The sequence below is a fragment of the Furipterus horrens genome, unplaced genomic scaffold (assembly GCF_987537825.1).
Source record: "Furipterus horrens unplaced genomic scaffold, mFurHor1.1.pri manual_scaffold_10, whole genome shotgun sequence".
Taxonomy (NCBI): domain Eukaryota; kingdom Metazoa; phylum Chordata; class Mammalia; order Chiroptera; family Furipteridae; genus Furipterus; species Furipterus horrens.
The window spans coordinates 4039126-4183304 of record NW_028327180.1 but is presented as its reverse complement, the minus strand read 5'-3'; the positions used below and the strand labels follow the sequence as shown (position 1 = coordinate 4183304).

The window sequence follows — 144179 nt, the reverse complement described above, 5'->3', positions numbered from 1 at the left end:
TGTGCTTAGTGTCTTTGGTTCCTTAGGATGCGAACAATTTCCCGGCACCGTGGAACGTGGACCCAGATTATCTTTGTTCTGCAGGAAAGTAGACGGCTCGAGTCTCAGACCTTTGTGTTTGAATGGTAACCCTGTATCATTTCCAGTCAACAGCTGGGACCAGGGCGAGGAAGGAAGATCTTGTCAGCACTGTGAACTTGACGTTAGATGAGGGAAAACAGTCTCCAAAAACTCTCTCTGCATTTTTTCTTCCCAAAATTTCTTTACATTCCAATATTTATATGTTTGGGGACAATGATGTTACACTGTTACCTGTAAAGGATAAATCGCCCTCCTTTGACTACCAACAAAGCAAAGTTTTTTTTTAAACGTAATATTGAGAGAAGCATATGGTATTCTCAAAGCTGACATATATGTGAACATATGTCTAATAATTGTCCACTAGAGCATGTGAGATGCTTAGGCACATGAAGTGATTACATGAAAATATGCTGAGAAGTAGAGTTGACACTTTTATACTTCAAACTCTCTGACACTTTTAGTAGACATAACTAATTCTACTTTGAAATTTTACTCTTCTCATGAGTGTCCAATTTGGTCCGTGACTTGTCCACAAAGCTAGAGAACCTAAACCTGCTCCTCTGCACGACATCTCAACAGAGCATATTTTTCTTTATTTTCATTATTTTCTCATCAAGTCTTAACATGCTCTAAGAGTGATTCTATTCTCAGTACTTTTATACATGCCTTGTATACACATTACATCCATCTCTTTGAGAGCAAAGGAGTAGTATTTTTCCTGTGGATCATAAGATAGATAGATAGATAGATAGATAGATAGATAGATAGATAGATAGATTCTCCAAATGAACTTGAAGCACCCAGATAATGTTCTAGGTGGTTGTACTTACTGGTGTTCTTGGTGGCAATAATAACAAAATTTGGTCGCTGTGGTCTTTTAATTTTAACGATTCTTCTAAATATGTAAGACTATCTCACTTTAGTTCTAAGTGCTATTTTCCTATTTTTAAGTATATTTTATTAATTATGTTGTTACAGTAGTCTCAGTTTTTTCCTCTTTGCTCCCCTCTGCTCAGTACCCAACTTCCCTCGAGCAATCCCACCCCCCTTAGTTCATGTCCATGGGTCGTGCATATAAGTTCTTTGGCTTCACCCTTTCCTATATTATTCTTAACTTCCCCCTGTCTATTTTGTACCAACCAATTATGCTTTTTTAATCCCTGCACCATTACTCCATTTCTCCCCCTCCCCCCTCCCAGCTGATAACCCTCTGAATGATCCCCATACCTATGATTCTATTCATATTCTGGTTTGCTTAGTTGGATTTTGTTTTTATTTTTTAGATTCAGTTGTTGATAGTTCTGAGTTTGTTGTCATTTTAATGTTCATAGTTTTGATCTTCTTTTTCTTAAGTAAGTCCCTATGACATTTCACATAATAATGGCTGGGTGATGATGAACTCCTTTAGCTTTACCTTGTCTGGGGAGCACTTCATCTGCCCTTCCATTCCAAATGATAGCATTGACAGATAGAGTAGTCCTGGCTGTAGGTCCTTGCTTTTCATCACTTTGAATACTTCTTTCCAGCCCCTTCTTGCCTGCAAAGTTTCTTTTGAGAAATCAACTGAGAGTCTTATAGGTACCCCTTTGTAGGTAACTCTCTGCTTTTCTCCTGATGCTTTTAAGATTCTCTCTTTATCTTTCATCTTTGACATTTTAATTATGATGTGTCTTGGTGTGGTCCTTTTTGGGTCTAGCTTGTTTGGAACTTTCTTTGTTTCCTGGAATTGTATGTCTATTTCCTTCACCAAATTTGTGGAGTTTTCCCTCATTATTTTTTCACACTACGCTTTCAATTTCTTGCTCTTCCTCTTCTCCTTCTGGCACCCCTATAGTTCAGATGTTGGCATGGTTAAAGTTTTCCCAGAGGTTCCTAAGCCTCTCCTCATTTTTTTAAAAATTCTTTTTCTCTCATTCTGTACTGGTTGACTGTTTTTTTCTTCCTTGTGTTCCAAGTCATTGATTTGAACCCCAGTTTCCTTCCCTTCACCATTGGTTTTGTGTGGATTTTCCTTTGTTTCACTTAGCATAGCCTTCACTTCTCCCCTTATGTGTTTGCCATACTCAAACATATCTGTCAAGCCTGTGAGCACCTTTATGACCAATATTTTGAACTCTACATCTGTTAGGTTGTCTATCTCCTCGTCTGTGAGGTTGGCTATCTCCTCATCACTTAGTTCTCCCACTGGAACCTTGATCCATTCCCCTTTTTGAGCCATACTTCTCTGTCTCCTCAACTTGACAGGCTCCTGTGTTTGTTTGCCTCTGTGTCTTAGGTAGAGCTGTTGCACCTGCTACGTCGTAAGGGGCAGAGCCTTGGGTATTCCTCAGTATGGGTGACTCATTTCACCACACTGTGGTGCTGTATGTGGGGGAGAAGTCTGAGAGGGAACAACGCCGCTTGCTCAGCACTCGCCCCTTTTCCAGGCAACTCTCCGACTTCCCTATGGGACTGGTGCCTCTCTACGTGTTGCCCTGGTTGTCATTCCCAGAGTGGGTGGGTCTGTGGATGTTTTAGGACTGTGGGGGCCCTTTAAACAAGCGGACTCTGCTGAGAGACTGGCAGTTTGTTCCTCTGCCCTAACCCCCACTGGTTTGCACAGTCAAAAAGCAACGAGGCTTGATTTTCCCTGGTGCTGAGACAGTGAGCTGAGCAGTCTGGTCTGGTGCTGGGAGTGCTCCCCGGGTGTTTCTCTCACCTTTTTGAATGTTCGACTGTGCTTTCCTCCAGCCTGCCGCTGCTGCTGTTGCTGCCACCACCGAGGGTCCTCTCCGCCCCTCCTACCTGTCTGGATGAGTATTTCTTCTTTATGTCTTTGTTTGTTGGACTCATGCAGCTTGATTTTCTGGAACTTCTGGTTGTCTATGGTTTTGAAATAGTTGTATTCCTTCTTAGTTGTGGAGGGAGACTCAGCGTGTCTGTCTAGGCCTCCATTTTGGCCAGAAGTGTTTTCCTAATTATAAATGGAGCCAAATGCCTTGTTATTGTGTTAATTGTCCAAGTACATAACTTTAGGGAATGCCTTGTCAAGTCCCATGCCCAGTTATTACTGGGTTTTCTCTCTCTTTCCTCATTGATTTGTGAATTATATGAGATTTTTTTTGTTATCTGTGTTGTATACTTTTATTCCATTTTTTATATTCTTAATGCCATTTTTTTATGTACAGAATTTTATATCTTTGCTGTAGTCTTTTTAATCAAACTTTACTTTATTGTCAAGGAGTGCACTTTGAATTCAGCGTAAGAAGTCTTTTCCTACTCAGAGTTCATGAAAATATTCTCCTTTATTAATTTTTAGGATCTAATTATTGTGTCACCTGGTGTATATCTCTATAATCCAACAGAAATGGTTTTGAGTAGTAATGTGAAAGATGTGACCAAATTTTACTTATTTTTCCTATCTAGACCTTTCATTCTGGGAGTATGTATGAAAAGATACCCCTTCCCGCTCTTCTGCAGTACGAGTGTTCTGCCGTTTCCGGACTCTACTGAGCTATTAACCTACCGTCGTGTCAATGCAGTGGTTGTAATTTGTGTTGCTTTACACAAAGGTGTGATACTCAGTAGAGGAAGCTCTCCTGCTTTGCAGCTCTTAAAAAGTCTTTTCTTTTCTTTTTTTTTAATTTTATTTTTTTGGTTTTTCAATTACAGTTGTCCCATTTTTTCTCCATTGCTCCCCCCCACCCAGCCCATCCCTTCTCCCACAATCATATCCCTCCCCGTTGTCCATGTCCATGAGTCATTTATACACATTCCTTGACTAAACCCTTCCCTTACTTATCCCCGTTCTCTCCCTCCCCCTCCCCCCTACTGACTGCTGTTCTGCTCTTTGTTCTATTTAGTTCATTTGTTTATGTTGTTCATTAGTCTCCTGTATTAGGTGAGATCATACAGTATTTTTCTTTCTTTGCCTGGCTTATTTCACTAAGCAGAATTCTCTCTAGTTCCATCCATGTTGTCACAAATGGCAGGAGTTTCTTCTTTCTTTCTGATTTTTTTATTTATTTTTATTCACTCACCTACAGATGGACACTAAGGCTGTTTCTAGCACTTAGCTATTGTAAACAGTGCTGCTATGAATGCACTGGTGCATAAGTTCTTTTGAATTAGAGTTTTAGGATTTTTCAGGTATAATCCTAGCAGTGGAATTGTTGGTTCAAAAGACAGTTTCATTTTTAGTTTTTTGAGGTAATTCCATACTGTTTTCCACAGTGGCTGCACCAGTCTGCATTCCCACCAACAGTGCAGTAGGGCTCCCATTTCTCCACATCCTCGCCAGCACTTGTTGTTTGTTGATTTGTTGATGATGGCCATTCTGACTGGTGTAAATCGGTATCTCATTGTGGTTTTTATTTGCATCTCCCTGATGGCTAGTGACATTGAGCATTTTTTCATGTGTCTGTGGATGTTCTGTATGTCCTCTTCAGAGAAGTGTTTATTCAGGTCCTTTGCCCATATTTTAATTGGGCTGTCTGTTTTCTTGATGTTAAGTCGTATAAGCTCTTTATATATTTTGGAAATCAGTCCCTTCTCTGAGCTTTCATTGGCAAATATGTTTTCCCATATGGTTGGTTTCCTTTTCATCTTGCTGATGTTTTCTTTTGCTGAGCAGAAACTCTTTAGTTTGATGTAGTCCCATTTGTTTATTCTTTCCTTCATTTCTCTTGCCTTAGGAGATGTATCCATGAAAATATTGTTACGTGGGATATCTGAAATATTCCTACCTATGTTTTCCTCTAGGACTTTTATGGTGTCATGGCTTACAGTTAAGTCTTTGATCCATCTTGAGTTTATTCTCGTGTGTGGTGTAAATTGGTGGTCTAGTTTCATTTTTTTTGCATGTCCCTGTCCAGTTCTCCCAGCACCATTTGTTGAAGAGGCTCTTCTCACTCTACTTTATGTTCCTTCCTCCTTTATCAAATATTAGTTGACCGTATAATCCTGTATTTATTTCTGGACTCTTTATTCTGTTCCACTGTTCTATATGTCTGTTCTTATGCCAGTACCAAACTGTTTTGATCACAGTGGCTTGGTAGTATTGTTTGATGTCTGGTATTGTGATTCCTCCTGCTGTGTTCTTCTGTCTCAAGATTGCTTTGGCTATTCGGGATCTTTTTTGGTTCCATACGAATTTTTGAAGTATTTCTTCTAGGTCTGTGAAATATGTCATTGGTATTTTAGTAGGGATTGCATTGAATCTGTAGATTGCTTTGGGTAGTATGGCCATTTTGATGATGTTGATTCTTTCCATCCAAGAACATGGTATTTGCTTCCATTTATTTGTATCTTCCTTAATTTCTTTCTTCAATGTTACGTAATTTTTAGAGTACAGGTCTTTTATCTCTTTGGTTAAGTTTATTCCTAGGTACTTTATTTTTCTTGTTGCTATAGTAAATGATGTTTTCTTTTTGTTTCTGTCTCATATTTAAAAAGTCTTTTCTAATTTGACCTTATGGCTTTCTATTTGCAATTTAGAATTAATTCTACAATTGGAAGAGCAGTTTCCACACTGAGCCAAACTTTAAAAGGAAGAACTGGTGCTTTTTCAGAAATACTCTTATATTCTCTTTCTACTTATAAGGATAAGAAAGCTTATGAACAATGAGTTGCTGAGGTCTATCTGGAAAATGTCCAGCCATCATCAATATAACAAGCACCATTTGCATGGCATCAATGTAATCTGGCAACCAAGGAGAGAGGACTGGAATGTGCATGTGTGAACAATGACGACTTCACTGTACTAGTCAGTGGGGGGAGGCAGTAGATGCCATTGAGTGAGCCTGTGTACTATGTAGTCACATTCAAGATGACTGAGTGAGTAGAGCAATGAATGAATCTGCATCAAATTTTGTATTAAGCTTGAACAGCAGAAACTACTTAGATGATTCAGAAGGCTTTCAGGGACGATGCAGTGAATACAGTGCAAATAAAAATGTGGCACAAATGCTTCAAAGATGATTGAGAATTTGTTGAAAGTGATCCATGTTCTGGAAAGCCTGCAGCAATCAGAGCACCTGAGAGTGTTGAACATATACTGGCTGCAATCAACGAAGATTAGAGGACTGTGTGAGGTCCCAAGGTTCCAACTTTGAAGGAAACCAGGGCGTCATTATCCTATACACAAAGTTCCTTGTATCTTGTATCTTCAACAAATGTCTCCATTCTTCATAGTGCATGGCTGAATACTTTTGGGACGTCTCTCATATATCCTGTGCTAGATACCCACTGCTACCAAAGGAAAAGACATTTCCATGGCATTTTATAAAGTTTTTAAAATCTGGTTTGAATGGAAAGATGATACATTCATGGGTAGACCATTTCTACATCTTCTCTGGTTTCAAAGAAAAAGGAGAATATGCTTACAGTTGTTGCTTTGGAAACATCTCAGCTTTCACATCTTGCTCATCCTGTGCAGGACTGTGAGGCAGTGCCCTGGGCCTCAAGTAAAAATGAAACAAAACAAAACAAAACTAATTCGATTATAAAGACAGGTGTTAAATATTGATATTGTTTCAAGGTATACCGGTAGTTTGATAAATTATTTGGGATGATTTTTCCTGAAAAAAAATGATCAAGTTGCATAAAATTTAAAAGTATAAAATGAATACAAGATGTTTATTTGTCTCCTGAGCAAATGGTTAGGGTTTAGTATTTTTAAACATCGGTGAAGAAATCTTTAACTAGTTGGATGGTTCAGTTGAAAAATTGTCAGGTTTTATACAACTTTAGACTCCAAGTGTTCTTTATTGTATGTTAAGAGGTAATCTGGTCTGAAACAGTTACTCCCCACGGTGTGGTGTTGACCCAGCAGGCCTCGATTACTCACACAGTAGGATGCCTTTGAATAGGTTAAATCAAATGACTGTCATGTTGGCCAATGCATGGAGGACTAATGAAGAGGATGGAACCTGGAAAAAAGCCAAAATAGGCTTTAGAAAAGGAAAAATGACCATGAAAATTATATATCATTCAGTTTGGATGTAAACATCCACCTGCTAAGTTATAATAGTTCATTATTCAAATGCATACTTTAAAGAGACCCCTGGCTGGTTTAGCTCAGTGGATTGAGCGTCGGCCTGCGAGCTAAGTGTCGCTGGTTCGATCTTCCAGTCAGGGTACATCAGAGAAGGAAAACTCTGACTCCAAAAAACCTCCGCTGCCTTGCGGCATACCTCTTCTGGGGAAAGGCTAAGGGAGTAAACCCCGACAGAAAATCCGGAGCCGGAGTCCCTAAGGCGGTTTGACGTTGTAGTCAACACCGGCAACTCCTGCAGCGCACCTGAAGCCAAGCTGTATCGACTCTGTCTTTCCCTTGGACCCTTCAGCTGCGAAGAGAGGGGGGGTCTGCTGCATGGGCAACAGCAGACCCTCCATATCACCCTGCCCAGGCTCTGTAGCTTCAGCTCCACTGGAGAAGACACTCCAGCGTCATCGCAAGATGTCAATTCAACACGGGAGGAGACAGATGCCGTGTCACTCCCGAGTCAGACTGCACAGCCATTCTCGGCGGTGCAGATAGACACTTAAGAAGCTACACCATCGTCTCTCGAGACGGACGGCTGCCGACGACTTTAAAGAAGGCATCTAAACTGATAAGCAATTGGTTTAGATTCTAACACCAAAGGGGTAAAAAACAGATAAGAATTTTAGTTTTGTGCATCCATGTTTGATTAAACTGAAAAATTAAGAGTGAAGAAACTTGTGAGAGTAAGTGTCTGTTAAAATTTTCTATTCATAATAAAGAATCACCAAGTCTCCCAAATAAAAGTTCAGTTCACACTTAATTGCTTGCTACTGGAATAACTATCAAGTAAGAGGAAATTTCAAAATATTTTGAGCATCATAAAATTTTTGCACACACATAATATTTAGGGGACATGAATTTGTAGGAAATGTTCATGCTGTTCAAAAGGGAAAACCTCTTTATGACAGGGAAAGTCATTTCTGGATTTAATTTGTAAACTCAATAATTCCATTTAGCATCTCCAAATCAAATTAACAGACTTAATTCAACTGACTATTTGATAAAACATTATTTTATTTATCTTATTTTATTTTTTACTTTTCTAAATTTACACTGAAGTTCAGTGAAATCTTCTGAATGACCTGTGGGGATTTTGCTGCTGTCAGGCTTCTGATTATAAGCCCTTAATTTAAAAGACATTGATCTTTCTAATCCCTTGGAATTAAAAATGACTCAAAATTTCAGTTCAGGGAAAAGTTAAAGATGCTTAATATTTAAAGCTCTGAGCTACTGAAATTTAAAAAGCAACAAATGATTAAAACCTTGAGTTTTGGCCAATTATTTTATAATATTTTTTAATTCCTTTACTTTTAGATATTTTCTTTATCACTAGTTCAATGCCACGTAATAAATACTTGGGAAGTTGCTATAAATTCTTAATAAACTACGTTTTCTTCACTGCCCCTCTTTCTCGGTACAAATTACATAGTCTGAAGGAAATAAGCCTTTAAATTTTTAAAAAATTTTTTTCTATTAGCAAGCATGTAAAGCCAATAGCTGTTAGTCTCATATTAGAACTCTTAAATTAATCGCCACTTGTGTTCCTAAATTTATTTTGAAGATTTTATGAACAAACTCTTCATTCTTAAGCTTTATCTGACCCCCATCTGTATATTCCACAGCCTGAAACCTCTTCGTACCTGTGGCCAAATTTTTCCCGAAGAACTGTTGCGAATATGTAGTCTTTCTGCCGGCTACGGGAGTATTTCCATACATCATTGCCAAAACGGCATCATTTTGTGTTTTCCATAATATCACTTTCTAATTGTGTGTTCGTACTGCAGTGGTCCTCAGAAACTGCTTAGTGTGCAAGATGGTGAACAATAAAATGAAACAGTAGAAACTAGATGTAAAATTATTATTCGTATAATTAAAAGATAGCTTGCCATTTCAGAACCACGGTGCTAAGCAATTTCCATTCGGAGACTGCGCTCAGTAACACTGTTTTATGATTTAAATGACATGTAAGACTGTAAGTAATATGTCCACGTTCACAAAACCAGAGGGTGGTGTAGAGGCAACTCTAGCCTCTGCCTTTCATTGCGCGAGGCATCGCTGAGAACACAAAATGGGCTTCTGGGAGCGGCTGAAATAGCTTCCTTCCTGATATGCGTGGAATGTTCACAGAATAGGAACTTAAAAACACAAATTCTGAGCCACTGGTGTGAAGAATCATAGCTTATTAATTTTTATACCAGTCACGTCAAAGCAAAAGACTTTGGACATGCAAGTATTCAATAAATATAGGCTTCAATGAATTACACACACACACACATGCACGGAGACAGAGACATACTTTTTTTTTTTCTTTTTTAAATTTCTCAATTCTCTCCCCAAATGGAAAAATAGGTCATTTATTTCAATAAGAGATATGGTTATCTCCTCAAATGTCTGGATTTATTCTGGGAAGTAGTATCCATTATCATTAACTTGTTTATTATTTAATAACTATTTATTGATCATCTCTTATATGTCAGACACTGTTCTAGATGCTGCGGAGACAGCAGATAGTAAAACCAACAAAAAACCCTTGGCTTGATGGTTCTAGATTCTAACCCAGGACACAGGCAGTAAACAACCGAACTAAGCAGAATGCGTACTGTATTAATGATGGTGCTAAATGTGAAGAAGAAAAGCAGAGCAGGGAGAAAGGCGTGTGCGTGGGGGGTTAGGGGTGTGGAACTTCAGGTGGGGTTGCCAGGGAGACCTGAGGGTGGGAGAGACGCAGTCACGTGGATTTCTTTGGACAGCATTTTCCAGAGGAGAAAGAAATACCGAAAACTAAGACGGCGTGCGCCTAGGCTGCGCAAGGAACAGAAAGAGAACAGAGCGGGGAACAGGCGAGAAAAGGGGATCCGGCAAGGGAGATGATGGCGGAGCATGTGGGGCGCGGGCAGGTCTTGGGGTCCATCAGCGAGGCTCGGTGGCCACCCCCAGCGAGGCGGGGAGCTGAGGCAGGGCTCAGGGAACGGCCGGATGCAACCCCATTCAGTGGGTCTCTCGCTCTCTCAATATTTTTGTGTTGAGAAAATATTTAAGGGGGGCATGAAAGAAGAGAGACCCACTCAGACGTTGTTTTCATAAGCGGGGAGCGCAACGGCAGCCTGGGCTCGGGGTACAGCGGGACGGGGGGACGAGGGGGACGCTCTGAGGGCGGTCTGACGCGATGCGCCCCTGGGGCTCAGACGGGGCGCGGGAGGAAGAGAGCAGGCGGGGATGGTTTGCAGATATCCGAACTGAACAGCGGAAGAAGGGCGTCCTCGTTTTCTGAGAGGGGGAAAGATTATTCGCGGGGTTCTTAGGGGGGAGGGGAGGGGGGGCAAAGGAAGAGTCCGGTTTTGGACATTTCAGTTTAAAGCAGGACAGTGTCCGGGGCGCCAGGCACCTCCCCAGCCGTCTCCAGAACTAGGCCAGTTCAGAGCGGCATCGCCTTCCCTGGACTAGTGCCGTAAGTCCTGACTCGCAAACTTGGACTGTACTGATCCATACATACAGAGCCTCACCCATCAAACGGCAACATGCATGTTATTTTCAAGCACGTCTAAAATATGAGCAAAGCAATGACCATATGCCAGATCTCAAGTTCATTGCAATACAGTTCAAAATTAGAATCATACAGAAGATTTAATCTGACAACAATATAACAAAGTAAGAAATCGACAGAAAAATGTAATTATAAAAATACCATATGTTCTTAAATAAGACAACGCATTCCTAAATAACTCAGGCTAGCTCAGTTGGTTAGAGCATCAATCATCCCCATATGCCAAGTTTGTGGGTTCGATCCCCAGTCAGGGCACATACAAGAATCAACCAATGAGTGCATGAATAAGCGGAACAACAGATTGATGTTTCTCTCTCTCTTCCTTCTTCTCACTCCCTCTAAAATCAATTTAAAAAATCTAAATGTCAGATAAGAAATCATAGCTAATATCAGAAATTATTAATAAATAATAGCACATAAAATGCTACATATCAATACTTCTGTCATGTTTAAAAATAATTATTTCCTTTAATACATGTACTAGGGAAGAAGAAACCATAAAAATCAACTAGAAATTTAGAAGTAAATTAAAAGCAATTTAAATTCACAAAAAGTGAAAACAATATACTAAAACAATTAATGAAGGTAAAGTTGTTTTATGACAAGATTTTTAAAATGTTAGACTTCTAGGAAACTGTTAATACAATAAAGGAGAAAGACACAAATAACCAATGTCAGTAATGAATGTGAGAGAGCACTCCAAATAATCCAGAAAATAAAATAGCATTTTCATAATAATTAGTATATCGTCGTCGGCAGCTGTCCGTCTCGAGAGACGATGGTGTAGCTTCTTAAGAGTCTATCTGCACCGCCGAGAATGGCTGTGCAGTCCGACTCGGGAGTGACACGGTATCTGTCTCCTCCCGTGTTGTATCGACATCTTGCGATGACGCTGGAGTGTCCCCTCCAGTGAAGCTGAAGCTACAGAGCCTGGGCAGGGTGACATGGAGGGTCTGCTGTTGCCCATGCAGCAGATCCCCCCTCTCTTCGTAGCTGAAGAATCCAAGGGAAAGACAGAGTCAATACAGCTTGGCTTCAGGGGCGCCGCAGGAGTTGCCGGTGTTGACTACAACGTCAAACCGCCTTAGGGACTCCGGCTCCGGATTTTCTGTCGGGGTTTACTCCCTTAGCCTTTCCCCTGAAGAGGTATGCCGCAAGGCAGCGGAGGTTTTTTGGAGTCAGAGTTTTCCTTCTCTGATGTGCCCTGACTGGAAGATCGAACCAGCGACACTTAGCTCGCAGGCCGACGCTCAATCCACTGAGCCAAACCAGCCAGGGCTGAGTAATTATAATAATATTATGGATAATCTTATGTGAGTTAATTTTCAAATTGAGATAAAATTGGACAATTCTAAAAATAAAACTAACCAATATTGACAAAATAAATAATGAATATATGAACATTTCCACTGAAATGGAAATATTTGAATGTATTATTCATAACTTTACATAAAGGAAACCATGTGCTTAGATAACTTTACCAAAATTTGCTACTAAAATCTTAAAAAATAAATAATGCCATTTTTCTACAAACTCTTCCAGACAAATAGAAAAAGAGGATAATCCCCAAATCATTTTTATGAAGCCAGACTTTCATACCAAAACCTGAAAAGTATTATATAAAAAATGTTTACACAGCAATCTATTCATTAATTGGATGCAGACAATTGAGACATGTGTATATTATCAAATCCAGTAAATATTTTAAAGGATACTATTGTTTTACTTTTGGGGATTTATTCCAGAAAAACAAGTTTACTTGTTTTGAAAAACGATTTGAAAAGCCAGTTCATGAAACTAATTAACAGAAGAGAAACTCATGCAATCACACACACAAAAAAGAAGCAGTTGATAAACTCAATAACTGTTCATGATAAAGAAAAAATGGCAAAAGAAATAATACAGAGGAAATTCCTTTTTAAGATAAAGGTGCCTTCACCATTTTACAAGTATCATATTTAAGGGTAAAAACTTCTCCTTGGAGAGCAGGAAAAAGACAAACATGTCCACATTACTCTTCCTGCATTTACAGATACAGATGCAACAAATGTTCCTACCAGTGCAGTAAAGCAAGAAAAAGAAATAAATACATATAATTGAAAAAAAAAGATTAAATTATCACTATTGAAGATTTTAGCAGTGCATGCCTTGGCAATTCAGAAAGTCTACAAAAAAATATTAGAACTAACATGATATTTGCAAAATATGGTCAATGTAAATGATCTAATGTTTTTAAGTTCAACCCATGAACATTTAAAAAATTAAATATCAATTTACTTATATATGCCTTTGCAATTGTTTTGAAATATCTCAAATAGGTAGGAATTAATGTAACAGAAGGTGTGGAAGACTTCTGATACCTCTGTGCAAAGGAATACAATGTTATTAATAAAAATTTTAAAGGCCTAGACAAGTGGAAGGATACAACATAGTTACCATTTGAAGGACTGAACAGTGTAAAGGTGCCACTGTCCCCGTGGTTTAGAATCCATGCCACCCAATCACAACCTGATGCACTGATCTAAAAACATATAGCAAAGCACTAAGAACAACCAAGAAGATATATATTTTGTTAATCGAAAGGACTTACTCTAATCAATTTAAGACATTATGTAGGTTCCAGTGAGAAAAGAATTGTTGAGGAGGGTCTTCCAAAAGGAGGAGGAAACCAGCATTTGAGAGCAAATGTCAGTAATGCCCAAGACTAGGAATAAGGGCCCGAACAAAGAGAATATATGTAGAAACCGTCATAGAGACAGGTATTTAGGGGGCAGGTATATGCCACCCTTGATGGCTGATTGAAGATGAGAAGAGGCAGAGGGAAGAATTTCTCTAGGAGTCATAGGCCTTGTGTGTATGACTGGATAATAATTCTTAATTGCGGGACATGTGAAAGAACAGATTATGCTTCTCTCCTGGTATGAATACAGAGAGGGAGCCAGAGGTCCCGAGAGAAAACGCTACGTTTTCTTTGCAAACTGTTGAACTAGAACTTGAGGCTGAAGTCACGAGAATGGAACTTCTCAACCAGAAATCGCCGAGAGACCGAACTCGGGGAGATAAAGGCACTGCAGAGAGATGTTCTAAGTTAGCTGGCGGCGCGGGCCTTATCCACCCGAGTTTCTGTGCCGTGCGGGTAGGAAGGGAGCACGAACAGATAAGGACGGTTCTTCCCGGAGGCAAGTGTGCTTAATTAGCTCTTCATAAGTGGTGTCATAATTGGCAGCGACCGGACTGCTGACAGCTCCTCCTTCTCGCTTCTTTCTTTCACTCCTTTCTCCCCGCCCCGGCTTCTTTCAAAGGAAGATCAAAGCCTTCATAGCTGAGTGAATGCTCATGGTGCATACATTTATTTGAAAAGCTCTGAACCCTTGAAAATCAACACATGACATCTTTTATTCTCAGAATGTCTGCCTGAAAGTGTATTTGATACAATTAGAGGAATGCTCTCCACTCCCACACTCCTACCTTGTCCTCTTCAAAAGAGAACAAGTGGGCTTTAACATTTAGGAAAAGTGGATCAAAATGAATTGCATAACCTTTTCTGACCGCGCCCCCCCCACCCCCCCAAACAGGACTTTGAGCGACAGACTTGCCATGAAGTGAAGGAGTCTCTTCCTCAGGCACACGAACTTGGGGCTGCATTGTTCGCGGGGGTTGGGGTGGGGGGTGGGGTGGGGGGTAGGGGAGGAGTGCCCGCCCCTGGGGCTCGGAAAATGATGCCACCTCTCCCCGGCTTATATTGAGCTCTGGCAGGTGGGAGGTGCTGCTGCTGCAGGTTGTATAGAGGGGATGGGATATTTCAGCTGAACAAAAACATGTTCCAGATTCTGCAGAGAACGAAAGGCCTTTCCACTCTTGTCTGAGTAATGAGAATGACCCACGACAACTTTGCGATACTGAGAGCTGAGAGGTCCTTGCGCTGATAGGGCGGCTGCAGGGGAATCGGTTTTCTGAGGCACTGGCTGAGATGTGTAGCGTCTGATCTGGGCTTCCACTCTCTGGGTAAACATCACAACGGGGTGTTTACCCTGCTGAGGGCTGTGCTTAGCAAATCTGGGGGGAAGTTCTGTGCGCCTGGGCACATTGAGGCCCAGAACACCTCGATTTACCAGTTGTTGTTTTTGTTACTTTTGTTAAAAAGGGAGGAAGAGGAGGGAGAAAGGAGCGGAGAAAGCAGGTGATCTAAAATACGACCACGCTCAGTGACCGGCGAGCTGGACTGATCTCCCCGGCAACTCTCCCATTTTCCGCTGACAGGACAGCGTCAGGGAGGGCCGCCTGCGTTCAGATGGTGCTTTGCTAATTGGAAAACACAAACCAAAGTGAGCACGGCTAACGCGGACATCCCCGGGTTTCTAAAACTGGAAAAAACTAACTCCAAGTAGCGGGCCTTTGTCGTATCTGAGATGTACCTCCCCGCCCACCGGGTCATACGACAGAGGGCTGGGAAGGAAAGGCTTTCACCAAGTCCCCAAACACGCCACACCAACGTCTCCCAGATTCCAGAATCGGGCTCCGGAACACCCGGTGCGGGACACACGCCGGATGGAGGGAGCAGCTCCTTTTTGTCTCTTGGTCCTTCCTGCTGTTACCTTCTGAGAGCGTCACAGAGGGGGACACAAAGGGGCAGGAGCGAGGGAATGTGCGGCATTTCTTCCCTGTAAGATTATCGTTCCTCTTAGACACCCCCTGCCCGCGCACACCCAAGGCCAGCAGAGAACAGGGGCGGTGCCTCTAAAAGGGGGGCAGGAGGTTGACAGTTTTACAGTACTAAACCTGTGAACGTGATAAAAGTGTACTGCACATTGAGGTTGGCTGGGAAACAGAGTCGCCACATGGTGTTTTGTTATCGGAGAGCATCCGGAAAAAATCTCTCGACTGTATTCAAACAGGTGGGCAAGAAGGAACTCAGGGGAAATGACCATGGAAGAGCAACCGTTGGAGGAGAAAGTGTAATTTCTGACGACACCTTTATAATTAAACTGATGGAATCCTTCGTATGTCCGAATCTCCTTTATGACTATTTTCTGGCAAAATTACATCTAATTCAGGAATTTAAACAGGAGTGTCTCGTCCTCCATTCTATTCTTGTTAAGCCACGTTTGTTATTTAATACGTGGATATCTCTGGAGGTCTCTATGGTAACAAAGAAGTGTTTTGGCAGCGCCTGGAGGGGTTCAGATGATTGAAAGGGCGATTAGAATTATTATTTCTAAAAATTCCAGGCCCCCTGCCAATAGCTTATGATATTATTTAACTGAAAATTTTTTAAAAGGATGAGCTTCCTCCGTGAAAAAGACTACTTTGTCATGGGAACAGTTCTAAAGCACATTGTCATAGGTTGGCAAAGAGCGAATGTTCAGGTGTTTATTCTTTTGTTAAGCTTGGCTTGAGAACTGATCGCTAAACAGCAGAATAATGAGTTTGTATTAAGTCCCCTGAGCTTAGCTCTTTGTATGGATTCTCTCATTTAACCCCCACAAACACAATGAACAGCAGGCTTCCTTATCACGATCACCCTCTTTACTTAACTGAGGGGACCAGAGGGTAAGAAGTTAGGTAAATTCCTCCAAGGCAAACAGAATTAAAACTCTGTTTAATCTGATGGCAGGCCCCATGCTCCTAGTCATTTTTCCGTGTCCCAGACATAGCTTGGTTAGTGTATCCAGAAATTCTAACGAAATAGGCATGGGCTTGTGCTATGAATCTGTGCGTGCGTGCGTGCGTGCCTAGAGTGTTGCGTTTCTTCATAAATACTGTAGCAATCTTTGCATCTAACCCAATCCCGCCTTCTAGACCCTGTCAGATCACTTTCCTTCCTCCTGAGTTCATGCAAAGCAAAAGTAGCCATCTCCAACGCCCGTCTGTTACACATGAAATGCATCACTGAGAGGTAACAGGATACTTATCACAGAGGCATTTCCACAGAGTGAGGTCAACTCCGGGCTTGTGTTCCAGAAGGCTCTTCCTTTTCCTGCCACGGCCACAGTTTCCCGTCCTACTCTGGCCTCTGGAGTCCAGTCAAGCCTGGCTGCTGAACGGGGGTGACATCTAAGTCTGGCTGCCCAAGGCCAGGCTGATCTGCTGTTTGCTCCGGACTCTCTCTGTCTTCTGAGACACCAGGGCCCTTCCCGAGGTGAACCCAAAGGTCTGATGGACAAGCGAATCTGCCCTTCCTTCCAGGTCTGCCACCACCCTGGGCAGCACCTCTGTGTGAATTAGACAAGGGTCCTCCTCCCTCTGGGAAGGGAAGTCCTGCATCAGGGACCAGGCTGAAGGGGAGCGCAGGTAGACTTCAGTGCCAGGTGGGTGTTCTCACGCTGTAACCCTCGTGCAAACGTGGGCACCTGCTACGTGTGCGGACTAAAGCAGCTATGGGGAAACGGAGCCTCATGCGTCAGACGCTTTTACGGTTAACCATACTCAACATTAATACCTTCTAGTTAGAAGAGCCCTAGATGGAAAATATGGAACCAGGCTGGTTGATAGAAATATTGGGGAAAATGAGAATTTGCTTTCTTCTATTTCTCCTGTCTATGTTCTGCAAGGGCATTCCACTCTTGGAGTTTTTATTCTTCCTCTGGCTTAATGGTTATCAGCTTTGGCTGGGTATTGGGATCTCAGCGATGCTAAGGGTAGGACCCAGGCATATACATATATATGTATATATATATATATATACTTTTTTAAGCATTCCACATGATTCCAAGGGGGAAAGTTGAGAATGAGAACTACGTATAATGATCAAACCATGCAACCTGCCTTCTTCCTCCAGACCAAAGCTCACTGTAATGAGTTTGTGTGACTTACCTTATTTATAACAAAAAAGATCCATTTTATTATTTCAAAATTCTTTACTATAGAATTAAATCCCAATCAATGAGTTCTTTCTTCAATCCATGACATTATCAATCCCTTAAACAATGTATTGTAGGCATTACAATTTTCTTTCTAGAAAGTCCTAGCAGACTAGCAGCAAATGAACATAACCTGGGTATACAAATGCTGCTTTCATGACATGAATATTCCTGAACAGATTATTCATTCTAGAATAGTCTTTTTTTTAAACCTTGAACTGTAATAATTATCAAAAGAGAAAAGAGAAAGTTTAGCACTGACCTGATAGTTCCCTTTAAGAATAACTATTTAAATAATCCATAAGTGACCCACCTGCAGAAGATAGAACAGTGCAAATAGGAGCGCCATCGCCAGGTCCCAGCGCTCCCCTCACATGTCAGCAAACCACAGTTAACAGAGCGAATGTTTCTGGCTGTAGAGAGGTAGCTCTCCAAACACAAATTAATGTCTGTAATGGATTTTCCTTACCTTCATGAAAAATGCATTATGGTTGCTTAAGTCACACTCAACACATTGTTAGGGTTTTATATGATGTGGGGTTGGCACAAAGCAGATTTTTCTTTCACACTGTGGGCAAAAAAAACAATGCACCGGGTGGTTTGGAGCCAGACTGTTTAATCACTGGGTAAAGACGAGTTACCAAGAGGGGCTGCCTTATTCTTAAGCTCCCTCTTTCTGCAAGAGCCCCATCACGTTTGTGAAGAGGTAAAACAGAATTGCATTAGTGGGCTTAATACTTGTCAACTTTTAAAAGGATCCGAAGACTTGTCCCAGCTGACCTTTTGATTCATCATTCTGGTTTCCTTAAAAGCTGATTAAAGGAACACTGTCCTGACCCAACGACAGTGGCTTCTGTCATGCCAGCCTTCCTTTTATAATTACAATGACTTCTGCCATCACTTCCTGTGGATGTCATTACCAGCAAAGCTGTCTACGGAGACGCACATCATTTCAGGACTGACTGGCCGCATCACCCAGGTGGCGAGCATTCAGTAACTAAGTTTACGCTGCCTCGGAGACCCCCGCGTGGGCAAGGGGGCTTGGCTGCCAGGATCCTAAGTGTTTCATCAGACTTGCAGCCAGCCATGGGGCACGCGTGAAGCTAAAGGGCGCACTTGACTCTGACGGCAGAATATGCCTTTCCTGTCCTTCAGCTCCCTCAGTTTCGATTGTATGAAACTGCTTTCAACCACCAAGTTTTCTTTTAAGAAGAGGTCAGGAATCCGCGTTCGACGTGGTTCAAATTAGTCAACATAGGTCAGAGGTGACCCATGCTGTAGAAGTGACTATAACTGGTCCTGGGAGAAGTCACCTGGGGCCGAGCCACCAGGTGAGGGAATCGTGACAGCTGTGGGATGATTCCTCTTTCTAATGACAGGACCACCTCACGCTGGCAGCACAGTGGCTTTCAGTGACAGAGGCTGCTGCCTAGCAGAGCTTATGAAAGGGTCTGGATCTGAAAGTCGTCCAGAACAATGTCCAGGTTTCCCAGCAAGCCTGAATTTTAGGCAAAGCACTTTCCAAATACATCCCACAAATAAATTACATGACAGATATTTGGGGTTGTCAACCTGATGAGGATATTTCATCACAAATTAAGTGAAGGATCCTTAGGAGGGCATTACAAAATGTTATGAACATTGACTAAGTAATGGGCCTGGAATCCGCATATTCAAATTTAAATTCCAGTGAGAGCTATCACTGAGACTATTGTGTCTTAGATTAATTGTTTATAGTTACATAATGCTGAAACTATTTTTTTCAATTAACTGTGTGCAGCAAACCCTGCGTTTTTCTGAGAGTTTACTGCTGGACTCTAAACTCATGTAAAATCGAATGTGTTGTATGACTTTCATTTCACAAATTTCACAGCTAACGACTTTTCTCACATAGGGGCTAAAAATCAATGCTCCTTTTTACAGCGAACTAAGCTAGTAAAATTAAGTATTTTATCTCACAAACACCAGCCAGATTGTTACTAATTTTCTAAAGGAATATGTGAAAATATAGAAAACCAATAAGTCTTTATTTTTACTCTCACTCGACTCTAACCATTGTTCAGAGAAAAGGCGAGATAAATTAGGTCATATAAATGTCTTACTTGAGAAAAAAAAAACACTTCACAAATTCTTCTTGGTATTAATCCTAAACTCAAGCTTAATAAAGGAGCCTAAACAACTTAGAAGAACTGATCCCCACCTCACTCATCAACCTCTGCTCATACCCCTGTTGGCCCCTCAATCTCAGATCATTGGTCCCTGTAGTAGGTTCAGTGATGGTCCCCCGAAATGTCCACATCCCAATTCCAGAAAAACCTGCATGTTACCTTACATGTAAAAGGAACTTTGCAAATGTGATCAAGTTAAGAATCTTGAGATAAAATATCTCATGTGTGTTCTGGATGACCTAGTTGAGCTGAATATAATCACATACATCCTTCAAAGAGAGAGGCAGGAGGATCAAGGGTCAGAGAGAGAAATGTTAAGGGTAGAAGCACAAATCAAAGAGAAGATTCTGTGATGCTGTCTGGGAACGTGGAAGAAGAGGCCACAAGCCAAAGAATGTAAGAGGCCTCCAGAAGCCAGAAAAGGTAAGGAAATGAATTCTCCTTTAGATCCCCTAGAAGGAAGGAGGCCTCCGACCTTGATTTTAGCTCACTGAAACTGATTTTGGACTTCAGACCTCCAGAAATGTATGGTAATAAACATACAGTATTTTAAACCCCTACATTTGTGGTCATCTGTTATAGCAACAGGAGGAAATCAAGGCAGCCACATGGTCTTCTTTCATTTCCTAACATACATGAAACTCTTTCCCGACTCAGAGATGACAGTGTCTGTAGACTCTACAACGGATGAAGGAAAGTGTCTCTTCTTCATCCTTGGCTCCTCCATAAGGAGGCAATGAATAGAAAGTCTTAAATAAAGGAGTGATTGGTTGGATTAGAACATCAAAAAGTAGATGGGTCTACCTGAGGACTGCTTCAGAGATGTGATTTTTCTTGTTCCAACGGGATCGATCAGAAAAGTGTCATCAGGAAATTACTGAGTACCCAGGGCATCGGATTCCCCGGAAGCATTCTCATCTCCTGCGCTCCCAGCTCTCTTTCCGTACAGAATGGCCTTCCCCAAAGGCCCTGGAAAGGAACCAATGGAAGCACTGGGGTGTGAGTCATTCATCTTTCTCCAACAGTGCTAATGAAGTTCCTGATTCCCACAAACACCAGCAACCTGTCCGTACTGCGGACCGCTGAGCTCTCGGAGGAGAGCCGTCCTTTTCTATCAGACTCACCTTCAGTCAGGCAAATACTGCAAAGAGGAGTTACTGAAGTGTTTCACGAGTGCCACAAACTGATTGCAATTGGTTTTATGACCTGTTGACCAATGACCAACTTGTACCAAGGGTCTTCTCTTGTAACTACTCCTACAATCTAATCAATACCTCATCAGACAATTTCCTATTGTCCAATTGGTTCGAGCAGACAACGCACTGGTCTTCTTTATTAATTTTTATACAAAGTTATTTGTAGAAACATTCTAACATGTACTATCACTGTCAGAAAGTGAAGAATTTCAGCTTTGTTTTACAAATCATATTTTAATGTATCAAGTATGAGTATCTATATGGAAGTGCATATGCTGTGCTATCTATTAGAAAGAGCCAAGGTTTAGGATCTTAAATATTTCTTATTAAATATTTTTACATATAATTTATATTTGCTGTTGTTTTTTAAACTATGATTTTAAATATTAGTATGCTTCTTTTGACAATGTGAATTACACTTTTTATGTGCAAAGAAACAATTTTAATATTTACATATATATATTTTTGAGAATGTATGAATATAGTGAAGCCACATCATTTTATTTAATAAGTAAGTAATGCTATGCCAGGTATGAAAGTGTAGCATTGTTTTTCTTTCACAATGTTGTATGAAAACTGTGTCCTCTTTTGAAAAGAATGCTTATAGTAAATTAAATTTTTATGAAAAGTACTTTTATTTGACCTTAAAAATCATACTACAGTATTTCTTAATAATGAACTAAAAATTAGGAATCACATTCTTCCGGATCATTTATGGAAACTCTTATGAAGTAATTATAAAACTCTAGAACCTCTTTGTTTGGTCTAGGTTTACCTAAAAATAAGGCTGGGGGAGAGGCATGAGGGAGGTGGAGGAGGGTAGAGGATGGATAAATGGGGATGGGAGGAGACTGGACTTGGGGTGCTGAGCACACAGTACAGTGTACAGTGATGTGTGGTAGGACTGCGCACCTAAACCTGTATCTTTGTTAACCAGAGTCACCCCAGTAAATCAATACAAAGGAAACAAAGATTTTTGGTTAAAATAAATAAATAAAATAAGGAAGTATAATTTTTGAGTATATTTTATTGATTATGCTGTTACAGTTGTCCCAATTTTTTCCCCTTTCCCTGCTCCACCTGTTACTATGCTTCCCTCCAGCAATCCCCACCCCCCGCCCCCAGTTCATGTTCATGGGTCGTGCATGTAAGTTCTTTGGCTTCACCCTTTCCTATACTATTCTTAACTCCCCCCTGTCTATTTTGTTCCCACCAGTTATGCTTCTTGGTGCCTGCACCATTTCCCCCTTTCCCTAACCCTTCCCCCTCCCAGCTCATACCTCTCCAAATGATCCCCACGCCTATGATTCTGCTCCTCGTCTGGTTTTTGCTTAGTTGATTTTTGTTTTTACTTTTTAGATTCAGTTGTTGATAATTGTGAGTTTGTTGTCATTTTAATGTTCATAGTTTTGATCTTCTTTCTCTTCTTAAGTCCCTTTAACATTTCACATGATAAGGGCTTGATGGTGATTAATTTCTTTAGCTTTACCTTGTCTAGGAAGCATTTTCTCTGTCTGCCCTTCCATTCTAAGTGATAGCTTTGCTGGATAGAGTAATCTAGGTTGCAGGTCCTTGCTTTTCATCACCTTGAATACTTCTTACCAGTCCCTTCTTGCCTGCAAAGTTTCTTTTGAGAAATCCAATGATAGTCTTATGGGAACCCCTTTGTAGGTAACTCTGTTCTTTTCTCTTGCTGCTTTTAAGATTCCCTCTTTATCTTTAGCCTTTGTCATTTTAATTATGGTGTGTCTTGGTGTGGTCCTCTTGGGTCCAACTTGTTTGGGACTCTCTGTGCTTCCTGAACTTATATGTCTATTTCCTTCACCAAATTAGAGAAGTTTTCTTTCATTATTTTCTTAAATAAGTTTTCAATTTCTTGCTTTTTCTCTTCTTCTGGCACCCCTATGCTTTGGGTGTTGGTATGTTTAAAGCTGTCCCAGAGGTTCCTAATTGTTTCCTCATTATTTTTCAATTCTTGTTTCTTCTTTGTGTTCTGAGTGAATGTTTATCTCTTCCTTTTGTTCCACATTGTTGATTTGAGTCCCGGCTTCCTTCCCTTCACTGTTGGTTCCCTGTATCTTTTTCTTTATTTCACTTTGTATAACCTTCACTTCTTCCTTTATTTTGTGGCTGTACTCAATCATTTCTCTGAGCAGTGTTTTGAACTGGACATCTGATAGGTGGGGTAACTCCATTTTGTTTAGCTCTTTTTCTGGAGTTTTGTTCTGTTCATTTGGGCCATGTTTCCTTGCCTCCCCAATTTGGCAGCCTCCCTGTGTTTGTTTCTGTGTATTGGATAGAGCTAATTTGATCCACATCTTAGTAGTGTGGCCTAATGTGGTAGGTGTCCTGTAGGGTCCAGTGGCACAGCCTCCCGTATCACCCAAGCTGAGTACTCGGGGTGCATCCTTCATGTGGGCTGAGTACACCCTCCTCTTGTCATTGAGCCTTGGTTGCTGCTGGCAGGTCAATGGGAGGGATTCACCCAGGCCGGTCAGCTGCAAGGACTGGCTGTGGCCACTGACCACCAACCTCTGCTCTCTGTGGAGGATCAGCTGTGCGGGGGCAGGTGGTGGTGCTCTGACGTGGTCTGTAGCTGTCCACTGAGTGCGCTGGCCCCGGGGTTTCCTGGGGGGTGCAGGCCAAGATCAGCCCCGAGCTGTGTTTTGCCCAGGGCACCCTGCCTGACCTATAAAGCAATCTCAGATGGCTGCCACCTGTGCTGGGCCTAGTGATTCCCAGGTGAAGCCAAGCTCTGAATCTAAGCTGGCGGCTGATAGTGCCGGGCCTGGGGCTCACTGAGGCCAGCTGCTGCTTGTTTGAGAGGATTTAAAAAAGTTGTGAAGCCGAGACCAGCCATTCATGCAGAAAAGCCGCTTGGGTGGAACCCAAGTTGGGTGGAGCAGTCTCTAGGTATCTCTAGGGCAGTGCAAACAGTGTTCCCCAGGTTGATGGAGTCTCAGATATGGGACCAGCCTGCTGGCTCAGGGGGAGAGGGAGGGTTTAGAAAAGGGACAATGGCCTCTGCTCCCCTTGATGCCAGACACTTCAGCTTCTCCCTGTGTGCCTCTGGTGCCTTTCAAGCTGCTACCCTGGTGCTGGGGCTCAGAGGGAGTGAGTCTGAGCAGGTGAGTCCATGTGTGGGTTCTTCAAGAGGAACTGCTTGGGGCTCCAGCAGTTTCTTCCACCGAGTCAGTCCCCGCTGGTTTTTGCGGCCAGAAGGTGTGGGGGGTTACCTTCCTGGGAACCCTGGGCTGGGGGCCTGGTGTGGGGCTGGGACTCCTCACTCCCGAGTTATCCCTCTCAAATTTTATCCACCACACATGGATGTGGGACCGGCCTGATCCATATCTGCCCCCACCCACCAGCCTGGATGGATGTGGATTCTTTAATTCTGTAGTTGTCAGACTTCCGTTCAACTCAATTTCTGATGGTTCTGGCTGATGGATGTTCTATATTTTAGCTGTAATTTTGATGCGGTTGTGTGCGGAGGGGAGCCGTGTCTGCCCACTCTTGACCAGATCCTCTCCCTAATTTTTTAGGTATTTTCTACTGAGTTCAGAGAAACTTACATTGAATTCTTGATAAGGGGAAATGAGTATAAAATTTAAAAAATAAAAAACAATAAACACAAAAACAACAAAAGACTCAAGTCCAACCATTTCTAACTAAGAGAAGTAATGATAAACATGAACAAGTGTTTTCTTTGAGTAGCTTAATGAAAGTCATGGGAACCTAGAGAACCATCTCACTGCTGAGGACAAAATACTCATTTTCAAAAAAAAAAAAACTGTGATGGAAAAATTTGTGCTGAGCAGCTAAGACTAGTAATGGTTATCCCCTGGAATACAGAACATTTAATGCTTTTCAGTTCTGTTCTAAACTTTTTTCTGTGCTCCATCAGCATTAAGCAAAAAGTCAGGGTTTTTCTTTCTTTCTTTTTTTTTTTTTTCCGGCTTTCTTTTCTTTTTCCTTAAAAACTCTTGGCCTTTGTAAATTGTTTAAAGGAAGAAAAGACTACATCTCCTTCTAAGAAGTCCACTTCAGTTAAAGAAACTAGAATCCAAAACCTGCAAACAGCATATCAAACATACAACTATGCGTTTAAAAATTATGTAGTTTGCTACCACGCCACACAACTTCAGCTGACTCAGATTATGTCCGTGCCTTGGAAATAAAATAGTCAGGAGATGAATTTGCCACTCATTGAGGGCAGAAATGATCAGCTGTCACTGGGATTAACCTTGTCTTTTTGCTCCCAGTACCCCCTTTTCTAAAAGGTAGGCAGACGCCAGTTAATCAAAAAAATTTGAAGCCATTTTTTTGGTGAAGTTTTATTCTGAGCCTTCTAGTGTTGATGCCTTAATTTCCCGGACTTTTTAAATAACAAAATTAATTGGCGATTTTAAATTCTATTTGTTAAATCCACAATATCTGTTCAATTCTGGAGCATTGCTGATTCCTCTGCCCAGCAAATCACCCCTTCAGTGAGGACCACTGGGGAAATTTATATCTCGACAAAAGAATCCTGTCATTTTGATTCTGTTGTTGACTAGACGACCAAGACTTGGGGAAAAACAGCGATGTCTGCAGGGGACCATAACTCACTTGGTTTGTCTGAATTAACTGTTAACTTCAGATACCAGCTTTTTTTCTGCAGCCCGAGTTTAATTCCTTAATTTGGAAGTAGTTTCAAGCATTATTAGTACATATACAACATAGACAGCTAATTGTCCTCTGTTGAATATCTTAATGTGTTCCTGTATAACACAAATGTTAATGATAGAGAATAAATTAAAGTTGTATTACAGGAAAAAGGAGAACCTACCAACTCATGCTTCTTAATTGTCACCAAAGGAAAAGTAACAACAACACAGGACTTCAGTGAGGGTGTTAATAATCTAATCAACAGACGGCTAAGTGCGTCTCTGAACACTGTAGACCAGTTAATTCGCTTTTGCTTTCATCTATAGGAAGATAACAATAGAATTATGACTTTCTATCTTAATATGTTTGCATTATTTATATGCCAAGACATTTCAGTGAACTGATCGACGTAGTCAGAGTGTGAAGAGTTATTCTGAGACCTGTGCACCACATAATCATTGCAATTCAGTTCCGAGAGCATCTTACAATATTGAAGTTGAAGTTCAGAACGACTGAAGTCTTTGTTTCAGGAGCCTGCAGTAGACGCTGCTGCAGCAGCAAACCACGCATCGCTCGGTGGCAGGCAAGAAAGGCTTCTTCCTCCCTCTCCGCCAAGTCCCCTGCAGCTCTGGTCCATGGGCTCAGGGTCCCAGTCCCCAGCTGGGGGTGGGGGCAGCCCCTCCCTCCTGCGAGCTGTTCTCAGACCAAGAGAAAGGGATGATGGCGTTTAGAACATGCTTTTCCATCTGCCCAGAAGTGTCACACGTAAGACTGAGACATCACAGCAGAGCGAGGGAATGATGCGACTGACTGTAAGATACGTTGCCATGTATTCGCATGTTCCCGGGACTGGCTGCAAGTCAGGAAAACCTGATATTATCCCTCAAATATCTTCCCAAAATGGACAGATACTTTTATTAACTTCTTCTGCTGTTGGTCTGGTCTAAGACTTACATGTCTGTATCAAAAGGCTGAAATTAGAATCCGTTCACTTCCTAGTCTGAGTTCTTAATCAGTAACATGAATAAATACATAAGTACGTTGATGTATCATGTACTAATGGGGTGAAAAGTTTTAGAAATAGTGATCGAGAGATAGCGATAAGCAATCTCTACTGAACCCATATTTTAATCCTAGGAGTAGGCTCTTTTATAATCATTGGCAATGTTTTAAGAACAGCTCACAGTTTACTAAATACCAAAGCAATGTCAGAGCAGAAAGATATTGCTCCAACTATGAAGTCATGCACAGAGCCTACAAATTCATCACCCAAAGCAATCAAGTCTAACTCCTGGCCAAAGCGGTCAGGCTGGCAGCCCACTGTGGCTGACGTCGGGGCGTGGTCCCAGGAGCTCACTCCCGATGCCTGGGAGAAATGTCTTCTGTCTTTAAACTTGTGAGGAGAACGAAATTTATTAGTGCTTTAATTGATATCACTGATGAACAGCAAAGATATGTTAACACTCCAGGAAATCTTGGTCTCCGTGCTGTGTATCTCCATCTGCTTTATTTCTTGTCCGAGGACCCTCATCACCGATACTCCACGGCCAAAAACAAAAAGAAAAAGACTACAGTAACTACATCTCCAAATGCCTCCTTTCGCCTGGAGTTAGGGATCAGATGTATGTAACTTGAAAGGTGGAGCTCACTCAGAGTTCTATCATACGTTTTCTGTGTGCGCCTTCATTGCTTACACGCACACAAAAATTCAAAATAGAACAATGTAACCTACGACTTGGAAGCCGATTCTCATTAGAGGTCTTAAATGATTCTCTTTTCCACTGAGAACTGATTTCTCCAGCCTCCCGAAAGATTTAGAAGGAAAAATCCTTCATCCAAGAATGGGGCGCTAGGAGGAATTCTAAACATATTTGCATTTAGCATCCCAGTCCCCATTTCTGTTTCATGAAGTCTCTCAGTCACCGGGAGGGCTGAAGACGCTCATTCAGAGCCTGTGGGCGACCAGAGACCGAGGCAATGGGACTTGCAAAGGAGATGAGATGAGACAAGATGAGATGAGAGTGAACTTCAAGCTGGGGGTCTGCCCCAGCCTGGCCCCTAGGAGTTTGTGTCCCACGGGCCCCGCCCAGGGAGCAGCCGAGGCCTCTCCTGCCTGGCTCACATGCCGGGAGAGGAGCTTTAGGCGGGGAAGCCCTGGCTCTCTCTGCTCATGTGTTTTATACGTGGTGCTTCAAAGACCGGTTCCCTTCCCTCCCCAACGGTGGGCTTTTGGGGGGCAGCAGTCATCGTAGGGAAACGTCATTCCACCGAACTACACCCAGGAGGAAATAGGAACAAAATAAGCCAACGCAATGAGTACACGTGTAATTAAATAAGGGAGTGAGGACCTGGAACTTTTTTGTAGCGTTACAAGGATTCATAGAAGATAAGCGTGGTTTTGTATTTGGAAACCTCAGGTCCCACCGATGTTAACATTTAGTGACACTTTTAATTCGCACTTATTGGGCCCAAGAAAGCTCGGGCTTTCCTAAGAACACAGTTTCCTAAGTAAGCTCGCTCTGTAAGTAAAGCTCTTTCTGTTTGTTTCTAGGACACAGTTATTTTCCCTGAAGCATCCTACAGCCCTTAAGAGAAAGTAAATGACACAAAGTAATTCACGAAACTCCCAGAAACAGGAAAACAGTAATTGCTAACCAATAGCAGTCAGCTCGTGCTACTTTAGTATTTTAATGTCTGTTATCCTGGGTGGTGTGACTACTCATGAGTAGTTAGTTACTCACGTGGGCGTCAGTGTTATAATTTAGTATTACTTAAGTGAGAACTAAATCAAAAGATACACTTTTGAACAAAGTGTGAAAAGTGCTTAATCCTCATTAATTTTCCTTTTTGAGACTTGCCTGAAAATTGCCTTCTCTTTATTCAGCACATTTTTATTCTTTAGAACTTATTTGTAAATATGAAATGTTATAGGAAGGAAATCATTCTGGAAAATTAAAATTAGCTTTCTAAGGCATCGTTTTTATCCGATTATTGTAAAGAAATCAGGGGGACTTTTTGTCTTGGGAGTATGACTGACTTGTTGTTATAAATCAGCACTTTTAGGTTTTAAAGCTTAAATTAACAGCTACATTTTTGAGTGATGACTGTGTCTGCATAAAATAGTTGAAGAAAAAAATGAATTATTTATACATTTATGAGCAATTGATTCTTTAATGATTTTTTTTAATCTCAGAAAGGGCTGCTAAGCCATTTGAGGCTTTACATTTCAGCAAAGACTCATTTGTAGGTTTTCGTTTGTTTTACTCAGGCATTATATGATTTCTTTATTCTCCAGTTTTATTGACATATAATTGACACATGACATTGCACTGAAGATGCACAACACAGTGATTTGATATAAGTATATATTGCAAAATGACAATCCCGACATTTGGTTAGCATCCATCACCTCAGGTAGTTACAAAGTTTTTTTCTTGTAAGGAGACCTTGGAAGATCTCTTCTTAGCAGATTTCAAGTGGATGGTACAGCGCTGTTAAGTACAGTCACCAGGCACAATCACATCCCCAGGACTCACTTAGGGAGTTCGTACTTTTTGATCATTTCTACTCAGCTTCACCACCCCCCCTCCAGCACCTGCCTCTGGCAACTCACTACCCATCTGTTCTGTTTCTACGACCTTGTTTTTTTTAAGATTCCGCATCTAAGTGAGATCATACAGTATCTGTCTTTTCCCGTCTGACTGATTTCACTTCAAATGTTTCTCTGAGCATTGTATTATTTCACAATAAAATTGGATGAGCAAGAATACTAAACACACGGTTTTTCTTCACAAGAGCAATGATTCTCCCAGAGACCATTTATAATGCAGGTCCTTGAGAAAGACGCTGACCTGGCTGCCCTCAAAATCATTACTTAACTGAACTGGCTCCCATTTGTGCCTGGGCTGCAGCTTCTCTGGTTGCACGCTGCAAGGGAAAACAATCTCATCTCAATAGAAAAGGAATCTTAAGCTGAGGAAGGTAAACCCGTGCAAAAATGACTTTCTGAGAAGAATTTCCTTTTGACAATAACTGTTTAAAAATTCGAAGTCACTACCTCAAGTTTAATAAAGAATACTGACTTGGCAATACGCTACAGTCACTCCTATTGTAGTCTAGATACAAAACCCTAAACTTTTCCCCTTAGCACTTCACACATCAATTGCCGTGGAGGCTTATAAGGATATCAGAACGATCCTTCAAATTTCTTTGCCTCCTCTGTGGAGTAAAAAGCCTGTATTTTAATACCAGGACTACTAGAGGATTAGTTTAGTATCTTTCTACTTATCTGACTAGAAGCCAGATCAGATCTTACTGGTTGATGGCAGAAACACCAGCCACAGGAGTAAAATCACCCTAAGTGAACTTCATCCTTCTCACGGCGACTGAAGCTCTGATTATGGGGAGGCAGTTCTGTTCTAAGCATTTAATGTAAATTAATGCACCTAACACTCCCACCGCCTTGTGCATAGGTATTGTTATCACTCCCATGATGCACATAGAGGAAGAGAAAAGAGGAAGTGATGGAAGAAGCACACCAGAGCGGGGTCAGCCTCCTATGTGAGAAGAAACAGGGAAAAGCCAGATGTAAAGGCCGTGCTGGGAGAAAACACGTGAGGACACCGGGGGAGCAACCGGAGGCGGAGGTCAGGACGCCATCCCCAGGAGAGAACGCTGAGTGATTCGCAAGTCATTAGCAGCAAAGCTGACCTGCACTCGGAGAGACCTGGGCTTCAATTCCAGTGTCACCTTTATTCAGTTATACAACTTCGAACAAGGCCCTAACCCTCAGTTTTCTGGCATGCAAAGCAGCGAATAAAATCACTACTTTTTTTTATTGTATTTTTCAATCACACTTACATTCAATATTATTTTGTATTAGGTTCAGGTGTACAGCAGAGTGGTTAGACAACCATATACTTTACCAAGGGGTCTCCTCGATATTTCTAGTACAAACCTGACACCACGCATAGTTATCACAATATTATTGACTGTGTTCCCTGTCCTGCACTTTCCATCCCTGTGACCGTTTTGTGACTACTGATCTGTACTTCTCGGTCCCTTTTACCTTTTTCACTGAGTCCCCAAACCCCCTATCTTCTGGGAGCTATGTATCTGTTCTGTGTCTGCGTGTTTGTTCCAATTTTGTGTGTTTGTGTTGTTCTTCAGTTTCCCCCTGTCAGTGAAATCGTCTGGCATTTGTCTTTCTCTGCCTGACCTATTTCACTGAGCATCGTGCCCTCCGGGTCCCTCCACGTTGTCACAAACGGCAAAAGGACCTTCCTTTTTATGGCTGAGTGCTATTCCATTTTGTAAATATACCACAGCTTTTTTGTCGTCTTGTCTACTGACGGGCACTTGGGCTGCTTCCGCAGCTTGGCCGCTGTAAATATTGCTGCAACGCACATAGGGGTGCACATAGTCTTTCAAACTTGTCTTTTGAATATACAACATACAATATTTATATCTACAAGTGGAATTGCTGAGTCATAAGGCAGTTTCATTTTTAATTTTTTGAGGAATCTACATACTGCTTTCCACAGTGGCTAAACTGTTACAAAACGGGGGTGTCCAAAAACCCCCAGAGCCTGCAGGCTGGGGGATGGGGAAAAGGAGGCAGCTTTCAGGATGCTTCCACACGCCTGAGGCTGAGGGCTGGTGTCTTTGTTATGCAAATGGCTTTGGTGCATGCAAGGCCCAGGAAGATGGGAGGGGTCTTGGACCGTGGGATGGTACGGAAAGAGCACACAGAGCCTGCGTGAGGTTCTGTGAATGGTCAGAACTGGGTACCACGCCCACTGCATCACAGGACGCAGTCAGGGATTTAAAAATAAGCGGCAGACATTTTAACCACACCCACACCATGCTGCTTTGAAAAGAAGGGTTCTCCATGCGGTTTGGAGAAGGTGCTCTCCATGCGGATTAGAAACGGGGAACGCCATGTGGCTTGGGAAAGGAAGGAACACCATGCAGCTTTGAGAACACCTTGGAGCTTGTAGAAGGGGGAATACCTTTGTGGTTTTGGAAAGGAAACGCTGGGAATTCATGTGGTTCTGGATTAAAAGCTGGTGGACGCCACAACACAGACAAGGCCTCCCCAATCAGAATTGAATGATTGACAGCTACTGGTAAAGCTGAACTGTGTCTAGAAAGTAGGGAAACATTTTCTCTAACTTTTCTAAAACTAGCCTGGTTCGGTAGGGGGAGGCAGAAATATGTGTGTGGGGGTGCTTTAAGGAACATAAGACTTAATGGCAGAAATCCGCAAATAATCTAAATCTATATAACTATTAAATAAACAATTCTTTTCTTTTTCACTAAGCTCTGGTACTGAGAGTTATAATTCTGGCGGCGGGCAATCGGGCCCCTAACTGAACAGCCCGTGGGTTCTGTTTCAACCGGAGCAGCCCAGGGGTTCTGTCACAGAACCAGTCTGCATTCCGACACAGTCGCTGGAGACAAAGAATCAGTAAGGATGCTCAGTGCAGAAGGCAGGGTCACAGATAATGACAATAGTGACAGTGATATGGCAGGCTTGAAGATAATGGCTTATAACGGCATAGCAAAGAATCACAAGGTAACTTGTGTGAGGAAGTTATTTTTTTAACGGCCACTTCAGTACATCTATTGCAATGAATGAGACTATTTAGTTTGACTACTGAAGACACTACATTACAAAAGCAGCTGCAGAAGTGAATATAGCTTCATAGGCATTGTAATGTCCCGTGAGTCCTGAATGGTGAGTCCCTATTCAGACTGTGTGGTCTTGGGTGCTGTCGTGTGCACACGTGATGTGGCGAGTGACTGTCAGTGAGTGTGGAGATGCTTGCAGCGGGGTCCCTGGGGCTTGTGCTTCAGAAAGGCGCTCGGGGAGAGCTCCCAGTCATGCCCCGCCTGCCTGTCGCCCTTCCGCAACCTTCGTGCCCCAAGTCACTGTCATCAATAACTTTCACGTATCTCCTAACATTTAAAAAAGAGTGTTACCTTGAGCAACTCAAGATGTAGTTGAGGCTAAGTGGCCTGTTTTGGTTAGACTGCTTGAGATAGTTTAGAATCAGGTCCAGATGCGTGACCACATTGAACGCGCTCCTCCCGGGTCCTCACTGGGGGCTACGCTCACGTCCCCTCTCCACGGGGCAGACGCCCATCCAGTCCAATGGCTCCTGGGACAGAGCTACTCCGCCCAGCGGGGGCCTCTGCTCACTCTCCTCTCTCTGGGCGAGAGCCTCTTTCCCGGCTCCCACCCCACCCCCGCAGACCCCGCTTCTGAGTCTCAGCCTCCTTGCTGACTCTGCAGTGGGGTCTCCCCACCCCCCCCCGCCCCACTGGGCTCAGCAACTTCCCGGTCACAGAGCATCCTTTCAGAACTAAGGGGACACTCAGTATACTAACTGCAAATTCACTCTCTTTAAATCCTTGTGTTGGGAAGGTTAAAATATTTCCTCCAGTCTCAGTTTTCAAAAATACTCAAGAATACTTCGATTTTTTAAAAAGTCACAATTCCCTTTCTTAAGGCGGACGTGAATGTGTCCATCTCAGAGTTTAGGTCACAGGATAGCATGTCTAAACTGTGTATTAATTAACCTTGTCTTCATATCACATTTAAAAATTATGCTAGAAATATTAAAGAGGTCACCGTAGCTTAACAAACCCCCAAATTAATATTTTTGCATTAGTCTTTGAAATTGCTCCAAAATTCTCAATTATCTCAAAAGTTAAAAAAAAACTTTACAAGGACACATTGTGAGAGCCTGTATTGTACGTTCTTCAAAACTCTTTTCAATGCTTGATATTATGTGCAAATTTTTATTTTTACTTCAGGTGACGCCAGGGCACCCGTTCATTATTCTGTGCACTGCTTTTATTTTTATTTTTTACAAGTGGTATTAGTCAAACTCTGATAATATTTTACTTCGTTATTGGCCGTGGCTACTTTTAAACAAACCGTAACTAAGACTGGTAGAGCCATAAAATAAAACCAAGTTCTCTAACACTATGAAAAAATGTAGCCATGACTTGTTATTCTAAAATATTCGTTCATAGTGGAATTCAAAATATAAAGATATATTTTATTTCTTTTGTGATATTAATGATAACAATAGCATATGCACTCTGATGATCTTAGATTCTTTTTTTTTTTCAATTAAATCATGATGATTATTGAGGCTAAAAAAAAGTATTTTTGCCACTTATTTATTGCAGCACCTTTCTAGGAGGTAGGCGATTATTTAAATACAACACGAGGGTTAATATGTAATATAAAATTATATTGAATACTGCAGAAGAAATTTATGGAAAAATAAAATAAAACAAGACACATACAGGTATTTTATTCAGTTTCAACAGAGCAATTAGAAAAATATACACATGGCAAAAGTAGGTTTACAGTTGTTCCTAATATAATATAAGAACAAACTGTTTCACATACTTACAACCATAAACCTACTTTTGCCCCATCTGTATGAGGGGAGACCCCCCCAAAAAAACCCAAATTTTATTTATAAAGAATTGTGTATTCTTACAAGTTAAAACTTTAGTCACCCCTTCAAAGTACTCTCAAAACAGTTTTTAAACTTGTCGATTTTGATGACTTTTAGTGCTTCTGCCATTTTTTGTTCCACCTCTTCCACATCAGCAAAATGTTTCCCTTTGAGGACGTTTTTCATCTGAGAAAAAAGTCGGTTGGGGTGAGATCAGATGAATAGGGAGGGTGGGCACGGGGGTCATGCCATTTTTGGTCAAAAACTGCTGAACACTCAGCAGGATGTGAGCAGATGCGCATGTAAATCACTCACCAGGAAGTGGGCAACCACATTGAAGAAATCTTCAAAAAAATTGACTGAAGCCAAACGCAGCCTCTCACAGCAATGCCAGCTGGTCCGCTGACACAGATGGGTTCCCAGGACACTCACCTAGAGGGGGACACCTGCCCTACAAGGAGCCCGCCCTCCAGAAGATAATTCCAGGTTTTTGTTTTTGTTTTTTGGAAAAAGAAAAATGTCAAGGGGAAGAAAAAAAGAATAATTTGGTTACTGTTTTCTCCTCTGTTCTGGTCTTCTTCCCACAGAATATAGCCACGAATGTATCTCATAACATTTTGAATGGGGCCCAGAGAATGAAAACTATAAAACTAAAAGCATTGGAATTAGAATGCCATCGGAACTTGGAGATGGCTGGACAACCTGCCAGAAGTAATTATTCAGTAATTTTACCCAAATTATACTACAGGACAAGCCGTGTGCGCTGCGACAGGATTAGCTGAGAATAGTTGAGGGCATAGACTTCAGAGACCAGGAATTTTCACCAAGCCTTACGTAACTAGACGACGCAGCTAGCTCGTGGCCGCAAACGTCCTTTAAAACTCACTAACCCTATGATTTTGGCATTTTAACAATGCAGTCAGTTCCCAAAGCCGAGGAAGTCACGAATGGCATGATTGTCCAGCAGACTGGCCACACACACGTACAAAGAGAATTTTCTTTGGAAATAGTGAAGTGATTCTCTGAAAACAGAGCTATGCCAATTTTGAAGTATTTTGGAAGAGTCTAGTTGCCAAAAATGGCAAGCTCCTTGCAGGCAAGAGTCAGCTTTCTGGGCCTGGTTAGCCCAGGGCGTGGCCCACGCTGCGGGCAACTAAAAGTCAATGATGTCATCACCAAGCCCCGCCTCCGGGCTGCTGTATAGAGACCATTACGTTTTTAACTGGATGTCCCACAAACATCTGTTTAAAAGTGGCCTTGAAACGCAGAGTGGGCAGGAATGGTGCTTTAATCTGGATAGAAAGCGCTCTGTCTATAAAGTAGAGATAATTGCTTTAGCCACTTTAAAGGTCCTTGAGCACTTCTTGGACTCCTTCTGCTTTTGACTTGAAGCTGCGTCAATGAAGACCATTTCAAATGCAAATGTATCCTTTTCCTCTCAGAAGGCTGACAGCCCAGCCCAAGCCTCCTCCTTCAGGGAACACGATCCTAGATGCACTGAACAGAGAAAAACAAACGCTGCTTTTGCTGTGCCCCCCCAGATCCGGGCCTGCGCGTGCGCAGCAGGTGCCACCCGACGCTTTACGCGTGGGCTAGAAGAAATATTTTCAAGACATGTGCGGTTTCCTGTGAAATAGGAGGTGATTACCAACTCGAGCTCCTTGATGACAGTTCTGCCAAAGTGGAAGAGGGCAGTCCTCTTTATTTTCTGTTTATCGGAATCCATGTCCCACATTTATGTGTCCCAGGGAGTCCCCATGGGGCGTTCTGCCCCCCAGTGCCCCAGATTCAGCGCAGGGTAGCTTCCTTCTCCCTCAGCCTCAGAGCTGTGGAAGAATCCACACACTGCAGGAGTAGGCCTGCTGTGCTCCGAGGTCCTAACCAGGCTCTTCTCCTAAAGGAACATTTCTCTACAATTCTAGAATGTTTCACTTGTTGACTTCAAAGTCAAGTATCAGTAACCGTTTTCCGCAGCCTTCTGGCCTGAGACTGCGCCAAGGCAGAGAAGGACGGCTTGAGCGAGGAGACTGCTCTGGCAAAATGGAATCTGACTTTGCTCAGCATCTGTACCGCAGGCAATGTGGTTTTCATTTGAAAGGGGGAACGCAGTGACATTGCCAAAGAACTTTGTACACTGCTGGTTATTTTATTTGGGCCAGAACGGTACCCAGATTAAGGTCCCAACGTTCTGCCAGAAAAACCAAGAGGACTGCACTTTGTCCTTTGCAGCCTGATTTGGAAGTTTGGCAAATAAATTCATAAGCTAATAAAATTGGAATTATCCAAATGGGTCTCCTGGAAATTATCTGCCTTTATGCAATGTGTTTTAAATGTTCTGTATTTCCATTTTAATTATATACCTTCAGATACGGAGACTCACTCACAAATGGTTTCAGTGTATCTACCTTGAACATATCACAGGTTGTGCAAAGATTTGATGAGTCTGCCATTCATTCAGCATACCCCTTTAATACGGTCAGAGTCCTTAGTTTACCTGTGTGATGCCAATCACACTTTTGTCCAAATTGCCTACATGAATTCTAACATAATTCTGAGTCTGACGTACACACATTGTACAGTATATGAAAGACTTCCTCTGAGCGTTTTCCGGGTAAATGCCAAAAGTATGTCTTTACTGCTTAATCCTTAATTCATCACACTTGACTCAGATCTTTACTAAAATTTAACATACTTTGACAAAGGTTTATTCGTGATGCAACAATGAAGGTTAACTCCACCCATTATAAACAAAGCAACAAAAACTCATGAATATATATTTGGACAGGTCTTAGTTGCCGGGCATTCAGGCGGAGATTTACCCTTGTGTGTTACGGACACACGTGTGCCACCACGTCCTCCTACCAGTTTAGATTGATTTCCTTTCACCTGAAAAGTTTTCCTTTTCAATGACTCATTTTATTTTTAGTAAGTCATCTTTTAAAATGAAAATTTCTGCAGCCTCTCAATCAGTAGGTATCTTATACTTTGGATACATAAAGGCCTCAGTAATAAGGACATAGAATGCCCGATGACCATCTATCTTAACATGCTTTCTGTTAATACACCTCCAGGTCTGGCGTGCTCCCGGAGGACAGTCTGGCTCAATCAATGTTAGCACAGATGTGCATCTCCATGGTATGCCTCCCCTCCTGTCTCCTGGACCTTAGGCCTCAGAGCAGAGTAAGTGAATAGCTACATTCTTGGATTTTCTTTGCATTTAGAAATGCTCTTGTTTTGCACAATACTACACACACACACAGATTCGCTTGAACAATAATTGTTTCTGGGTCTGTTCTGAATTATCATTCGTACTCTTTATCTTCACATTCATTCATCCCTAAGGTCTTCGTGGTGCGGTATTTGCTGATGTGTTGACAATGATCTGGCTTATTGGCTCTCTTGCTGTTCCTCCCACTCCTCGTCTTCTCATGCCACTGCCTCTGCCTGCCAGTGTCACCTGTGTGTGCCCATGGCCCACTGTCCTGCCTCATTCAGCAATCAGCTCAGATGTCACCTCCCCAGAAAGGTCTTTCTTGATTGATCATCTAAATAGCATATGCACCCTCATATCACCATCTCCCCTGCTCCAGTTGGCTTGCTAGCGCTTGCCTCCACTGGGCATTCTGGTGCATAATTATCCCTGTGTTTATTGGCTGTCTGTCTGTCTCCTCTGCTAGAATGTAAGTTTCACCAAGGGACGTCCTTTGATTTCTTCACTATTTTATCCCATGATCTAGAAGAGTTTCGGCATGTAACACGTGGTAATTATTGTTTGTGATGAAATGGATTTACCCAGGACCCTGAACTTCTTTATATCTGTTTATTTCTCTGTTGAACAATATTGTTCTTCGTAGTCTTTAGTCAAGAACATATTTGTTTGCAGTAATATAGATGCATAGGTTATGTGAGCATTGACTCATTGATATTTACTTTATTAGGACCGTGTGTCTTTTCCTTTAATAACAGTAAATGGCAATATTGGGTTCCTTTATAACACTAGCCTGTAACTTTTGGACTAATAAACCATTAAAACTACCAACTGGCACTTTGGCCTGGTGGTCCGGTTGGTTAGAGCATTATCCCATACACTGAGAGGTTGTGGGTTCAATTCCTGGTCAGGGCACATGCATAGGTTGCAGGTTTGATCCCTGATCTGGGCCCATACGGGAGGCAACCAATCAATGCTTCTTCTCTGTGTTTCTCCCTCCCCCTTCATCTCGCTCTAAGATCAATAAAAACATATCCTCGGGTAAGAATTAAAAAAAAAAAAAAAAAAAAAAAAAAAAAGCTACCTGCTGGCTTAGCAGTGGTAACCATATCAATGATTAATCATGTGGCATTTCACTCAAAATATCTTTAAGAAATATATACCAATCATAGATTTTAATATTTTATTTCACACTAAAAGCTCTAATAATGCATGCTATAACATTATATATCTAGGCTTATTGTTCCTGGGGGAATATAAATTTAGTCATTTAGAAATGTTAGTCCCTTACAATCAGATCTCTAACATAAACTGGGAAAAGTTAAAGTGCATAGCTAAATTATTGATTTAAAATTTAAAAATTATTTCCCCCTTTTGTAGATTAATTTACCATGATGCTTAATTCAAGTAAGTAAAAATGCATTTTCATGAAAATAGTGATTTGTTTTGAGATGGAGTGTCTGGAAGTAATAACATCACATGATTATATATTTTATTTTCCCTTAGAAATAAAATACTTATAAAGGACATAACTTTCACTAGTCCATCAGTTCTACTTTTCGCCAACCATGGTGTCGCTAGACATTTTCAGAGCCACATGCGGAAGTGCTCCAAGCCCTGCTGATGGCTCCATTTCCCAAAATAATTTTAATGTATCCGAATAAGCAATCAATACCGTCAGCTGGTGTAGAAAATCCCAGGAACAGTCCTGAAAGCGGCAGCAACGTGCCCCTTAAGGAACGGGCGGCCCGGGCCCCGTGCCTGGTCGCCAGGGTAGCCCACAGGCTGCGGCGCAGCAGGTCCGCGCCGTCTCTCCGGGCCACGCGGCCACTGAGGGGTTTCCAGTGCGCACCTGAAAGAAAGCAGCGTTTCTGCGACCCAGACGCAGGAGAAGGCGCAGAGAGTGACTGTAGCCCAGGAAGCCCCATAAACCCTTACAGGGGCCAGATTAAAACTCTGAGGTCATGGATTTGTGTGCAAACACGCAGGTCGCTATGAACCATTCATTTGAGGGCCCTGCTACCGCGTCCATCTGCCTGGAATCTCCCGCAGCTCTCACTCTGGCTGCCTCACTCCGTTCTCAGGGAGCACGCTGCTCATCTCCCCTTGACGTTCCGTACGCTTCTCATTTGTTTGGCTCTAAGTGTGTTCTTGCTTCGGTGAAAAGGATTCCCAAGAAGAACCAAAGGCTAGAAATTGTCCCAGAAAAACTCTATCTTATCCCTAAACTGGGATTGATTAATCAAGCAACTCGTAATTCTCTATCTCACAAAGAATTCTTAGAGAATCAGAACACAGAATCTTGGCACCAGGCTCTTTCCCCTTAACCCTTAGCTATAATCATGTTTATCATTTCACATTTGCTCTGGTCTCAATTATAGAGTTTATATCCTTGAAGACATTGGGATGCTTCAGAGTTTCTAGAGAAAAAAAATGAATTCTGTTTTGAGTTATACTAAGCAATAAACATGTTCCCATATTTGGCTCATAAATCCATAATACTAAAATTCAGAGGGAAATACTAAAACATGTTTGCTCATCACAGGTGACAAAAAAAAGTGTCTTGTACTCAGTCTATTGCACTTTATAGGAATGTTATAATTTAATTAAATGTACATTTGATTTCTTATTCTAAAACAAAAAACAGTCCCAACATGATTAAATGACAGACTAATTCTGGACTGAATTCCAATTTGTTGGTATTAATTTAAAAGCATTTCATTTTCTAAAAACTTTTACATATGTTTAAAATCCCAACTGAACATAGCACTGTCAGTGGTACAGTCAGAGCCTAATAGTCTCAGCAATATTAGGTCTGGGGCAGATATTTAATTACAGAAACTTCTGAGATTGTGAGGTTATCTGCAAAAGTACTGTCATTTCAGATGTCATGATTTATGCACAAACGGATCTTGTTCCGGGCTAGACTCTCCTCCTGAACTCTTTCACTCTGAGGTGACTACCAGGAAGCAGGGATCTGTCTTGGCGAAAATAATGTAAAATGTGTTCAGAATTTATGCAGCAGAGCGACCGCGGACTTGGGTATAAGAGCAGAACGTTCCCCGTCATTCCTTCAAGGAAATTTGGAAGAAAGTGAGACCAAGGCATTTGTCCGTAACTGCCTTCCATTCACTGCTGTTCCTGTAACTATAAGCCTGGTGCAAAGCGGGCCTCCGGCGGACGTACTCTCCTGGGAACTTGCAAACGTTTATTGCCGGAATGCTTACACCGAGTTCATAACAATGGTGGTCCCACAAGGCCTGTCTAGTGGAGACTCATTATGCTCCAGGGAAGTCCAAGAACTCTGACAGGTAGAGAGGCATTAAAGCGACCTTAAAATATCTGTCCTGGCAATTATCCATACTCACGTTTTTTAAAAGAAAATGAGGCTGCCCACTTATAGTTCAACTGGCCCTGCCCTACTGACAAAGAGAGACTATTTGCAGTCAGGGGAGGAAATAAAATAGAGATGAAAATTTAACATTACACTATGAATGCAACATATTTTAAATAAATATTTTAATTCTATTGTTGGCATTTACAAGTAGAAAGCATACAGTATGTTACAAATATCAAAATGTGAAAAATATGAATGTTACATAAGTAACAAATGTAAAAAAAGTATTTTCTCACCTTCCCGGAAAGTAAGAAAACTATTCAGCATAGGAAAATATCAGTATCAAAAACACAGCTTAGGTGTAAAAAGAAAAAGTTTTTACACAGTATTAAAAATGATCTACAAAATAACAGAAAGTAAGAAGTGTTGAAATTGGACTTTATATAAATTATAAAAACTGGGTACTTGGGGTAAATGCTAAATGGTTGAAAAGTATGTCCAATCATAGGCTTTGCTTAAGTCGGTTCTTAAAATTTTAAAAGCATAGAACATTTTTCAATAAATAACTTTCAACAGTGTCTCTGAGAGGCGTGGCCGACGGCATTATTCCACGGCAGAAGGTGGCAGTGTTCTGGGCGCCACACGCAGTCACTTTGCTCCTCGTGGAAGCCCTGACGGAAGTCAGAAGACCATCATTGTTTACACACAAAAAAAAATTCAGAAGTTTTAACACCATTTCATAAGAAAGTCCTAAAGTGCTGAACAAAATGACTTCAGTTTAGTACCCACGGTCATGTAAAACGTATGCCAATCTTCAGACATCTCCGAGCAACACCGAGTCCGGGATCTGCGATTCTGAAGGTGTTAGTCCTTAAGTCTTTCGTTCGAGGATGGGAGGGGTCTTTGCTACGCTTTCGGGGGGCGGGTTCAACCTCCAGGACCTGGCGATGCAAAAGCTAGTAAGAGAACACAACGCAACAAAACACAGCCCCAGTGTGAGGGCGACGAGTTCACTCCGGCAACAGCAACGGCATTACTCCCTAAAATCACAAAGCCACAGAGGAGAGAAGAAACTTTTCTGAACGCCCCAGGAGACGTCACTAGTCACACAACACGATGCATGCAATGAAACAGAGTCGGCCGAGCGCATGAAACGGAAGTCCCTCGGGTCGGGTTCAGCAGCCCCGCGGTGACGATCCGTGAAAGCTGCCCCCCAGCGCGCGTCCTCCCTGGCCGGCCTCGCAGGGGTGACCGCCCTGCCCGGCGCCCGCGTTCTTCTGTGTTTGTCCCGGGCCCTCCCGCGCGCACCGGGGCTCACACGTACTGCTCCGCCTCGCCGTCCTTGGGGGCTGGCTGGCCCGTCCCACTCTTGCCGTCGTCGCTCGCTGCTGCTTTTTCGGGGAGAGATGCCAAATCTTTAAAAACATCCACGTAATGTCCAAAGCCAGGGCCCCAGTTCAAAAGGTTGTCCCAGTTGAAATTCCCCGCTTGCTGCCCAAGCTTGAGTGGCAGCGTGTTGTCGGCCACCGCGGGGGTCTGGGGGCCCCCGGGCGCGCCCTCGGCCCTGCGGCCGTGGTACCGGCGGGGCTTCAGCCTGGCGCCGTAGTTGTCCTCGTCGTCTGCATCGGACTCATTGACTTGCGACAACTTGGGCATCCGGGACGAGTACACCATGGGCTTCTCCCTGTCGTATTCCATCTCCGAGCACGTGAACGACTCGTGCGAGTCGCTGTCCGAGGAGGACTCGGGGGCGGGGATGCCGTCCGCGGGGTTCCTCGTCCGCGACAGGGGCCTCCGGCAGTCGTCCTCGGAGGAAGAGCGCCCGTGGTCCGCGCTGCAGATGCTCGGGTTCCTCGGGCGCGGCGTGTTGAGCCTCTCCACCTCCTCGATGGACAGCCCCACGGGGGGCGAAGCCTCCAGGGGGAGCTGCCCGATCGGCTGCTTCAGGCGGCTGCCGGGCCGGGAGCCGTGCGCGGCCAGGGCCTGCGGGCTCTTGCTCCTCCGGCCCAGCCTCGTGGCGTAGCCGAACAGGCCGGGCTGGCAGGGGTCGCCGTGCGCCTCGGCCGCGGCCCCGTCCCGCGCGGGCAGGTGCAGCTCCCGGGCCGGGCTGTGCCTGTAGAAGGTGGAGGCCTTGGAGAAGGGCGCGGGGCTGTGCCGCGGCAGCGCGTTCGGCGTGGGGCACGCGGAGTGGCTCAGGGAGCCGGGCCGCAGCGCCGGGCCGTAGGAGGGCTGGTAGGCCAGGCCGCCGGCCCCGAGGGGCATGGGCGACTGCCGCGCGAAGCCCAGCGGGCTGTGCCTCTGGATGGAGAACTTCGGGGTGTGGCTGCGGAACTGCTTGTAGTGCTGGATGATGTCGGCGTCCGACGGGGCGATGCTGCTGGCGTTGTCGATGTCGTAGTGCTCGATCTCCTGCTCCGGGGAGGCCAGCGGGGCGCTGGGGATGGTCTCGGCGCTGTGCGGGGTGTCGGTCTCGTCGTAGATGAGGTAGGGGTTCTCCCTCTCAATGATGTCGGGCTTGGGGTTCCCCTCCGGCTGCTTCCGCACGGGCATGTCGTCCCCGTAGGGCGGGATGTTGTCGGGGTCGTCGAACGCGACGTTCTCGCTGCCCTTCTTCTTCTTCTCCTTGGGCTTCTTCTCCTCCTTGGGGCCGCTGGCCCTCCTGCCCCGGCACTGGTTGCAGAGAATGAGGCTGAGGACCAGGAGGGCCAGCACCGTGGCGCAGCTGCCCACGATGGCGGGCACGGCCCACAGCGGCAGCGACAGCTCTTCGGGGCCGGGACTCAGCACACAGACGTGCCCTCCGGGGCTCCCCGCCTTGCACAGCCGCCCCTGAGGACAGACGACGCCGAGGCAGGCCACCACCGTCTCGCAGGTCCTGCCGGTGTGCGACTCGGGGCAGCTGCAGGTGAAGCCGGCGTGCAGGCCGGGCTCGCAGCTGCCGGCGTTCTGGCACGGGTGCGAGGCGCAGTCCCCGGGGGGCACGCACTTGTAGGCGTGCCACTGGTTGATGCACAGCAAGTCGCCCCAGCAGGGGTTGCTGGCGCAGATGTTCGGCCCCCGACAGCCGACCTTCACGGACGGGTCCGTCCTGGAGATGGAGGCCAGGCTGTGCTTCCCGCTGAAGGGCAGGCTTTCCCTGCCGTAGAGCACGGACGCGATGCAGCCGTCAAACCCTGCGGGAAGGAGGAGGAGGAGGGCGGCTTAGAGAAAACCGGAGGCCAACGGCAGTGATCTCTGCATCTGACCGCCTACCTTCTTAGCAAGGTGGGGCAGATGATCAGGACCCAACTATAGGGGGGCGGGGGGGGGGCAGGCTCCAACCCTTCCCTTTCTGAAGATTTACGAACGACTCAGACAGGCTGGGTTTGCTTCTTCTCCCTCTTCATATTTATTTAATTATCTGTTTGTTTTACTTTTATAGTCTATACCAAGAACTTCATACCCAGAAATAAAATTTATCTTAACAAATACTTATAAAGAACAAAAAATAGGCCAATAGCTTCAATCTTTAGATCACCGAGGTGATGTTGCTCCCAAGGGGTTAAGTATAGGTTCTTGGGCAGCAAAAGAAAAATCTTAGCTACTACAGTAGTTTGCGTGTCTTGAAAGGGCAGATATAGTATAGCTCTATATTTCATGAGGTGGGGCCAGTGGAGGTTAGAAAAAAATATATCTAAAATGGTTCCTTAGAGGGTAATGATAATTTTTTTAAGACGTTGAGAGACACTTTGATAGACTAATATTTGTGCTAAATATTTGGTAGAATAACATTTGTTAGACTAAGGTTTGTGCTGATATTGCTAATGCTCTCATCCCAGAGCCCAAGACTCTATTTTGTTGCTAACAAAATACATGCTTTACATGACTTGTTTTCCTAAAACGTCCCAACAAATTAACATTCATGTGCTCAAATAAGCTAAATAGAAACAGCTTATCACCTGGACTTGGACTTTGATGCCCGGACTCCATTACTCTCCCATGCAGTTTTCAAGTATTCTCTCTCCCGATGCGTCATTCTACCCCAGTGACCTTTCCACCCCTGATCCGCTGTTTTCCACGAGCCGTGACACCTGCATCTGTCCCTGCTCTCCTGGTGTTCTCCCCTGACTCCCATGCTGGGGGCTCCTTTCCTTCCCATCCCATCACACCCATGCCCAGTCCTTCAATCACTTCCTTGGCGCTGATAACTCCTCATACATATTTCCAGCTGGAGTCCTCTCCTGATTGCAGCCCACCTACGGAAAGGTCTTTCCCAGAGGTGCTCCACGCCCCAAAATGTCCCCAACCAAAATCCTGATGTTTCCCAAGGACCCGTTTCTTTTTGTTCTGTTCTGTACTTGCCTTTCTCTGTGGCACTGCCCTTCTCTAGCTGAAAAGTCAGAAATCTCCCTGACTTTCCCCCAAGTCAACAACAGTCTGGTTGATTTAAATTTTTAAAATACTTCTTCCCTATCCACTTCTCTACAACTCTTCTGCCACTACACTAGTTCAAGCTCACACAATCCCATGTCTACGTCGCTGCAGTGTCCTCCCAACTAAGGGACGTAAGTCCTCCAGTGCCCGCCAGCGCACTCTCCATGGTGGGGTCTGGAAGATCTTTAACATCACTGGACGCTCCTAAGACAATTTTTCAGTAAGTTCCCAGTGCCCTAAGAATAAGACCAAAACTACATCATGGTCTAGAAGACCCCACTTCATTCCCCAACTTCATCTTTTACCCATGAGGTCAGCCCCCAACGTGCTGGGTTCTATGATCCTGGACTTACTCTACTTTTTATTTTGTTTTTAGTTCTTATTAATATGATTTAATCTTTCATATTCTCCCATTCTCATCTTCATAGTCTGGATTTAAGTAAAGATGTCAATTTTCCAGGAAAGTTTTTTTTTCTCCTTTCTGGCCAATCTCTTAGGATTGTATATTCTTCCTTCACATCATTTGTTAAAGCTTAAAATAACACATTAACTTGTATAATGATTTGAGTACAGTGTGTCTCCCTTACTGGCCTCCTGTTCTATGAGGAAGGTAGCTGTTTATTCAGTCCACCCTTGCACTCCCAGGGGCCAGGACAGGGCTCAGTGACCTCTGTCGTGTGAATGAGCAAATGTATGAATACGTGAATAAGTGTATAAATAAATGCGTGGTGGACAAGAGAACCATCAAAGCCCCACGGGCTGAATTACCACTTGGTAGACCAAATGCACGTGTCCAAAGTAAGTGACAGCTGATAACCCATCATGCACTTTCTAAAGACAGTTATTATGACAGTCTTAGACTATTCATAATATTTCAGAAATCCAACAACTTTTAAAGAATGAACTTTACCTTTCCTTTGTGAATGCACTCAACACAAGCATTTACCTGTCTGAGTGTCTCGATGAGCTTGATTGGGTGGAATTCCTCCAAGGGATATCGTGAGAACGTCGAGGCCACCAAAATCCTGAGTAGGGTGGACAATATCTTTGTTGTATATCCTGTCGACAGACAAAACTGTGGCTGTTCCATTTTTTCCAATTAGAAAAGTATGCCAGTGGCCGTCAGCGACATACACCTCCGGGATATTTCTCTCCACCTTCCCCGCAATTCCTGCATCTGACGTGAAATGTACTTTGCCATTCTTAATCTATAAACATATTAAAATATTGTACAATTAACTACAATATGCTTGAATAAAAATAAAATAAAAGCGAAATAAAACCTTAAAATATTGATCAATTAAAAGCAGACAGAAGAGGTGACGAGACTGGCTGTACTGGAGTGTATTTGTTACAGAATCCCTGGCTGCTCCAATTGAAAACAAACCCACGGGCTCTTTAGCTAGGGGTCCGATTGCCCGCCGCCGGAATTACAACTCTTAATACTTCAGTTGAGTGAAAAGAAAATTGTTTATTTAACAGTTACACATATCCTTGCCTCCCCCCTACCAAACCTAGCCAGTTTTAGGGAGGTCAGAAACACTGTTTCCCCACTTCCCAAACACAGTTCAGCTTTGCCAGCGGCTGCCAATCATTCAATCTGATTGGGGAGGTCCTTTCTGTGATGTGGTGTCTTCAGCTCTCAATACAAAACCGCTGGGATTCTCAGCCTCCTTGCAAACTGTCTTCTTTCTGTAAACCGCGTGGACCTCCTCTCCTTCTCCAGAGCACCCCTGCAAACACCCGCCAGCGAGGGAGACCGCCCCAGAGCGCGCCCCCATAAAGTGTCCGCAGCTGCCTATATATCCCTGACTGCGTCCTCTGACGCAGTGGGTGTTGCCAACAGTTCTGACCATTCACAGAACCCCACATAGGCCCTGAGTGCTTTCCATACCGTCCCCTGGTTCAAGACGCCTCCCATCCACCTGAGGCCTTGGAAGCATCCAAGCAATTTTGCATAATGAAAGACACCAGCCACCAGCCTCAGGCGTGTGGAGGCATTCTGAAAGCTGCTTCCTTCTCCCCATCCCCCAGCCGCAAACTCCGGGGATTTTTGGACTCCCCTGTTTCTGTAACATATTTACCCATCAACCTCTATGAGTTTAGGTAATATATGCCTTCACGTTTAATAGTCTCAGTCATTTTCAAGGTGTCGTTATACTTGTACCTAATTATCCGAGATGTGTAGAATTATATTCTAGAATGCAACTGAGATAACGAGGTGAATACCCATTTTAAGATAAGTACATTAAAACGTTTTTGTGATTTGTTATAATTTAATGGCAATGGTGAAGGTAAAAAAAAATTGGTCAGTTTAGTAAATGGCTATAATGATCTAAAAAGGTAAAACTAGTTGCAAAAAAAAATCAATGCTTAGATAATAATGAAGCACATTTGGAAAAAATAAAGACAGCATAAATTATGTCTGTTATTTACATCAGTTATTGAGATTAAAAAATACTATGATGACTCAAGGGTGAATTCTTGATAATGAAGCGTCTGGGGAAGTCTTCACTCTGGCTCTCTCTTCCAACTTATCTAAGGGATATTTGGTGTCTATCACCTTGCCCACAAAGAACGTGGGGACACAGGATGCTCCTGCCCCTGTTTCCAACTACCAAGCCTCCAGCACTCTGAGTGGACACTTTGGAAAATAAAATAATTTATGAGTCAGATGAACATTCGGTTCAGAGAGCATCATCCCACCAAACTGCCAGGCAAAGCTGGTGTGTTGGCAAAGGGATGAAGGGACACCGAGTCTCAAATGACAGGCATGAAAGGATGGATCAGTTTATTTTGTCACTCAGATCCAATGCCATTTCTCCACGCAATACACACATCTGGTAGAACTAAAAATCAGTTCATTTGTACCGTGGAAAATATGCCTAATGCACTTACATATGTTATTCATATTGTAATATTTTATTAAAGCAGCGTCTCTAGCTAATAGTATATTTCAGTACCAAACTCAGATAGAAAAAAAGAGAGCTGTGGTTAAATGACAATAACATCTCATCAAACGGGCAACGTCTCATGACATATGGTAAAAACAGCAACTCCTCTCTGGTTACAGCCAGAGTTCCCTTTGGAAACGAGTCTCGGGAAGAGCCTTCTCCGGACTGCCTCTCCCACCTGACAGGTCACAAGGCGTTCGTCCCTGTGTCTGGCGAGGGAGGCTTCCGGACACAGCACAGAGCGGACTCCAGGAGAAGAGCGTGCCGTTCGTAACGGTTCCCTTTTCCCTGGTAACACTCTACCCAACCCCTGGGTTCTTGTTAACTTTCAAATCATCAGGCTAATGTTTTGCTTTATTTAGTCATTGGTTTATTTGTTGATTAATTGATGCTTTTTTATTTTTTTATTTTTTTAGAGAGAGGGGACGGAGGAAGAGCGGGAGAGAAACAGCGACTAGTGATCCCTCATCCCAAGTCTGTACGACATGCCTAGCCTCACTGAAAAACAGAAACCAACCAACAAGCTATGCACCCAAGCAGAAGACCTGACTGGGAGTAGACTGTCCACGTCTGTTCTTACAGAACTCCAAACATGGGGCTACAAGGCACGCCATGGAAGGGAGGGGGTTGGTGGAATCTCTACGGCAGCATCAAGCAGTGACCCACGAGTGTCCTTTCCCTCTGCTTTGCTCCCTGAGGAATCCCCTCCTTCACTTCTTTCGTATCTGAGCCGACCCTATCTCTTTATATATTCTCATCTGTTCTCGAAGGGCTATTGCTACCCACCGCTGACCCTCTCTCTGCCAAACGTATAGAATCCTGTTCATTCTTTTTATTTTTTCATTTTCATGCGATTGTGTATGTGACAAAGATGTTGACTGATTCAGAGTATGGAAAGGAAGGAAAGAAAGAAAAGAAAGGAAGGAACTGTCAGACAGTGAGCCAAACAAGAGGAGGAAGAAAACCAGGGGCCGAGGTCCCTGATAAGCTAACTGATAAGGGACGGCCCACTTGAACGGGCTTCCTGGGCTGCAGAAGCAGATATGTTCCTGTCATCCGTGTAACTTGCCTGCTAACAACGGCCACTCTTCCATTTATTTAGTTCTCCTTAGTCACTGCTTTGGGCTGTATTTTTTCCTTTTTATTTATTTTTTAATGTACTGAGTTCACCTGTCAAGCCCCCTAATTTCTGAAAAGTTGCTTTTCAAAATTTCATAGCAAAGCAAAGCGCATTTTGGTCCCATTAGTCATCATTCTTCCTCGTCAGCATTTCCTGCCCCGTGCGCTTCAGGGGGCTTGCTCCCAGCGCCGCTGCCCATGCAGGGCTCCACGGTGACAAAACGGACCCTGACATTCAGCCTCCTCCTCAAGGAAGAAAAACACTCGGTCACTGGTTTCTCCAGCCACAGTGTATTTTGTATGCCTTGGCTTAAAGAGACACTGTACAGAGATGTTTCATATGTCATGTAAATGGCACGAGGACTTGGCAGCAGCTCGGCCGATAAGGCCCAGAACTCCACGTCAGAGCCTCTCAGCGCACAGAAAAGATGTTTCTTGTAGACTGTGAAGGTCTATGTCTCTGTTTACTTCTTTACTTTCTTGGCTTCTAATACGCTTGTCAATGAAAATGATAAACACTGATTAATCACCTTACTGGGTGACTGGCGGGCTTTGCTTTGCTTTGCTTTGTGAATTCGGGCCTGAGGGACTCCTCTGTTGCGGGGTGCTGGGTACTGCACTGTAGGATATTTCGAGATATACCACCACCCTCCCCCACCCCCCCGGTCCATGACAGTGACAAGTGTCTGCAGACATTGCCAAATGTCCTGGCAGGGGAAAGTCCCTGCCCCCCCCCCCAACCCCCCAGTCGGGAATGACTAGCCTAAGGGATTATGAGAATTTTTAAAAGATTGGTATTATTATTATTTTTTTTACTTCTTATTAAAGATATGTACATGGAACATAACAACCAGTGTTGGCTTAGATAGAAATTTTGAGAATTTTGAAGATTAAAGGTGAACATCTGTTTTTATTTTTAGTATTATATGTGAATTAAGCCCAGCAGTTTCTATGCATTTTGATTTTTTTATCAACTAAGCTTTTAGTAATTTTCAAAATATTGATTTACAGGTGAAAAAACCATGAAATCATTTTTTAAAAGAATTTACCAAAATTGATATAAAATTACAAGTAAAATTATAATTATAAAATAATGTAGAAAGCAGTTAATATAATTAACTGAAAAAAAAAGATGATCTAAGAGATGTCTTATCTGTGGGATAAAAGCATAATAATAGTTTTAGAAATTAAGACTTCTGAGCTGATGGGAAATGCATATCTAATAAAATTATTCACTAGTGTAAGTGTAGTGTCTTACTTATAGCTGAGAAAAAAATAACAAATTATGTAAAAGCCTAATGATAAATCAATCCATTGTTTTCATGAAACATAATGTTTAAAATTTATTTATTTAAAAATTATTTGGAGAATTTAACTGTAATTTTACTAAAAATTGTTCCAAAGATACTTAATTTCACAGGATTTACCCAGATAGTAAATTGCGTATGTGCTCTAGAGTAAAGCCAGATAATTTCAAAATGTTTTTCCTTATTCTATTCCTGCCCTTTAATATACAGGGTGGGCAAAAGTAGGTTTACAGTTGTGCATACACAAAACAATTTATTCTTGTATTATTACATATTAATTATTGCATTATTTTCCACATGAACAGCTGCAAACCTACTTCTGCCTCACCCTGTACACATCAGGTATTTGAAATAATTCTTGGAGAAATGTATTTTTCCATTTCAAAGATATACTCTCTTTTTGTTTTCCTTTGTTTAACGGTAGGGAAAAAAACCAATGTAAGTTATTAGACAAAATAGATCACAAAAATTCTTTCTATGCTGGCCTACCTAGCAGTGGTCTCTGCTCTAAACCCAAGACAAAAGTGTTTAGAAATCACACCATTCAGATCTTTGTTACTCTGGCCGATGCCTGGGAAATAGTTAAGACAGATGACATTGGACTAGTGCCCAGCATCAGTCGGAACTCCAAGGGGCTGTGAAAGCCCAGGGCAGAGACTGCGGGAGAAGTGATTGAAACCCTGACGCAGCAGGCGGTCGGACCCAGTGACGGCACCGTGGGCTTTTCTTTTACCTTCACCGTGGTGTAATTGCTGCTTTCTTGGATGTGCATTAAAATGCCATTCTCGCTTCTCGTCCTGAACTTTACTTCCAGGCTGTTCACACCGAAAGGCTCCAGCGCGGCTCCTCGGACGCTCTGTCTTAACAGATACTCGCGCTTCTCGCTCTGGCTCATGTGGTAGTCCAGTCGCCCCCTGCCTCCCAACGACAGGGCGGTGTCGGGAGTGACCGCTGCAAGCCAACCGAGAGAGGGGAAAATAAGTGCGACCGGTGTTTCTCAAAGAGTGACTGTCAGTGACAGAACATCACAAAAGGGGACCATGAAAATATTAACGTTTAGAATTAATGTCCCCCACTCCTCCTATTGAAAGAAAAATTTCCACGTGTGAATTATTGTACGAGTTGATTTTAAGTGCTTAAATCCATTTCGGAACCATGAAATGCAACACATTTTACGACAGGCATTAATCATTTGGGAAATAGTCATTAAATATTTGATACTTGGTATAAATTATAAATATCTGAAGAGATAGCCACCTGTTAAATTTTGGGGAAATCCCAGTAATCATTATTTGTTGATAGGGGTTCACTGTGTTTGTAAAATTCGTAAGTGAATATATGTTTTCATAGTTAACATGATTTGCAGTCTTTAAAGTCTCTAGCACATTAGAAATTTGAAAGAAAAAAGTGTACCATCAAATATTTATTTTTGTAACTTTACAATTAGTAATTTTCTTGTAGAATATAATTTATCAACATGTATAATTATGATATATAATTATAACTTATGACAATCTGATAAACTGTTCACAATCCTGAAGTATGGAAGTTTGTATGGCCCTGTAACTAAAGAAAAGAAGCAAAATGAGTACAAAAAGGGTTTCCACGTTAAATGGTATATTTTAAAAAGGTAAATTTTATAGTATGTAAATTATATCTGTTTTTTAAGAAACAAGACATTTCTAAAGCCAATGACTCATTTTATATTCCAGATATAATCAGGTTCCTACTTATTAAATACTTTAAAAAATATTATGTGTTGAAGTGTTTTTTTCTTTTCTTTTCTTTTTTAATTGAGGGAGGGAAGGGGAAGGCGTCAGAGATAAGAGGGACGCTCCTGGTCCACCTTGAGGGGCCCAGAGGAGCAAGGGAAGGGGGAAAGGAGACAGGGGGAGGGAAGGGGAGAGAAGAAGGGGGATGGGGCAAGGGTGGAGACTCCTAGGTGCCCAGAAGGGCCGGTGGGAATTGCTTCCTGTTCTCTGTTTTTTTTCTATGGTTTAATTTTATCCTAAATAAACATAATTTTACCTCTGCTACTAACACCTTATTGATTATAGTATCCTTGATTTAATCACGAATTTCTATTCAGTCTCATATTATAATAGAACCAAATGGCTCTTTTAAAAAGTAGTCAGTTAAATGCAGTGATTTAAGTAGTAAGCACTTATTTGAAAACGCAGCAATTTTTTATAACAGAAAGCCCAGCAGGGTTCGTTAGTCAGTGAAATGGACAGCTTGGAATTAGAGAATGGCACCGTCTACTGATGGCTGGGACATCACACTGTCTTATTACCAGGAACACTGGCGTTTAGAAACAAATAACTAATAAAAGGATTTAAAAAGTATTATTCAAAACCAATTCTAATAACAAAGTTAAAATAAGAGTATCATTTTTAATTGTAATAGATTATAATGCATTGTATGATATTTTGAGCTGAGAATTCACTGGTTTATTATTTACACTTTCCTACCAAATCTAAAATATTCACCAGAGAAGTATTACCTGAAGGCAGATAATATGCAGCCTAAGTCTAAATATATCCTCTGGCCTTGTAAACTGCCTAGCAGTCGTACGGGTAAACAATAAGTAAATAATATATTTATAAACTGGAAACCAATGAGGCATTTAGTAAATAATTCTAAAGGGATGTCACTCTTCCTCAAGTTAAAAATGTAAATTTTAAAATATCACTATATTTCACCAATTACTGCCAATTTAGCATTTCCAATGAGCGAAGATGTAATCTAATGACATGTTTAGGTGCACATATTTACGCTCGGCATAGGTACGGTAACTCTGTGTGGCAGGAGAGACGCTTGCGTACATTTCTCACAGTATTTGCCCGTCAGTCCTTCGGCGCAGTCACACTGCTGCCAAGACCAGTGGTCCGTGCACGTGCCGCCGTGTTGGCAGGGGCGGTGTGTGCATGCCCCTTCCAGTCTAGGGCACCTGCAACGAGGGGGGGCATGGGTTAAAGTCACACACAAGCGCTTCTTCACCTGCTGAATTCCGTGCCCTTAATTTTTTGAAACTCAATTTACAGCTTCGTGCTAGCATCTAATCAAACTGGCACACGACCTGCCTCAGTCACAAGGGAGAAAATGAAACAGAATGACACCAGAAAGAAAACGAGGTGATAATTTCTTCCTTAAGTTAATTCTTGCCCTGCCCAGTGTGGCTTAGTAGGTTGGGTGTCATCCTGCAAGGTTAGAGGTTGACAGTTCAATTCTTGATCAGGGCACAGGCCTGGGCTGCGGGCCATGTCTCCAGTTGAGGAAGTGTGAGAGGCCACCACACACTGATGCTTCTCTCCCTCTCTTTCTCCCTCCCCTCCCCTCTCTCTAAAAGTAAATAAAATGTTTTTAAAATTAATTATTAATTGAACAAGACATCTTGGCCCAATAATCACTTTAGTTCATGTGATCTCTGGGCTACATATTTAAGAGCTCATCTCCTCCATCAGACAACTCATGCAGCTAATGTTCATTAAATGTCTACTCTACGCCAAGCACTATTCCAAGCATGGCAATAATGTGATGAAAAAAAATCCATGTGTTCACGAAATATTTATTTTTCCATTTGGGAGACATGGACAAAAACCAGAAAGTATTTAGAAAGAAGGAAGTTGTATGGAGAAAGTAAGATGGAGAATGGGTATTGGGAGTTTTGGGGGTTGCTGGATCTCTAGATGAGGCAGGGAAGGAAGGACCCATCATTATTGTAAAGACCTAGACAAAGTGAGAGAGCAAAGCGAGTCTGGGAGAAGATCGTCCCAAGCGCAGGAAAGAGCAAGTGAGAACGCCCTGTCACGTGTGAGAGGCACAGAGGGCACAGCGTGGACAGGGGGCAGAAAAACAAGGAGAAGTGCACAGCCATGCAGTAAGGAGCTAAGGGGAGGCCAGGGTCAGGGTGTGAGCTGACTCTGTCATCCTGGGTGCCAATAGACTGGGTGTGACACCTCTCAGGAGGAGAGGAGCCAAATGTAAGTCTGAAAGGTTGGGCTGAGTGGGTGGGTGGATTGAGATCTATTATTACCTAAGATAGGACAGCTGTGGAAGGAGTGGGTTGGGGAAGAGTCAGGAAGGAAGGCTGGAAGTTTAGTTTTAAACTTAAGTTTGAGATATTTGTTAGAAATACACACAGAAAAGTGAGTAGCATGCTGAATGTGAGGGTCGAAAGTTCCGAGGAGAGGCCAAGTTGATGATACTATTTAAGGGTCACCAACTTTAGAGATAGTAGTTAAAACCAAAGACTAGAAAGAGAGACTTCGAGAATGCATACAGACTCAAACTAGAAGAGGTTTAGAGGTGAAAAGAAGCATCAAAGTAGAAAACCAAAAGTATATCATGTGCACAAACCAATACAGAATTTTTAGACTTCTGGCCAAGATGCAGGCATAGGTAGATGCGCTTCACCTGCCACAACCATATGAAGGATTCCATTTACCTCAAAACAAAAAACAACCGGAACTACCAGAAAATCCAACAAATAAAAAAATAAAGAAGTAATACTCGTCCAGACAGGCAGAAAGGGTGGAGCCAGGAAGCCAGGGTGGAAGATGCAGTGTGGCAGTGGCGGTGGCAAGGCAGCGGCTGTGGTTGGCCAGCGGAAAGGGCAGTCACACGTTATAAAAGCTGGGAAGGACACCTGAGAGCGATCCCAGTACCAGGCCAGACCGAGCAGCTCATGGTTCCAGTGCCGGGAAAATAAAGCCTCATTGCTTCCAGCTGTGAAAGCCATTGGGGGTTGGGGCAGAGGAAGAAACTGCTAGTATCTCAGGAGAGTCCATTTGTTTAAAGCACCCCCAAGGTCCCAGAACGTCTGCAAACCCACCCACTCTGGGAACCACCACCAGGGCAACAGCTAGAGCGGCACCAGTTGCATATGGGAAGTAGGTGAAGTGACTAGAAAAGGGGCGAGTGCTGAGCAAGAGGCATTGTTCCCTCTCAGACCCTTCCCCACATACAGCGCCACAAGGTGGTGAAACAGGTTGCCCTGCACTGAGGAATACCTAAGGCTCCGCCCCTTACAATGTGACAGGTGTGTCAGCTCTACCTAATACACAGAAGCAAACACAGGAAGCTGCCAAGGGAGGAGACAGGGAAGTATGGCCCAAAAGAGGGAGAAGGTCAAGGCTCTAGAGGGAGAACTAAGCCACGAGGAGAGGGCCAACCTAACAGATGAAGAGTTCAAAACAGTGGTGATAACAATGCTCACAGAAATGATTAAGTTAAACAAATGCGTAAGGGAAGAAGTGAAGGCTACACTAAGTGAAATGAAGAAAAATCCATAGGAAACCAATGGTGAAGGGAAGGAAATCAGGGTTTAAATTAATTATTTAGAACATAAGGAAGAAATACACATTCAACCAGAAGAAAATAAAGAAGCAAGAATTAAAAAAACTAGGAGAGGCTTATGAACCCCTAGGACAACTTTAAACATGCCAACATCTGAATCATAGGGGTGCCAGAAGGAGAAGAGGAAGAGCAAGAAATTGAAAACTTATGTGAAAAAATAATGAAGGAAAACTTCCCAAATTTGCCGAAGGAAATAGACATACAAGTCCAGAAAGCACAGAGAGTCCCAAACAAATTGGACCCAAAAGAGGACCACACCAAGACAATCATAATTAAAATGACAAAGGTTAAAGATGAAGAGAGAATCTTAAAGGCAGCAAGAGAAAAGAAGAGTTACCTACAAAGATGTTTCCATAAGACCGTCATCTTATTTCTCAAAAGAAACTGCAGGCAAGAAGGGACTGGCAAGAATTGTTCAAAGTGATGAAAAGCAAGGACCCACAACCAAGATTACTCTATCCAGCAAAGGTATCATTTAGAATGGAAGGGCAGATAAAGTGCTTCCCAGACAAGGTAAAGCTAAAGGAGTTCATCATCACCAAGCCCTTATTATATGAAATGTCAAAGGGATATATTTAAGAAAAAGAAACAGAGCAAAACTATGATCAGTAAAATGATAAACTCAGAACTATCAACAAGAGAATCTAAAGAAACAAACAAACTATGAAAACAACTAGAACACGACCAGAATCACAGGAATGGAGATCATATGGAGGGTTATCAGCTGGGAGGGGGAAGGCGAAATGCAGGAAAAGGTGTGGGGGATCAAGAAGCAAAACTGGTCAGTACAGAACAGACAGGGGGACGTTAAGAACAGTAAAGTAAATGGAGAAGCCAAAGAACCTGTATGCATGACCCATGGACATGAACTAAGGGGCGTCGGACTGCTGGAGGGAAGGGAGGTATGAGGCAAAGGGGGGCAAAGGGGAAAAAGTGGGACACCTGTAACAGCGTAGTCAATAAAATATACTTTGAAAAAAGAATTTTTAGGGAGAGAGATTGATGGGTTGGTCCTAATATTGCTGAAGTCCAAATAAGATGAGACTTGACCACTGATTTTAGCAAAAGGGGGGATTAATAATTTTGACAAAGACAGAACAATTTTTCAAAGACGGAGAACTGGGGTGGCAGGAAGAAAGAATGGACTTGATAAAGTTTGTTTTTAATGAAATGGGTGATAGGACAGCTCGGAGGGGGAGGGAACAGCGTCACCACTGAGCGCCACAGCGCCATTTTTAGGAGTTTCAGGGGAGGGAGTCTCCTGCGAAAAAGGGCTTGGTCTTCGTGGGAGCAGGGGAGTCCATGCATAGCACCGAGTCCCCGGGTCCCCGGGGATTCCACTACGGGCGGTCCGGGCAGATGTGGAGCAGTCAGCTTTGGGGGGGTTCCTTCAGCTGCTGCCATTTTCTGAGCTTAGGAAGCAAACGTATTGGCCAAGAAAAGGCTGCAGGAGAGAGAGATGGCTGGGGTCTGTGGGCACAGGGGGCACGACCCAGCCAGTGAAGAGTGGGAATGATTCAGTGAGGGGAATATAATATCGTGCCAGGCAATATTATCGCCACTCTAGAGGTGAGCAGTCATGGACTTAAGAGTCCATGATCTTCTCAGGAGCAAGGATCTGCCTGGTCCATCATTTGCCTTTCATACCAGGCCGGGTGCCCAGCCCAGGATTTACAATAGTTTGCTACTCACTAGTTTGGGGTAGGTTTTTAAAAGTCTGAGTAACTCAGTTACCTCACTCTGTATGGTAGAGTCTATACATACATACATGCGTACACATACTTTTTCTTAGACTCCAGAAATGAAGAATTAACTTTCTAATTAAATATTACATGTCATGCCAAGCAAAATTTCACAGCTATGAATATATAAAATTCAAAACAAGGTAAAACATTTGGCATTTTTAGGGCTGTAGTCACAGCCACTTCACCTTCTGGTGCTCAGTTATCACACCCTTTTGCATTTTTTTAAGAGTGAGAAATGAAGCAGCCATACTGGTCTAAGATGCCTTGTGCGGTCAGCGCTTGGCTGGGCTCCAGGGGCCTTCCGTTCACAGCAAACTCCATGATGCACCCGACGAAATCGTGGCTCTCCACGTGTCCTCTCCTTTGCAGAACGGGTTCTAGAGAGCGGATACCTCCCACTGTGACGCGATTCGGCTGCACGTCAAGAGTCCTCCACAAGGAAGAAAACTGTATTAGTACCGACGTAACAGTTCGGCAGAATGCTTCAGTCACAGAGGAACGACGGTGCCCTTTTCTGGCACGCGTATGTAGCACGGTACATTTGAGAGGAAAACGTCACCGATGAACGCATGTCCACCAGACAGATCCCTACAGGGTTATTTAAGGCCTAAATAATAACATTTATGGAAGTGGTATTTTCAGTTGGACACATGGGCTTCACATACCGATGCTGAATTAGCGAAGAGCACACTATCACAAAGATAGGACGCATTAATAGTGACGATTCTAACATTAATGTCAGATTGCGTTTTCCTTCACTACAGGGGTGACGAGGAATGCCAGTAAGTTGATGAATGCAATGGATTAGGTGTCAATATTTATGTTTCTGTTTGCTGCTATTTCTACTAAAATCACTTATGTTTTCGATGGGGTAATGCTGGGTTCCCATTTGAGGTGCTATTTGAAAGGCCTGTTGGTAATGGTCAAGTGCCAAGTTCAGAGACCCTAAGCTTCCAGGACCCAAGTCGCGTGCAACCGTTTCAGGTGCCTTCTCGGAGGACAAGCTGCGTTCAGCTTTCCTTTCTGTAGCTGCGTCGCTGCCACTTCATGCCACAGCTTTTTTCCCCTACCCTTTTTGGACACTGGGTAACTTTTTATTTTATGGTTCAAAAATCCCTTTGGAGAGGATGTAATATCTTAAACTTCTACGTAATAGTTAGCATAATAAGATGACTTTCAAATGTGTAACTTCCTTTTAAATGTCCCGGAATAACAGAGAGCAAACGAGTGGTTTTACTTACCAGTCGTCAGAGACAGCCACGTTGCTGACAGTGCAGTAGCCGGGTTCTTGGCTCTCCGAACACGAGTCCACGGTCAAGGAAGCCGCCTACACAGGAAGGGAAGGAAGCGTCCACCTTGGTTCTCCCGGCCCCTGTCCTTTGCAGCCAGGGCTGGTCTCCATGTGGACACCATTTTGAACTTGTGATAATATTTTGATTTAGTATAATAAATACAAGAAAATAGTGAATGATAGACACTTATTTCTTTGATATGTCTAAAACTAGTAATGTAAAAGAATTACACATGAGGGGTAGGAAAGTGCTTTGAAAAATCTTCTCCAGCCCCCTTGTTTTATAGCTAAATCAAAATGCCATTAACGTCTCTTAGAATATTATGCAGAGGGTCTGAGACAGCTTCCTGGGATTTCAGTCTTAAATCAGCCTGTTTATTCTACTGTCTAGAATAAATGAAAAAAATAACCCATGACGTTTCTGATTTTCAAAAATCTTCTTTCAATAATATTCCATGCATATATATAAAAGATTTAAAAAATACAACATAAATACTATTACAGCAAGCTCTGAAGATTGTTAATATTTGCATTAAAGATAAAATCTGAGATACTGTAAAGAAATATTAGATGTCTTTTTCATTTATAAGAATCCTTATTTATGAATAGCATATTACAGCATATTTATGTATAATCAATAATTATCATATATTGCTATAAAGCAGAAACTCCCAATAATCTCTAAATCATAACTAACAGTAGCTGTTTTTGCATCCTAAGGGATGAATTACCACAAGACAAAAGTCTTCTCTCGAGGAGAACTTCTGAATGCTCCACATGATCAAAAAACAAAGTCATCCAGTCATGGTAATAAAGCCGAGAACAGGACAGAAGTCAGGGCTCTTTAAATTGCACAGTGACCACTGGGGTTGTCTGTGGTCTAGTGTAAGACCAAGGTAGTTGGACATCCATGTTATTAGAGCTCTACAAGTCAGGGGGCAGGGGGGATGCCCTTCCTTTGCTCCCCAAGGTGCAGTAAGTTCTGAAAAAAAAATACTTTGCATATTTTATTTTCAAAATTATAAGAATGATGTTCAGAGCATGGTATTTCAGAACATGGCCAGTATATCACAGGAAGAGGCATAACCCCAAATCTAGGAGGACTCAGGGTTTCGCCCAATGCAAACTAAGGTTCTCCCTAAACATATCTGAGCGCCAGAGAACAGGACTGATCCAACTCTGTTCTTTTGTACAGCAGAAATGGAAATGCAGCCAATCCCTGAACAATGCAGGGGGTGCTGACCCCCAGGAGGATGAAAATCCACATATAACTTTTGACTCCCCGAAACTTAAGTTGTCCCTCAGTGTCCGTGGGGGCTAATTCAGAACCTCCTATGGATACCAAAATATGTGGAGGCTCCAACACAAAATGGGGTACACCGATGAGTACCGTCAGCCTCTGTATATGTGGCCTCCTGATCCTGGATCAAAACAGTACGGGGATTTATTGAAAAAAAAAAAACAAAAAAAACCCCCAGGTATAAGTGGGCCCACTCAGTTGCAAACTGTGTTGTTCAAAGACCAGCTGTATTGTGCAAGTTAAGAGTGGTAGTCATCTCAGGTCAATTTTAATAAAAGCAGAGAAAGGGAGGTCCGGCAAGCTGCCAACATTAACCTATTACCTGCAGTTATCTATCGGGTTTTCGGTCTTCCTGAATCAGGTCACTTTCATTATGTAGAGAAATTATTCATGTCATTAATATCCCATTTTTGTTAATACTGCAGATGATTTTAAGGATTGTCCATAAAAATGTATATTTAGATGGGAGATTTGTAAAAGTATATCTTAAATACCTTGCATTTCAGAAATAATGAATGGGGGCAATGTATAGTTATTGTGAATCAAATACTATTTGCTAAAGCATTTTAAATAAATTCTATCAGCTAATTATTAGAACTTATTATACGCTCCATACAATGAACTCTCATGAGCTATGTAGATATTTTTCTTGCCACGTTCTCAAGGAAATCATAATAAATAAGAACAAGACTTTTTTATGCCTTGTTTAGTTAATGCTTTAAATAATTAATAATTTTTCCAGTGATCTATAAAAGTGAGTGACATTCAATCTCAAAGGCAGTATTAGGGTTTCATGATACAATTTATGTTGCTTATGTAGACTATTTATTTCTAAAAGAAACTGTTGATACATCTCTCTGTGTATATACTATGCAATGTATCCAACCATTCTAGAGATCCCTAAAGCAGTCATGAACTTGCAAGTATCACATGCTTCAACTTAGGAAAAATCAACTTAGAAAATGGCACCATATTTTAGTCGAACTTAATATTTAATGTATTTTTCTCATTTTCTAACACTTTGGTGGTACAACCCAAAGAAATTCGAACAGTAGTTCAGGTAACTTAACCTTCAGAGTTACATGTACCTTCTTTAATGTTGACGTTTTCTACCAGTCCCTCTGTAAAGTGAGTAGTTTCTATCCTGCCTGTGAAATGATTCAAAGCTGAAAAGTTGGTGATTTTTCCAGTTTTCAACAAAATCCTTTTGAACTGCAGAAGACAGATTCAAAATCTAGTCGGGGCCTTATTTTGGATGTTTTCAGAAATAGGGAGACATTTTTCCTTCAACTGGAGTAACTTTGACAATGGTGTTTCTTCTAAGTTTAGTATTATTCAAAACCTGGTGACTATGGCCACATATTAAAGACAAACTGAAAGGATTATTTCTCTATCCCTTTGGGCATACCTCGTGGTACCTTTTCCCTTGTTCTCTCTTGCTCCCAAGGCTTTGTGTGATAGCATCAAATGTTCATGAAAGAGACCCTGGAGGTCAGCAAGCAAAATCGTCCCTTCCATATGAGTCAATTGACAACACCATAGCTATATAGTTACCTTACATATGACCTTAGAATTGGAGTGAGGTGGTACTTACTATCTCCTTTGAGGGTCACCTGTTAGTATTAGGAAATCATCAGCTTCTTACCATTCCTGCTCTCCGGGCAATCACAGTGTGAAAATGTCCATCTGACACCTTCTTCATCGTCGTGAGTTTGTATGTGCCGCTGCCTAAATTGTAAGAGAATCTTAGTCTTTCTTCAGCAATTTCAAGGGCCAAAAACTCAGCCCGGTCCCCTGTCTGGTTGTCGTAGTTGTAAAGCAATAAAGCATGACTTTTAATCGTTGCAAATTTGACATAAATGTAGTTATTATTGGGGTCCAGGCTGGGAAACTCCATGTAGGATAACTCCTCAAATCCATAACTGTTCAGCTCGCAGTGTTTTCCAAAGACACCTGGAGGTGGGGAAATTGACAAAGAGACACATCAAATTCCAGTGAAGTTTTATTAAATGACTTCAATTAACATATTTTTAAGTTACAAAAATGAGTTTCGCTTACTACATTTTTTATTACTCTATGAGAATACTATCTAAATTAAGTTGAAATAGAGTGACGTGATTATTTTTTATAACATAATCTGCATTGATGAATGCTCTGTCCCTTACAACATAACAGGTGTTTTGGCATTACACAGAGGCAAACACAGGGAGGTTATCAAATTGAGGAGACAGGGAAGTGTGGCCCAAATAAAATAGATCAAAACTCCAGAAAAAGAACTAAGCAAAAAGGAGATAGCCAACCTGTCAGATGCAGAGTTCAAAACACTGGTAATAAGGATGCTCAGAGAAATGGTTGAATATGGCCACAAAATAAAGGAAGAAGTGAAGGTCATACAAAGTGAAAGAAAAGAAAAATATACAAGGAACCAACAGTGAGGGGAAGGAATACGGGATTCAAATCAACAGTTTGGAAGATAAGGAAGAAATACACATTCAACCAGAACAAAATGAAGAAGCAAGAATTCAAAAAAAAGCAGGAGAGTTTAAGAAGACTTTGGGACATCTCCAAAAGTGCCACATCCTATCATAGAGATGCCAGGAGGAGAAGAAGAAGAGTAAGAATTTGAAAACTTATGAGAAAAAATGATGAAGGAAAACTCCCCAAATTTGGCAAAGGAAATAGACATAAAAGTCCAGGAAACACAGAGAGCCCCAAACAAGTTGGACCCAGAGGACCACACCAAGACACATCATAATTAAAATGACAAAGGCTAAAGATGAAGAGAGAATCTTTAAAGCAGCAAGAGAAAGGAACAGAGTTACCTACAAAGGGGTTCCCATTAAGACTATCAGTGAATTTTTCAAAAGAAACTTTGCAGGTAAGAAGGGACTGGCAAGAAGTATTCAAAGTGATGAAAAGCAAGGACCTACAACCTAGATTACTCTATCCAGCAAAGCTATCATTTAGAATGAAAGGGCAGATAAAGCGCTTCCCAGACAAGGTAAAGCTAAAGGAGTTCATCATCACTGAGCCTTATTATATGAAATGTTAAAGAGATTTATTTAAGAAAAAGAAGATCAAAACTATGAACATTAAAATGACAACAAATTCACAACTATCAATAACTGAATCTAAAAAATAAACTAAGCAAAACCTAGAACAGGATCAGAATCATAGATATGGAAATCATGTGGAGGGTTATCAGTGGGAATGGAGAAAGTAGGGGTAGAGGTACAGGGATCAAGAAGCATAATTGGTAGGTAAAAAATGGGGGGATGCTAAGAATAGTAAAGGAAATGGAGAAGCCAAAGAACTTAAATGCATGACCCATGGACATGAACTAAGGGGGGTATTGCTGGAGGGAAAAGGGGTATCAGGCTGGGGGCGGGGCAAAGGGGGAAACATTGGGACAACTGTAACAGCATAATCAATAAAATATACCTAAACAGACACACACACACACACACACACACACACACACACACCCCTAACAGAGATGACAAACTGGTTTCCTTTGGTCACTTAGGGAGCAAATCTAAGCATGCCTCATTTCTAAAAATTAGTGAAATGAAGTATGTCTGAAAAGATTTCTTTCTTGGAAAACTTTTAAAATCAGAATTGGTCAATCTTTCTAGTTTTACTAGGCTGTAACTTTCAAACAAGATCCTTTCTTCATAATACATAGTTCATAAAAACACTTTTAATTGAATTAAACATGTTAAGTTTTGTTTTGACTTAAAAAAGATCAGTTCACGTACTCATTGTATTTTCAAGGGTCCCAAAACTAGAGAAGGGAATCATTGCTTTTAGGGCAATGGCTGTCTTTGTTTTAACCTCTTTCTTGTTTCCTGCTCACTTTGGGTATGAGTTATACCAGGCTACTTGGAAATATCTTTCTGTTTTTCCAAAATCCAGCATTCCCATTTGTTTGTGCTGGTTCTTTTTCAAACTTGAAAAATGAGTTTTATTGATGTTACAATGCTATGCCAAAATTCTTTTCCCACAAATATTAGGAGACTGTAGCAAATGATTGGAAAATTAACCCATGCCAACACATCATGACTCCTATTAGCTTGCAAAGGTTTCATTCCTTAATTTTGGCTGCACATCTCTTGTAAATGCATTACATTTAGAGGCAGGGAATTGTTCGGCCAGAAGGAACCAATACCATCATTTTACAGAATATTTAAAACTCGCCCAAGGCTACAGAACCATGGGATTCAGAGCCAACGAATGAAGCCAGATCTACTGATTGCCTCGTTTTGCTGAACCACAGCCTAGTAGCTGCTATTAAAGCATGTGATTATTATCTTTTCTTTCTCTATCAAGGCTGAGATCATATTCATTGCAAATGAGTAGAAATATTTATAATTCATTTTTAATCATTAACTGAAATTAAAGAAAAGGCAAAGGAATTATTGTAATTATATATTACATCTCACATTTATAGCATACATATATCATAAATATATATTGATCATATAGAATTTATATTTTATGTTGTATCTAAGTTATATCCCTATACAAAAATTTTTAAATTTATTTATATTAAACATTTATTATATGTAATATATGCAGAAGCAACCAAAGTTAAAGAAAATGTAAAGATGAAGCATACAAATTAGATTACTGAAGAAAAATCTTAACTATGTGTTTCCTGAAGTCTCTTCTGATTAAATTTTAATGAATCTATGAAAATGTGCTTATAATTGTATGATCATATATGTAGAAAGTATATAGATTCCGGAAAGATGTTCTATATTTTAATTGAAATTAATACTATATATTCAAACATAAAAATATTTATGGTATGAATTTCTTTTTAAAGAGGTTTAATGTTGTTTCTAGAGAAAGGTAAATTTTTGTTTTTGAAATATAATAATAAAATTTAAGGTGGATTTTAAAACTGCCTTCTAAATGAAATGCCACAAAACAAACCTATATAAAAGTCAAGATCAATTATTAAAATTAACCCTAATAAGGGATCTTTTGTATGTGTATGTATGTATGTGTGTATATATATACATATACATATATATATATATAGATAAAGCTTTAATTATATAGGCTCTCTTTATAAAGGTCTTAGTCACTTTATTTTTTTCTAAAATATAATTTAAAAAATCTAAAATTTATTAAGAAACCCAAACAACAAATCCTTCACTGTTGAGAAGGTAATCAGTGCAAAGTTTTTTCCAACTTCAAAATTCAAGTTAAGAGTTGTTTTCCAGGCCGCATGCATTACTAGGTGCCGCTGTGTGTTCGAGGCAGGCCGGCTGCCGTTTTTATTTGTGCTTCCCCACGTTCAGTTTGTAAAGGAAAGCACATCTTCATTGTAATTCTCTGTTTTAAATCATGTATTACTGTGTTGGAGTTTTTTGCATTGTTTTGTTTTATACGTGCTTCTGTCGTTGTCTGACAATATCTGCACTTAAACATTGCTTTGTCTTTGACAGCAACAGGGAGAGAAGCCTGCACCGGCAGCCCCGCAGGGTCCGTCTCTAGTTTAATCTCCATGGTTGTGCCGGAGCCTTTTCCCTGGGGAGCCTTCGGCGGGTGAGGGGTCCCCAGCAAGCACCTCCACCCACAGGGAAGGACCGTGAGCTGCACAGCAGCAGCGGTTTGCTCCCGTGTAGAGTCAGTGACAATCCTCACATTTCCAACTGGAATGCAAAGGACTCTCTCAAAATATAAACCACCTCTGTCCAGTCACTCGAAATAATTTTCCCACTTTCCACTCCAAAGTCCTTATCTTTTATTCCAAAGCTTACGTTAAACCATGGAACCTGGTTATAGTTCTATGCGGAAAGCAACACTCTTTGGGATGATAAAATATTACTGAAAAAAAAAAAAAGACGTTTTAGGGGATCTAAAGTTGTGGTTATTTTGACCTTGATCTACCTTTCTCTGTTCCACAAGGAGACTTTCGGAGACTCTCAAATAAATTTTAAAAAGAAGGGGGGATACTGTGAATGTCACACCGAACTGAAAATAAAATCTTCTAGTTGCTCGGTCACCTTGGGGTAGTGTTTTGTTTTCATTTTTTGACTTCTGATAAAAACCCTCGATGTCTGGGCCTCAGAACCATTGTTAAAATACACAGCTCACAATGAGATATTTTTACATTCTATTTTTCTTTATCATTCTCTTGACATGCTTTACAAAAACAAAACTAGACAGAGTCACGGACTTACTTGAAAATGGATTAACAGTACATTTGAGTGGCTACTAGAAACCTCAGATTATTTTTAAGTTCTACGCTCTACTGTATATTAAGATTCACTGTTCAGGTCCACAGTAATATGTCCAGGGAAACACCAGAAAAATGCCATTCTCCTGTTTCCCTTATCGAGAATCTCTAACTACTGCAGGACGTCTGGAGATGGAAACTATGGTGTGGGGAAAGTCAGCCTTTAAATTAACGGAATGAGCACAAAACTGTGAGACAGATCAAGTTCACATGAAAGCTTCCTCCAAAGCTTTACTCATAGTCCCTGACTGTCTCAGTGCTGGGCAACGTTCGTATGCCATCTGGAAGAAATCTTTTTGTTCGTTTCACTATGGTGAATATATATATATACGTGTGTACCAAAAAAAACTAACAACCTTCTTCCTCAAAAGAACACGGCTTGAATTTTGATTAGTTATGTTGATACTATCTACAAAACTGTGTGACTAGTTACTAAATCTTTCTAACACAAGTGGTTAAGGTAAAAAACAAAGCCAAACAAAACAAAAATCATTTTGACGGATATTTTTTTAAAAAACTTGAAATAGAGAACGAGGTCGCTTCGTGGCTGGGAGACCTTTTTACTGAAAGGTTCTAGGCTAAAAAGAAGGCGTGCATAAATATCTGAGGGGAAGTGTCCTGAGAACAGAACACCGAATGGGGTCATCTCCAGCTGATGCTTTTCCTGGTGGTGATCAAAGCAATACAGCCAATGGATTTCCATAAACCACGTGTAAGAATGTGAAACCTCTGAGACTTTATCTTGCCCAAGTCTCCTGTGGAAAACATTTTGAGTATTTTCTCCATCGCTCAGGGCCACAACGAGACGAAACTGCTGACCTGCGAGCCGAAGCAGACCGACCTGCGGCGCGGCCCGCAGAGCCACACTCACCGAAGGGACAGTGGCAGTAGTAGGACTCCAGGCCGCTGTGGCAGGAGCCGCCATTAAAGCAGGGGTTGCATTCACAGTGATTGACGGAAGATTCGCACGTCTTTCCTGAAAAGCATCAAATTCATTTAAAGAAATCGTAGGCATCTGTACATTACCACCACTCATCACCACAGAGAGAACGCTCTCCTGAGAAATTACATCTTGAAGAAAAGAAACGGGGGACCATTTTACTTGACATGAGGACAGTGGAATATTATCTCAGAGTTCAAAATCTTACTGAGCTGTCCCATTGTAAAGATGTGCATTATAACATTAGGAAATAATTTATACATACACCTTGAAAGGAAGTACTGTTCTCAGGGAAATCACAAATGGTGAACACATTTAGATGTTTTCACTACATTCACTTTCCTTTTTATTAAAAAAAAAAAAATTTAAATCTTTATTGTCTGTTTCCATTACCATTTGGTCCCCTTATCCTCCCTCCGCTCCCGGTCATCACCACACTGCCGTCCACATCCATGAGTTCTTTTTCCATTTTGGTTAACCCCTCCCCCCCAACCATCCCCTCCCCACTACCTGTCAGCCTGCTCTCCATCTAGGAGTCTGTCCCCATTTTCCTTGTTAGTTCACATTAGACTCTACATATAAGTGCCATCATAGGGTATTTGTCTTTCTCTGACTGGCTTATCTCACTTGGCATCATGTTCTCCAGGTCTATCCACACTGCTGAATAGGCTAAAATTGTCTTCTTTTTTACGGCTGAGTAGTATTCCATTGCATGGTGTTGCTCCGTTTTCCACACTTTGTAACTCGAGATTTCTTTGACTCAGACTTGTTAAAAGCAATTCATCTAATTTAGCTTGTCTATAATCCTTCCACTCCCAAGAAATATCCCTTAACTTAATCCATGCCTGCCTGTTGTAAAGCAGAACGAGACGTAAGAAAACACATCTAATATATTTTCAAATACTAACCAGCATATCTCTCAGCTTATAAAGACCTTTCTCATACATCATTTTGTTAAGTTGACTCAACTAATCGTGACTGAGTGGCTATGATGAACCAGGCATGCGAGAAGCTGGGGATTTGCAGTCAAGAAAACAGTCAAGTGTCTGAACACAGTGTTTCCATTTTAATGGGGGCAAATAACACCATCAGCAGGAACCATTGCCACTCACAGATGAGGAAGAAGAGGTGCTGGGAGGGGCTAGTGTCTTGCCAAAGAAATGGGGACACGACAGAACAGAGCAGTGAGTGACAGGTCTGCTCTCACAGTTTTCCCTGAATAGTTCATCTCTCGATAGTGAAAACTTAGGGTATAATGCCAGCCCCATTTGCTTTTTGGTGTGGTGGTGGTATTCTTTTCTTACGTAAACTTAAATGTGTTTCCATACCACTAAACTACTATTTGATAAATTACATATTATTATTATTAGGTGTATATGATGTGTCATTATTAAAAGAGTTTCTAGTTTTCTGATTCTAAGAAACAATGTGACGTGACTAAGTTCTTAATTTCCATTCGCTGACAGAAAGGTTTAGTTATTTATTTAATTAGAGTTTGTCTCTGTAAAGCTGTTTTCTACTTCCCAGCATGATTGCACTGATGCTGTTATTAAATGTCACATGAAAACATGTAAGTCTGATGGGCACCATCAGACTCAACATTGAGCATCCACGACCCACTTCATCATAAAAGTGGCTTGAAACAGTCAGAGCCTCCGTTTAATTTGGTTCTGTTTTCGTGGCTTGATTATGTAGCCACAACAGTTCTGGTCTGAAATCACCAGCGTGAGTCAGAGCTCAGGACACTGCTAACAAACATGTTCCTCCACATCACGGGGTCACAAACACAGCATTTTTTCCTTTCTAAATAAAATCTGGAACCTCCTTACAAGGCAAAACACTAACAATTTCAGAATACCTTCCTATTCCAAGGGGAAGTAATGAAATAAACAAGTTACCAATTTAGAAGTACAGAAATTACATTTTAAGTGTTGTAAGTGATGTGTTACATTGGAGAATCAGCCGGACAACACTCCCCTCAGCCCGTGAACAACGCCGCCCCAGAGAGATGCTGCGTGCAGGAGAACTCTCGCCTGGGCCGTTTTCCAACTGGGCCTGAAACTGATGATTCTGAAGAAGGGATTTTTCTTCCTAATAGAATATCCATATTGCCAAGAGAGGATCAATTAAGACCTACTGGCTACACTTTTGATTTTTTATTTGCCACGAGGAAAGTCACAGCTTCCTTCTACCATTTTTTTTCCTGATGTAAGAGAAGATACAATTGTCCATGTGTTATTGGATTAAGTAATAGTTCATATTTTTTAATAAGTTCTTTTAGAGTTGTGTTAAAAGTAGCATGTATTAAACACTTTGATTAATATACTTTACGAGTGTGGTCAGTATAACCTTTATGTCGTGAAAACCTGTGAGTGGGTAACAGAATTACAGACGTCACTTTGTGAAGACTGGAAATGGGGGACAAAGGGTGACCACTTTACGGGACACTGTCACTACACTCTCCTCAAATATTTGGATAAAGTGTCCCTATGAAAAACATATGAGTATAAAAACCCAAATCATTAATCCTAGACCTCTCAACTATATCCCTCCCAAATCCTGCTTGAAAAAACTAACTTTTTAAATGTTGATTTAAACAGCAAAAGAAATGTAAGGTTTTGTCAGGGCGGGGGCGGGGGGTGATTTATATAAATCCGTTGCCTTATTTACCCCTTACAAAATGAGATTTTAACACAGACATCTGAGTTTAATTTAAATATCAACTAAACGCTATTACAGTTAATCCAAATGGAGTGGGGAAAGAAGCCCAATAAAACCAGAAATACTCCGTATTAAAACATACAATGACTACAGAAATGTCAGAAGAAGCTACAGTGTAAGAAAATACTAGTTTGAGAATAAATTTCTTTTAAAGGTTGAAATAAATTATCAGTAGAATCTAATTCTTTGAGTATACAACAAAATAAACAGACATAGAGAACAAATATCAACTTTTCATTTAAGCTTTTAACTTAAAAGTGTTTTATTTTCTTATTTCTCCTTGCTAATTGTCTCTCTTTTGGTAATTGTCTACCAAAAATGCAAGAAATGACTTTGGTAGGAGTCAAATAAAAGGGTTTATTGTTATGTTTCGGAAAAAGTCTTATTTGTAGGGCGTTAAGTATATGTCAACCATTTAACCATTCAAAAATTTAGTTTGAAGATCCATTTAATTAGTAATTTTTTTTCACAATTAGTTAATTTGGAAATGGTTGCCGTGCTAGATACTAAGATTCAAAGACAGAATTTGAAAACTCAGTGTTGCAATTTAAATTATTATGAAAAGGACTTTTTTAATGGGAGGGGAAAGCTGTCATAATTTTCCTTCAAATCAGTAGGCAGCTCATAAATGCCTATTTCCTGGGTTTGGAATGCTCATGCGTGTTTAACTGCCCCGTTGGAACTCAGCAGCGAGTTCTGTATTGTTCTGTGCACGTCCCTCTACTTTAATTCCCGTGTGGATGACACAGTGATTATCAGGGAATGCGGCTGTTTGAATTACTCTGACATCCTTCTGGTAAAAATAATTTGATGTGTTGAAGCACTACAGAATAAACTCTTGGATCGTTAACTTAATTACTGCTGCAAATCAGTTAACAATATCTGTCAGGACCCTGGGGCTTGGAAGAGGCTGATGGGCCCGCACACGGAAAGGCATCCGTCTCTCTCGAACTCAGGAAGCCTGTTCCTTTTAAGATACACGAAGTGTCACAGCAGCTGTTTGGGAGACTAAACCGATCTCGCTGCTCTGACGCCCATGACTGAGCCGTGCTGAGGTATCACACATTATTTATCACAGGTAGGAGGAGCCGGGCTTCTGGAAGCGTAAGCTCGTGACACACGAGGACGGGAATGGCTGACGATGACAACGGGTGATCACAGGACACCAGGGCACCCACAGCATTTCCAAGTGCGCAGCAGTGTGCTGACGCAGGCCAGCGCCTGTCTTCACGTTCAGGGGTAGGCAGGATGGAGTGCCGAACACCGACTGAACCCGTGGGGACTCAACGGGGTGGACAGGGGAGCTTCAGCTGTCCCGACAGCACATTGTAACGTTAGATCATGTAAATTCATTCTCGCCTGTTAAATCTGGCCCACCTGCAAGGGTGTAATGGTTTCTGATACCCTAGAGTTCATGGGGGCTTTCATTTAATGTCATATACACACATATAAAATATATATATATATGTATATATATATATGTGTGTGAGTGTGTGTGTGTGTATGTATATATTTTTTCATCTTCTGTATTTATACATAGAGGTGGGAGATTATGTGCAATTATCACAGCCTATTTATACCCAAATTAATTTCATTAAAAATATAAATCCATACTACATATATCCTACTTATTCTGAATCTTTATCCTTATAAACGTTTAATTACTTTAGCAGAAAGTAGCTGGGCTTTTTTTGCACACTATGTAAACGTTTCTTCTTATTGTAAAACACACTAGGAACGCAGTTCACCTGCATATCCTGATCAAACAGCATTACATATTTTATATCAAAACAAAGCAAAGGGATCATGTTAATAAGGGCTGCTCGTAAGAAAAGGAAAAAGGAAGAAGAGTGTTCTGCCTTTGTGTTTTAAAGCATGCACAAATACAACCTCAACAAGACCACAGGTCGTTTTGTATAATGACATGCATAACGTCCCTGAAAAGCTTACAAATACACTTATTTTCTGCAGAAATACGAAGCATTGAAGCTATTACACACCTGTTCTTAATGCTGTAATAGGTTAATGTATCACTTAAGGCAAACTGCCTAGTCCCCCTCCTGGAAATTGAATCAAAACAAGAAGCGAGCCTTTAGCCTCTTCTGTGTGTGAACTGCTTCCCTGTATCTCCAGAAAATGCCCCTTCCTATCACAGTGGTTTCCTGGCCACATGGCCTCTGACAACATCCATATATGACTGTTGTGATTTTAAGACAACGACGCTTAGTTATTGCTCCCATCTTCATGCATGCAAACGTTTGCCAAGTTTCAGAGTAAAATGGCCGTGCACGACCTGTATCGAACTTTACGTATCTGGAAAAACACCCCACTCATACTGTCAGACGACATCAGAGGGATGAATGGCACGATCGCATCCTCCCCTGAGGCATCAGGACTTGCACAGACCACACTGCCCTGCCTCCAGACGTGGGAAAGGGAACGGGGACAGTTCTCGGCGCTACACCCCATGTCTGCGATGGGAGGCCCGGGCTGAGCCCTGAGCTCCTTCTGCCTGCTGCGTCTTATACCACTGCCCCTTCCTACGGAGAAGCCAATGCTGGACGTGCTACAAACGGGGATGACCTGGGGGCGGGGGGACAATGCCGGGGGGCTGCTGACTCTCACGGCGCTATCTGATTAGCGGTCTATTGAACGCAAGAAACGTTCCTTCGGGCAGGAGGAGGAATACTGGAGTTGTAGAGCTGAAGCTGCTGTTCTCCCCCAGCGCCCCTGGGCTCTGAGGTATCAATAATATGAGAAGTCTTTGCTTTTGAGTCACCAAGGCATACTGACAACTGAGGTGACTTCTGATATTACTAAACTTGGTGAAAACCTGAAAATTAGTTTCTCATATATCCTATACCATAGTAAAATGTATCCATCTTTGATAACTAATCAAAGCTCCATTTAGTGATAGAAAAATTAAATTATAGGAAATTTGCTTAATAATGACACATGAGGTGATTGTAACTTCCTTTTGTTTTTTACCCCGGTAACTAAAAAAAAAAGAGAGAGAGCTCAGAAACACAAGCTATACAAACGAATTCATTTCCTCTAAATCACTCATTCATTCAAAAATATCTTCATTCCATATCTGTTATGTGACCCTACAGTCACAAATTTAAAAATAAACCTTAAAAACACAATGTATATATGTATATCAGAAATAAACTGGTGGCCAAATAATAATAACTATATCCCTTCATATCTTTTTGTTGTAGACGTTCTATATTTGAGTTTTCCTACTTTCATCCTTACAGGATATTCTCCACACAAAATCCCCGCTCAGCTAACACTTGATCACTCCCTGTGGGATTCTTAGCATTACGTCTCTGGCCTGCGTCAGTTCATACACAAGCTGCTAAGTTATAACCTTTAGCACAATTTCCAGCTTCACATGAAGTATACAGTGATGTGTGTGTGTGTGATGTGTGTGTCTTTGGGTATGTGTGTCTGTAAGTGTGCATATGTGAGCATGTGAGGGACCTGGAGTGTGTATATTTGTGAGTGTACTTAAATGCGTGTGTCTGAGTGTACATGCATGTGAGTGTATGTGTGTGTATATGATGGGCGTAGTGGCTGTGAATTATTTTAAGCAGAAATTTAAGAAATTCTCACAGCTCCAAATCCTAATGCCACAGACTTTAAAAATCATTGAAAACATGCATTAAGTCCACAAAAGCAAATGGAGTGTGAACACGCTGGGGCTTTGAAATAGTGCTGATGACCCTCAAATACTTGAATATGGACGGGCTTTGAAGAAGGCTTCATTGAGCCCCTAGTCCATGGCTCATGTGAGCAGAAGTCAAATCTAGCCAGAATGAATATGTTTTTTAAATGCATTCTCCGAGCCATACATGCTCACGCGTGAATTTTGTCCTAAGGCTTCTCAGCTCTGATTGCTTTTTCAGACATTTGGTGCACAAGGACCACCTTCCAGTGTCAGGTCACCTGCTAACGACCGGCTGGCAAGAGCAGCTCACCGTGATCCTGCAGGGATTAGCTTTGTAAAGAACCTTCAACAGATACAGACACGTAAGCCATACATTCCTAATCTAGTGTGTGCATTAATAATTTGTCACCATGCTTTTTTGGTACACTCTCTCCTGCAAAACACAGAAATAAAACGATCAGACTTCAATATCTCCTAGTTTTACTGGCTGGATACTGCATATAGAATTTGGAACAAAGAGTTGCATGAATTAAAAAAAAAACACCTTACAATTCATATTAATCGGTCAATTTTATGTGTGTTGACATCATTCCTGGATTACCTCTATGCAAATGGAAACTAACGTGAGCTCCGAGGAGGGGCAGCACGTGAAATCAATGCCTAACTTCACCCACCTTCCCGGACAGAGAGGGGTGGGGACCTAGTCTGTGGCAGCTTACCTCAGGGTCACCAGGGTGGGCTCGGTTTCCCACACGTAAAACAGGAGCCCGAGCAGGAGCTTCCTGAGCCGGAGATTACCTGCTGACACACGGTGCCGTTTCTCTGTTTCTGTGTCGCACACAGAAACACACTCCCTCCATACTCCCTCCCCGCCGGGCTCGGGTGTGCATTACGTCAGTGCACCGTCCCGACCTTCGCTCTTAGCCAGTCTGAAGATTCTGTGAGGTTTCTTCCCTCGTGTGATGTACCTTCTTACCTGAAAGTACTCCTGTCATTTCAGTTTCTAAACAATCTCAGACTAACATATGATCTCACCGGCTTTTTGTGAGGACCGAGGAGAAAACTGGACAGAACTCCTTAGAAGCCATCAAGGACTTGCCATCACGCTCCACAGCGAGCGTGCCCGGCGTCCGAGGAAGCGTGGTGTGCAGACAAAACGCAGAGGGTCCTGACCCAAGCTCTGGTCGGAACCCCATGAGACCACTTCTACGCCCTGCCAGAGACCAGCTGTCTAATCTCTTAATTGTTCTGAGCCCCATTTTTTTGCCTTTGCCATGGGAATAATGACAATATCCACTTCACAGAGCTGCAAGAAGAACTAGGGAGTGACCGTGTGAATAATAATGTCTGCGTGGCAGGGAGCGCAGGCTGTGCTTGGACAGCCACCTGATAAATGTCATTCATCTTTCATAGTGAAAGAAGGGCTTTCCTAAAACTGCCAACCGCTACATTTGGAGAAGTCTGCAGAGTGCATGCAGTGGGACAAGAAGAAACACCAGAGGGTGACGATGTGAAAGGACTCGTTCCCGGACCGATCCCGAAGGCAGCGCCACTCACGCTGAAACCAGCACATGGGGCCTCGTCTCACGCCCACAGGACTCAGCCCCTGCCTGCTACCAGACAAATCGCCACTTTCCCACGCTACGGCTAAGTGTAAACTCACTCTCGGTGTAGGCGTGAGTGAGTCTGTCACCCTAAAACGGGACAAAGAAACTCTCCGGACTGTTGAGTTCCCAGTGGAAGAAGCAACTTTTTGTTTGGAGAGGGTGGGAGGGAGTCTTTTTTAGGAACCCTGAATTGGTAACATGTATGAAGCCCCGTTATTCATGATGCTAAGACTCCAAGTCTGGTAAGACTCTCATTTACCTGGCGCCCTTGAGCTTTCTTGTCTTCTCAGGGTTCTGCCGCTCACCTCTGCTCCCACCACTACAGACACTGCTAACGGCCACGGCCACGTTTTGAGTGCTGGGTGTGGCGCTAGGGGTTTTCAAACATTAGTTTAACTCATTACAACAACCCTAAGAGAGAAGTAAGTGTGATTGTTCCCATTTTACTGATGGGGACACTGGAGGTCAGTGAGGTCAGCTGACTTCCCAGAAGCTTGGACTCTGAAATTTACTCATGTCCCGGCTCTAACCAATTCACTGGGTCACCTTAGAAAACGGACTTACCTTCTCTCTACTTCAGCCTCCTTGTCCATAAAAACTGGGTCATAATTGTCCCGACCACATAGGTTTCTTTTGAGAAGTAAATAAAATAAATACAGATCATGGGCTCAGAACAATACCTGGCCCATAATAAGTGCTGAAAGCCTCGGCTATGATGATACCTGTTTTGAGTGGGAAAACCATGTAAAATGACAACCACCTTACTTTCTATCATGGCTGACACGGCCGAAGCCTTCGTGCAAAGAGCCCGGCACTGCCCTACCTGTGAATCCGGTTCTGCACACACAGCTGAAGCTTCCTGGGAAATTCTGGCAGACGGCCCCGTTCCTGCAAGGGCCGGGCAGGCACTCGTTGATGTCCCTCTCACAGGCCCTCCCGGTGAAGCCGTCCGGGCAGGTGCAGGAGAACCCGCCCACTAAATTGTGGCAGGTGCCGCCGTTGTGGCACGGGGACGGGAGGCACTCGTCGATGTCCACCTCGCACCAGCTCCCGGCGTAGCCCGGCAGACACCGGCACAGGAACGGCCGCAGCGGCTCGTTGGCCACGATGATGACCGGAAGGCTCTCGTGGCTCTGCACCGTGGGGCTCACGGCCAGCCTCCGGACACAGCTCCCCCCGTTCTGGCACGGGCCCTGCGCGCACGCGTCGTGATCCACAGACTCCACCCTTACCCCGCTCTGCCGGAGCAGCGTCTCTTTGATGCTTTTGAAGAAGGTGGCCACCCCGCTGGGGTTCACGTACTGGTTGTGGCCCCGCTTCACAGCCGCCAGGAGGAACGTCCTGTTGCCCTCTTCGTAGGCGCCGTAGATCTGCACGGCCGTGCCCAGGCCCGTGAGCTGCGCCCCCGCCGTGCGCAGGAAGGGGAGGTAGTGGTTGGTCAGGAAGGCCTGCACGGTCGGGACCGCGAGCCGCAGGAGGGTGCTGCTGTCGATCGTGGCGTTGGAAAACCCAGCAAAGAACACGCGGACATTGCTGGTGACCGTGCCGTGAACGCCGTCATTGCTGAGGACGGCCAGGTCAAACGTGCCATCTGTGGACCTCGGCTGGGAATTCAGATCACAAGTGCCCCTGCGGACACTGAAGAGGCTCGTCACTCCTGAGGTCAGGGAGCAGTGGAATGTGTCCAGCACGTCCGGATCCTGTGGCTTCACAGAGCCCAGAACCCCACCGGGAAACAAGTTGCCATAATAATTAACAAATATCTCCACCGTCCGGGACTGCGAAGGATTGTCATTTTGGTCTATCACGGTGACATGCACAGTGCCGGTGGAAGACATCTGAGGAACCCCAGAATCCCTCGTCACCACGGACAGGTAGAAATCTGCGATCTGCTCTCTGTCAATCTCTCTGGTTGTGCTCAGAACCCCGGCGGTGTTCAGACTGAAATAGTTGGTGGCAGGACCCGTGCTCAGCAAGTAGTAGGTGAAGGGGCCCTGGTTTGGAGGGAGATCGGGGTCGGTGGACTGAAGGGTCATCACCAGCGTTCCCGGGCGCTTGTTTTCCACAACCTCTCCTTCGCTGACAGTCAGCACAGGCCCGTTGTCGTTGATATCTTCCAAGGTGACTAATAAAGAGGCGCTTCCTGTAGCTGAGGGCATCCCTGAATCAATGGCCAGGACCGTGAGGTTATAGACAGGCAGGGTCTCTCGATCTAACTCTGCAGTCACGGTGATCTGTCCTGTCTGTGGGTTGATGGAAAAGGCACCATTTTCATTTCCTGACCCAATGAAGTAAGAAAACCTGCTCCAGCTGGGGACAGAGTCTGAGTCAAAGGCGCTGACAAAGGTCACATGAGTTCCCGTTGGGACCCCTTCGCTGATCTGAACACTGTAGACGTTTAGGCTAAAAATCGGTGGGTCATTGGCATCCAGAACGGTGACATTTACAGTGACCTCGTCTATGTCTGCGCCCCTGATGCTGCCCAAATTCTTGGCCAGTACCTTCAAAGATACTCTCTCCTCTTTTTCTCTGTCAAGAAGTCCAGAAACATAAATTTGGCCGGTTTCCCTATTGATCTGGAAACCCTTCTTCCTGCTGTTACCAAAAATCAAATAGTATACCTCCCCGTCAGCGCCCAGATCCCGGTCACTGGCAAACACCTCTCCAACAACCGTTCCTCTAGGAGCTGCTTCCGAGATTTCAAAATAGTAAAGTTTGGAAACAAACCGAGGCACATACTCATTTGTGCCTTGTAACTGTATATTCACCGTGGCGAAGCCGCACCTTTCTTCATCGGGGACGTTGAACGCTTTCACAGTCAGGTGGTAGCTCTGCTTGGACTCAAAATCCAAGAAGCCTTGCGTGGTGATGACGCCCGTGTTGGGGTCAATGACAAACAGGTCGCTGTCAGACGACTGCACGGTGTATGCAATCACCGCGTTGGTCCCGGAGTCGGCGTCTGTTGCATTTAGGTGGATAACCGTGGTCCCGCTTGGCGCATTTTCCAAAACAGTAGGGAAATAGTCCTCGGGGAGAAACACCGGAGAATTGTCATTCACATCGAGCACGTTGACAGTCACGCTGCAGTAACCGGTTCTGGCGACCCATCCCCCATCTGTGGCACTGACAGTCATTTCATGCTTCTGGCACAGCTCGTAATCAAGAGCGTGGGCGAGTGTCAACACCCCTGTGGAGGAATTGATGGAGAACAGGCCTTCTGCGTTTCCCGAGGCGATGCCGTACCGAATGAGGCCGTTCATGGCCGCGTCTCTGTCTCTTGCAGAAACCGTTCTGACTACGGCCCCCACACTGTGGCTCTCAGGGATGGCGACGCTCATGTGGCTTTGAGAGAATTCCGGGGTATGGTAGTTCTCCTCAGTGACAACAACTTGAACAGTGGCTTGGGATGACAGTGGGGGGTTTCCTTTATCCTTGGCGGTGACGGTGATCAGAAAGTTTTGATTCAAGTCAGACATGAGGGAAGATGCCACAGAAACCCATCCTGTGTTGTTGTCCAGCTTAAACTTCCCCAAGTGACTTTCCCCAGAAACGAAGTACTCCACTTCGGAATTCAATCCAAAATCTTTATCGTCTACTGCGGTAACTTTGATTAACTTCGTACCGACTTTCACATTTTTGGTGACTGGAGTAAAGTATTTCGTTTGAAGAAACTGGGGTGCATTGTCATTGCTGTCCACTATGTTGATGGTCACGGTTGTCTCACTGAGTAAGGAAGGATTGCCTCGATCTGAAGATGTCACTATAAAACTATGTCGGTTGATGTTCATGTTACTGAAGCCACTGACGTTCTGGTATCTTAAGATCTGTTTATTGAAAATCTCTCCTGTGGTGGCATTAATCCTGAAATACTCTGACTGAGATTTTATAAAATAAAACACTTGTCCATTTGTCCCCTCGTCAGGATCTGCCGCAGACACCTGAGTCACTTTGGAGCCAGTTTCCGTAAATTCAGGGCAATCTAAATAATAGGAGGGTCTGCTAAATCTTGGGGCATTGTCATTTACATCTGTCACAAATATTGTGACATCTGTACTTACAGTCCAGCCGGAATCCTGTGCAGAAACTCGGACTCTGTACCGATCCGTGTCTTCTCTATTTAAAGGCCTACTCGTGACAATATCCCCTGTGCTGGGATTGATGGTAAATGGGAGACTGGCGTCCATTATGGAATATCTACTAATTGCATTTACACCGACGTCTTCATCAGAAGTCGTAACCCGGGCAACCGTGTATCCTAACGGTGAGTTTTCAGGAACGCGGGCACTGAATATCTGAGAAAACCTAGGGGCGTTGTCATTTTCATCTAAAATGTTGATGACGACTTTTACTGAGGCGCTCTGAGAGGGGGAGCCTTTGTCTGAGGACCTGACCGTAAGCACATACTGAGCTACTTTTTCCCTGTCTAAAGGCCGAATGCTTCTAATTTCACCAGTCGCATGACTGATGCTAAAGCTATGTTCTTTGTTACCATCAACAATTTCATAGTCTAACTGCCCATTCGGTCCACTGTCCTTGTCCACTGCTGAGACAGTAAGTATCTTTCGAGGAGAAAGATTTTCCAATATTTCGGATACAAATGGATCTTCCTTAAAAATCGGGGCATTATCGTTGGCATCCAATACGGTTATGTCAAGTTTTTCATAAGAGGAAAAAGGAGGGAAACCTCCGTCTCTGGCCTCAATCCATAGGACATATTGCTGTATCTTTTCAAAATCCAGAGGCTGACGAATGGACACCTGCCCTGTTAATTGATCAATCTGGAACGTATTGCCGAGATTCCCACTTGCAATATAATAGGACAAAGGTTCTCCTCTCAGGGAGGAGCCCGTCACAATGGTCACGTGAGTGCCAACTGGTTGGTTTTCAGGAAACATGAATGTCTGTTCTTTGGCTCTGACTTTGGGGAAGTCCGCCTTGTTCCCAAACCTCACGGTCACTGTTGTGGAATCCGTCTTTGGAAATGAGCCACCGTCTTTCACGTGCACAGAAAATGTCATTTCAGAGGCTCCGTTTAATGGTGTGGCTGCCATAATAGCTCCCCGCAGTGGGTCAATGTGAAATTTTTCAGAGTTTCTACCCGAAAGGGAGTAATGCAGTTCAGAATTGGGTCCAATATCGGCATCTGTGACTGTCACTGCGAAGACGAAGGAACCTGTAAAAGAGGGAGCGTGTAGTGAGGGGACCCGCACAGAACATTTGGTAGAGACTAGTGCATGTAAGACACCATACTGCTACTTGATGTGATTTTATTTTCTCATGATTACTAGGGAAGAAGAGTATCTCCTATATTGTCTCTCAAGCTGAAAAATCAAATCAACGTAGTCTTAAGGGCCTGTCTTGCTGTTTTCTAACTAAAGCCCATACCGTCCACTAGATTCAGTATTTTTCAGAATGCCTTTGAGGCAATGGCTGACTATTCCAAATTGTAGTTCCTGGGAGAAAAATCGGAACATCACACAATTTCCAATTAATAGGATAACATGTGCGCTCTGCTAATAGTTCTGTTGCCTCCCAGTGTAAAAGATAATTGCTCTAGTATGTCTTTAAACATCTTTAAATTACCATATATGTAATGATGTCAACAAAAATAATGTGCTTAAAAAATTATTGTTAATTCCTTTGGCCTACTGTTTCATAGCAAAAATTCTTTTATCTGTGAGCTATTCGCCCATGGAGACAAAGCACGTGCACATATATACATGCAAATCTATAAATCAACGGGAGCAATTAGAAAGTCGTAAGAAGTAAGAACTGAGAAAGAATGGACCCAACGTGCATTCCAACAGTCAGTGCTTGGGACGAGTGCCAACAGAACAGACTGGAGCAGAAATATGCGGAGAAGTTGCCAGGAGGACTTGTCTTGGATGGACTCATTCAGAAGCCTTTCCCAAACCTGCACTCCCAGCCCTCCAGAAGGGGTTGTGACAAAATGGAAATGTCTTTAATAAAAAAATTTTCAAAGAGGCGGGGCCAGTGATTGTGCTGAGCTATGTCTAATGAAGAAAAGATGCTCGCGCGCTCCTCACTTGGCACAGGGGACGCGACGCTGCATCGCCGCGCACTGGATGTGAGCAAGCCAGGCCTGCCAGCGCCCATGTCGGCCGAAAGCCATCATCGGGGAGTTAGGGCTTTGATACTGACATTTCCTTTTGATAGAAAGTTGGCAAAAATTTACAGGTATTAGACCTCCAATTGGTATTAATTAGACATTCTCGAGTGACTAAGAGGATGAATCCTGGACCAATTTAGTTTTTCTTCAAATTAAAAATATTTTAAAGCAAGGGAGATGAAGGGAACTGTGGTTTTTATGGGTGTATATTTCTGTTTGAAAAGTCATCTCAAAAATTGCAGATGGCAGACAACTTGTGCAGTTCTTAAGAGAGGATGCTGTTCTTTGCAAACAAGAAAATGCAACCAAATTAAATTGCAGAGATGCAAAACGATAAATACATATTGTCATCATGAAAGTGGTTCATTCATTAATGGCTCCATAAACTTACTAACAAGCAAATCTGCATCCTTCAAAATTGAATAAAGTAACACTAATGATAATAATTATTTAGAATTATTCATTCGTCAAACATTTTTGAAAATCTATGAGGCATTGAAGTAAAATATTCATTTTCTACAAATGAATATAGCTGAATTCCTATTAATTCCAGATAACGTTTCAGGTGCTAGGACATGGCATGGAAAAAAAAAAAAAAGAGAGAGACAGGACGGGGGATAATGTCCCTCGTCTCAGGGAGCTTAAACAGAAATTATATCTCCAGGCAGAACCTTCCCTGACTACAAAGTGATATCTATTTTAATCACTTAATAATATTCAAGCAATATTCAGAAACACTACGAGGAAAGATGTAACAATTACAAAGTCTTAAACACAATTGGTTGAGGAAGAAAGAGTTTTAGAGGATTTGCAAACTTAGGCTATATCAAACACATACATGTAAAGCTTAAAGAAGCGGTTTTATAGAACATGTCTAACGTGCCAATTCCATTCACCCACAGCCTCGGACTTGGGTCGATTACCTGGAGGAGCGGGAGACGGGATGTGAGTGACATACGGGTGATGTTGAAAGCTGGGCGGGTTGTCATTGACATCAGTCACGGTGACGAGCACACTGGTGGAACTGGAGAGAGGCCCCGGGGTCCCAGCGTCCGTAGAAACCACGACCAGCGTGTAGTTCTCCTTTGTTTCCCTGTCGAGCAGCGCACTGGTGATGATCTGCCCCGTGGAGGGGTTGATGGTGAACTGGGAGTTTCCACCGATGATCTGATAACTAAAGCAGAGGACAGAGAGCGGAGATGGGCATATTCCTTCCGGTTATGATACTGTGACACCTATTTACTATAATTTAAAAACTCAGGCAGACATGTAGGGAAGGCATGAGAAAGACCACACAACAATTAAAGAATACGGCTAGAGGATAAATATTTCAAATTTTATGCGGATATCACACTGATGATCTTTATTGTGAGGTGTCCAATGACCTCGAGTAGGTCTCTGCAAGGTTTGTGGGCTTCTTAAATCACTCAAGACTCCAAAATGTACCCAGAAGACGATTGTGTTTGAAACAGATGAGCCAGAAAGCATAAATCAGGGCATTACTCTAACACTGCGGTTAATGGCCAGGATCACAGATGAACATCTGTTAAATGAATCTCAAAATTCTTTTTTCTGCCGTGCGCCGTAATATCCCAGAGAAGAGTAGTTAAAGAGGGTATTCTGTCAAGACAAAGCATTGTATTGGCGACGTATTGACTATCCAGAACAACTAAAGAACTGATTATTTACACAGAGACATTCCTACTTACTAATTTACTCATTCATCATTCCTTACACAGTCATGCTGCCTGGCTTTCCTGTGGTAAGCAGAGAAACGGCATCTTCACGGATTTGTTGACACTAACCAGATTGGTTAACGGATAGGAGTTCCCACTGGGAACAGCCTCTCTCTGCATTCCGAAGAGAAAAGCTATCTGGGTATCTTCCTGAGAGATCCGCCAGGGAAGAAGTCCCTAAGCTTGAAGGTTCAGAAATTGGCTGGGGTCCATCATTTTTCAAGTTGGAGGTAGCAAAGAAATAGACGTTGTTAAAAGCTTTCTCCTTTATATCAACAAAGAAATGGCCTTGTTGGAATTAAGTGCCTGTTTCTATAGTTTGCTCTGCATTCATAAAATCATAGCAACAGCACATGTCCAAGAGGAACAGCGGAAAAAACCCACGTTGCAGCCAGTAGAGAGAACATTCCTCCTGCTAGGCTCACAGTTTAAAAGATACATTTCAACATTTTCATCCTTTTTTTAGACAAATAATAAACTGTTGGGAGCTGGTATTTAAAAAAAAATAGAGGCAAAAATGGTGGCAAAAAATGATAGTAAAACGAGAAAAAGAATAGAGAGGGTATCTGGCTGAGCAATCATTTCAATGCTGATAAAGCACTTGGTGTCCCTCAGGGTGAGAAGACACTCGTATGCCACGGCCGGCTGTAAAAATGCCAAGGGATGGACCTGTTTTCTGGACCGGAAGTTGCTCTTTATGATCACGGCCCTTCTACGGTCAAATATTTTATTTATCTAAATAAAAATATCAAAAGTTGGTAAATGAATTCTTAGATTAGAAATTCAGCACTCAGGACATAACCAAACTGCCTTACCTTTGTGAGAAAGCCTGTAGAAACCTAGATTATGAAAATTGTGTAATTGTATTTTGGGAAACCCTGTTTCCATCACTGAATGTAGAAATCACCAAATAACTTAATAGAGAAAAAGAACAGTAATTCATAGTGCCACAAACCTTCTTACAGCTTCATGACAGCAACTACCAGAGTTCAATCAAATATGTGTTCTTTCCAACATTCACAAATAAAAATAAGAATGATGAAACATGCATGCCGATTTGGATTGGGATGGTTTGTATATGACAAGAATGTGATACATCAGAAAAAGGAACAATGTGTTGAACGGCAAAAGATGTGAGCTCTGGTTCAGGTTCAAGTATATAATCCATAAGGAATCTTGTACTATAAATTCTTATTCTTTATTTTATGCTGTTGCACATGCTACAGTCCATATGGCTGCCTACTTAAAAGGAGGTAATATATTTACTAATTTAAACATTAGAGTAGTTATGATATGATATTTTTCTAGACTTTACTTGATTCTCAAGCATACCAAAAGTATATTTTAAATATGAGTCATTCTGTAATATCTCATGATGTCTATAAGACCAATTTCAAACCAATTCATACTTGCAAGTTAAAAAAATAAAGAGAAGAAACACACGTGGCAATATACATGGATAGACTGCCAAGATAATACGCCCACATTCTTAGTAGCTCCTCTAAAAACCTTTCAGTACTCACTTGCACTCATTAAACAACACTGTTTATGCTGGTTTGCGAGTAAATGCTTAAGGAACTTAATGCTAAACCTATTTTAACTTCAAATAAAACACTAATTTCAGCTCACAAATTTTAATGCAGCACTTCTTATCTCCACTTTTACTGATGGACATACTGAACCTGTGAGACACTAACATGACTTCCCAGTCACGGGAGGTAAAGAAAGGAACCAGATTCCGACACTAGGTAATCAGAGCATTTCTGTCCAGACAAAGATAGGATCCAGGGAAGAGGTAACTCAAAGATCCGAGAGAGAACTGCATGTTCCCGCTGAATTTTTAAAGACTAGGAGGAAGAGGAGTGAGCCGGGATTAAGGGCACGGGGTACGGAATGTGCCTTTGAATGCTGACCTTGTCAATTATTTTGTGACTTTCTCCAGCGTGTGACCTACAAGAATTAGAAGGGAGGTTTGAATGGAGGTATGGCTCGTTGAGAGAAGAGCGGATACACAGCCATAAAAGCTAAGTTCCGGAATGGATATCTGGGAAGCAAAGATAAACTAGACAGTCTAGGAATGAATGTCAGACGGCTTACTAGAGGAGAAAATATTAAAAGTGAGGAAAAGTGGATAACGCAAAATATGTTCACCACTCATAAAAATGTATAGCTTGATCAAATGAGTAGAAAGAAAAATATAAATAACTATTGTTGGATAGCTTCCGGGTCCAAGATCATGGTAGACCACAGGGAAAATTAACAAATTTTATGAAACATAAAGGGTCACGCTATTAGAGAGCCGATTGGTAATTAGGTAAATGACTTAAATACGTAAGATTTAAAGAGGAAATACAAAAATTAATATAAAATAGTTCTGTTAACCAGAAGAAAGAATGAATTTTCTTTGGGATTCCATGGACTGCAAGGAGCGGTTAACGCCTAACACAGAAGTGCGTTATATTCCATTAAAAAGCTATCAGGATGGACAAGTAGGGTTTAGGTGGGTGTTAACTACTTACTGTATCTGTGAAAATACTTTAATTTGAGGTATAATAACTGTAACTGGCTTATGTTATTTAAAAAATGAATTTAGTCATTTTTACAAGATAAAAATAGCTCCAATGTTACGTGAAGGTATGACAGTAGAGTCATTTGAAGACTTTCACAGATGTGTTTTATAGATTTCAATGAATGGAAAAGCATGAAATTAATTATCAGAGATTAAAGGAAGAAGAAAACCCAACCAGTCAACCGAACAACCAAAATGCATAATATCAAATAAAACAAAAAATCACCCAGACCTACCAGGACCACGCTGTAAAGCAATCTGAAAATACAAAGAGGACTTCCAGGCCCCCTTCCCACTGACCCCCATTGCTCTCAAACCCAGGACAGCATTTGGCATGAAACTGACATACACCAGGAGAAAACGGCGCATCATCCCGGCACGTGGTTCTGGAAACTGCACGTGGGGATCGATTTTGTAAACATTCAGCTTCACACTCTGGAGCTGAAACATCGCAGACAAGACTGCTGTCCTGCAGCCAATCCACAGTACTCTCCGTGATATCTTTAGAGGAAGTCTCCGCTGTTGGGCAGATAAGGACTGACCAGACTAAAACACTACAATGGATAGGAGATCTCCTCCAAATTCCCCTACGCTTCCTGAGCACCAGCAGGTGACAGGTAGAGGAAGAAGCCCTCTGCATGGATTAGGACACAGTACGGGTTGATGGATACTGAGCACTTTTTGTTCCAGGCACTCTTCTAAGTAGTTCACTTAAATGTTTTTAATCCCCATAATGACTCCATAAAATCAGTGTTATTATTATTACACCTAGTCCACTGGGAAGAAAACTGATTCCTAGAAATGTTAAATTGGCTGCACTGCAATTAGAAACCATAACTAAAATCATTATTGTTTTCATCTTCATTTTAGGCATAGTTGGCTATTCAACAACAGATAACCACAAGAGGGTATGTGTTACAATCATGACGTTTCTGGCAAAATTAAGCATTATCCCCATTTAGTCCAAAGACTAATATTTACTAAGAAAAATAATTGACATTTGCAAGGAAAAATGTGATCACCTGATCACTGCGTTTGTTGAAGCATCGGCATCCGAGGCATCGACCAGTAAGACGTCCGTTCCCGTCGGTGCGTCTTCGGGAATCGTAGTGAAATACAGTTTACTGGCAAAAGTGGGGACGTTGTCATTAACATCATCTACTATGACACTAATTGTTCCAGTTCCAGTCAGGGCAGGGGATCCTAGAAGGAAAAAAAAATCAAATCAAATCTTAATGCTTATAAGTCACAAAAAAAAAAAAAAAAAAACAGCTGTAGACGGCGCTACTGAAGAGAGTTTAGAAACATCTTAAATTTCTGACCACAGGCAAATGATTCACTGTTAATTTTGTGACAAAAAAAAGTCCTCCTTTATGACCTAGAATTTCAGCTCTTTCCCCTTAACGCTGCATAAAAAGAGTTTCAACTTCTTATTCTATTTTGAAGGTGCTGATTCGACAGTACAGGACACAGCAATATCATTTAAACACCACAAAAGACGCACCTCTGGTTTCTCTGAAATCACATTAAAATAACCCAAACCAGATCTGGGGAATACCCACGGGCACGGAATCGCTGGCCCCTCCGTGTAAACAAAGGCATGCTAAGAACTGTATTCCCAGCTGTGACTTTCAACGTTAATGTCAAAAATTTCAGCAGAGTTCCTGAGGTCTTGAAATCACTGTTACTGTGCTAACTGATACGTGTTTGTAGGGAAAAAAAGAAGGCTTCCAGTTCTATTTCAAAACTGTAGTCTCCCACTTTCTGGAAATAACATTATGTCAGTGAGCTGACTTGCCATAATTTTTATTGCATTTATTTCATAGTTAGCATAAAAGTGAAACAATTCGCGTTTATTTCCTGTTCCAGCTCTGGTACCCACACATAGTGACAATCTAATACTTAACAGAACCATGGCTATATTATCTATACTACACAAAGCTGGCAGAGTCTTCATGGTAAAGATCAGATGTCTGTTTGCTTCAATTGTGATTTGTCCCCCACACAAAGGCAAATCACCTGCCTTTCGTTGTGTCTCAAAATCATTTTCAAAATTTCATTTCTGCTGGACCCTGGACAAGCTGAGTCCGGAGAACATCACGGGGCACAGACTACCGCTGTGAGGAACCCAGCTACATGCCAGTTGAAGTCTGAGGCCCATTGAAGACAATACCCCCATCACAGATTTTGAATTTCTCACAAGGGACATGTTAAAACTAAAATAAATATTTTCAGAGGTATTATTAATGGTCAATGTTTGGCCTCAATTTCTTAAATGTGGGTTTAATTATATACACTTTGGCAAAATGGAAATTAATGATCTGAGTCATGTTAGTACTTCTCATGCTGGATGAATTAGAAAAAAAATATTCACGAAAGGATATCTGTGCACCTGTGTGAGCAAAAGGAGGGTGACGTACAGGTGGCAAACTGAGACAGGGGGTGAACGGAAGCAAGGTCTCAGAGGCAAGGACGGGAGGACGTGTTGTAGGGCTCTTCCACCTCTGTCGCTGACACTGCATTGCACTCAGTGAACCAGCGTCCTCATCTGTGAGTGGGAGAAATGACAGAGGACCCACCCCAGAGACGTGCTGAGGGGCTGTGACGTGCTGAGGGTAATACGGGCGCGTGACGGGCATTCTGCGTGACTCATTATTTCTGTGCTTGTAAAAACAAGAAAGGTGGAAAACCGCCATCTGAAAAGGCCCCACTGGTAATCTAACACGTCTGCGTCCTTGTTCTCAGGGTGTGTGCTGTGCCACACGGCTTTGGACGCGATGCTCTGATGATATTGTCCAAGAAAACACTTTGAACCCTTCCCACTTAACGACTCCCTTGGAGTATAAACATACGGACATTCAGCTCTGGACAACTGCACAGCTTTGTGGAAGGCAGGTTGAATTGCTCCCTATAAAGTGCAAAATCTTTAAATCTACAGGAAGAGTTCAGAGAAGACTTGACTGTTTCTGAAATGTGCACTGCTCTGTGGTCAGCGACACTCCAACTTGCTAAGAAATCACCCGGCCACTGGCCAACAAAGCTTGTACCTTTGATTTTCTAAAGTGTCTCATGACACATATATAGAAAACCAACATGAACAGTGACTGACTCATTTGGTCAGGAACAAGTGATTTTTGGTTTTTTTTTTTTGCCTGTAAACTACATAAATATCATTGGTGATGTATTTTCTGAATTAGTAAGCAGAAAAAAAATTGTTTACCCATGAAAATCATCAGCGAGTTCAATCTGTCTGTGTTCATACCAGAGGCTGCCTCCTTTTTCCAGAGGATCTTAAACGTATGCCCGTGACAGCAAACGGTTCTCATCCCGTATCTGCACGGGTGCTCCCTCCAAGCACAGACCCATCCCCAGAGCCGCCCCCTCTCCTCAGCCGCCAGGTGGGTTCCTCTGAGCAGGTGGGTTCTTCACGTCCTCCTTCGCTCCCACCTTGATAAGGCACCAGGCTGGGCGCTGTCTGGCCCACTGCCTCACTTTCTTGTCCCCTAAGGAGATGTGCAAACCGGTCTTATCGTTACTTCTTTCGGTTTTACAGGGAAAACCTAACAAAGACTAAATGTCTGAGTCTTTTATTGAGATTTAACTACCCTCCCACGTGAATTCTGCCTGCGAGGGTTTTCACTTTGGTTACCAGGGGCAGGGCCAAGCCCCCCCGCCACCCCCGACGCCAGCCTCACGCGTGTCCTCTGAGAGCAGGAGCCCCGAAGAAGTCACCGTCGCTCAGCAGGAAGACGGAGACCAGGGACTTCAGAGAGAGAGTCTCATTTCCACGGCACTCTTCCCAGGTGGGCTTCCTCTAATCCAAGAGTTGGGTGATGAAGCCTTTTGTGGTTGTTTTCTGTTTGCTAATTTTTGAACCTTTCCTCTTAATTGTGTGAAGAAATGGTCTAAGGTGCTTATGTTGCCGGTTCCCAACATTTGTTTTTGGTTATATCCCATGTGAAGCACTGTATAGTGCTTACTGTTACTTTATCTTCAGTCCAGAACTTCCCCTGGCTCCAGGCTGACGCGTCCGAGGGACTAGTCACTGTCTCCCTTTGTGAGTTACCAAAGGGCCCAATGTTCATATGTCAAGAACTGAAGCCATAATTATTCTCTGTAAATTTAGCCCGTATATTTATACAGAAATTGGAATACACAGTACATGTACATGTATACATGCATATTTATCTATACACATATTACCGAACACTTATTTGATACCAGATATATGTATGAGTATTTTATGTATGTGTTACTCATTTAGTATGTAATTTCCATGAAGTAGGTTTTATTATTTAATTTTTTAAATGAAGAACTTGAGACAAAGAATTTAAGCATGTCATTTGCAGTCACAGAGTGGACAGAGGGAGAGCCAATTTTGAACTAAAAAATAAAAATCTCTTCTTCATTCATTAGGCTCTGATAACACTATGCACTCATTGGAGGTGTTTTACTTGTGATTATTATTACCATTATTATTATTATTACCACCAATGTACTTCTGCCATATCCTCTATTAGGTTGTAAGCTAATTAAAAGCAGGGATAATTCTGTTTAGTTCATGTCTCTATAAACTCATAATGCATTCCATTGGGCCCTGTCCTTGATCCATATTAACTTTTCCTTTGATTCTATATATGGGAATCTCTTCTAGTCACTACATGACTCAAAGTTCAAAGAGTTGAACACTTCTGGAAATACACATCTGGGCTGTAGCCCTCAGCCTGAGGCTGGAGTCAGAGAACAAGATCGCAGATGAAGGTCAACACTTTGGAGATATCTGACTACTTATAAGCAGAGGGTCTCAATTAATCCTGAATCCCATGAGAAGAGTCTGAATGCTAGGGGCCAACACTGAGCTTGGAGAGGGTTGATAATGATGAATGGTATAGGTAGTGGCGTAACAGGGCAAGATTGCTCAATTTCATCCGGGGTTATTTATGAGAACCAGATGCAGTCAGAAAAAAAGAGGCAAGATGCAAACAGGCTCCTGGCAGAGGATTGTGAGCCAATGAAAAAAGTAGAAGCTACAAATGAAATACAAGGTCAAGGTTTCAGAAATGTAGAATTGGAGAGGCTAGGAGCATGCAGTGGGAGACAAAGTCAGAAGATAAAATAAATTAAAAATTTCAATGTACCAAATTATATGCATTGTACATATACATATGTATAGATGTATATACCATTGAGATATATATATATATGTGTGTGTGTATATATATATATATAAAATGGGTAAATGGATAGGAGCCTTCTGAAATTTTTAGAAAAAACAGCAAAGAATACATACAATTCTGAAATGCATAGTAGAAGTGTGCATAAGCAAACCATACATACACACATATATGAAGGCACAGAGAGGCTGCTCACAGCTTAATCCTCCAATTGTCCATGATATTGTGCGTTGTGCTACACTTTGTTGGAGTCCTCGCTCATATTCTTGAATCTGAGAAATAATCACACTAGTACTGCCTTAGTCAACTCAAATACATCAATGAATGCAGTTCAAGAAAATTTTAAATAAAATTTTAAAGAGAAAGTCTCAGGCAACTGCTTTATGAGGAAATACATCTTTAATAAGTGTAATGAATGAGCTAAATGACTAACGTTCAAACTGCAAGAAAATTACATGTTGTTATGTTAGCTCCTATAAATTAAATATACTTTCCTAAAACTACTCAGCAGAAATAGGATTTTTTGCTTCACTGAAATCTGGAGCTTTGCCAAGACCAAGTTCATCCTTGACATCAGACATTTGTGAATGGGTCTCCTGACCGGTCACGTTTGTGTAATAAAATATTAGCGTCTTTTTCCCCATAAAGTAAATGCGTTTTTCTCACAGTAAACAATCCACTGAAAATTACTGAAATCCAGCCATTCTATGTTAACATTGATGACGTTAATATCCGAAAAACGCACAAAGCAAATAAGTATGCAATATTTTAAATATAACCAGCAGCTTTGTATTTTGAAAGTTCAATTTTATAATATAGTTTATTACTACTAATTAATTCTACAAATATGTTTATATAAATTAGGTACATGTATATAAAGCAAGTAACACTTGATTGTTTAATTACTTCTGAAAGGATCTTGACAAAAACCACCTATTTCTTTAATATAAATTCTTCAGTAAAAAAGAGGTGACAGGTAAAACTAATGAAACCGTTTACCGATGTCATAAAGCTGACACTGAGAGACGGCACAGCAGTGGGAGAGCACGTAAGGCCACTGAACTACACACCTGAAACAGTTAAAGTGGTACACTTTGTTACGTATCGTTTACCACAATTGTTAAGTTTATAAAGTGCTATACAATGTTAACTAAATATTTTATCCCCACAGAAAGTCACAGCAATTACTCCTTAGGGGACATAAAAAATAAAGCTCAGCATGGTGAGACTCTGAAACACTAGAGGACACCACCAAATTCCAAACACAGCCTGCCTCCTGCCTCCATTTAGTGAAAATATGAAATTATCTATTTATAAAATCCTTATCGGAATAGGCAACAAAAATGATAAAGTTTTAACAGGATAAAATTAGAGGACTTATGAAAAATAATTCTTCACTGTGAGATCAAGTTATTTATCTTTTAGGTCATAGAAACATTTTTAATATTGCAAAATTTTTATTTTTATTTCACAGTTGGGTTTCCTTGGTGGCCTCTGATTTGTAGCTTATATGGAGTAAATGAAGAGTAAAATGAAATTACTTTATCAACTTTTAATTCTATGCAACATAATCGCAATTCTAGCTCTTATTTAATAGAATTTTAGAAGTTAAATCTTTTATTGCACTTTTATTTGAATATACAAATGAAATTCTATGTAAAAAAAAAGTTTTCCTACTAAAGAGTAGCTGCTTTAAAGAAAATAAAGGAATGATTTCCAATACTTCTATCACTAATAGATACGGTTCAAAGTCTTTCTAGAAACAAGAGAAAGTAAAATAATCACCACTTGTCAACTCTGAAAACAAAATTCTCACCGAAGACAAATACTCTCTGTTAAACTAAGCAGACCGGGCCCACCATGGAGTCGCTCACGCTAAGCCCCGCGTCAGCAAGTCAGAACCAAACACAGTTTCTGCGCTCAGCTCTCCCAGAAGAGGAGCCCTAGGCCGGCCGGTCGGCACTGGCTCGCTCCGCACAAGCTGCCTCACCTGTCCCAGCCTGGCCTTTGCTGCACATACGGAGAGTGACTTTGCCTTCACCCATCAGCAAATGACCCCTCTAACGTCCTTGTCCCTGCCCACCTCAGTCTATAAAAATCTCCCGCCTTGTACAGCTCTCCAAGCTCCTTTCTGCTCGCTAGACTGGATGCGGCTTGAATCACCAATGGCTGCATAAAAAGCCCACCACAGCAGTAAATTGTGAAAAATTTCTTTGGAAATAACCAAAACTGCCTGAGACGCAAACAGAGAAGCAAGTTAAATGCATTTAATTTGCAGGAATTGAAGGTAACCCTAACATTATCTGATTTATGGAATCGTTAGTGCCTATGAAAAGCTTTCAAGTAGTTTTTCTTGTTAAAAATGTTCATCAAAATAGACAAGGCAAGCTCTTTGCCAACAATTTCCCACAAATAATAGTGACAAATGCAATCTTGGTGACAAAACCCAACTGTCTTCAGATGTAGAATGCCGTATTCCACACTTCTGGCCTCTCTTTGGGTTACAGAGCTATTTGTAGGGCAATGCCCTCCCAGCTAAACAATGTGACAGATAATTTTAATTCAAAATGTCATCATATCCTCACCAAAAAAAAAAAATAAAGCCTGATGGTTAGCCCTTTTAGCTTCTAGAACTAACTTTTGCAAAAGCATCGTGTTTCCCCTCCATTAAAAAGTAATTTCCAATCCCTGCATAAGAATGAAGTTTATTTCCTTTTTCAGTCAGATGATAAATGCCCTTAATTAGAAATGCTAATAACTGAACTTTTCCCCTCAGACCAATTAATTATGCTGACACATAGACACTTCATAACTAAACCTTTTGAGCAAATCTATAGCCAGAATATCTCTACATCCTTTTATTATATTAAACTAGGAACAGATAAAGAATAACATATTTAATATGTGCGCAAATTAATCTCCTATCCCCAAATTAAATGCAAACACACATATACACACACAGCACACATGTCTCACTGTAGGTGCATATATGTGTATATCATACATATTGATTGCATATTTTAGTATAATATCTAACACTTGCTTTGCATTTTAGGCTTTATAAAACCCTAGATATGCATTTCCTGATTTGATGAGCAGCGAAATCCTTTTATTTCAAATTTATGAATATTCTTATTGTACAAGCTGTTTTAATGGCAGAAAACTACAGTTGTTTTTTTTTCATAAACCAATGCTCTTTTTTAATGTAAAAATAACATACAATCCAAAGAGAAGACAGTCTTATAAAGCCGGTGTATGAAAACCATACACGGAGCCCAAGGTAAGAGGCAGAGCAGTGGGGAGTGGGTGGGAAACTGTCCCCCGTCAGGCTGACCGGGCCGCATCCTGTTTTCACTGGTAACGGCTGCGTGCCGGTCAGGGTGCCCCCCTTCTCCAACACTCAGCTTTGGTTTGGGTTTTCTTTTCATCTGTCAAATTGGAACAACGGTATCTCATTCACAGGGCTGCTGTGAGATTCAATACGATCATACAGCACACTTTCTGGTCCATAGGGGCACTCAGTATTCACAGAATTAACATCATCTAAAGGTTACGACTTTCCAAGTTGTATCTCCTTTCCAGTGTCTGCCCTGGGAACGAAACTTTTATATCAAACTATTCACCGGACAGCTCCTCGGCACGTCTCATGCTATCTAAACTATAACACAGACAAAAGGAATTGTTGAGGACCTGCCCTCAATGCCTCTCTCTCGCTGCCTCTGACGTTCTCAGGCCAGGGACCTGGGACTCTGGCTGATGCGCCTCATTTCCTGACCACCTGCACCTCCAAGTCCACCACCAAGGGCCAGGGGCTCACCCGTCCACGCACGAAGTGCGTAAGTACTTCACACGGCTCCCTCGCTGTCACCGAGCCTCACACACCCGCATCCGGCTCAGGGACAGCTACGATGGCCTTCTCGTCCTTGGCTTGGTGTTCCCTGGGGCTCCGCGACTGCCGCAGAACAGGGCCTTCCAAACCCCTGCCACCCCGCGGCCCAAAGTCCCCACAGGCTGCTCCTCCCTCTCGGAACACAATGAAGGCTCCTGACCCTGGTGTGCAGGCCACTGAGGTAGCCTCTGTCCACCTGTCTTCCCAGCATCCTCCCCGCTTTTACTCGCATCCCCCTCGCTGGTCTCTGGAGGTGACAAACTCGATCCCACCGCCGGGCTCTCCCGTCCGCCACACCCCACCCTGAGCTTCACGTTCCCACCCTGAACTCTGCGTACTATTGAAGCACCTCCAATTCCTGGCTCTCAAGCCATGAGCCTGCTTTCTCTAACTTTTCACACTATCTCGTATCAGTCACTCCTGGCTCTACGCACTAGGTTTTGCTTGCTGGGCATCTCTGTGCCTACGGTCGCCTCTCTGAGGACGGAGGCCTGCACTCTTCCCGCACCGCCTCTCCGGCATCCAGGGGAATACCTGGAAGAGACAGCTCTGTAAATATTTCCTAACCAAACAGCATCAAGATATGTGTTATGTATGAAAACAGCCCGTAGGAGCATGGAGTCTCATTGACTATAATCAAATGTCACTGATAAGATCTATTCGATTAGCACCGTGATTTGATTTTAATACATGCAAAATGACAACTGGCAGAGGTAACCGGCAGAATTACCATCTTCCACCTGTAATGTCTGATGGGTTTTTAATGTCTTCTCCTACTTAGCATTTCATTTGAGCGGTGCCTACATTTAAGCGTATTTGCAAACTATCAATATTGAAAACACCAATTTCAAGTAATTTGGCTTTACTTAAGACTGTTTTTGAAATATTTATTTATTTGCAGAAAGAAAAATTACCATTAAGTGTTTTATTCATTGAAGCAAAATAAACGGCAGCAAGAGAAAACGGCTTCTGAAAACTGCTTTTGGAAATGCATGCTAGGCCGAGAGTCAGCAGGTCTGACTTACAAACACGGCGCCGTAATCACGGGCTCGGGGAACGGCAGAAACCCGGGACCCCGCGCCGCCTCTGCCACGCCGGGTCTGCGCGCCCTGGCCGGCCGCCTGATTATTCCAGGCCTCGATTCCCTTATCTGCGAAGCAAAGGAAATGAGCTGGCTTGGCACCAAGAAGTCTTCTGGTTATATAATTATGATTTAAGTTAGATTTTTCTAACTTGTAACTTTTTTTTCATATTTAGTTCTCCTTAAAAATGGCTCCATGTTACACCTGAATTATAACTGTAACGTCCTCTGTTGTCCTACCAGCTTGTTTTACGGTTTCTGGCATATTAATTCACTTCCTTGAAAGAGCAGGGGCAGATAGCCACGGCTCACAGATTTTGAATTTACTGGGAAGGGCAGAAGATTATCTTCAGTTAAAAAACACCAAACTTTTTTTTCCCTAAGAGACGAAGAAAAATTAATTGTATAGATATCTATTTACTGAAATGGTTTCTTAAACACCCAAATTTGCATAACAAAAATCAAAACAAGCAAGACTCTTCCTACCATGCTTACGTAAAGAGTCTCGGGCCCTTCTATGTACGCTGTGTGACGCACGGACCACATACAGGGCGTCTGTTGTGGCTACGTGCTGCCTGGGGGTCTCATAGAGACGGCAGGTAGGCAGCACAGCACAGCAGAGAGACAAGATTCACCTCGAAACGTCTCACAGATATCAGGATTGAGCAACAGCCAGGAGGTTCAGAGAGTCACGAGGCTACAGCTCAAACAGTATTTTAAGCCCTTGAAAAGGAACTGAAGTCATAAAATGCTTCAGTGGGTCCTTCCATGAGACGGCAATTTATCACATCATTCTAAACACCACGGAGCCTGAAACACAGGCGCGGCTTTGCAGAGCAGAGGTCAGTCTGGAGGACCACAACCAACGTAGCCAGACCTTATGGAATTTCAGCCATGGGTTTAATAAGATGGGCATCTTTCCTTTCGGGAGGCCCTTTGAAAAATCTGCAAGTGAGGAATGTATAACAATAAACTAAACATGAGTATGATAAATGAATATGAAATAATAGTTGTATACAGAAATAAGATGGTGATGAATCGATAATCATCATCACTTTTCACTCACTGAATCATTCATTCATTCAATAAGTGCTGAATGAATGCTATCGTGCAGGCTCCGGTCCGGGTGTCTCTGGAAGTTGAGTTTTGAACAAGACAGGAAGTTTACATTCTACTGGAAGGATACACATACAATTATATCTATATTATATCATCTTATACATAAGCATGTAATTTTAGGGAGCGATTGGTGTTAGGGAGAGATCACAAGGCACAGTGATGGGAAGGGACACTAGAGAGAGATGAGCCCATTAGACTGGCGGCCAGAGAAATCCTCTCCAAGAGAAGACGTCGCACCAAGATATCACAAACAGCCGAGACACGAATGCACTGCCCCTGACAACGATGAGACAGCCGGCTGCAGGGTGAAACACACAGCTCTCAGGGCCACGGGCAGGGAAGGGCGGGTATTCTTACAGAGGCCGGAGAAGTGGGCAGAGGCCAGGCCATTCAATGCCCTGCGGCCAATGGTAAGGAACTTAGGTTTTATTCTTGGAAACCACTGAAGGGTTCTTAAGCAAGTCATGGGCATGATGATCTAATTCATGATTTTAAAGCTTCTGAGCTGCTTGTTGGAGCAGGTCGGGGGCCGGGAGGAGAAGAGGTAGGCACCTCGGAAGCTATCACAGTAGCTCTGCCTTGGACTCCGATGGTGGGAGGAGAAATGAAGAAAAGCAGACATGTTCAGGCCATTTTTAAAACAGAAGCATAGTTAACTTGTAAATGGACTTGTTGATTGTAGGGCGCAGAGAAAGAGAAATGGATAATGATAACAAGGTGTCCTTCAGCAACTGTGGAATCGTGGACAGCGGTGATTTATGGAGGTTAGGCAGGTGGATAGAAGTCACACGTTTGACTTGGCCGTCCGACGCTTGAGTGTCCAGCAAACATGCTGACTAGCATTAATAACTACAACAAGTCATTGTTTTATTGATTCCTGCCAGTAAGTTTTTCAAGTGGGAATTAGTGTTCCCGTTGCATAAATATGCACATGAAGGTGACTTCTCTAAGGTCCTGTAGCTCGAAATGGCAGAGGTGGGTTTTGAACTTTTTTTGTTTTTTAATTATAAAGCTATGTATTTACTTCTGGGATATATTTCTATTTTGTAAATCAATTCTCTGAATTAATTTTTTGCAAAGTAAACTGCTCGGGGTTCCCTGATTTTTCCCTGCAACTTACTCTATTAAAAACAGCATCTTCTTTGGTGCACATATGAGAACATGGTAAGAAACACTGTCGTGAGGAAGACTAGTTGGGGACAGAAGGCCACGTCCTGCGAGGGACAGCAGCAGGTTAGAGCCGGCCCCCTCCCCTCGGAGAAGGAACCACAGGGCTGGGTTCCCTGCAGAGCCTGCCTCACTGCACCGGGTGGAATGAAGCATCGGTCTCCAGCAATTTCTACTTGGTACAATTCATATTTTTAGAAGAAATAACAGTAGGGAATATAGAATAAAGGCAGACTCTCTGTACTCTGAATTATAGTTAAGTGAAATAGATTTAATTGAGCTGTTGTCTCAACTCATTAAATTGCTGCTTAGTAATTTAATCCCACGGGGGAGGGCGGGGGGGCGGGGAACGAGGTAGAATTATGATACTCTGTTCTGGCTTGATTTCTGAGCAGTGTAACGTTCGGACCCACACACACAGGATAGTGCGGCCGTAGCTCACTTGAAACTGTAGTCAGGATTAGTTAGAGAGTTTCCAGATGTGCTACTCCAGAGTCATGCAGTCAGCGAATAAAAATATGATAATAGCGTAATGCTAATATTTTCCCCAAAAAGTAGTCAATGATTTAGCAGTTTGATGATTTTGAAAAGGGGGGTTCTGCTTCAGCATCTGCCCTTGTACCAAAGCTGACTCCTCTTCAGGATGACACCAGGTAAGAATTTTCGAAGAGCGAAGGCCAAGTGATTTGCGAGCTAAGGAATAAACCTGTCGCATTTTTTTTGAGAACACGTTGCTATTTTCCTGGTTCTCGGAACACTGTGAATCTGAGAACAGCGTGGCATCTGGGATCTAAAAGCTGCCATATTTTTCTGAGTTTTCTCATGTCATCTACCAATTTGACTTTCAAATCACTGCAGTGAATATGTATTTTACATCCTGTGCCACAGACTTCATTCCTGGAACGTGAGATCCAACTGCAGATTCTGAAGCCTGATACCTACAATGCTCACATCCCCCAAGCAAGCGGTTATTTAGGATACCAAAAGTATGTGAAGGCCTTGATAATGAAATCATGGTCACACGGGAGTTTTAATGACTTGAAGGTCATCTAGTCCAACTTCCCCCAGCTCTCCACATGATCCATATTAAATCATCTGCAGATACTTAATTGAATACTTCACCCCCGTAGCCTCAGAAACACCAGTCCCTTTCAGGGCAACTCAAAGAAAGAAAAAGAAAAAGAAGAAGCACTCAAAAAAAAAAAAGTCTGTGTTTTGGGATGAAGTTCAATCAATTCCCTAATTTCCAGGACTGTCAAAATACTGTGACCTAAGGCACCAAGGTCACTGAATCTCACTCATGCTCCTCGGCACCATAACTAAGTGTCAAATTCCCAAATGCCTACATTTTCCTGATAATCTGATTTTCACAATCCACAAGTCATAACTCTCCCGTCGCAGCATCTGCACAAACTTAGTTTTCACATTTCTCTTGGAATGGCAACGGTCCTTCATGGAAGCTGGAGTTGCACTTGCATTCTTCGTCCTTCTATTAGGAATTCTAGGTCCCTGATTTTCCTCAGGATCAAGGCTGATGGTTTCAGGAACTCAGTTTGCTCCATGACCCAGGACTTGGTTTTTGCATAGTCTGCACATTTAGACCAAGGCTTTATCTAGTCTCCTTGTGAAAGGTCACCCTAACAGGTCTTTCACAATACTTTCAGCTCTATGATTCCAAGTTTTTCTCTTTGTTCTCTTTTTCCTAACGAAATGTCCCTTTCGTGTTGTCATTTTAATGGAGAAACAGAACTAGAAGTGGTGGTTATGTTTGCTGATCAGCTTACAAAATCCTCCTTAACTGTAATTTGGGTGAACTACAATTTTCAAAATCCGTGGTCTTTTGAAATGGTTAAACACTGACTATGCAATATAGTCTTTGGAAGTTTAAAAAGAAATACCTGGTACACAAAAGGAATTCCTAAAGTAGTAACATAAAATGAAACTTAAACTGCAATGTTTAAAAACGTTTTTTAAACCAATCCATATAATCTTTTAACAAGAATATGTACGTAGTAAGAAACAGGACAGATATTTCTAAGAATTTTAAGATATTTAAAGTGCATGAATCACAATTCTTATTAAGATAATTGTATATACTATGTGATAGTCATAGTTGACCTTATCGTAAACTATTTTGTAATTACTATTATCCCCATTTTACTGAGGAAGGTACTGAGGTCGATGGGGACCGTACACTGTGCCTCACAGAACCTGAATTCAAATCAAGGTCAGTTCAAACTCAAGACTTTGACCCTAGTATACAGACTATCACTGCGTTTGCTTTGCAAAGAAAATAATTTTGGAAATAACTTATTTTTTCCCAAATTTTACTTTACCTACACACTCAAACCTTCCGTATACCCTGAACTTGGAAGTCAGATATGCTCGGGTCTGAATCCTACTCCGTTCCTCATGAACTGTGTAATCCGGGGAAAATTACTTAGCCACTCTAAGCTTGGGTTTACTGTGAGCGAAGTGGAAACAAAAACACCTAAGTCTCTGAGACGCTACGGAAAAGTAATTGTAGAAACGGGTTAGTGTCCATACAGCGCGGCGCACGCGTGGCCCAGGGGGCCCTAAATCAGGAGACAGCCCTTCCCTTCTCTCTCAGGGAACCACGCCGCCCCCAACCCCCAGCCTCGCACCGCCTGGGCTGAACAGGTGCGCGGGCGCGCGCACGCACACACACACACACACAGAATTTAAAGTTCCCCGAGTTATTTGGTTGAAAACAGGCCCTCCTGTCTACATGGTTCCATTCTTCCCCTGCCACGGCCTGACTTAGAAAGTCCCAGAGTCCAAGGCCTAGAACGGAGAACTCCTGTGGGCTGCGCCCCGCCCATCCCGGTCACATTGCACCCCTGATTCCCCAAATCCCATCCTGCCGCCTCCCTGGGGTGGCCTGCGTGTGACACACCTCTGGGCAGCAAGCCTTATGTCGCCGATGCCGGGTGAACCCAATTCCCGGCCCTGGGCTCCCCTCCCCCACGTCACCTCCATGGAGGTTCCGCCTTTGTGCCAAGTGCCTGGTGATGACCACACGCGTCCAGGCGTAACTGTAACTGGACAGAAAGGCTGAGACTGAGACTCTTCGGCAAAACACAAACAAAGGAAACGCTTGATTTTAGGTGTCTGAATCTCTACCAATTTGTACGTATTTTCATCCTCTCTTCTCTCCACATGCCTGCGTCTTTCCTGGGCAGCCCGGCCATCGGCGCCTGCGGACCGCTGACCGCGAGGCGCGTGCCGACTGCACCGCGAGGAGCCGCGGGCCAGGTGCCCTCGGGTGGGGTTTCCTCTGCTCGCCAGACCGCCTGCTTGTCCCTCGGGGTTTTATTGTTGGCAGAAGGTGTAACGGGGCCATTCACACACACTGAAAACACACAGGGCACGTTGCTTTCTCTCCCACAGCGACAGCCCCAGAAAAGGACGCTCCCGAAAGTGACGCAGAGACGAGCGAGCCGGCCGCCTCCGTTAGCGATCAGAGGCACCCGCATCTGAGTGCTGGACGCCAGGCCGTCGTTATTCAGAGCCTCAAAATCTCCACCTCTTTCGTGAGAAGCGGAAAAATAAAACAATATATCGTATACTCTAAAATGGGTCATATATAACCAAAATATTAATTTGTTATATTTATAAAAAACATTTCAACAATAGTACAAACAGCTCATTTGAAAACTCAGAACTTTCTTCTCCTGTATCAGTATTCACACAACAACCTGAGGATATACATATAATTTCAGTCATTTGACGTTCCAATAAAACTGTCCTGTCTTAAATCAATTTCAACACAATTTTTTAAAAATATGACAGCATTATTAAGTTATTTAATACTAAGTTTTGACAATTTTTATAAAGAAATGTCCTGTAAGGACATTGTTCCATAATTCATTAATATTTTGGAAAGCGATGAGTCATTTAATCACTCATTTATTCGACAAATATTTAAACAACACCTACTCTACTTTCTTCAAGGTATAAAAATTCTTTGAGAAATTTTTAATTGTTTCAGTTTTGAATTAGAAGTGTTGGCTGTTTATGAATAGAGTCAATATATGTGACACAAAATAGTGGTAAATAATAATCTTACTTTTTAAAAACTAGACTGTGTTGTGTGCTTGCTGCCATACGACTGTCTGTAACCCCTATTTCCAACACTGAGGCCAGCATGCTGCTTTTACTATGTCCACAGTAGTGCGTGACTCCGCTAACTCGGTGAGGACCCTGGGCTCCCCCGGATACTGCTTTTGGAAGCCTGTGGGGCTTGTTCAAATGCCATGGCAGCTACTCGGAACTGTGTGGAATCGAAGGACCAACGAAGTAGCATGCTGCACCCACTCTCTTACCTCCATAACCAGTTAGAACCATTGGGGTGTTTCCAAAGCTAAAGTACTTGAAGTGCCTCTTGGCTCAACTGGCAGAGTCTCAGGTCGCCCCCCAGAGGCATGCAGGTGGCTCATCACTGAGCAAGGATACATGTTGTCTTACAGGAATAGCGCTTAAGCCCTTACCACTTACATTCAATTTCATAAAGTGATATATGTGCTACAAATTATATAGCTACGACTGGAGTTCCAAGCATTAGTAAATTTCAACAAATATTTGGCTTAATAGTAAACACAAGTGCTTTCTTTTACTCCTGTGACGAAGAAGTTTTTCACAACGGAGCAAGGCTATAACAGACTTACCAAAATCTGTAGCTGTGACCACCAAGACAAAGTGCTCCTTGGTCTCACGGTCCAAACTCTGTGTCACTTGAAGTTCTCCCGTCTCCGAGAGAGTGAAAGCACTGTCGTCATTACCCCCAGAGAGGACGTAGGAGAGTTTGCTGTTAGAACCTTGGTCGTCATCTCTTGCCACCACCTGTAGGGAGCACAAGACATGCCATGGATGTGAGTAAAGCTGACAGCTTGCGCACCACAAAATAAAGTGTGTCATTAAAAATAATGGGACAGAATCATGCATATCAGTGATTTGCAACCTTTCTCATCTCAGGGCACACGTAAACTAATCACTAAAATTCTGCAGCTCATCAAAAATATATTTTTTGCCTATCTCACAAAAAAGTAAGTAAAATCCTGATTCATTCACACCTGATGGCTATTATTGGGTTGGCGGTTGTCATTTTTTTAAATTTGACAATCTAAGGGAAAAGAGGTCAGTGCCCCTGAGTTAAGAGTCAGGTATTGAATGTTTTACACATTTTTGCAGCATACCAATTGAAAATCGCTGATATGTACCAATAATAAAAGGTTTCAGAAACATAGTTTGTTTTCAGTTTCAAGTCCAAAACTCAAATGGTACCAATCAGTATGCATTATTTGTGTAAAAACAGGCATGAAATCAATGCACAGCACTTTTGGAAAGCTTTTCAGATAGTTCTGACACTAGTTCTATCGAGATCATCGGATTTGTAGAGAAGGAGGCGAGAATCGTGTCTGCAACCAAGTTTTCAAATATCTGCATCATTGCGTCGTCCTACTATGTGCAGACACTCCTACTACAGTGAAACAAAATTCAAAAATATACACACGCCTGAATGTGCACAACACGAGTATATACAAAAGAACGGAGTTGAAATGCAATATTCAACCTAAAAGGAGATCAACAGCCATAATTTTCAAAAACCTGTCAAGATCTGCTGTATCTGCAGGTAAGCAGTTACGGATGGGGATAAGGAAGACGGAGGGGCAGCGTGAACACTGAATTAAATTAAATGTCTTACGGAGAACACGGTATGTGTTTAAATATACTGACCTGAAGGACTGTTCTGGGCAGTGTCCCTAGATTCTCGGGGACATGTACGGAATATGGCGAGAGCTCAAATGTGGGAACAAAGTCATTGATGTCCAGCAGAACGATGCTGACAGTGGAGGTGTCGGTTCTGGGGGTACTGCCCCGGTCTGTTGCCTGAACCGTTAAGAAGTAAGCAGGCGTCTTTTCTCTGTCCAGCGGCTTCGCCACAGTGATGGCCCCTGTGACCGAGTCGATCCGAAACTCCTGGTGGGCATTCCCACCAACGATGCCATAGCGCACTTGTCCGTTTGTGCCTTCGTCGCTGTCCGCTGCGTGCACCTGGACTATATCTGTTCCTGTAAGTGTGTCTTCGGTCACCTCCACCCTGTACAGAGCCTGGGCAAAGACAGGGCTGTTATCGTTGATGTCAAGCACCATAACCATGACCTCTGCAGATGAGGAGAGAGGCGGGTGACCTTTGTCCGTGGCCACCACGGTCAGTGTGTAATTAGACGCTTCCTCTCGGTCCAGTTCTCCGGTGAGCCTCACTTCACTGTCAATGGTGCCAATACTGAACTTGTTCCCCAAGGGGTTCAGCAGGGTGTACTCGATATAGCTGTTCGGGCCGCTGTCTGGGTCAGTTGCTTGGGCTTTGAAAACGACGGTGTCAATCGGTGTGTTCTCTGGGATGTATGTCAGTTTCGGGGAAAGAAATGTTGGCGGGTTATCATTTACATCCAGCAAAATAATGGAGACCTGGGCCGTGCTGGTGAACCTGGAGGCCGGGGGCGGGGACAGGTCGTGCACCTGAACCACCAGGTTGTAAAAGGACTGACTTTCCCGATCCAAAGCTCTCAGGACGGTCAGCACACCATTCTTGTCAATGGCAAACTGCCCGAGGCTGTCGCCCGAAGCGATGCTATAAGCCAACTGGGAGTTGATGCCTGAAATGAAAGGGAAAAAAAATCAAATTCTCTTCGATGTGTGCTGATTGCCAACTAAGCCGCGCCAAAATGTTTGCAATATGGAACTGCGCGGTTGATATATGACGCCTCCAAACATGCCCTGGGCGGGTAATTTTGTCAGTAACACACATGCATAATTCTTTGCCTGTTAACTTCTGATCTGAAAAGATGTTTACAACCTGGTGAACAAATGATATACATACTGTTTGCTATTTACAGTGGTGTTGAAATGTTAAATTACACAAGTAAAGAGGAAAAAAATATTCCAGAGTGTACAGTTTTCTATACATTTCCTTATTTCGATCACATAATTCCTGAGGGTGAACATTAACAGTGCCACACGCTGCACTATTAGCCCAGAATTTATAACTTCAGTAATTTATTGAGGCCGGCACCAATTTTCAGAGGAGGGTAATAAAATTTTCTAATGTATGGCATAAGTCACGGATACGTTAAGTCTACTTTTACATTTCTTGTCAGACCAATAAATACTTTTTAATTCCTATTAGGCACCTGGCTAATGGCCTTTGTGAAAATAATTCTCTCTCAAATTTTATTATGTACACTTAATGTGTTTTAAAAATATTATTTAAAGGAAATGTTAGCAGTAAAATTAGACATGAAAGGCTCCAAATATAAATGCTCATACTATTATTGGCCTATATTTAGATAGTGTTTAATCTGTTTTTCCTAGAAACATGTTACTTTTTAATTTTAAATGATATTTAAATCCTCATTTCAGAACTTGATTATTACAGACATTCTTCTAACTAAGATGGTGTGAAGAATGGATGAACCTATTGTTTTAGTAAATAATTTACAGGCAAATAGCAGGTAAGCAATGAAAACAAAGAAAAACCAGATTTCCTGACCGAGGGTAGTATTTTATTCACTGTTGAATAATGCCATGTACACGTTTATATTTTATCATTCTAATATTGGGATATTGTTAAGATATTATAAAACTTGCTAAGACATGTATGGTGTACCTAGGTAAATCATCCTTAATAAACACTTTATATTCTGGGGTTTTATAACAGGGAAAAAATATCAAGTTAATAAATTGCTTACAAAATAGATCCTATATTTCTGAAATTAATTTCAACTATTTAGGTGTCAGAAATAATGCTCACTGTTTGCCAAGAGCATTTAAGAACAATGTGATAATCCTTTTTCTTTTTATTTCTCAGGTTACTATGAATACTTGAGTTACCTTTTGCCTTTTCTTGAAACTCATAGAGTTTCTAACAAAGGCAAGTTTTAGTTGAGTAGTGGGATTTTCTTTTCTACCTGGTAAGGCCGGCCTGCTCTTTTTTTAAAAACGCTCTTAGAGCTACTTTTTTTTCTGGTGATTTTATGGCCTCTATCTAATGCCCTTAGTCTGTATGTTGATGCAGAGAAAAAATACCTATAAGAAAATATCCAGGCACTGGCTCATTCACAAAAACTTCTAAGATAAACAAGAGTTGAGTAGATCTTTGAAGGGTAAGGTTTTCCTTCTTGTTGGGAGTTGTGGCTTTTAATCTTTGTAGTTCCTGACTATTCACACGTGACCAAAACAGAGGTTACAAAGTTCAGAACACTTAAAGCTCTGAGGATCAGTAAAGATATGAATAAATAAAGCTAATGGAGGCCACAGTCAATTCAACAGCAGGAGATACAGAGAACTGTAAGATCTGGGAAGGACAAGGTCAACAGCTTACTTCCACTCCTCAACTTCGGATTCCACAGGTTTGGGGAAAGGAAAGCACCCTGATATACGGCCTCTCAGAAAGGCCCGTCGGTGGGTGCACCACACGAATAAATTACTTTCTACGGAGATGTATAAATGAATAATTAAAATTAAAGTGATCTGATGTAATATATACTCATATGTATATTTCATATTGATAATATATGTATATGTTTAATATATGTTTTTGAATCAAGTAACTCTCTAAGGACATTTTCTGCATTTCCTATAGCTAAATCCATTAGGGAATACCAAATTCTTATCATTGGAGGCACGATTTCAGACACAATTATTTTTGAGAATAAGTTGTGAAAACATATGGGTAAAAATAATACCAACAAGCAGAGATATGAAATTTAGTTATATGCAAGCATTTAAATCTTTCATGCCCAAGATCAAAAGAAATTAAAAAGACTGACAAAGCTGTCCACGGCTTATTTCTACATAAATCAACTGGGAAGGTCCACTGTGCACGCAGCTTCCTTGAGTAAACAACTACATTGCAGAGGTGGAAGGAGAACCCTATACCAAGATTGTATAGCCAAGCTATAAACAACAGGACAGACTTTTTTTAGCGTAAGAGTCTGGTGGGGTAGGTAGATAAAGTTTGACTTTAAATAGAATTACAAAAAAGAAAGAAAAATTTGATTATATAGTCAAATTCATAATGACAATTATGTTAGGTAATAATATTAAATATAAACAGATGGCAGTTATCATTATCTTTGAGAAAATACATATGAAAATATAATTACTTCTGCATTAAACATTGCAACACCATCTAAAGAGCAGCTCCCAACTCCTTACTGCTGTGATTACAGGCCAGGGAAGCCCTCTTCATTCACTCCACGGAAAAGAAAAGCACTCCCCACTCCGGACGAGTCTAAGTGACTTTGGGTGTGTGTTCTACAACCAGCAAATACACGTAGACGGACTGAAACGCAAAACTCCCCCTCAACATCTGTAGTATCCTGAAAAAGAGCTCAGGCCATTTTTTTCTCTCTGCTTCCTGCATCAAATATTAGAATCATAAAACGGCAAATACATGATTTTCAAATTCTATGATTTATCCAAAGCACGGAGACTCGAGGCAGTGAGCTTTTATAGCCCACCAGATCCTCTGACTGAAAGCAGCCCGTGTTTCCAACATGTGTGTTCCATGTTCTGCAAGCAGTTCAGCTCCATGATTCTTTCTGGCAGTTTTATCGCGGACGTGTGCTTGTATTGGGTTTTGAGGAGTTTTGTTTTCTACTTCAGTCTCGTGAATAATTTAGTTCCAGGAAACGTAGTATGAGATCTAGATATATAGTTTGGCTATAAAACGTGTACATTTATTCACAATATGGAAACCATTCATGGGTCAGATGACCTGCACTGTGTACCAGGCATATACAGGTGAACTTATTCAGCAATAATTACTATCATTTTATGCTCAAAATGCCCCATAACTCCCCAATATTTTGAAGAATGTAAGATTTATTTCTAAAATAATGACATAATTAGTAAAGCCAGACTATTTCCATAAAACTTCAATTTATAATGGTTGACCTCATTATAGTATTTAAATGTATGCAAGAAAGTCTTGAGATCAGTACATATACTACTTGTGAAAAAAGTAAAATGTCTGCTTTATTTTTATTAAATGATCATGTAACCTAAGATTTCAGGTTAACCACTTGGAGAATTTAGATACTGATAACAGAAAATCTTAAATTCATTATCCTATAAAATTACTTCATCTGTGAAAATGACAATATGACCTCATCAGGAACATTTTGATCAGTGAGTAAGATGAATTTGTTAATTTTTAAAAGTCTAAACAGTGCCGTTTAAAAAATGCTTTGAGAACTATGTAATGTAACTGAGTTGGCGATTTTAAACAAACAAGGTTACCTCTGTACAGTCTTATCATTACCCTTGAAATTCAGAGAGAATAGGAACTGTGTCCTATATTTCAGGTCAAGGTACAGGAAATTACCCTGATAAAAGTATTCAAAACGAAAACAATGGGGAAATGTGGCTTGATTTCTTTCTTTCTTTTTTTTTTTTACTCAACACAATTAAAGGGGGAAAAAAAATCCATGAAAGTATCTTGAAGTCAATGACTAAGGTTTTTCTGTGCGTATGTGTGTGCCACATCTCAGCTTATTTTCACAAAGAAAGTTTCTTATTTGTTGTTTTCCCAGTACCTTCAATTGTGAGCTATGAGGATAAAGGAAATTTACTCTAGAAGAACACACAATCCTATGAAGCAACAGGCTCTCTCCAACCCATAATAAATAAATCACAAAGAAACAATGGCAGAAAATTCTTCACTACTGAAAAGTCTGGACCAGTCAATCACAAGGACAAATAAGAAAAGAGTCATATCTGGGGAGCAAATGTAACAGAGAAAGCAGCTTCCAAAAGGGAGATTAACCTCCCTTTTTTATGAACGTCTGTTTGGAGCCAATGCGCAGAGCTGGGCTGACGCACAGGAAACAGCCTGCGGCGTGGCGGGGCCAGGACTGGGCGTACCGAACACCGCACTGGATGGACGCTGCCCATTTTTCGTTGGTCACGTCATTAGCAACAGCAGCGATACAGCCACTTCTGCCTTAGGTGGCCGCGGGTGTCCACGACTAACTGTGCTTGGGTAAGAGAAGAAGACGCCAGAAGGACTTACAAAGTTCTAAAGAAAGCACCTCTGTCCTGACGTGGGGCGGTGACCACACCGTACAGGGTACAGATGACGTGCTGTGGAGCCGTGCACCTGACACCTGTATAACTTTGTTAGCCATCGTCACCCCAACAAACTCAATAAAAAAGGAAAAAAAGAAAGCATTTCCAATTTTTTGAAGTGAAGCCTATAAAAGACTCGGCTTTTTGCCTCCCATGTCTTTGGCAGGGGCATTTCTACACCCTCCTGAAAGGAAACCAAGTCTAGGGAAGATGATTGCAACAGAATGACATTCTGAGGTGACAGAAACCATCCACCTCAGGGAGAACCAGGAAATGCTCAATTAAGGTCCATAGGCCTGAGTCACTAGGCATAGCCTCGGGCGAGAGACCTGTTTCCTCTTCAAAGCACTGCTCCTTGTTTTCTCTACTGATAGGACATCTAGTCCATCCAGTGGGAGGAGAAACAAGGCATTAACTTTCCAGAACAGTTCATCTGAAGACCGGTAACCTGCAGAGTCATCACCACCAGTGTAGCCTCTGAGATGTGCATTTGCGGAACAAGTCATAGAAGAAAGACCAGGGGAGTCATAAAAAAAGTTATCAAATGCTTTTGTGATCGATAAAAATCAAACACATGGAAAGTCTAGATTTAATGAAAAATCTCAACTTGATTTTACAGCCTCAGTTAGAGCCCTAAGACTATCCTCCGAGTCAAAGCAGGAAAGCTTGCCAAGATATTATTAGCAGTTTTCAGTCAAATATAAACCTAATCATATATTATTAAGTACTTTTTGAAGACTATGGTTTTACTTTTGCTTCCACATTTTATCCTTTTTACATTAGAATATTATACGTAAATAAATACTTTTATTTGTCTGACAAAAAGCAACTGTGAGGCTGTTCTATAATTTCTATGTCACGGAACTACGACAAGGCCACGCATTAGGGGAGTAAAAGGAAGACAAAGATGATAAAGTTGATTAAACAATAACAATGCGTGCTGCCCCCTGTAAATGAGAATTTAACCGACAAATTACTTCATACGTTTAATCTTCTATTGCTAAATTATACATCTGCTCCTCAACTTTGGACCTATATTCACAAAACAGAAGTTTGTGACAGCTGAACAATGCAGATATAACATAAATGTGATAGAATTTTTAGGGAAGTATTTTTTTAAGTCTATAAAACCAAATACATACCATCATCTGCGTCAGTAACATTGAACACAAGAACGGTGGATCCCGGAGGCAGGTTCTCCATTAAAGACGTGCTATGTGAGCTCAGGCTGAAGAGAGGGGGGTTGTCATTCACGTCTAGTACGTTGAAGTAAACCCTGATGGTGGTAAACTGCCCCCCACCGTCTTCAGCTCGGACAGTGAGGATATAATACTGCTGTGCTTCATAATCTAATGTTCGAGTCAAATTAAAGACTCCGGTGACTGGATTCAGGAAAAATATGCCATCTTCATCATCTTCCTCCACACTATAGGTAATTTCACCATTCACACCAGAGTCGTCATCTGTAGCTAAAATAGCTGCTACCAAAGAACCTATTGAAAAGAATAAATTAAGAGTCTAAGTTAATGGGACCTGGGCACAACTAAGAGAATATATACACAATGCCAGAAAACTATCTGTACAATAAAATATCTGCACTAGAAGATCGCTGTGCAAATATAGCTGATTGCTACATTAACATGGATACCAACATTCTCAAATATTAACAAAAGATACAGCAGATTTGATAGCCAGTAGATTTTACATTGCGTGCTGCAGTGTAAATATTCTGGGTGTTAATCCTACTTCTGGCAGTATTTTTCTACCCGGCACCACCAATTCATAACCACATATTGATGAACTCAGAGGACGTACGTGGGGGCCCATCGCTAGTGTCAGGAACTGGGGACTCCGAGGAATAATGCAGACGTATGTCTAGGGGACATCACTCACAGCCCAGATGGCCATCGCTGGAATTAAGCCAGAAACCAATGTGATGGGAGTTTCATGCAGAACATATACCCCTCATCTTGGGGAGCGAAGGGAAAGCGGCAGTGAGGAGTAAGTCGTCTTCTATAAATGTTTCCTTCCTTGTCGGATGAGTTTCCAAAACATATGCCTTATTATGCAAACACGTTCCAAATGCGATTCAGACTAAAATTTCCATTTGGGATAAGAGTCTCCAATGACGGGAATGAAGGGCACACAGCGAGCACACAGACTCTGGGCCCCCCAGCTCAGCGTCACATCATCACGTGTTGGAAGAGGCGGGCTGAGACTCAGGGCTCATATTCTACTAACGTTTACTGAGCATGTGCTGCGTCTCAAGCCCCACATCAGGAGACTCGCTATACATTGTAAATGACCCTTCCCCCTAATTCTAACAGGAATCATCATTTCCATTTTACCGCAGAAGGAACCGAAGCTAAGAGAAATGAATTAACTTGTCCTGGGTCGCGCAGCTAGTTAAGGGTCAGAACGACTTTTCACGGGCTTCCTTGCGCTTTCCTTTGCCACTTCTATACCCAGCAGCATAATCACAATGGACATTTCTAACATGGAAGAATAAAATCAAAACCGTGGTTGCCAGAAAAATTAACAACCCACATCACAAGTCCTTCCAGGAACAGAAATATCTGTAACTAGTGATCAGCTGAAGGGCTACCCTCATTTGCTTTCAAAAGGACGGCAACTGGCTTGGGAATTATAGCAAAGACGGTGAATTAAAAGATTGAAGAATCCAGCATGTATATTTTTAGACCTAGTAGCACGCGATAAAAGCTAGTCATCGACTAAGAACAGTGACAACATAATCCGCAACTGAAGTCAAGGACGATCCTTGCAGGGTACACCTAAGGGCGTGCCCCTACCTGGGGTCGTGTCCTCTGGGATGTCGAAAGAGTACACAGGTCTGGAGAACTTGGGTGAGTGGTCGTTCACGTCACTGACAGTGATGTTAATCCTCATATCCGAGGACTGGAGACCGTCGTCCGCACGGACCAGCAGGGAGTACTTGGAACGGCGTTCCCTGTCCAGCCTCCTGGTGGCTATCAGATCTCCAGATTCAGGGTCAATGCGGAAACTGTCCTCAGCGCCACTGATGATCGTGTACGTGACGAGAGCGTTCGCACCCTAAGAAGAAAAGACCGGCCCGCACAATGGTTAGAAGCGGAACAGGAAGAGCGCCGCTCCTTACGCTAAGTATGTATTTGATGGGGAGGCTCTGGGCTTCATTCCCTGGGCTCCTGGGACATTTCAGAAGGCAGGGGGCCCCAGCGTAGGATCATACACTGCCAGCCTGTCACCTTGCACCTTCAAGATTAGCTATATATTTTTTAATTCATAAAATGTGCACAGGTGAAGGAGTCACGCTGTCGCTGTGATATTACAGATGATACTCCTACGAGCAGGTTTGCTCCAGGCTTGCCGTTTGCTAGGCACTCTCACGAGCCCATGAGGTACACGTTCTCCAAGGCAGTCTCAGGGCCCCACGATGCTAGCTCACTGACGCTTCGTCACCAGGGAGTGTCAGTGTGGATTTCAGACCCAAGTCTGCCTGACCAAGCTCTTGTTCCTTCTCGCTCCGCAGGAAAAGGTCACTGCGCAAGGCAAGGGCAGATGGGAGAGGCTTGCAAAAAGCACTGTGAGAGCCAAGGAGAACGAGGGATTGTTCCGAGTTGATTTATGTCGGGAAGATATAAAGGCGACTGTAGGGCTGGATTGGGTTTTGAAGAAAGGAATTTTTTTTTAAGCAAAGACTAAGGGGAAACGTTTAAGGACAAGCAGAAGTCCAAAGGGAAGAATGACGAGCTTGGCTTACTCCCTGCTGAACAGGTTGGTTGTATGGAAAACTTTAATGGAGAACAAAAGAAAGTCAAGCGAAAACATTAGGTAATGGATCTAGGTTGGAAAATTGCAATTGTAACACACATCGGCTGGAATTCTACGGCCAAGAAACCAGTGAGCGTGTTTGAGTTGGAAACAATCTTTCAAGGCTGTCAATAGAATAGCATGGACGAGGGTGGGGAGAGGCCAAGGAAGAGAGAGGGAGAGAGGGAGGAGCCTGGGCCCCCAACACTGGAGCTTCATTCCCTCAGGGCGGAACTGTATGTGATCGGTCCTCCTTGCAGATTCCGGGTGTCTGTTCTGTATGGTGATAGCAGGGATGATTTCCTTGTGTTCTCTCAAGCCTCTGAGGCGTGGCCCTCGACACCTTGGAAGTATGAACCAGGGAGTTGGCAGAAGGAATGGAAAGTTGAGGAAAAGCCATTCATTAAGTTTATTAAGTGCTAAGCACTGCTGTGAGCCTATCACTTCATGGGCACTGAATGACTTAATCCTTAAAGGCCAACCCTGTGGGTAAGTACTATTATTATCCCCATTTTGATGATAAAGAGACTGAGACATAGGAATTTAAGCGCTGGCCGCCTTGCGCCAGAGCCTAGACTCTTAAATCATCACATACCTGGTATCACACGCAGGACAAATCAGCAGTACCTTAAAGGTTATTGGATAGAGAAATAACTCTAATCATACTCTGGTTTGTTCAGAATTCTCATACAGTTTCACAAGTTTTAACAAGTCTATGTCATGGTTAAAAGTGAAAGAACAAAATATTCAAATATCAAGTGACTCTGGCTAGGAATTAAGAGACTGCTCTTGATGAAGACATTTCGGGATAAGATCTGCCCAGACGCAGGAGAATTTAGTCAGCGAGCTGTTACGTATGGTATGAGCCTGATAGGTAGTTTCCTAGAAATGGTTATGTGGCAACCAGAGACTGGAGGAAAGGGCTGAAAAACTATCTGACGGTCAGTACATGTACCTACCAGTGGACGTCACAGATGTGTTGAGAATTTAAAATCAGACTAGATAAAGGAAGAGTGGTGGAAGGACCGAATATGGACATTCTAAGACTGAGAAGGAGGAGCAGATGTACAGATTGCAGGGACGCAGACAGCAGTGTGGTGACAGCTGGAGGGAAAGGGGGTGGGGGAGGTGGAAGAGGAAGAAGGGGGGCCAATGGGGACGACGAAAGATGACGTTGTTTTGGAAACCGGGCACACGATGCCGTGGGCAGATGACGTTCTGTTGAGTTGTACACTTGAAACCTGCATGGTTTTGTGAACCAATATCACCCCAATAAACTCAATAAAAAAAAAGAAAAAAAAAAAACGGAGTGGGAAGCAGCAGAGGCAGGGGTTGAGGGAGGGAGGAGAGACCTAGGAGGAGACCCAGAGGAATAGTCTGCCACAGAGGTGAAAGGAAGATTTCAAGGAAAAGCGGGTTTTGGCAAAGCCAAAATAAGGAAATGAGGGAGAACTAAAATGAAAGCACCCACCTAGATCTGATGAGGGGAGATACTAGCTCCGCAGTATTTTAACTCTATTATAAACATATCAATGTGTGGTTGAAATTGTAAACAGTTTGACCCAGGTATTTTAAATTATGTATATTATAACTGAAATACTGAGTTCAATATTCTACACTGTACTGGCTGAGACCCAGTGCTCTGGAGCCATGATTTGGGTGGACTCTCTGCTCTGCGACTTACTAATTTTGTGTCATTTGGGCCATTTCTTAAGCTCTGTGAGCTTCTGTTTCCCTATCAGGACTATCAGAATGATTCTACCTGCCATGCAGCGCTGTTGTGAGGATTAAATGAGTTTATACCTGTGAAGAAACAATCTTTGGGAGACATCTAAGTATAAGACAATGTTAGTTATTTCTATTCCTATTTTTAATATTTTCTTATAAGAGAAATACAATAGGTTAAGTGTGTTTGATGACTAAAATGTCTGCAAATGAATAAATCAAACTATCATTAAGAGTTGCGTATGTCCCAAGGGAAATACACTTCCTGATTTCCTATTATATATAATTATTGAGTCTTGACACTGACGTATAAGCAATGCTGGAATTGTGGACTTCAAAAATTACCTTTTGATTCAAATATACTCACATAAAACGAATATATCTTTTCCCATGGTTAACCTCTAGGAATTTATTGATTACGATATTCAGGCTAAGAACTCTAAGGAAGGACGTTAGGGAGAACATAGATTCAGGGTGTGTAGGAATAAGGCTCATGTGATGGGAATCGTGGTTTCTATGCATCTGTTCCATCAGAGATTAAACATGTTTTCTCCTTCACAGTCAAATACTTGTACATGAGGCGACGGTTTCTAACCGTCAAGGGCAAAAACACTCTTAAAATGTGTGTTTAGTGGCATCTGCTATATTTAGGACTTCATTCACCAGGCCAACCTTCACATTTCATAAAGTGAACACCTGAACGCACGTCATAACTGAGAACTGAAGCAGCTGAGTTTGCCGCACCGCCCACACCGGTCTTGTGTATTCAGGTGCCCACGGAGCATCCAACCTCCTTACTGTGATTGTGGGGTCTGACAAAACACCGGCTAAAAACCTGAGACTTCTGGTCTGACCGCATTCGGCACCTCCGTCCTGCTTCATAAGGAATTCCATCACTTCAGGAAAACAGTCCAGGTAGGAAAACTGCTATTTAAAATTCTGACTTCTTAAAATGGTCTTTGGGAATTAGGGGAAAGCAAAGAAACACACACAGTCTTAAAGTTATTACATCAATGGTCTTAAAGCTCAGAAATGCCCTGTCTCCTAAAGCTATGGGAATCCTTATGAAGAGAAGTAAAGGTATCAGACTGTGTTAATACCTTTTTCATATTCAAAATCTGCTGATGGGGTGAATTAAACATTCACATGAATATCTGAAAATATCTGGCCAAGAGTAATAATTTAATTAGGTCTTCTGAAAATTCTGTTTATTTATTTAATATCCAAAATATGCAGGATCAGCAATCCCACAGGAAACAAATATCATGTTCCAGCCGCCGCACGGTGGAAATAATGCTGCTTTAAAATATTTTACTCTCCTGAGGAACCGCAGAGAGAAAAAAGCAGGTGGAAGGAATTCTGGACGTAAAAGGCTATAAATTGCAAATGCATTTTACAACCTTAGGTAGTATTTTCGAAAACGAGTACGGTACCATGAAACAAAGCTAGAGTACCCTGGCTCCTTACAGGCACGGTAATTCTGTTTATGAAAGGAAACGAGAGACTCAGAAAGTCACGTGCTTCTGAGAGATGTGTATCTTGATTCAGCACATGTTTCAAATAATATTTAAATTAAGTTTTACATGTACCTGATGCTTTCTACAACTGATTCCTTGACCCAAGCATTATTCTCCAGTGCCCTACTCCACAGTTTCTCTAACATAGTGGTACTTTTATTTTCTTCTTATTCATTCATTCATTTATTTATTTATTTTATCCTCCCCCAAGGACATTTTTTTTGTTGCTTTTAGAGGTAGAGGTGGGGGGGCAGAGAAAGAGAGAAACATTGATGTGAGAGAGAGAGACATCTCACACATGCCCCTACCAGAGCTTGAACCTGCAACCCGGGTATGTGCCCTGACCTGGAATCCAACCTGCAACCCGCTGGTCCAGGCGATGACAGTCCAACTGAGCCACACCAGCCAGGGCTACCATGCTAGTGCTTTTACGTTTGATTTAATTATGAAGGAACTGTGTACAAATAACAAGGAATCTATTGACATGTAATTGGCGGATGGCCTACATAATCGTAGTGTTTTAAAGAATCCTACTGATCTCCCCAAATCAAGCCCCCGGATAGGTGTGTGACAACCGGATGCTGATGTGAAAACTGCCGTAAACGGAGCCCTTCCCAGAGGGCGTGGGGGCGCGGTCCCAGAGCAGCCGCCTTGCGCGTCTCATCCCTTGAACATGAGGAACGTTTGAACCGGGCGAGAGAAGCCTTGGCTGGGCCCCATCCACACTGTCTCACAAACTGTCGGCAAGCTACCAGGGGGGCCGACCTCTGACCACAAGGGCCGCATGCAGGCCACTCTTTAGACATCGTTACCCGCCCTGCAGAGCTGAGGGGCGGCCCGGCCTCCTAGCACTGGTGGAAATTCCGCTCTTCCACGCATGCGATTGCTTCCCTTCCTTTTCTCATTAAAACCGCCTGGCCTGCACCCCATAACTGGGACATAATTTGGGTTGCTGCCTGCATCTATGCCCCTGACTTGCATTTTCTTTTAAATCTCCAAGGCTTGCTGCCTCTCCTTGGCTTTTCATTTTTAGGTTAACACTGACCACAACGTAAAACTAACCCCTGGCATTTCAACATTCTGTCTGTGGATGAAAAGGGAGCCACATACTAACCCTGACAACCTGCAGGGAGGCCCTACAGACTCAGAGAGGGGAAGGAACCACAGGACAGGCCGAAATGAAAGCTTCCTAATTAAAAGCAGCTCATGGCGGGCAGCCACATCCCAGGTCTGTATCTTCACGACAAAGGTCAGTCTTCACCCTAACTGCGCCTGTCCCCTGACTTAGCACCTTCGCTAACACACCTCTGGAACGTTGGGGTAAACTCCTTTCCCAGACCCCTCCGGGCACAGCCTCCCTCCCCAGCAGGAGCCACAGAGCCCCTCAGGCCATCGTGCCCCCCGCATGCCATCCCTCCGTGCTGTAAATGTACTAACTGTCCTGCACCCACCAGTCGAAACGTGTGTCTCTCCTTTTCACTTACTACTTTTTATCCAGACCCGGAGATCTCCCGCTTTGCTCTCTCACCCCCTTAGTCTCCCACCAGTGGGTGTCATGTAACCGTCCTCACTCCTCTGCCTTTGATTCTAACACATAAATAAGCTGCTGCACTGCCGCTGCCCAGAGCGCGTTCTCCGTCCCGGAGACCCTGCCTCCAGCAGTGGGCATCACTCTGCCTCAGACAGACTTCCTCTTAGGGTGCGTGTTCTCTTGTGGACAAGCCCCACTCACACCCGACGGAGTGAGAAAAGAGAGCCAGCACTCGGTAAGAGCAAAACGTGTCAAATACCTATATTGTTGCAAATTCAATTAAAACGTAAAGAGCTGGGAATAGAGTAGGAAGTAGAATAAAGCTTTATCTGAAGCATTACTATTAATTCATTGTAAGCCAGTCAAAAACACAAACAGCCAATAACTCTGAAAGCCCGCAGAAGCCTAGGGAGCCGTTCTGCTGGGCACGGGGACAAAGAGTTGGTTCCCGTGTCAGGAGCTGAAATGGTCAGCAGTCATGAGCTTAGTCTTTAAAAAAGGGTCCCAGCGCAGCCTTACGGAACATCCTGCTTCCCCTAAAGTGGTGGCTGACCCGCCTACCTCCCTTCGTCCTCTCCTGCCCCCGCCCCCCGCAGCTCCCCCGCAGACCCCACTACAGGTCCCGGGGGTCTTCATGCCTTCAGGCAGCCACACCCCGCAGGCCTGTGTCTCCCCCACCCGCTGCCTGGGCCCCCAGGTCTGCTCCCGCTCCGCGGCCTCTCCCCTCGCCGCCCCGGCTCACCCCAAGTGCACTGTCGGTGTGCCCTGGATAGCAGCACTCAGCTTCAGTAGTTTTTTAAAGCTAGACTAAGTGACGGCACCAGCAAGGTTTCTTACACTGTGCGCGTGTGTGTGCATGTGTGTGTGTGTGTGCATGCGTGTGTGCGCGCGTGTGTGTGCGTGTATGTGCGTGTGTGCGCGCGCGCGTGTGCGTGTGCATGTGCACGTGTGTGCGCGCGTGTGTGTGCGTGTGCGTGTGTGCGCGTGTATGTGCACGTGTGTTGCGTGTGTGTGCGCGTGCGCGTGTGTGCGTGCGCGCGCGTGCGTGTGTGCGTGCGTGTGTGCGCGTGTATGTGCGCGTGTGTGCGCGCGCGTGTGTGTGCGTGTGCGTGTGTGCGCGTGTATGTGCACGTGTGTGCGCGCGCGTGTGTGCGTGTGCGCGCGCGTGTGTGCGCGCACACGTGTGTATGTGCGTGTGTGTGTGTATGCGCGTGCAAATGTCAGCGGTTTATTTCACTTTATTCTTTTAATTACATGTATTGGGCGACGTTGGTTAATAGGCTCGTCCAGGTATCAAGGGTACGATCTGCGGTACAATGATCTGCATGTTGCACTGTGTGCCCGCCCCCCGAAGTCACATCCTCTTCTGTCACCAGGTATTTGACACCCTTTACCCTTTACCGCCACCACTTCCCTCTGGCAGCCACCATATTCTTTGTGAAAAGCAAAGCTCGACAGAGATAAAACACAAGGCACTTAAACTGTGTGGATGTAAATACTTAGAGACACAAGGACCTTCCCGGCTGTCCTCACGTCTCATCACAAATATAAACACACTCACGGGCGCCCCTACAGGAGGGTCCGGTGGAGAAAAATAAGAAAAGTGCAGGCAGCACTGCATTCGCATTAACCCTTATTTCTCATAACTTGAGAAAAAGGGAGGGCAGTAAAGTTGGTACAGGACGACAGGATAGTATTAGAAGAGCCGAATGCAGCATCCCTTTCAAACAACCAGCTCTGAAGAGCAGTGCATCCCGCTAGAATATACAGACTACAGTTGGCATGATTACTGCCCCTCTCCCTGAAAACAGCCCTTGAAATAAACGAGGGTCCTGGGTTCTGCTCCACAGACTGTAGCCAATGAAACGTTCATCACGATTACAATCATTTGACGTAAACTGTCTCGTAACAATTGCCATGAGCTTTCTATTTTTTCTGTTTTGCTAAAGAAGAGTTAATGCAATTTTATAAATTAAGCTATCCAAATATATATTATCAATGAGGAGCTGTAAAAACGCAGTATCTAACTTATTGCTGATATTACCTAATACCTATCAATAATCATAGAAATATTCAGTGACATAACTCTTAATGGTAGCTGGAGTTGGGAATAAACTTTTCACTATATCAAACTGACTAAACTAAAAACACCAAATCTTTTTAAATACAAAACTACAATTATCTAAATGTCTATGCTTTATTTTATTTCCTTTTTATTAGATTTCGAAAAATGTATAAGTGACAAGTCACTACATTGTATTGTAGAGTTAAAATGAGTCTTTTTTAATTTACTTACCTTCTTAAAGTTAAAGAAAAAATTTATGAAGATATTACTCATATGCCCAAAATCAAGTTTTCAGACACTCCTGGAGTTTAATTTAAGGTAAGAAAGTTAAATTCTCTGCTCTACATTGACTGGGCTGTTTAGGGGGAAAGGAGGGAGCAGTGTCCAGGAAGGAGACCCCTCTTTCCGAAACTCCAGAACATGCATTTATCTGGTTTCCTAACAAGCAGAAAACAAGCAATGGATATTTTCCACAGGAAAAATATAAATTTAAAGTTATATAAGTTGCCATCACATTGGAGCATGACGTTTACACAGCGGAACTAAAAATATAAATAGGAGAAGACAGTCATCTAAGTTACACCCCCAAATTTTACTTTCACCAACAGGCAAAAAGTGTCTGTTTATTAATGGAATTGAAAAAGTCATTAGTCTGACCAGACAATTTCCTTAACGTGAAAGGCTATTGTTCAATTACATGTTTTGTTTTATGTATATGTAAATTAAATAAAAAGAAAACAAAACAGCCTTACATTTTTTAGATTTTAAGTCATTTGTTTTTTTAAAGGACAAGTAAAAATCAATCCTTAGCTGCGGTAAGGCAGCAAATAGGAATAATAATAAAAGTATAAAATAGAAATACTTTTTACTATTGAGAATTAGGATAACTCGGCTAAGAAATCTAAACTACACCCAGAAATGTAGCTGTGACTTGCTGATCCAAGGGAAACAAGCTCTTGATCATCTCTACATTGGCGTTCTCAGAACACATGTCAACAATCAGGGGTGTCTGAAAAAGAGCACACGCTGCTTAACCTTAGTTATTAGGTCATAAAAGTTGTCACCATGTAGTACAAATTGGATAGATCACTGGAATCCTAGGTTTCAAAACTGCAGATACCTCGTCAGCATCCATGGCCGTGAGCTGCATGATCTTAGAGCCGTCCCCGATGTTCTCCTCCACGGTGAGATCCAGCATGTCCGTTGGAAACACTGGGGGATTGTCATTGATATCCTGAAGTGTTATTTCTACCTACACGGAGAGAAGAAACATTGTGTGAATGACCTAAGGGTCTGCAAGATACAAAGTCAAATGTATACAAGAGTCCACTCAGCACGGCTTTCCAGAAAGAACCAGGACCTTGATGTCCAACATCCAAACAACAGAAAATACCCTAGAGAAAGCTGTAAAATCTTTATAGGAACATAGAAATCCAAGTAAGAATTGTTTGACTTGTTGATAGTAAGTGAGTTTAAATGGCTGCCTTGGTGTTTACACGGGAAAAGGCCCCCTGATCCACGGTCATTGTAATTCCCATATTTGTGCACCAGTGTATCTGTCATTCAACCATTAAACGTCCCCTTGACACACAGATGACACACAGATCAAGTGTCTTCTTGAAATGTTTACAGATGGGCAACTAATGTCTGGAGGAAATAAAGAGATTCCCATTTTGTTTTAAGAAACACTCAGCATTTCCCCTTTTAAAGTCAACTCTCAACCTGCGGGGGAAGAAAAACACACGCGTCTTCTCTTCTATTTTCACTCCTATCAGCACTTCTTAACGGGACCAAAGCTAAGCAAGCATTCCTTTCAGATGTCATGTTTATAGAAACTGCAAATATTACAGCTTTGTTTGAAAGATCCATAGGCAGAGTTATTTGTTTGTTCCCCTACCTAAGAAAAATTGTTTGGATCTCTGAAGACCAAATGATAACTTCGAACCATGTGTTTTCCCTTTTGAGCGAGGTGCTAAAAGCTGAGTATCTGATAAGGAAAGAGAAGACAGCTGGTAATAAACTGAAAGTTTCCTCAGTTGGGTCACAAAATTAAGTCACGGAAAAAAATCCACCCGCCCTTTAGCTAGGCTATAACCAAGACATTTTTCGCAGAGGATGAAATGTCATCTTTTATAGTTATACGGTAAAAACTCCATCAGATCCAGGAGTGATGAGGATGAACACGAGGAGAGAGGAGAGAACAAAAGGATTCTGGTTTCTCTTTTCCCAGGAGAAGGGAGGGGGGTGAGGGGGGTTGACGGAAGAAGCAATAGCTAAGACTGTCATTATTCTGTGACAAGGAAGGAGTGGGAAATGCAGGACAGCAAGACACTTGAATGGGCGAGCAATTGATAAAAAGGAAAACACCAGAAAACAGTATACGAAGTTAAGTACTAACTAATCATTATATCTCCAGGAGGGCTTGCACCACAGCCAATGACTCGGATTCATCCAGGGGATGGTACCACAGACAGTCTCGGCAGTCAGACACCTGCCGGTCTGGCTTGGGTAGCATCATCCTCTACACCAGTTCCGTTAACAAGAAGTCCATGATACGTGCAAATGCAGCCTCTGAGGGGCATATCCGGCTCCCTTGCACGGTGGTAAATAGCAGACGTTTTTTAATCAGAAAGACTGAAGCTCTGATGCTGGCTCCGCAACTCATTAGCTGGGTAAACTTGAGCACTGAATTTCCAAACCTCTTTCTCCTTTCCTTAAAATCGGGATCATAGGTATCTTAAAGCATTTCAGGAAGACTAGACTTTGATGATGTCCAAAAGTGTTTGAGGATTTCCTATGTCTAAGAGGTCTGTCCAGAAAAAGCCCAGCCATTGTTAACCACGAGAATGGTTTGAGCAACATCGATGTGACCTGGCAGCCAAGGAGAATATTTGTGAACAATGATGACCTCACTGTACTAGTCAGTGGGGGTAATAAACACTGTTGAGTGAGCATGTGTACTTTGTAGCCATCACATTCAAAATGACTGAGTGAGTAGAGCAATGAATTTGCATCAAATTTTACATTAGACTTGAACATTTCTCCTTGGAAACTATTCGGATGACTCAGAAGGCTGCAGCTATAGGCAACTGGGGATTGTCAGCGTCATCACGACAATGCACCCACTCATGTATCACGTCTTGTGCAGAGTGTTTTGGTGAAACATCAAATCAGGTGATTCAGCCCCGCTACGGCCCAGATTTGGTACCCTGTAACTTCTGGCTTTTCCCAAAACTAACATCACCTTTTAAAGGGAAGAGATTTCAGACCATTGATGAAATTCAGGAAAACACAACGGGGCAGCTGATGGTGACTAGGAGAACTGTGTGAGGTCCCAAGGTGCCTACTTTGAAAGGGACTGAGGCGTCATTGTCCTGTGTGCAATGTTTCTTGTGTCTTGTATCTTCTTCAATGTATGTCTCTATTTTTCATATTACAGGGCTGGATACCTTCTGGAGAGACCTTGTATGTGTGCCCCACACCACAGGGGACACATTCTCTGAACTGCCTTACATTGTGCCCTTGGCAGTTATCATGCTGATAATTCCAGGTCCTGCCATGTGCTTGGCTCAGTCTTGGATCTACTACCAACATAAGAGTCTTACTGCATTACCATGACCTCTTTGGACTAAGATTGGGTATAATTTGTTTTGAAATCTTATCACATGAAACACAGATAACAAACACTAAAAGTTTAAAGAAGTTATCTGGAAATGAAAATTGACTCCTTTCTTTCACTATGAATTAGATTGCTTTAAATAATACAGATGATGGCTATTACTGGTGTAAAATAGTCTACAATATTATTCCCACACCAAAAAAGTATATGTTGAAAAATACATTTCATTCTTTTAAAAGACCAACCAAAACCCTACACAGCTAAGCCTGCAGTGCAATATTCCCCCGTTAGTGTTTTACATTTATCTTTAGATTTGTTTAGACCTCAAATAAGTAAACTAATTGCATATAAATATTCATTTTCCCAAAAAAAGTCAAATTGTGAATTTGGGATCTCCCTTTCACCAATGGCTGTATTTTAAATAAAACAAAAAATAAATAAATAAAAACTGCCAACAGCTTCCATAATTTAAGTCCAGGGGGCATTTTCAAGGTATCCATTCTGAAAGTTTGTGAAAACCTACCCTCAAAGATGGAAGAAACGCTACACCATGAAGATAAGGTGCTTGCATATTTTATGCCTGCCTACCAAATGCTGACCTCTGTGCTTGGATATTGGGAACATATGTGGTTTCCACGGCTACAATTACAATGGGATTAGTAACTTGGTGGTTGACTTATTCATAAAAAAACATCAGTGGCAGCTAATGCCTGAGCCACAGATACTGTGCACGGCCACCCCCTCTGTCACCACGTAGGGACCCTTCAGAATAACATCTTTCTTGGCTGAGACAGCTGATCTCTAGGAAATGGAACCCTGGCGAATGCATGATCATATTTAAAGACAAAAGCATGGTTGAGATTAAGGGGCTAATGATCGATTAATTCAAAAATGGTCCTTTGGTAGTTTACTAAAGGTAAAAGTTAAGTTAAAAGTATGGCTTTAAAGATCCTCACCAAACTTCTTTATTCTGAATAAAGCCCTTGACATTTAGCTGGCTGAACAAACAGATATTTTAAACCCCAAAATATTATTGTGCAAACAGTTGCTATGAAATGAATACCATGCTTTTCTCTTTTCTGCAATATGCAGTCTATACTTTTATCCTGCACAGTACTGAGAATGGTATCACACCTTGGGTGTTTATTTTTAATTTTTTAAGTGAATAAATCAGAATACAACTACATAATCAATGAGCTATCATCACTTAGCAACAGCAATGATCAAACTGTTACATACATGTAAATAGAACTATAAAACATGGCATTTCAACAATTTAAATTCATATTATAAAAGTAATATATTATAGTCAAGGCTAAGGAATTGACTAAAATAGCAAGTCTGTTATAAGCATATTCTTAAGTTAATAAACTGTATTGTGGTCACTATCTCAACCACAATTAAAAACATATTCTTATATTCATAATCTCTCAAAAAATTCATAACCTATCTGCAAGCTAAGAAAACTGGTTCTTAGTGAATCAGGATGAAAGAAATTTAAACATATTTTTAATTCGCAACCTCCCTGCAACTACATAAAATGGTTCCTAATAAATGAAAATGAAAAACAATGTACATTTTTTTTCCTTTCGGGAAATTGCAGCATTTAAAGTACAGCAAAAGTTCACAAATCCATTTATTTGCAAGTAGATGCATTAAAATTGTACAAGGAACCTTAAATATCATCAAGTCCATCCCCTTTACTTTACAGAGAACCAAAAGCCAGGCATCGAAATGTCACAGGATTCATTTAAGAAAAACAACGTCTGGCCTCCTCGCGAACCACTGGCGGGAAGGTAAATGGGGCAGCCGCCATGGAAAACAGCATGATGGTTCTTTGAAAGCTAAAAACAGAACTACCACAGGACCTAGCAATTCCACTACTGGGCATTCCTCTGCAGAAAGCAAAAGCACTAATTCATCAGGTCATGTGCGCCCTTAAGTTCTCTGCAGCTTTATTTACAAGAGCCGAGGTATGGAAGCAGCCTAGGTGTCCGCTGATAGGTAAATGGATAAAGAAGATGTGAGACATATATATATGTCATGTATATGTCACATCTTCTTTATACATACATCATATACCATAAAATATTAGCCATAAAATAAATGAAATCTCACCACTTTTGACAACATGGGTGGTCCTGGAGGGTATCATGCTAAGCGAAATTAGACAGAAAGACAAATACTGTATAATTTCACTTGCACGTGAAATCGAAAAAGCAAGGCAGAAACAGTCTCAGAGGGAAAACAGGTCAAGGCAATTAAGGGTAAAAATTTCCAGTTATAAAATAAGTCACGGAAAGTAAAGGGCAGCATAGATAATATAATCGCTAATACTGCGATGACACTGCACGGCGACAGAAAGTAACTAGACTTATGGTGACTACGCATAATGTATATAAACACAGGATCACCATGTTGTACACCTGATCTAAAACTAATGTAACAATGTAAGTCAATTACACGTCAAAAAAAAAGAATATTTCAATACAGTACAATGGAGGTGAGACCTCTTCTCCCAAGTTAGGTTGCAAAGAAAAAAAAAAAAAAGAATGGAAAGAATGTTTCTAATAGATACAATTATCTACTTAAAAAGTAATAAGTAAATAAAATTTCCCATTAAAAAAACTAAAAAAACAAATTTTTGTAGCAGAAGAAACTATAGGGAGTAAAAAATAAAGCATGGGTAAAAATGAGTAGAGAAAAATAAAGCAAACCATATGTTCAGTTCAGCAAATAAAATAGATACGCGACTGGTTTCTAAGAAGTGTATGAACCCAAGTTGTCTTACATTATGATGGTAATGAGAAACAATTCAATGCTGTTGATTTCCTAGTTCACATGCGCCTATCACGCCATCAGCATGTAATAGTTTCATGATATGAACTCGCAGTTGATGATAATTCAATAACTTTATACTAAGAATGACGACTTCAAATTGAAAGAGCCTTAGAAAACCTCTTCGGTAGGCTTTGTTCAGAAAATCTCCCTCTCTGAGGACGGAATATAAGATGCTAGGCAATGCCTATCACTGTGTCAGAAGCAGCTACACTAAACACCATGGAAGTCATGAATAAACCTGAAAGAATAACTGAGCTTGTTCAAATGTGATAACCTTAACAGGTCATGACGATGTGCCTCTAATAACATGATGCTAAACGACACCCTAGTTTATATTGAGTAGGTGCTACCGAAATTTGGTGAGAAAAGAAGTCTAACCTTACACTCAAAACAATTTTTATTTCAACAGAGTGGAACAAGATGCTGGGACCGACCCCTTAATTTCTGTAAGGAGGCTCAGGTGAGGAGCTGAAGCTGAAAGGCAATGCGGCAACATGACATCCACACCAGGCGCAGGCCCGCCATGGCGCCTGCGCGGTCACTTCCTCTGACCTTGAAGAGGAAAACGCCGCCTTTCCTGCCTGCGAGGAGGGTCTGTGTGCAGTGGGACGGTGCCTGCCTCCCAGCGACAGGCTCGCAGCTGAGGGACAGTTCGAAATTGCTGCCTCAGAGCGCAGTGTGCAGAGGAACGCTCTGTGGCTTGACCTTAAACTTGGGAGTCAGGAGCAACATCGATTCAACAAAGACAGCAGGATAGAAATAGCAAAACCATGGCTCCAGGAAATAATCAAGTTTGTACTTAAAATGTTTGGCAGTAGCCTCACATGCTCTCTGCAAATGAAGCCAGATACTACACGATTCATTTAATTCAATGGGATTGACACATTTTGCACGCTTTTAGGCTTCCAAAAACAAGCCTTGATTTAGTCAATGTATGTCAAAGCCAGTATATCCTGAGTCCATAGCAGAAGGTCTAATTAAATTTCAGCAGGAAGGTTGACATTCTACGTTAGTTCTTTTCTTTTTTTTTTTTGTAGAAGAACTAACCACATAATTTCACTTGGTAGAACACATACCTGATGCCTTTTTAACATTTCAGGTTTCAGATGAAATGTAGCCATGAGGAAAAAGAAAATTCAACAGCCACTTGCGCTGTCATCCGTGGGTTTACGCTCCGAGCCAGCAGGAGCCCTGTGCATGGCAGGAAGGCGCCAGGGCTGACGGAGTCCCTGTCCTTTTGTTCTTCACGTCCTTCCCTATTTTGGGTGACCGCAGGGGAGATTCCACTGCCATGAGTCCGGCTGAAATGTTTCACTGCACCCAGAACACCCCATCACGCCGGAGAGCCAAAATCTATTATGGTTTACAAGTGACTCACATTTTAGTTATGAGAAGGCCCAGCAAAGAGCCGTCTACATGGAAAGCCCTAAATGTCAGGAACGCAATGTTTGCACGACAGAGGCATGCAGGGTCTGGTCTGATGCTGTGAACAGTGTTTGCAGGTATTTATGTATTTATGGCATATAACTGACCGAATCCAGAAGAGTCTGTGGTAGCTGACTCCCCTTGATGGTACTGCTGAACTTTGACACTGGAATCTTAAAGAAAACGGGAGAATGCATACTTCCGGGGAAAGGCCTGCGCTCCCATCCCATCCTATCAGCGCCCGGCAGGGGCCAGCGTGACCCGTTAGGGAAAACCCACAGAGCCACCCAGCCCCCAGAGGGCCCCAGGCGCGCCTGAGAGCACCGGGCGGGGACAGGGCCAACCTCTTCTGGCATCCGAGTATGTGAGAAAGTCAGCGTATGCATTCAGTTATAGTGTTTCTTTAGAAGGACAAGAAAAAGTGGAAAAATGTGCATTTTACTAAAATATGCATACTACACATCATTTTACTGCACTGTTTAACAGAAAACACTTTAAAGGAAGAAGACACAATGATATTTGAGGAAGACACATTTAACTTGGGCGTTAGAATATTCTTTGGGGAGTTTTAGGCTAATTTCAAACTTTATAGCTTAAAGTATGTACCGTGTAAATTTAGACATCTGCGCATGTATCCGGCACAACCGTGTACTGTTTTTATTTCAAGTATTCTGGAATATGAGGGAAGAAGGAAGCAAACACATTTTACATACTTCTTTGATTGATTTTTAAAAGAAAAGTAGAAATAAACGTAACGGGTTTTAAAACAGAACCTATTTCTCCTATAAACGACATACATGCAACCACGACCGATTCTGTTTCTCCCACAAAAGCGGCACACGCATCTCTCACCACGGAAACCCTTCTAGCCCTCGGCAGAACGTGTTCCTCGGTTTTCAGCACACGTCTTCCCAGGAAACAAATAAATACGCCTGAGTCACAGCAGGCCTGGCGAGCAGCCAGGACTGGCTAGACGTGCGGACAGGACACAGTTAACTCACTTCTGGAAACCAAACGCTCTCCATAACTCGCTAAATGCGTGGTGACATAATAAAAAGCTACTTTTGTTGTGCTTTCAATATTGTTCAAATTAGAACCAAATAAGGATTTCTTTTAAGGCAAAGGCAATCATGTGTGACCACTTCAGCTTTTCCTGAAATCAATACTGCATAATTTCTGCATTTTAACAGATTCTTAAGGACTCCCAAAAGTAAATGCAGAATAAAAGATTAAGCGAAAATATGTGTGGTTGCATATGAAACTTATGGAAATTTTTATACTACTTTTCAAAACAAACACCAGCCAAAGCGACCTGTGGTACACTTTTCAGTAGATGTGAGTCTGGATGGGACAGACACATATCAAAACAAGCAAATAAAAATATTCTACCGTTTTTTTCTTCACTTTCATTTTTGCCCAGTAGGTATTACATTTTATAAACTACATAAGGTTTCTATTAAGAGTGCTGAAAAACAGAAAAGGAGGCTGATTTATATTAAGGATACAAGCTATGGTGGATTGAATCACTGACCTCACTTCTCCACCAACCCCGCCCCCCTGAGCAAACTCACAGTTCCCTCTTGCTAAAAATGGAGTTTCCTTCTCTGCCTCTTGACTTCGGGCTCATTCGTGATAATTATTTTGGTTAGCGGGATATTTACAAGTCTAACAGAAACAGACTTGAAATCTACTTGCGTGGCCTCTTGTACCTCTGTCACAGTCCCCAGAACAACGCCCCTCCTTCCCAGAAGGAAGACAGCAGGTACCGAGGAGAGGAGCGCCGGTAACTCAGAGGCCCCGGGCCTGAAGCAGACCTCCGTGGCCGAGCCCAGCCCAGACCCCCGACTCTAACCTACGCACTGATGCATGAGAGTGAACGTGGTTGCTCCAAGTCTTTGATGCTGTGGTCCCCTGCTAGGCCACAAGACCGTGGCGAGAGTTCACAGATACACCAGTTACAACAACGGGTTCATCGACTGAATATTTTACCTAAATTGCATGTTCTAAATTTTGCTGTTCTGTTTAAAATGAAAGGCAAAAAGAAGAGGGAAAAAGTGAATGCATCCTGATATCTGCGGTGTGTGTGCCTTGTCCTGTGACATAAGTTTTATTACTACGAACCTGTTAACAAAACTGCCCACCCCGTCTAACTTCCCATTCTTGCTCAACACGCCGTATTTCTTAGAAGGACAGCTTAAAATAAGACGGGACTTTCAAGTTCCCTTGTCCCTTCCACAGGCCAAAGATTAGGGGACAGGGTTAAAATTGCCTGACCCAAAAGGAACAAATCACGCTGGGTTGAGTCAATCAGATTGTCTTTCTTAAAGGTAGAAAACTACGAAAAAATGGGGAAAACCACAAGAGAACTATCATAAGAGAATGAAGCCCATGAATATACAGGCTCCATCTTCAGTGGCTCTTTAGTACCCAGATGAGGCCTCTTTTAATGGAATTACTGCAACGCCAAAATAACCCCTTCACCCACCTCACCTTTGCACGTTAGTCTGCATCAGTTGAAGACATTTCTTTCACTTGATACAAAAAACAAAGTTTGGACTTATAGTTATTCTACTTTATTTTAGTTGCTTATTAGTAGAATACTTATATTTCCCTTATGTATTTTAAACAACTATCTCTAGATATAAGGGCAGAGTTCCTTTTTAGCCTTTTGGAGATTTTCTAAAAGAGAAAACTACGCTTTATTCACAGCATTGTGGCTTTCTGTGCTCCTCAGTGCCACGTGGTGGATTTTTTTATTAAAGATTTTATTTATTTATTTTTAGAGAGAGGGGAAGGGAGGGAGGAAGAGAGGGAGAACGAGAAACACCAACGTGTGGTTGCCTCTTGCACGGCCCCAACTGGGGACCTGGCCCGTGGATTTTTTGTTTTTCAACGTCAAAACTATAATAATTTTCATTTCTATGAAACAGCATTAGCTGAGGTTTTATCTGAGGTAAAATGTAAAATATTTCTTCTGAAAATCTTGCACTCTCAAAACAAAATATTTATAATGCGCTGTGCTTTAATCATTATTTAGAGATCCTATTTCAATGAACTCAGACTGTGTCTCTTCTAAGCATCAGCGGAACATCTAGTGCCTCGTCTAGTGGAGGCACTTGACATACGTTCAGTCAATGACGTAAAAACCCATATGGTCACTCTGGTAGCACATTTTGCTACATACACACAAATGAAGAGAATGGGATTTTACATGTAAAATTAAGAGCAGAGAACACAAGTGGGGTGAACCATCAACTATTAAACTCACATCAAGTAATGAAGGTCCTAAAAATGATGCCCTGATGATTATCAAAGTAAAACTAATTAATACAGGACAATTTTTTAAATGTCAGAAAATAAAGATTTTTTTTAAAAAGATGTTTCAGTGTGGAAGGCTATTTGTCTAGTCTTTCCGTTGTCAAAGCCAAAGTACCAAAGTTTTTTAGAGCAATACCAGTATCAAAAGAAACTTAACAAATATTAAAAAAATTCACTTTTAGGAAGTCTCTAAATGGCTATATAATGGTATTCTCCCAATAGAAATAAAAATTGTGCAAAGTATGTTAAAACATCTGTAAATTTATGGAATTTATGAGACAAGACTCAAGAGTATTGAAAAAGACATGCCAATTATAACTGACTCACTGCCACTCACCATCTCTATAAAACGGCGTGGCTTGGTTATTTTGTTCAGTACATTCACACTCCTTAATCTGGGACTGTATAACTAGAGTGGAATCAATAGATGCTTTGAAGCCCTGGCTGCTGTGGCTCAGTGGATTGAGCGTCGGCCTGCGAGCTAAGTATCGCTGGTTCGATTCCCAGTCAGGGCACACAACTAGGTTGCACGTCAGGTCCCCAGTTGGGGCGTGAGTGAGAGGCAACCACACAGGGATGTTTCTCTCCCTCTCTTTCTCCTTTCCCCTCTCTCTAAAAATAAAATAAATAAACAAACAAATAAGTAAATTAAAAAAAAAATAGATGCTTTGATTTTATTTTTCAAAGGTATATTCTCATCACTGAAATCAAAATGTTTTGTGTAACTTATTACTAAATTAGTGTTTTTCTGTACTCTTATTTTTAAAAGTACTGCATTTTTAAACACCTAATATAAGAATGCAAAAATTAAACTATTGCTGAGTAGAGGATTCACGGAAACTGGACGACAAGCCCTTCAAATCTGTCAAAAGTAATAAAGAGGACGGAAGTAACCATGTAGCTCTCCTGCAGGGACCAACAGATTTCTCCCAGGCTGCGCACAGGAAATTGATCCCTTTCCTCTAGTGGTTATATTTAGATACTAGAGCCCGTGACTGTTTGTTCAGTTAATCAGAGACTAGTTTTTAATAGGAGAATAAACTACAGTTTTAATAGTCTTCGTTAACTTTTTAACTAATACTAAAGAGTGATTAAGCATTATCAACCTGCTTCTATTGGCAATTTTTGATATTCTGTGTATTATATATGAAAAAGAATTATGCAAATTTTCAGATAAAATTCCTCTTAAGGCACAAAAATTTTGTACATTATTTTGTATAGGTCCTTATTTTTAAAAGTATTTTCTGAAGAAACCTCAACATAGACTATTTATTGTGACAAAAATGACTTGACTTTGGCAGATTAATATTATTATTTCATTGCCTTAATAAGTTTTGAAACAGCTGAAGTTTATCTTTTTTAATTGATGTCTTTTTAATAAACATCCATCTTCACCCACTTAATTTCTCTAAGAAAAAATTTCATAAAAGTATGAGAAGTACAAGTTACAAATTTGGTTCTTTATAGCAAGTATATTCAAAATTTGAAGAGAAAGATTAAATACATACAACTTATTTACTAGAAAATATCAGTGTTTCTTTTAGAGTTCTACACTCCATTACTGTCACCCTTCAAAAGTTAGCTCAGCATGGTAATATTTTTCATTCTCTTTAACATGGTTGTAATGATGTCCATGAAAGAAAATCTGTTCTATTTTCTAAAGCATATTCTTTGACAGAACTGAAGCTTTATGCTTCATAACTGCAACCTCAGAGAAATGGAATGAGCCTCTAACCAATTTTTACACTTCATTTAATCAAGGCTTTTCTGTTGATCATTGTGTAAATACTTTTCTCATTCACAAGAGACATGGTTTTTTGTTTTTTTGTTTTACAAAATAAACTTTCAATACAACCAATGAAGTTGCAAATCAAACGATTTTCATAAGCATTTTACAGTAGAGAGTAGAGTCCCTAGTTACTCCACAGCCAATGAAACTCTCCGTTAGAAAAACTTAATCTGCCCTGGCAGGTGTGGCTCAGTGGACTGAGCACCAGCCTGGGAACCAAAGAGTCGCCAGTTCAATTCCCAGTCAGGACACAGGCCTGGGTTGCGGGCCAGGTCCCCAGTTGGGGGTAGCATGAGAGGCAACCACACACTGATGTTTCTCTCCTTCTCTTTCTCCCTCCCTTCACCTCTCTCTAAAAATAAGTGAAATCTTTAAAAAAAAAAAGAAAAACTTAATCTTCTCAGTTCAGTTATTTCCTACACTTTAGAAATAGATTTTCTTGTTAACTTTTTATTTGATTATTTACTTTTAGAGAGGGCAATAGAGAGAGAAAGAGAGGGAAAACCTCTCGTGTGCCCCCAACTGGGGACCTGGCCTGCAATGCAGGCACATGCCCTCACTGGGAATTGAACCAGCGACCCTTTGGTTCGCAGGCCAGTGCTCAGTCTGCTGAGCCACACCAGCCAAGGCTACTTCCTACATTTTAGGTTTTCATAGTAGCAATTGAGAAAGTAATCTACATTATATCACAATGGTGGATATTGAACATGAATTTTTTTCTCTTGGTTTATTGGATAGTGTTTTGAATGTTGATAAATTTAGAGGATACACTCATATCTATTTGAGAAACTGCACTGCACATTCGGGGTAACAGGAATGGTAATAAATATTTATTTAGTCATAGGAAAATATGTTTGCAAAATCAAACACTAGAAGATACCTAAGAAATTCCCTGGTGGCCAGAATCTATAATTTAAAAGACTGTAATCCTAAATGCACTGGTGTGCACTCCCAACTCAATCCAATATATGCCACCAGGAATGCACCTAGCCTTTGTTACGATCTGTGTGGGGCAGAGGTGGCACAAATAGAAAGTAAACATCAATCTGGCTAGTTCTGTAAATTTACTAAAAACCACTGAATGGTGCTCTTTAAAATGGTGAACGTTCTGATATGTAAGTTATATCTTGCTAAAGCTCTTTAAAAATAGGTAACAGGCCCTTTGAAATCAGTGCATCTGTAGGAAAAAGGAAGTGACTCTTATTTCATGTCATTTATCTGGACGGAAACCAACACAGCCCCTGGAGATAGCACCTCCATTTCTGAGTTTTCCCAAAGAATGTCTGTAGTACTATGTTATGGAATGTTATCATGCTCATGAATTTACAATGACATTTCATGGCTTTAAAAACAGGAGCCTGTTAGCTAAACTCCTGGTGCTGCAAGAACTCCAAAGATGACCTCCTCCGCGACCACAGGCTTGCATTCGGGTGTCACACTCAGCTTCACTTTGACAAGGAGGGACCCGTGTCTACAGGTGAGAGGATGGCAGCAGGGTGTTTCTCAGAGGACCACTGTAAGGGTACAAGCAGACAGCAGACCCTCTGAGATCAGTCCACTGCTACAATGTGAATGTGTGGGTGTGATTGACACTCTTATAAAAATTCCCCAGTCAACATTAACATCGTTCATCCCTCTGGCATGCAGGTGAGAAGAGGACTGTTCTAGAAGAAGCCTCCCGACTGCTTCCTTCTTTTAAAGTTGGCCCTGCTGTTCACTCGCCGTGTGGGACCCACCTGTCCCGCTACTGATCCAATGTAGTGAACAATTCCCGTCACACTGTCTCAGGCAGTGCTAAAGGTCAAGGAACGTTTCTAATAAAATATTCAATAGTGATTTACACTTACAAAGCATTGTCATGCCATGGTTTGTTATCAGTGTCATTTCTGTTGATATCACTATTGCTGATCCATCGTCCTTCTTTATTCTTTATTAACACAGCATTCAGTCACCTCCCCTCTGCCAGACCCCGAGCCTACCACTTTCTGCGCCCCGCTGCCTGGGATGCTGCAGGGAAGGAACAGAGAGCACGCAGGGGACAGTAGGAAGAAGTGCGAGAGGAGAAGAGGGTGCCTTCCCGTGGAGAGGCCAGCTCACTGCCGCTCCACGTCTCTCTCGCACACCCAACAAGCATTGAGTGGATGTGCCCATACGTGTCCATACGTGGCACCACTGATGCATGAGCCAGCGGGGAAAACACGACTCTGATCTTGATTAGGGAGACTGGCGGAAAGACTGGCATCTGCAATGTCCCCTTCTCGGGGGGGTGTTCCCTAAATGGCCCTCTCTAAGTGTAGTCCCCATACACCTCCCGCAATGTGCACTACAGCACTATGACTACTTTTATCCAAAAGGGTATCTCCCTATCCAGAATGATGCAATGTGCGCATTTGCCTAATTATCTTCCCTCTCTCCCCATGATGGATGCTCCCAAAAGAGAGACATTGTTCATCGTATTCCTTTCTATGCTCCCAGCCCCTTACTGAAGGCTCATATATATTAAAGCTCAATGCAAAAGGATGGAAGCAACCTCAGTGTCCGTGAGTGGGTGAATGGATAAATAAAATGTGGTCCATACATACAATGGAATATTAGTCTTAAAAAGGAAGGAAATTCTGACATGTTACAACAGGGATGAACCTTGAAGATGCCGTGCTGAGTGAAAGAAGCCACTTACAAAAGGACAACTACTGTGTGATTCTGCTTATAAAAGGCGCCAGAAGCAGCCCAGTTCCCAGAAGACAGGAAGCGGAATGGTGTTGCCAGGGGCGGGGTTGGGGGAAATGGAGAGTTAGCATTTAATGGATAAAACGTATCAGTTTTGGGGAGAGATGATGCTGATAGGCCCGTACATGTAAAAAAAAAAAAAAAAAGATCCTCAATATTATGCCACACAATCACTATTTATATTAAACAAAAGAATGAATTAATCAATAGGAGGATAGTAATATCCGAAGTTGTTTCAGGAAAGGTAAGTGATTTCTTCTTGGTCCATCCTAATTGTAGACCATTGCTCCTGCTCCCTTAAAAAACTATGTTAAGGTTGAGGACATTAAATTGCAATGAGAGATCTGCTGATTTCGCAGTATTTACCTAATAAACTCACTGATGCCACCCAACCATAGCCTATGTATATCAAGTATCTGATGCGTGTTTATTTTCATGGGAAGGCCAAAAAACTCTTCTAGACTTGTCTAACATAAGGGGGTAGACACACCATACATGAAGAACATAATTCAAGCTACACAATCGGACGCTCCGGGCATATTTGCTCTCGAAGTTTTCTAAGATTGTGTAGTGCCAAACACAATATATTTTTTTTGTCATCTTGCCCAAGTGAGACTTGACCACTGAAGCCTGAAGGAGGGACAATAACAAGGCACAAACGGATGAGACTTTAGATTCACTCGGGTAACATTCGGGGGCCACGCAAGCGCAGAGAACATGATTACCTTAAAAAGTACAGTTTCCAGAAATTCTCGGATGGATTCCTCTGAATGCAGGCATTTGGCTATACTCCAACTTTCTCTTTCTCAAAAAAAAAAAAAAAAAAAAAAAGAAGTTTTGGAAATTTTCCTATCCTGACATTTGAGGGAGACCTAGGCATTGCCAAATCATACTTTTTCAAAATCTTATTTGGTATTCCGTTTGAGTTTCAGAATCAGGAAAGTCTCCAATTCGACGGAAAGAGTTAACGTTTTTTATGCAATACCATATATATATCCTAACTAGAGAAATATCGCAGACGTCCTGGCTTCCCTCCAAAGCCTCTACCCGGCAGGCTCACTGGCTTCATTCCCATTCTACTCTAAAACATCATTCTAGTTTGCTTTTGTCTTTTTTATATTTTAACTGCACAAACTGTTTACTACTAAAGGTATGGAGCTTCCCTCCCAGCGATTCAGATTAAAAACAAAACAAAACAGCTACTTAATAACCACTCGGTCATAGTGGAAAACCCGACGTTTTTCATCATGCACTTAATGTCCGCAACCCACACTTCCTCTCTACAAATCTGGATTTGCACTTGAAGCCGCTTGAGCCCTTCTGCCGCGGTGAAAGGCCATTTCAAGATTCTCTATCGTCTCTGCCAACGTTTCTGTCTATAAATACTTAACACTTCATACTGGCTCCAGAAAAAATAATTTCCAAACTAGTAACAAATACTAAATTGACGATTTAGGTCATAGAAAACGTAAAACAGAAGTGGGGGGGAAGCTGGGCTGGCAGATTTAGAGAGTTCCACACCGTCAGGTAGGAAATTGCCTTTCCCCTTTTGTCCACGGTACCCGCCTACCTGAGACAGGGTGGAACTCCCACACGCACCTCCGGAGGCACGGGCGGAGTGTTGTCACGTGCTAGTGAGCAGTCACCCCATACGTGGTGCCGAAGGACACGCGAAGGTGGTGGGTGTCTCATTATAACTGCGAATGGTCGCCCTTGAACTCCTCCCACCAAAAAACACTGTTTTCATTTCAACCATCTCTCACTGAACTCAACTCACTTTAAATTTCCAATGTCTCCTCTGCGAGTTTTAATCAAATATTCGTTTTCCATCCCGCTTCCCGTGTCCTTGATTCCTTAACTCGCTCCAGTGCCCTCCATCCCCACAGCTGCTACCCATGTTCGATGACGGCCTAGCTCTCCTGGCTGTGGCAACGCTCTGCGAGTCCCCAGCCACCAGTCTGCTACCCTCCAATCTGTGCGCGTTCCGGTGAGAAGTGAAGAGAACCTAATTAGACTACTGGAAATAGAAATGTGGTCTAAACAAGAAACAGAGCAGAGAGCAGAACTGGTAAGACGAGCCTACAGGTTGATACACAGGGGACAAGAAGGAAAGAGGGAGGGGGTCAAAGGTACAACTGAGGTTTCGAGCCGCAGGGACGAGGTTTTGTATCGGAAGGGAGCTCACTTGGGAACACGCTTGCCCTCCCGCCCACTTTCATGATGCTCAACCTCAGATCTAAAATCTCACCTCGACTGCTCTGCCGCATCCCGATGCAAATATCCACCTGCCTGACGTGCCCGCTGGGAGCCTCAGGGTGTCCTCGCAGGTAGCACCCCCCAACTACCCCTACCCACCGCCTCCCTGGGCCTGTCCCTCCTCCACGCTCCCTCCCTCACCACCCACTCAGCTGTTGCAGGCAGAGACGCAGCCAGCACCCCGCCACGGCCGCCCTCCCCACTTACAACCAGCTCCCCGGGGAACACCAGCGCCCCTGCATCAATGCACCTGAAATCAGCGCGGGGTCTCCACGCTCACCGCCGGCCCCTGCCCAGGGCTCCACGCGCGCTGCGCGAACTACTCAGACCAGGACGCCCGCAGCGCCTAACCACGCACAGGGCTGCTCAGCTAGAAGGCGTCTTCTGAAAACGCCAAGATGCTCAGATCACTAATCTGATGAAAACTCTTCAACGACACATCCGCGCCTCGCTGCCCACTCTGGCGCTCCTCACACACGCACCCCGGCCATGAGGTGTCTCCAGGGCCCTGGCTCGCTACTTTCCTGTCATTACTCAGGTGCTAACGCAACAAACGTCTTCGGGTTATTCAGCGTCACGCTCCCCACCTCTGGGCATCGACGGAAGCTATTCTTTCTGCTTGGGGTGCTGCCTAATTAATCTCAACTGACCGCTGACGCTGCAGTTTAAATATCGCTTCCACAGGGACAGCGTTAGGGACCCACGGTCTAGTTCTGGTTTCCTTCCAGCACATTCTTCCAGGGCGCTGCTGCTGTCCCTCTCATACACTCAGCATCGTTTATAGAAATAGCTAATAGCTCATAACATTTTTCCAATGGACAGGGTGGGCTTGAACTGCTTTGGGGATTAAATAGCCAGGTAGGACTTCCCAGCAAACAGTTGGAAAGCGACGCTGAAGAAAAGAAAGGCAAACGTGCTCCACATAGACGTGACAGGGGACACGGGAGACTGCTCAGGAGACAGTGGAGAGAGAGGGGGGAGGAAGCCCAGAAAAGGGTCTTTGAGAAAGCCTCCTGTCATTTGTAGCAGGAGGGCAGCTGGAAGGAGAAGGAGAAAGAGGGGGGGAGAGAGAGGACGCGGATGGGAACGGCAAGGGGCGGGAGACCCCGGAGGGCCCCGTCTGTGGCCCCAGCAGGAGGCACGCAGCAGAGCAGGGTGGCCGCGGGGCCGAGGGGGCCGGAGCACCACGGAGGCCCTTCAGCGCGCGTGGGTCCCACAGGCACGCAGAAAACACCAGGACGGAGAACCAGAGCAGGCACCCCGTTCTCTCCCGGCTCGTGGGGCCCCCGCGCCGCAGGGCTGGCGGGGCCCATCACAGGGAGTCCGGACGTGCGTGTGAGGATGATGACGGGAGCACAGGACTGAGGGCCCCAGAAGGACAGGGGCTCAGCCACCCTCGCGACAGGAAGCGGCCGCCTTCCGGTGTGGATGTCCCTGAGTGCCCACGTGCCCCTCCTTCACGGCCCTGCTCTCCACGGCGAACCTCGGGTCCCACGGTGCCTTCCCTGTCCGGTCCTGCTCTACCAACGGCACGAATAACCCCTTCTCCAGGGGGCTTCTCTGGCTTCTGTGGCTTCTAATACCTCAGGGTCTGCAAATGTCACCGTTTTAAAATCATCCATTTTGTAGCCGGTCCTCCTCCTTAGGGCAAAGCTCCTGCCTTCTTCTACCCTGTTCGGGGCAGCAGGGCTTGGAGGACGTGCGCGAGATCGCCCTCAGCATCCCCGTGCAGACAACAACGGCTTCGTCGCCCCCAGGGCTCCCACGGGCGCGGGCCCTGCTCGCCACGCTGCAAACGCCCCGTCCTGGGCTCGCTCCGTCCAGCGCCGCCTCCCTCGCGACGCCCTCCCGGTTTCCCCCGCGGATGGAGCTCGTTCCCGCTCCTCCCCCGGCACCTCGTTCCGTCGCGCGTTCCCCCCATGATACTGAACCGCTTCGAGGGCGCCCGATCCTCACAGGCTTCGGCAGCAATTGACTGAACCCCCGAAGAACACAGGCGCTTTCTTGTTGCCTTTGAACTTCCTCCCACGTGGATCACAGCGCCGCCGAGAGCGGGGGTCTCACACATACTCTTTGCAGCGAATTGAATTAAGCTCTTCCCCTCGGGGGAAAACGCGCCATCCAGCCTATCCAGGCACCAGCCACTTGACACTGACTATAATGAAAAGTCTGTGAAACAATACACATAACCGTACTCATCGCCATAAATATTTATCCCAGAATTAAGCAAAACCATATTTTACATGTTTATAATCTTTACTTCAGTAAATGGAAGCTTTAATGAGGTAAAGATGACAATGCCTCCCATATTATATCTGAAATCCGTCCCTCTCCCCCAAAGGTATGTTGAGTCTGACCAGGACAGTCGGGGGGTGACCACAACTGGGGGTCTCTGTATTGTTTTTTCATGCAAATGGTACAGTGGCATTAAGTGATCTCTCGGCGGGTCGGCCTCCCCTGTCAGACCGGGAGCCCCTTGCGGACAGTCCTGTTTCCTCAGGTCCGTGGACATGACAGGGGTGAGTAGAAGTTCCTGAACCAGCTGACGGAGTGAGGAAGGACGACCTCACAGCGGAGCTGCACTGCGGGGGCAAGAACACAGCCAGCCTGGGGTCTCTGTCAGGCTCTGGGCTCAGAACTCTGTGTGCAAGACATAATTTTCTCCTCCTTCCAAGCCGACTAGGGAAATGCTATTATCCAAGTTCTTAAGATGAAGAAATGGAAACTTATTAATGAGCCTAACTGACGTGCTCAGGCCACAAAGCCAGTAAAGTGTGGCAGTGGAATAGGAACGCAGACATCACGCCCCCAGCTCTCGTAACAGGTTCGGGAAGGGGAGTTAGGTGGTAATGCCGGGGTGACAGAAGGACGGTTAGTGTGTCCACGAGCTGCACTGTGAAGGGCAGGACAGCGTCTGCACTGTGTGAGGGTTAATGGGAAAGCGTAAAAAATACGCTAAGTGAGAGTGGAGAAACCCACGGAAAGGCGAAGGCAGGGGGGACAGAAAGGGCGGACACCGGGACACCGGGACTGAGGACATCGTGTGACACTGTGTGGAAACCCACTAGGGCATGCAGCTGAGTGAGTGCCAAGAGTCCGTGAGTGCTGTTCTGAGGTTCTGAGAGGAAGGTTAAGGGGTGTAACATTTGGAATCATTTCTCCCCGGAGATCCAGGCTAGGATCTATGAGTAAGAGAAAGATAAGCAAGCAAGGAAACTGAAAAACAACAGCAACCAAAGAACAAAAACAAAAAAACAAAACCCACAAACCTTAAAACCCTCACTTCCTGGACGTGATCACAGTCCTATTTCAGTATCAGTTGATATGCGAGTATGATTTCCCTGGGACGGCTCCTCTCTGCTACTTCAGCTTTCCCTTCGAAGCTTCTACTTTCCTTTCGGGTCCCTATACCAGCACCCACAAGAAGGTCCATGTTTTTGATTTAAAAGGACGATTGGAAAACAAGAGAATTATAAATAACGATCGCAAAGTGATGCTCTCAAGACCAATAAATCTTACACTGCTCATTTGTTCATTGAGAACAATACTGAGACAAGTCACAGCAAAATGATTATTTGCATTTGAAAATATAGGTGGTAGCTTGCCTAAAAACGTCCCATTTAGCAAAGATATATGAGCACAGTATACTTTCAGAATAGACTGGCCTTCAGCAGGCATGGCCAGCTTAGTGTTCTTACACAGATCGCTCGCATGTTAGGAACATATTACTATCCCTAACCCCAAGGCCACCTACCAGAAAACCTGGTCAGTAAGGAGCCTTTTGCATTTGGCCTCATTGACATTGGGTGGGTCACCTCCACCCACCTATGACACCTTTCTCATCTTGAAAGTAGAGACAGCAGAGGACCTGCCTCACAGGACTGCTGGGGGCATGCCCGTGCCACCTACCTACCATGTGGCAAGGTGCTAGGGCAGATCCTTTGTGTGCCGGACAGATGTTCCTGCTGCTGTTTCCATTACTTGTTGCACGTTCAGCTCCTAAGTCTGATCGTAAATCCACACAGGCAAACCAACAGGGGTGATTATCACTCCTGCACAATTAATGTCTTTCGTCAGGCAATGATAAAATACTCCACTTATTTTGCACAGAGAACAAGCTTGTAAGATTCATAATACCTAATCTAATAAAGTACCATGTAAGTGGTCATACTTTCCACTTCTAGACGCCTCCTTTCTTCTAACAGATATAATTTGGGCTCCTAAATCCCCAACCCACATCAAAGCCTCACAAAATACAGAATATGTGGGTATAAAGGAGAACATGGCAGGTGATTTGTCTATAATATGTCCTAATTATTTCAAAGTATAGAAACTTACATTTTTTTTCTTTTAAAGAAAAACAGGGCTAATATCAGACAACTGACATTCCATTTACTTTTTTCCTAACTACACACTCATAGTAATAGTGGGTTTGGTTCCCTTGCTGACATACATAAAAGAACCCGAGTTGGATTTATGTATTTCAAGATGAAATAACTATAAAAGAAACTAACACGGAAGAGCAAAAGGAAATAATCTCACAGCGCTATGCAGTGGTTCGCTCTGCCTTTCATAACTGGGGGGGCGGGGAGAAAATGTGGCCCCGTTCATTCATCGACAGGGTCTGAGGGACAAAGTTCAGAGGTGCTCTGGGGCCATCTCCCACAATGACCCGCAGCATCTGTGGTCACTGACAGCCCCCGGAGGAAGGTCTTGGCTCCTGGTAAAGTCCCTGGATTCAAACACCCACAGAGCCAACGTACACTCCAGTCCTTACCCTTCACATCTGAGCTGCAAGAGGGTGTTCCCTTTCTCTTTGGCGGAAGGGGTAAAAGCCACAAGGATGAGCAGCAGCACACTAACGCCTCTGGTATCTCTGTGCAAAAACCTCATGGTATCAAATGCAGCTGGAATGTTAAATACAGTTCGTCTAGAGAAACGCTCAGGGCATATTAGTAAAAGTAACTTCTATGAGAATTCCATTTGGTTCCTTTGTTTTGTGATTATCATTTAAAGGTCTAACACTGCCTAGGTTAACATATAAACCCGTCCCAGATCTTGTTTTGTAGGTGTTCGGGGCTCTGTAGGAATCTGTTATCAATTTAAATGAGCAGAAGACAATGTTTATCATCGATCAAGGGATTGTAGATCTGCCTGAATTCATCGTAAACCTGGAGTCAAGAATATCTTATTCAGACATATCTGATCGCTAGAAACAAATTTAGCATTTTCCTCTCCTCTCGCCCGTGATGCCTGAGAGCTTTGGAGGCTGCTTTTTATGTGCGCCCAGACTTTTCCACTTGAGAACACTGATGACCACCCCGTTTCCAAGTGCTTTACGCTGCATTTTATATGGCACGCCATATGGTGTATTCACTTTTTATTTTATTCCCTCAACATTACTGCCTCATGCTGTGTAGGATCGCAGGCAGTGGGGAAGCTGGGTACCAGGGTGAGATGAAAAAGGAGAAGAAACGCGAAGGCCTAGTGACGGGCTCGGGGGACTCACTGTCATATGTTAAGGTTCATGACTGTTCAACCCAGAGCTCCTGGGGAGTCATCTACGTACCAGTGAATGGCTCTTGTTTGTCATGAGTCCTGTATTAGGCGAAATTATATAAAACACTCTCCAGTTCAGCGATATCCTACTTTTATATCATCTGGCCTTATCACTTGTATTATACGGTCACTTCTGAAAATAACTCTCACACAGGACATTTTAAAATAGGTAAACAGGGCTCGTGACCTATAAAATAGCAAAAACAAATAAATAAATAAATAAGTCTATAATTTTAGAGCAGAATATTGTTACTATTACAATCTTCCACATACGAAGAGGACGTTTTTCCTCTTTTTCTATCCCTTTTTCTGACCCAATTTTAAAAACATCCAATTGCCTCTGCAAATACCAGTCTGTTACATGTGAGTTCAAGAATCTGTATAAAATATATATGGCTTCAGGCCTTGGCTGCTGTGGCTCAGTGGATTGAGAGTTGGCCTGCGAGCCAAGTGTCGCTGGTTCGATTCCCAGTCAGGGCACATAAAATACATAAATAAATAAAATATATATGGCTTCAGACCTGCAATAAAGCCCTACACAGCGCTTCTGAGCACCTCCTTCGAAGACAAATGGCCCAGGGAGGTGACAATGCCCTTCCCTTTGTCCCAGCTCCGATTTTAAGATGCGTCAAGGAATAAAAGTGGATGGCTCCTGGGTGACTTGTCCCCTCCCGCTGCAGAAGGCCAGCCAGGCTGCACTGACTGGTATTGTCAGACCACAAAGACGAGGCCGCGGAGTGGCACGTGGGGAACTG

The 144179-nt window shown here is 42.6% G+C and overlaps 1 protein-coding gene across 1 annotated transcript; it reads right to left on the bottom strand.

Annotated features, from left to right (window-relative positions):
* Positions 1–40744: 40744 nt before the first annotated feature.
* LOC149999197 (protocadherin Fat 4) lies at positions 40745–117100 on the bottom strand. The gene is made up of 17 exons (XM_090289026.1): positions 116829–117100; positions 112688–112781; positions 112053–112314; positions 110385–110735; positions 103846–104768; positions 102777–102951; positions 86681–86861; positions 82277–82527; positions 76047–80396; positions 67154–67258; positions 61678–61985; positions 58683–58768; positions 57692–57871; positions 53164–53288; positions 51072–51289; positions 45905–46166; positions 40745–43718 (listed from the first exon to the last, which is right to left on the bottom strand). Exons 1-17 carry the CDS (start codon positions 117098–117100, stop codon positions 41860–41862), a joined length of 10002 nt encoding a protein of 3333 aa, XP_090145152.1. The 3' UTR covers positions 40745–41859.
* Positions 117101–144179: the final 27079 nt, after the last annotated feature.

What these genes read in the sequence shown, in the direction of transcription:
- LOC149999197 (XM_090289026.1), bottom strand. Translation starts at nt 117,100, where the DNA reads ATGTCTAAAGAGTGGCCTGCATGCGGCCCTTGTGGTCAGAGGTCGGCC. An exon ending in GGTCACAGCTACAGATTTTG is followed by an intron (nt 86,862 to 102,776) that starts GTAAGTCTGTTA and finishes TTTTCCTTCTAG; the next exon opens with GATCCCCTGCCCTGACTGGA. An exon ending in GTGGCTGTCTCTGACGACTG is followed by an intron (nt 57,872 to 58,682) that starts GTAAGTAAAACC and finishes TTCCTTGTGGAG; the next exon opens with GACTCTTGACGTGCAGCCGA.